The 116,594-nt window shown below is 42.9% G+C and overlaps 2 protein-coding genes across 9 annotated transcripts; one reads left to right on the top strand and one right to left on the bottom strand.

Annotated features, from left to right (window-relative positions):
* The first annotated feature begins 69,055 nt into the window (after positions 1-69,055).
* Positions 69,056-110,556, top strand: LOC118929262 (uncharacterized). Of its 7 annotated transcripts, XM_057490771.1 has the most exons (9): positions 69,056-69,273; positions 69,355-69,586; positions 82,054-82,106; positions 82,505-82,607; positions 84,492-84,556; positions 84,954-85,056; positions 98,635-98,718; positions 99,081-100,215; positions 100,257-102,454. In XM_057490771.1, exons 2-8 carry the CDS (start codon positions 69,378-69,380, stop codon positions 99,166-99,168), a joined length of 705 nt encoding a protein of 234 aa, XP_057346754.1. In that variant the 5' UTR covers positions 69,056-69,273; positions 69,355-69,377; the 3' UTR covers positions 99,169-100,215; positions 100,257-102,454. The 7 variants fall into 7 exon arrangements, 5 of the variants coding, with proteins under 5 accessions (XP_057346754.1, XP_057346755.1, XP_057346753.1 ...); XM_057490772.1 differs by lacking the exons at positions 98,635-98,718; positions 99,081-100,215; positions 100,257-102,454 and adding an exon at positions 87,832-88,036; XM_057490770.1 differs by lacking the exons at positions 98,635-98,718; positions 99,081-100,215; positions 100,257-102,454 and adding an exon at positions 87,832-88,036 and having other exon boundaries at positions 82,577-82,607; positions 84,492-85,056.
* LOC130680386 (ral-GDS-related protein-like) lies at positions 101,301-102,917 on the bottom strand. Of its 2 annotated transcripts, none has more exons than XM_057490773.1 (3): positions 102,502-102,917; positions 101,522-101,643; positions 101,301-101,414 (listed from the first exon to the last, which is right to left on the bottom strand). In XM_057490773.1, the coding sequence occupies exons 1-3, from the start codon at positions 102,577-102,579 to the stop codon at positions 101,327-101,329; spliced, it is 288 nt and encodes a 95-aa protein (XP_057346756.1). In that variant the 5' UTR covers positions 102,580-102,917; the 3' UTR covers positions 101,301-101,326. The 2 variants fall into 2 exon arrangements, with proteins under 2 accessions (XP_057346756.1, XP_057346757.1); XM_057490774.1 differs by lacking the exon at positions 102,502-102,917 and adding an exon at positions 101,938-101,977.
* Positions 110,557-116,594: the final 6,038 nt, after the last annotated feature.

The following is a 116,594-nucleotide window of genomic DNA, read 5'->3' as shown; positions in this document are numbered from 1 at the left end:
ATACATGTCGTCCGGCTGTGGCAGGATACAAAGAGCAGAAAGCAGCTTAGCTGCATCAGTCCTCGTATTGGGAAGAGCAGCATCCATGGCTCTGACTGGCAGTAGGACTCCTTCTTCTGGCTCCAGCATGGTCTTCATTCCAAACTGGCAGGACAAGAACAGAGAAGGGAGACTTAAGGATGACAGCATCTATGACCATGGGAAAGTGTAGGACTGTTGTGGGTTGAATGGTGTTCCCCAAAATTCATATGCTGAAGTCTAACCACCAGTACTTCAGAATGTGCCCTTATCTGAAAATAAGGTTATCGGTAGATGTTATTAGTTAAGTTACAACAAGGTCATACTCACCTAGCATGGACCCTAATACAGTATGACTGTTGTCCTTATAGAAAGTGATGCACACACAGGGGGGATGCCAAATGAACATGAAGACAGAGACAGAGGTGCTGTACCCACAAGCCAAGGAATGGCAAAGACTGCCAGCCAGCCACCAGGAGCTAGGACAGAGGCATGGAACCTGCTTTCCCTGGCAGCCTTCAGAGGGAGCCAATAATGCTAACACCCTGATCTCGGGCTGCCAGCCTCCAGAACTGCGAGACAGTATTAAGACCCAGAGCGTGTAGCACCCTGTTACAACAGCCCTCGCACACTAACCCAGGGAGAGAAACCTTTTCCTATTACAGCTAAACAGGGATCAGCAGAGCAAAATGACTTCCTAGCACACACAGCAGAATTCTATGTCTTCCAAAACCAAAAACCTTTGATTCTTAGGTTTTCTTGAATGCCTCTCTTCAGCATCCAAGGGAGCCAGTTAATTTTAACAAAATTAAAGTGAGGACGATAGCTCTGCACTGAGGAACAAAAAAATTATGGGCTTCCTGTGTTTAATACTAGACAGACAAAAAAGATGAAAAGATTCTACCGTAGGAACAGTCTGGAAAAGAAACAAGTAAGCAGAGAATAAAGTAAAACTTCCAAAAACAGTAACTACAGATCAGGAAATTGAAGAATTAGCAAATCAAAATATAAAAAGAAAAGACGAAAGAGACATCACCAGTGGGCCTAGAAGTAAGTAACGAAGAAGCCCTGGCGAATACAAAGAGCTGCCAACGAAGGGCAACTCTCATCTTTTTAAAATATATGAATCAATAATGATTAAAAAAAAGCAGTTCCTTTGTGGTGACCTCTAATGAGTTCTACACAATGATATAAAGGGCATATAAAAGTGTAGGCAAAGGGTCTGTTTGTGTTTATACAGAGGATCAAAGCCTAATTTGGCTACCCCGAAAATGAACTAAGAAACGATATGAAAGAGAACTTCCAACATCAGCACTCTCGGGAAGACTCATGCCAGAAGATGATCAGCAAAAAAAAAAAAAAAAAACTCCAACAAAGATCCACGCACTGTCACAGGTGTAGATGCACTCATCCCACCAGTTCCTGGACTTGCCATGGGAATGAGGAAGGAGATATCTAAGCTGGCCCGTGCATACAGTAAAACAAAAATTGGACTGGATCTATACTGTTGGAACTCAACCAAGAATTAGGAGAAGTGCAAATTGTAGCACTCCAAAATCTTACAACCACAGATTATTTATCGTTAAAAGAACATATGGGATATGAACAGTCCCCAGGAATGGGTTGTTCTAGTTTATCTGAATTCTCTCAGACTGTTTAAGTTCAGTCGGACAATATCCACCATATCATAGATAAGTTTTCACAAATGCCTAAGGTGCCTAACTGGTTTTCTTGGTTTCACTGGAGATGGCTGGTAATTACAGGTATGCTTTGGTTAGGTAACTATATTCCTATTATGTTAATGTGTGTGCACAATTTAATTAGTAGTTTAAAACCTATCCATGCTGAAGTTACTCTACAAGAAGATATGTCAAAGAAATAATCAATCTTCCCAGGTTTTCTTCCACCTGCTACTTCTATAGCTTTTCTTCTTCCTACCTAATCACAACCTTTAAATAGAACTCGTGCCACATGTCGAATTTACCGAGTATCATAATTCTTCCAAGTGGTAAAGACACCTCAAGACAAATGCTGGGCATAGAAGCCACAGGGCATAAATATGCAAAGAAGTAAAAAGCTAACCTTTTCAAACAATAAGGCTTCTCTCTCACTTACCAACTTAACATTTCCCTGTATGGCCCCGGAAGATGACTGGTTAGCCAGAGACGGGTAAGATTCCTCAAGGGAGGAACAACCTAAGACAGGCACAGTCGCAGGGGGGCCATCAGGTGAGAAAATGGGGAGCAGCAGAGGTGAGGCTTAGAACCTCCCCCCTCATGTTCTGAAAGAAATCTTCTGTATACATGGATGTTTATTGCCCTCGTCTAGCTCGGATTAACACATAGTCTACAGGCACACACCTGATCATCTACATTTGCTCTCTTACAACACTAAACTCTGTTTTCTGCCTTTATCTCGTATCTACCTACCACTTCAGCATTTTATTAAAAATAATAATAATAGAGAAATGTGGAATCCACATATAAATCAAGTTTAAAAATCAAATAAATATTCATATTTGAACTGACTGTGTATAGTTCATAATGCATGAACAAAACCGAAAGTTTCTGTGATGACTGCCCTTGCACTGTTCACCATGTAACTTATTCACTATGTAAGAATTTGTACTCCATGTAAGAATTTGTTCGTTATGCATCAGAAGATTGGAGACTGACGAAAATTAGGCTTGGGGTGGATTAATGATGTGCATTGAGTATTGACCCCCCTATACAGAAATTTATTGTGGTTAACAACTATTTGATCAATAAATATGAGAGATGCCCTCACAAAATATATATATATATATATATATATATATATATATATATATATAAAAGCACACTTCCAATTGTAAAATAAATAAGTAACCGGGATGTAAAGTATAGCATAAGGAATATAGTCAAAATATTGTAACAACTTGGTATGGTGATACCTGGTACCTAGAATTATCATGTATATAAATGTTGAATCACTGTGTTGTACACCTGAAACTAATGTAATGCAATACTGTTGTCAACTACCCTTCAATAAAAAAAAAAAAATCAGATAAACAAAGATAAAAAAATATATATATATATATATATGAATCAAGACATCACTAGAAACCTCTATGCTTGAGGTGCCTGACATACACCTTTCACAAAAACTCACAAAATTAAAAATATCTCAGTAGTACCCATCCAGCATGAGGAAATAACTTTAGAACCATCCCAAACTTCTTTGCTTCTATGGCCAAATGAAGAAATTGCAGGAACTCTTCTGTGGGTAGGAGTATATGAGTTTAAGAAAAAAACAGGGCCCTCCTATTGCTACCAGTACTTTTTGTGAAGATCCAGACATGCCCTGAGGACTTGAAGACTCATCCTTGTCTTCTTTATTTAATATTGTATGTGAACCTTTCTGAAGCTACGAAAGACTATGATATTAATAAATTCAAATAACATGGGGACTTAGCAATTACTTTAAATGTGTTAACAGTCACTAGCGCCCTCACGGGGTCCAATACTGCTGTCATTATAATGATAAAAGGTGGCAGCCCTGCCCTATGTCAAGTAACGCAGACATTTCCAGTCCTGTAGACATGTTCCTTCATTAAAGACTAAACAAAGCTCTAAGATACTACCTCTAGAGAAAAATAACAGTCTTTTCTCAACAGAGTTCTGGCTGAGTATAGGTTACAGTAGTAGGTTGCTGTAAATCACAGTTACACTGGGGAGAGAGGTCCAGTGTTTTCAAAATTGTCAGTCTCCTGCACTGGACTACAGAAATGGAGAGCCTTGAAAATAATCTAGGCTAAAACTAAAATACATGAAAGGACTTGGCTAACACGAGCTGACAACCACCACTCACAACTGCTCTTAGGGACCTCACAGGCTAGATGGGAGGGACTCCCCGCAAAATGATATCTCCATATATATATATATAATATGTGAAAAATATATAAGTACAATATTTCATTTAATATATTAATATATACAAGTATATATATAACTCTTATGCAATCATAATAGACTCACAAGGAAGCATGTCATCAAGCCCTACACTGTATTACAGTAGACGATGCTCAGAACAATAGGACCCAAAGACAGTGTCAGATGGTTCCCAGAACGGCGTTTCCCACCTGAGCCTACAGGGCGGCTACATGGCTTCGAGGTCTAGCTGGAGAGGGCCACATCTTAAAAAATCTACATCAGTCTCTGAAAGTCTGAAAAGATGGATATATTGAAACTGGTAAAGACTGGAAATCAAACTAAATTCTCTAAGCGAAATCCAGGTAGCAGAAATGATTTAGTGGAACCTCAATACTGATTCATTTACATTCTTGGGTTTACTTACTACTAGCTGTCACCACCACACATTCACATGGCCAAAGACTGCATCAACATGCCTCATGACATGTTACAAAATGCCAATTTTCAGTCCTGCTTTCTGCAGGTTTCTAACCTAAAAGTCTGAAGAGAACCTAAAAGGCCTTCCCAGAGATAAAATCATCTCTACGATCTCCAGCGGCTACCTTTCTTAAATGACTTATCTCCCATTAATCCTCTTGGCTGCTAAAACTGGGCCTTTTCTCTTTACTGCAGCCACGCCTTCATGCTGCTAAGCCTCTGTGCACACTGCTTCCCACCCATGAACTCTCTTTCTCCTCTTCTCTCCCAATCCCGGTACTTGTTTCCAGGACCTGTCATATCCTCCATCTTCTATGAAGTTGACTAACATTGCGCATAATTATATTCTAAATCATTTATAGAATTTGGTACATTAGTATATTGCTTTCAAATTATTCATGCTAAAGCTCTGGTTTTACAAGAAAAGACTAAGAGAAGTTTAGTGACTTGTTCATGAGGTTAATGAGGTGCCAAGTCAGAAACTTCAGAGGTAGTGGGAGACAGGGAGTTGTGGTTCTAAATCTAGCAGTAAATTTGGACAGATCACTTCTCTAGGCCCACATTTCTCAATCTGTAAAATAAAGGGATTGAATGAAATAATCCTTAGCACCCTTTTCACCTCCAGCATTCCAAGATTCTGAAACCTAGGTCTTCTGATTCTAAGTCCAGTAATCTTTCCACTTAATTCCTTTGCTTTTCTAAGCTTCTACAGGTTTTTCGTTTATACTCATGGCCTTAGAGCTTTTCCTACCCAATCTTCTATAGACATGGTTGGGGTTACAGTCTCTTAAAAAGCAAGGACTGAACCTGATAGGACAACCACATGACTTCTTGCTCTTCAGGCTTTTGGATCTAGGGTAGGTCCACATAGATTCAGACAAACAAGAGAAACTCTATTCTCTACTCTTTGCCACCAGTCATAGACAAAATCCTAGTTCCAAGATTCCTGAGTCTCTGTAGCAATGTCTTAATTATTAACCACAGGCAAGTAACTGCCAGGTCTAAAGAACACACTTCAGCAGTCCCCAGAGGGAGAAAGAGACCCTAGAGTCATTAACCATTGTTTCTCGCAATCCTTAGTCAAGTTTCAGGGCCACATAGGGAGAATAACATGTGCCAATTCTAAAATATATAAAAGATCATGTAGAGATGGCCTAGCAACAACTTCCTCCTCTCCATTTGTCACCACTACTTGGTGCTCTCAGCAACGTAAACAAGTAAAATTCCTGACAGATGATGCTCTCAGATGTGTTCTACTTACTAAGATGATAGGTTACATTTAAAGAAATAATAATTGACGACTTCCTAATAACCCAAGAGCCAGGGGGAAAACAGCGTGCACTTTAACAGCTACTTTTTCATGTCTAAAAAGGATTCTTACAATGGTTTCAAAGTCTAAATTACTAAATGCAAGAAGGAGTTAGATGTTTTGGCCACTGTACTTTGTACATTAAGACCCAATAGTTCTTTCCCACCAAATGAACTGGAGAAGAGTCCAGTTTTGATAGACTGTCATCATCAAAGGACTCTACAGAAGATACCATCAACATTTTCTATGAAATTCCTAGCAGTGAGTGCTCTTTGAAAAATTTTTTTTATTAAGGTATCATTGAAAGTTTCACATGAAAAACATTGTGGTTACTCCATTCACCCATATTATCAAGTCCCCTCTATATGCCATTGGCCAAATATGTGAATGGCTTATTAGGTTTTTACTCCTAAACTTATTAGAAGACTATTAGCTTTATTTCTGGGTCCTACTGTGACTCACTGAGTTCTTTATGTTGTTCTGTATTTTCCAAATTTTCTATCTTATGTATTACTTACCCTGAAACAAAACAACAGTGAATGATTTTTAAAATACGCACTAACTAGAATACCTATTGGTGGCAGGAGTAGGATGACTGACTCCTGCTCCAACACAGGCTTGTCCTGAGGCTGCTCAGGGCAGTTACTGGTCACTCTGCCGTCCCTGCTCAGACATTACCTGTCCTATAAGCTGGGACACCTCTGTTGCCAGAGCCTGCTTCTCTGCTGCAAGCTGTTGTTTTTCAGAATACAATGTATCCTTTTCCCCCTGAAGATCCTTGAGCTTCTGCTCAAAGTCACTCTCCATGTTCTTTTTTATTTATTTATTTATTTTTATTTTGGTATCATTAATCTACAATTACATGAAAGACATTATGTTTACTCTCCATCTTCTCCATTTCCACCCGTAGCTCATGTCCGGCTGGTAAGTCTGAGTCCAACTAAAGGAGAAAGGAATCGGGCTCCCAGTAAGTTCTCCGCCTCAGCAAGAAGCAGTGTTATTCCCTGTCACTCACTGTTTTGTGCCAGTCCCTGACCTACGGAGCTCACCTTCCCAGGGACTGCCTGGGGAAAAAAGAGCACCGTGACTTTGGTCTTGTAAACGTTAAGGGAGGCGGTACCAGGGATCTTTTCCATAGCCCACCTATTTTTAGAGTTATAAGAAACAGAATAAAACTCCTAAGATTTTAAAGACATTTAACCAGAATAGGTATGGTGTATAATAATCCCAATAGTCTCTAGAATCAAAAACCTAGTCATCACATTGTGGTTACTAGACTGCCCCCCATTATCAAGTCCTCCCCAACATACACCATTACAGTCACTGTCCATCACCGCAGTAAGATGGTATAGAGTCACTACTTGTCTTCTCTGTGCTATCCTGCCCTCCCCGTGCCCCCCGCTATGTTATATGTGCTAATTATAATGCCCCTTACTCCCCTTCTCCCTCCCTCCCCACCCACCGTCCCCAATCCCTTTCCCTTTGGTAACCGTTAGTACATTCTTGGGAAACCTGAGCATAACATTGTATATCGATGATACCTTAATCAAAAAAAAAAGTCACTTAACTCCTTTGAGCCTCCATTAAGCCTATAAAACAGGGGGAGTAATAACTACTTACATGAGAGGATTTTTGTGAGAATTAGTGAGTGAAATATATAAAATGGCTATTGTCAGGTAGGAATCAATTAATCCTAGTTGCTTCTTCTTTTCTTTTTTCCCTTCTTCAGAGCACTACAAAACTATGAGAATGACTTTCTGAGCAGTAAGGCCTGGTTGAAGCACAGGCCTGGAGAGCTCAGAGGTCTAAATGAGTCCAAGGACTTGATGGTATGCTTTGTTCTAGGCCTTGGTTTTCTGAGCTTATAAATAGATCCCATGCCGTCTCCCCATTTCCTTGTGAAGAAAACAGTTCCTTCTCTGCCCTCTTGGAGAGAGAGAATAATTTTCCCTTCAGAACAAATTCTAAAATATACAGTATATCGTTGGGAGCCACTCCGTGTGTTCAATTAAAAGGAAAAGTGAACTTAAATCTTTCTACCTTCAATTCTACTCTTGGACCCAGTGTCAGGGGATATACATGCCTTGAGAGCAATGGAGGTCCCACTTTTTCGGCCGTCCAACAGTGGCTGGAAGTGCTCCATGTCATGTGTCTTGGTTCTTTCCTTCATGGCCCGCAAAAACATTTCATTCCTGTCTGGTAACAAGGAAAGGGAGAGAACTGTCCAGGTGCTCTCACACAGTGAGGTCTACCAGACAGGACTCTGCAGGGGCACAGACCAGTGAGGGAAGAGAGCATCATCAGTGTTCTAGAATTCCCATTGTCGCATCACACAGCACCGGGACAACAACCTGCTGAAAGCTAAGGACCATCTGAAAAATGTATACCCTTAAGTTCATCGCTACACTCCAATTTATAGAAATCAAATTAGGACCCCTGCCCTATGAAGTATAATTTGGTAGAACTTTGGGAAGGACATTTAATAATACCAATTTCTAATCCCTGTAAGATTTGGCCTACTTCTAGAAACCTATCCCACATAAATGCATAAATGTGGAAGAACACACGTTACGAGGATGTTCATTATGGCATCATTTGTAGTAGTAAAAACTGTTCTTGTCACCTATTGCAGGGACCAGAACCTGCTAAAAAAAGTTCTATCTCAAAGTTTAGCAATGGGGGAATTGTTAAATTATGGGACATATATACTGTGGAATGAGAAATAGCAATGAAAGATAATAATGTAAATCTATAAGTAATGACCTAGAAGGATGTCCAAGATTTACTGTTAAATAAAAAGAAACAAGTTGAAAAGCATGAAAGATATGATTAACTTTGGTTAAGCCAAGCAACAAAATTAAGAATCTATCCTATACATGAGCTTGGCTTTATAGGCATAGGCCATCTTCCTTTAACCCCAAGATACCATCTTTTGGAGCGGCGGAAAATGTTTTAGAATCCAGGAAATGAAATATATTTGTCTCTCCTAGAAAAAGATCTAGGAAACTGTACCAAGCCATTAACAATGGTTACCTATACAGAATAGAATTTTACAAAAGAATAAGGCTGTTAAATTTTACTTTATGTATTTCTACATTGTTTGAATTTTCTAAACAATGTTGTGTTACATCAGAATGAAAAAAAAGCAAGTAAGAAAGAAGCCCTTGTTCTAGACATTACAGACATTAATGGAGATCTAGGGTATATCGTGCTATACACCTCTGATAACCAGTGGTAACTCCAGACAGCTCCCGTCACTTAGTCTATCTTCAACTTCAGTGTTCACGTCTGGGAAGAAATATGGTCTTACCTAGTATTGAAGCCTGAGTGGACACCTAAGCAGCCTAATTTTCCTCTAGACTACAGAAGATTTCTGGTAAAAAAGAGAATGGAGAGGAGAAATAATTCCAGTCACATACATGTCGTCCGGCTGTGGCAGGATACAAAGAGCAGAAAGCAGCTTAGCTGCATCAGTCCTCGTGTTGGGAAGAGCAGCATCCATGGCTCTGACCGGCAGTAGGACTCCTTCTTCTGGCTCCAGCATGGTCTTCATTCCAAACTGGCAGGACAAGAACAGAGAAGGGAGACTTAAGGATGACAGCATCTATGACCATGGGAAAGTGTAGGACTGTTGTGGGTTGAATGGTGTTTCCCAAAATTCATATGCTGAAGTCTAACCACCAGTACTTCAGAATGTGCCCTTATCTGGAAATAGGGTTACTGTTAAAAATTTTTTTTAAATTAATGTATCATTGATATACACTGTTATGAACGTTTCACATGAAAAACTTTGTGGTTACTACATTCACCCATATAATCGAATCCCCTCCATACTCCATTTGGGTCACTGTCCATCAGTGTATTAAGGTTCCACAGAGTCACTACTTGTCTTCTCTGTGCTACACTGTATTCCCCGCAACCCCCCAACACCGTGTGTACCAATCATGATACCCCTCAATCCCCTTCTCCCTCTCACCCTGCCCGCCCTCCCCCATCCCTCCCCTCTGGTAACTGCTAGTCCCTTCTTGGGAGTCTGTGAGTCTGCTGCTGTTGTGTTCTCTCAGTTGTAGCAGTGACTGCTCTCATGCTACGGGTACATAAACTGTCGGTACAATGTGGTGATAAGGACTTTTTTCTTCTAATCAGCTGGACCCAGGTTTGGATCCCAGTTCTCTGACCTAAATCAAGTTGCTTCATCTGAATTTCAGTTCAATTATCTATACAATGGGAATAACAACAGTACCTATTTTGCAAGGTTGATGTAAAGCTTAATGAGGCAATAAATCTAAAGCTCTTTACCACAGGGCTACAGTAAATATGCAATAATTAACTGCTATTTTTACTGTTACTTATTGTTATTCCCTGTCCTACCAGTATGGATGGAATTAATCTTCCCATCTATAAAGATGGTGAATATTTATTAATATTTATAGATAAGAAGATTGGCATTATGCAAGTTGTAGCACACTAAGTCCAAGAAAACAAAAGGTTTCTAACATCACATAAGAACATGAAAATGCTTGCAGGATAAATGAAATCTCAAAGGTCCCTGATTCTAAGAGTACCAGAAATGTTCTGTCTTGCCTACAAGTGAAAATTGTAGAGAGAACATGTGAAAGTAACTCACATATCCACAAAGGAAAAGAGAATTTAAGGGTTATACCTATATAAAACTTTTAAAAGAAAACAGGAGAAAATTTTAGTAACTGTGAGTTTAGCAATGAGTTTTCAAATACAACACAAAAAGCAAAAGGCAAAAAAAGTAATTGGACTTCATCAAAATTAAACATGTTTGTCCTTCAAAACACACAAAGAAAATGAAAGGTAAGTCACAGGAGGAAGAAAATATTTGCAAAACACATATGCAACAAAGGACATATTTTAGACTATAATGAAAAGGTTTTAAATGGGCAAAAATTTTGAACAGACACTTCAAAGAAGATATGCAGATAGCAAATAAACACACGAAAAGATGCTCAACATCATCACAGAAATGTAAATTAAGAATAGGATTTGCAAATGAGATACACTCCATGCCTTCAAGAATGGCTAAAATTTACGATGGTTCCTACCAAGACTAGACAAGGAACTGGAACTCACATAATGTGTGTGGGAATGTGAAATGGTCGTACAACCACTTTGGGAAAGAACTCGGCAATTTCTTTAAAAGTTAAACATAGCCCCACCATACAAGCTAGTCATTCCATTCTGAGGATTTTACAAAAGAGAAATGAAGGCATTATGTTCAGACAAAAACCTGCACACAGAGGAAAAATAAAAACCCAAACTAGAAACGATCCAAATGCCCATGAACAGGTAAATGAATAAATTATAGTAGATCCATACAAGGTAATAGTGTTCAGCAATAAAAAAGGATGAGCTATTAATACATGTAACAACACATATGTTGAAGGAAGCCAGAAAAAGGGTTCATATGGTATGATTCCATTTATATAAACTTCTAGATAATACAAACTAATCTGCAGTTACAGAAAGCAAATCAGTAGTCACCTGGGGATGCAGACACAGAGGGAGAGGTGAGGAAGAGAGACCACAAGACGGCAGGGTGAAACTTTTGAGGGTGATGGATATATTAGTTATCTTGACTGTAGTGGCGGCTTCAAAAATTGTGCACTAAATATATGCAGTTTCTTGTATGTTCATTATACATCAATAAAGTTCTAAAATAAAAAGGGGGTAGGGGGTGATATCCAAAGGGTGTGTGGCCAAAAAAAAAGGTGAAGACTTCTAAATAAAGTGTGAGGTGGAGGGGCAAGTATTATTATCTTTATTATCTTTTTTACTCATCAGAAAGCGAGAGAGAGAGAGAGAGAGAGAGAGAGGAGAGAGAGAGAGAGAGAGACAGAAGAAAGAAAGAAAGAGGGAGAAAAGAAAGAGAGAGAGAGAAAGAAAGAAAGGAGAGAGAGAGAGAGAAAGAGGGATGGAGGGAAGGAAGGAAGGAAGGAAGGAAGGAGGGGGGAGGGAGGGAGGAAAGCAGCTGTACGTGAGAGAGAAGCCCACTACCAAGTATACTGCTTGGTTTCCTATGACCTTTAGGACCAAAGATGGTTTCTAAATCAAGCTCTGTTGAGCTCTTAAGGTATGGTAAATCTTAAAAGAAAGTACATGGTTGTTTTTTATAACACAGGCATTTTTTTAAGGAGTCCAGGTCAATTGTCTTTTAAAATGTCCCACCATCTGGCTTTGCTGGTTGTTTTCTCAGTGAGATCAGGTTGAACAGTCTGGTAAGAATCCTGCATGGGTGGCTTCCCACTGTGTCACCTTGGAAGCATTTTGTGTTAGGTTGTCTCATTATCAGTGAGGCTCAGTTTGTTCACTTGGTTCAAGTGGTATACCCAGATTCTCCTTTCCAAAGTTATTTTTCAATGTTTGTGATTAATAAGGAATCTGGGGGTGATATTTGAGACTGTGCAACAATAATTCACCCCCTTTTAGTATTTTAGTGTTCACTGATGATCCTTGCCTGAATTCGTTTTTACATCGGTGGTTATGAAGTAATTTTCTATCATTCCTCTTACATTTGCATAGCTGGAATTCTCCTGCAAATCACCTGGATAATTTTTCAGATTTAAATTCCCTACCTTTTCTTGGGGAAGCCAGGACCGACTGAGTTCCCTAGCCCTGACTAAGTCAGGACTCCTCTCCAACCCCCTGGTCATTGCCTCCACCAGACTTTCACGACTGCAATTAGGTCATTGTGTGATTATTTAATGTCAGTCTCTCCATAGACTGTGGGCACCATAGAGATGCACTGCTTCAGTCACAGTCAGAGCAGTAACCCCTGAGCCTAGTCCAGTGTGTTTACACAGTAATTGCTCAACATATATTGTTTGAATAATGGACACAGAATTGTAACTCTTACCAGTCTCGGGGGGAAGAAATGAGATTCCTGCTTTCCCCTCCAACCCTAACTTCACATTTTCTGTGGCGGGGTGGAGCGCACAGAGCAGCTGCCTGCTCTGGTCTGAGCCTCAGCCTGAGTGCACCTAACTGGCGGTGGGGAATCTCAGGTCAGCGGAGAGTGTAAGCAGGGGAAGGCCTTGGAACAAATGGAAAGCAGCTCTTTGTGTGCTCACCCACCATGACAAAATGCACATGTGCGCGCGTGCGCGCGCGCGCGCACACACACACACACACACTCTCTCTCTCTGTCTCTCTATCTCTCTGTCTGTCTGTCTCTCTCTCTCATGCCTTCAAGGCATGCCCGAGAGCCCCTCCCCTGGTGTCAAATCCATCTCACTTCACAGTGACCTAACTTCTCCAAGGGCCTTTCCCATTCATTCATGTAACAAATATTTTTTGAGGAGCTTTGGTGTGCAGACGATGCCCAAGGTCACCTAACAGACTGCGTATGTCAGGATGCTTCCCCTCCTCTCAAAAATGGAAATAATTTGGTTCTTTAAAATCCCCCAAAAAGCATTGAAATAGTCATTGGGAAAAATGCAAGTTGGGTTGGAATTCCTTAGGGTTCGTTTTTAGGTCAGCATTTTAACAATTATGAATCACTGCATGTTTTTCTCAAAGCTTAGAGCATCTAAAGGTCCCAACTAGGTGCCTCCGGAGGACGCAGGAAGGCGCAGCCCCACCGCCAGCCCGGTGGTGAGCAGACAGGCAAAGTGCGGCGGCCGCGGGCCTAGAGCTGCCTGGGGCGCCTGGCCCAGCCTGGTGGGCTGAGGGGTCCCCTCTGACAAACTGTATTCACGTTACCCCGGCAGACGCTGTGAACTGGCATTCTAGACAACAGTCCCTGCCCAGAATTTGCTGCAAGAGAGAAGTGCCTCAGAAAAGGTTATGATAGAATGTCGGAACATTCTACACAATAGGAGGCACGGGGTCTTCTGTGCCCTTGGATTGTATCCTGAGGGTTTAGGAAGCCATTGAAGGGACTGAAGGGTTTAGATCTGAGTTTTAGAAACCTCTCGCTCCCCGCTGCAGGTCTCTTGGGACCTCTCCCCCTCCCTCTGCTTCTGCCCGCGTCCTCACCCCTTTCTCTTGTGCCTACGCCGTCTCTCCCATTTCCCACCTCCACGGCTCACGGGAAGGGGCCTGACCCCCCTCCCCGGGGCAGGAAGCCCCCCCTTCCTCGAGTGGGGTAAGCTGCAGTTTACCCTGCTCTTCCCCTCTAAGGGCCACGGTGTCCAAGGCAGTAGAGAGCTGGTTTGGGGGACTGGCAAATGGGGGTCCAGCTTCTGAAGGATTGAATAAAGTGCCTTCTTCCTCGCTGAAAGGGAGGAGGTCTTGGGTGTGGGGTGCGGGTAGGGTGCTAGATCTGAGGCCTGAGAGAGGACAGAAGGGGCACGAGCCGGGCCAGCCTGGAGACCTTGTTCACATCCCCTCTCTCCCCAGCTCCCCAAATGGCGATGAAACTGGCACCTGGCCCAACAACCATTCGACACGGAGATGCTGCAAGCCATGATCTTGGCCTCCGCCAGCGGGAAGTGGTGCCAGTGTGAGTGTTGGGATGGTAGACCTGGGGTTCTGGGGGCACCCCACAGCCACCAGGCCCTGTGTCTGGCCATCAGCGTGCGTGGTTTCTCCAGATCTTTAACTGCTCTGAGAGGACCCATACTTCCAGGACATAAAGCCAGGTTAAGGAATAGCTGAAGGGTCAGGGTCCTGGGATGCCCAGCAGGGAAGGCACTGTTGAGGAGAGTGGGGAGTAAATTCTATCTCTTTACCTTGTCTGATTGCCACGGCTGCGACCTCCAGTATTATGTTGAATAAAAGTGGTGAGAGTGGGCTTCCTTGTCTTGTTCCTGATCTTAGAGGAACTTTTCTCCATGGAGTACGATGTGAGAGCTGTTGGTTTGTTGTATATGGCCTTTATTATGTTGAGGTACTTGCCCTCTATACACACTTTTTTGAGAAGTTTTATCATGAATGGATTTTGAATTTTGTCAAATGCTTTTTCAGCATTTATGGAGATGATCATGTGGTTTTTGTCCTTTTTGTTGATGTGGTGGATGATGTTGATGGATTTTCTAATACTGTACCATCCTTCTATCCCTGGAATAAAATCCTACTTGACCATGATGGATGATCTTTTTGATGTGTTCTTAATTCGGTTTGCTAATATTTTGTTGAGTATTTTTGCATCTATGTTCATCAGGGATACTAGTCTGTAGTTTTCTTTTTTTTGTGGGGTCTTTGCCTGGTTTTGGTATTAGAGTGATGCTGGCTTCATAGAATGAGTTTGGGAGTATTCCCTCCTCTTCTATTTTTTGGAAAACTTTAAGGAGAATGGGTATTATGACATCTCTAAATGTCAGATAAAATTCAGCGGTGAATCCATCTGGTTGGGGATTTTGTTCCTGGGTAGTTTTCTGATTACTGACTCAGTTTCATTGCTGGTAATTGGTCTGTTCAGATTTTCTGCTCCTTCCTGGGTCAGTCTTGGATGGCTGTATTTTTCTAGGACTTAGTCCATTTCTTCTAGGTTGCCCACTTTATTGGCATATGATTTTTTGTAGAATTCTCTGATAATTTTTGTGCTTTTGTGGTTCCATTTTGATTACTCCTTCTTCATTTCTGATTTTTAAAAATTGTTTAGTCTCTCTTTTTTCTTGATAAATCCGGTGAGAGATTTGTCTGTTTTGTTTATTTTCTCAAGGAACAAATTCTTGGTTTTGTTAATTTTTTTCTAATATTTTACTCTTCTCTCTTTTTAAAAATTTCTGCTCTGATCGTTTTTATTGTGTCCCTCCTTCTACTAACTTAAGGTTTAATTTTTTCCTCAGTTTCTGGTTTCCTTAATTGTGAGTTTAGACTGTTTATTTGTGATTGCTCTTTTTCTTGAGGCCTGTATTGCTATGTACTGCCCTCTTCGGACCACTTTTGTGGTGTCCCACATATTTTGAACTGTTGTATTTTACTTTCATTTGTCTCCATGTACTGATTGATTACCTCTTTAATTTGTTTATTGATCCATTGATTACTTAGAAGCTTGTTGTTTAGCCTTCATGTGGTTTGTGGGGTATTTTTTTCTTCATGTAGTTTACTTCTGGTTTCATACCATTGTGGTCTGATAAATCGTTGGATACAATTTCAATCTTGTGGAATTTATTAAGGCTGTTTTTGTGGCCTACTATGTGGTCTATTTGAAGAATGTTCCATGTACTCTTGAGAAAAATGTGTATCCTGCAGCTTTTGGGTGGAATGGGTGTACTGTTAAGTACATCTGATCTAATGTGTTGTTCATTGCCTCTGTTTCCTTATTTATTTTCTGTGTGGTTGATCTGTCTATTAATGTGAATATTGCGTTAAAGTCTCCTAAAATGAAGATGTTGAATCAGTGAGGGTGAGATGGGAAGTGGGCAGATGTGAAAAGGTAAATATTGACATTTATCAGAGACACAGAAGCTAATCCCACCTCATGGAAATAGTATTTTCGTGCAAGGATGGAGAAATATAGCAATGGAACAGATAGAGCCCAGAAATAACTGGGTACCTGTACTGTATGTAACTTGATTTGCCATAAAGGTGCTACTGAGATTCAGGGGAGAAAAGATCACTTTTCAATAAATGGTCCTGGAGAAAATGAAAATATTGGAAAACAATGAATCTGGAACCTGGTCTTATACCATACATGAAAATTAATTCAAGGTGGATCATGGATCTGAATGTAAATGGTGAAATAATAAAGCTTCTCAAATACAGTAAAGGAAAACTACCATGGAGTTGGAAAGATTTCTCAAATAAGACCCCAAAACAGCATTAAGCCATGAAAGAAAAGGGAAAAAAATGAATTGGACTTCATGAAAATTAACTCTGTTCATCAAAATACGTAATTAAGAGAGCGAGTTGGTAATCCGCAGATTGGGGGAAGATATTCATAATACATATTTATGCCTGAGGAAGGACTCATATCCAGTATATACAGATATTAAACAACTCCTCTAATCAATAAGAATGAGGCATATAACTCAAATTAGAACCACAATGAGAGAATAGCACAAACCCATAGAGAGGCTAAAATTAAAATATTCAAAATGTTGGTGAGTTCCCAGAGCACCTAGAGCTGCAGGTGAGGCATAAATTGGTTCAACTGCTCTGGAAAACCATTTGTTGGTATCTGTTACAGCTAAACAGTCCCTATCATGTGACCCAGCCACTCTACCTCCAGGTAAAAAGCTGAGAGAAATGAGTCCATGTATCCACCAAAAGGCATATGAAAGATGGTTGTTTGCAGCTCTGGCCATAATAGCCCCAAGTGGAAACAGTACTAATGTCCAACAGAAGGATGCAAAAACACATTGTAGTATTGTCCTAAAATGGAATATTACACAACAGTAAGAAGGACCAACATACACAGTAGCACGGATAAATCTCAAAAATGTTCTGAGTGTGTATCTGTGTGATTCCACATACATGGAGTTAAAGACAGGCAAATATAAAGGTGATGATAAAAGAGTAGTGGTTGTTGTTGGGGTGGGTCTTGCCCTGGGAGTGGCACAGGGAATTTTCTGAAGTGACTTGACCTGGGTGGTGGTGTCACACATAAGTAAAAATTTATCTAACTATGCAGTTGAGAATGTACACTTTACAGTGTATAAATCATACCTCAAAAAAGAAAAAACTGAAGAAAGAAAGAAAGAATATGTCTTTTGTTAGTGTATTTCTGGCTTAGTAAGAAGGACAATAGATTCTCATGACGGTGCTGACAGCATCCAAAACAAAACAGAACCAAACAGAAGTCTTCATGGCTATTAGTCTGACCATTTTGTGTCTTGTGATGCATGACATCAATTTCAAATTGAATTCTTTTGACAGAGAGAGCAAGGGGATGGGACTTCTGTTCACCACACCTAATCATACGTAGAAAAATGAAAAAGATGCGACCACAAAGATCTCATAACCCAGAGCACTTCGGAAGCACAAAGGGGAGGCAACAAAGAGTACATGGAGCAGTGCTAAAGGGCACAGGTGTTTAGTCCAATCACCTGCCTGCACACACAGTGCATGTGATAGGTAGAAGCTATTCTCATTCAAATCTTAGGTGTTTTGATAAAACCATCAGCATCTTTGTGCAACTGGTGAAGAATTGTCTGGCCTTATTTTAATCTTTGGGCAAGTGTGTGTATGGGAGAATGTATGTGTGAGTATCTGCATGGTGTGCATGTGTATGTGTCTGTGTGTGTGTGGCATGTGTGCACTATGAGAAGAGAGCCATCATAACTTGATGAACCATTCCTAGAGAGATCACTTCCACTGGATATCTGCAGGGTGACAGAGAGCCTATTTGCATCCCTAACACTTGTCAGCAAGGAACCCAGCAGAGAGCCAAGCCCTTTTGTTAGAGAAATCTTGGGTATTCTGCCAGAGAGACCAGTGCTCTAGGGAAAAGGTGATTCTAATTGAAGTGTGATTAAAGAGGCAAGAGGACCAGAGTGGCCATCGTTTGGAGGTGAGAGGGAAAGACCCAGGAGAGGGAATGAAGACTGATAGTATAATGCTGACCCAGAGCTAAGTGCTTAGCATTGTCTGAATAATACATACACTTGTAATTAAGATTGAAGATGATACCCCATGGGAAATGTTCTTTAGGGCCAGAAGGATTCAATATTTCTTGTGGTCATTAAAGGCATGATGATAAATCATCTTTCCATGCTCTGTGGGAGGTAAGAGTGAAACCACAAAAACTTGCTGAGATATTTAGAAGGAAGCCTGAGGTATTTAGAGTGCCATGCCAGAAAGAAATTCCAGATTCGTAGGAGTCTTGGTTAAGTCCTGGAAGATCTGTGACAAGGGGAATGGAGAGTGGGGAGAGAACCGACTTGGAGTTTTGAATTTTTAGGAGTTTTTCATATGAGAAATTGGTCTAAACACTTTCTGGCCTTCCAATCTATGTTTGTTGAGTTTCGATTATAGGTTTAAGATCTTTGCAGTGTAAGGTGAGACTCCTCAGCTATCTCGCTTGTGTTCTGTGGAATAACTGTGTGTGGGTGCCAGTTCACAAGTCAGGAAGGTGCAGAGTAAATTTTTAGCATAATGGAGATTGGAGTTGTCACAATGAACTAGCTCATTTACCTCATTTTATGCACTGGGAAACAGAATCAGTTGTGCCAAGTCATGCAGCCAGTTAGTGGGAGAGCTAGAACTTGAATGCAGATGTCCTGACTCAGCACCCAGGGTCCGTCCATTTTACAAATGCCGCACAAGGGGATGATTTCCACCAGAGACAAGGCCCGGTGTAGGAATCATTATTTTGTCATTAGAACACATTTGCTGGTGCCTTGTTGGCTTCTGATGGGTGGTGAAACATGCATGGATGGAGAGAATCATAGACACCTCTTTTTTCTTTTAGGCTCCAGGTTTAGGGAATAGAATTTTCTTAATTTCAATAAACTATGAGATATATTTTTATTATATTGTCAAACAAACAAACAAAAATAACATGGAGAGCTTTCCTCCTTCAGTTTTGTGTGCCTGAAATGTCATATTACCTTTACCTCTAAATGTGGTTTGGCCGCCTTAAAAATTTTGGAATGAGGGCTCTTTCCCCTCAGCATTTTGAAGATATGGTTGAATTCTTTTCTTCTGTCATTACTATTGAGGAGTCTGTTGTCACTCTAATTAGTGTCCCTTTTAAAAATAATTTATTATTTTTTTCTGGCCTTTTTTACTTTTTGGCTTTGGTTTCTTGTAGCTTTCCCATGAGGACTGATGTATAGATTTGATTGTATTGATTCTACTTGGGACTCATTTTGATTCCTGAAACTAAGGTTTTTGTCTTTTACTAATTGTGAAATACTCACAGCCATTATCTTTCTGTATCTTTTCTCTCCCACCTCCTTCGCTCTTTCCTCCACTTCTCCTAAAACATACCTGTCGGACCTTCTCCTTCTTTCTTTGGCTTTCACCGCACCTTGTGGTTTGCATCTCTGTCTCTAACCTGGTCTCATCCTCGATCACCCCTCCACATCTGTCTTCTTCTTAGGTGAGTTTCTCTTCAGTTTTCTAATCTGCTGCTCTGCCTATGCATTAGGACATGGTGTTCCTTTCCTAAAGGTCTCTGTAATACTCCAACAAATAAGTCCTTGCTTTTTGATGGTTGGGAGGATCGCTTCCTAATCCACACTTTCCTGAGGTGGAAAACATCCCACCTTTGTGTGAGTTTGTCCCACCACTCTGCTCCCCCAATGTCAAAACTCACCTCATTATGGTTGTTAGTAGGCAGGTCGTCCTGTTACCCTCTCTCCCTCCGTGTTCTGGTAACACTGAAGCTTCAGCTCCCATTTATCATTTCAGTTTTTACTGAATTCCAGTTTTTCTATTTTCCTCTTCATTTTGGGGTTTTTCTCTTTCTTTTGGGTCCTTGGTCATGCATTTATGTGGAATTTTGTTACCAAGCTTGTCCAGATGCTTTGCATGGAAGGGTCTTGAAATTATTCAGACCAAGGTTTCTTAAATTTCTTGTACATGCATATCACCAGAGCATTTCTGTATGTTTGGGATGGGGCCTGAGATTCGGTATTTTTCATGTACTCTCAGATGATGTCAATGTTTCTGGAATGGACCAACCTCTCAGTCTTAGCATCCTAGATGACATCCTAGATGCATATTCTGTTGCAAACAGAAATCCATAGAAATTTACCCTTTTCAAAGAAGTAAAGGACTAGCAGATAGAGAAAAGATTCTAATGGTTCTATTAGTTAGACTTGTTTGGCTGTAAGTTACGTTGTACAAAAACTGGAGATAGAATCTTCCTTCCTTTTACTATGTTGTTTATGGCTGGGCTTGCTTGCTCAGGTTGCAGATTAATTGCCTAGAGTGCAAATCGCCTGATTAGTTCTGAAGGCCAAAAAACAGCACACAGGCCTGGGCCTTTTAGCATGCTGAAGTGAATCTTACACATAATTACAAATGATAAGCATAATAAAAAACATGGGCTACTTTCCTTTATCTGGGGACTATGAACTGATGTCACTGAAGAATGACTCTGGAGTTTAATGTTTAACCCAGAGTTTTGGTAGGGGGTTTCTTTGCATATTGTTACATTGCTCTGAGTGTAATGATCTTGCCTTTTCTTTTCCAGGGGCCATCATCCTCCTTTGTCTAAACCCATGGTCCCCCTGTCTCAGTATAATCCTATAATGGCAGGCATGATAGAGAGGTCAATGGGTCTGTTAAAATCTGTCCTGAAATCAGATGCTACTAGTCTATGGGGATGGTCAGCCCATTTATGGACAGTGCTACGGCATTTGAATGAGTAGCCCTGGAAGGGGGCGTTGAGCTCCATAGACATGCTAAGACACTTTACTGAATCGGGGAATTATTGAAGCCATGGTTTGGCCACCAGAATAAAATTTTCTGCCAGTACCAACTGCAATAAGCCCTGGAGACTGTTCAATGGATGTTCCCTTAGATGTTTTGACACATGGGCCAGTGATTGCTTACTCTCCTGGCACCTTAGGGACATCACCTGGAGGCTTGCCTCCTGTGTGTTCCTGGAGTAACAGCCGAGTGGTTGGAACCTAAAGATCATGGTAGCCTCAATAGCCAGAAGGTTAAGAGCATCTTACCAGGGAGTTTTGTTTTATCTTTATGGCCAGTGCATGTATCTCCAGTAACACTATACATAGACTATTTGGTACTCTCCACAGGGAGAGTGGTAAAGGTATGGTATGCTAGACCTGGATGGGACCCCATTCCTGCCATGGTCCTATCACAGGACCACACTCTTGCATGCATCCTACTTGATGGGCAAGATTTGCCTATGTTGGTGTCATTCAAAAATGTCTTATTACCCTTAAGGTTAATCTCCAGTGTCTTCATTGGTTGGGCACACACCCTAGCGAGAGCTGCTAACACGTCTGCTTGTTAGGTGTGTACAGAGCTTCCTGCCTGCTCTGCTACTGGTCTCCTGTGGAAAGTGCAAGTCGTGAAGTCATCTGAGTAGAACTGGTTTGAATACAGCTGGAATGACCACTTGGTGGCAATCGATCTCCTGAGGCTTGAGGGTGACGGTTACTATCATTTTCGTTGTTATCTGCATGTTGTTGTAGCTTCTGCTGCTGTTGTGGAATCCAGTTACAAGGCTCCAGCCTTCTTGCACAGGGGTCATTACAGAAGGATGCCTAGACTGTGAGGCAAGAATTCTGGAGGGGTGGGGTGCAGGGAAAGTTCCAATGGCCAGGATACTCACCAGACCCTAATTTACTAGCCCATGGTGTATGTGCCCTCAGGTAATTGGCCTACTGTGTAGGCACACGATTACACATGTATTGGCAATGGATCATTACTGTCTGTGTTGTGATGTAAAGAGCTCCACCCAGTGCCCTGCCTGACTGGTGGAGGTGGAGGTGAATTGCAAACTGAAGACTTGCCAGATGCGGACATGATTCCATTGCGCAACCTGCCACCATGAGAATGAAGCTCGGTGTAACGCCTTTACCCCTAATATTCCATTGTCGTTATTTGGTATATCTGAATCCGGAATGAGTTTGTCTGGAGCTGAATTCCCTCTCTGGCACAACAATAGATCATTCACACTAAACTATTATTCATTGCTTGACTGAAGTGCAAACTTAGGTGTCCTGTATTTTATCTGGTAACCCTGTTCCTAGGTTCTAGATGACTCTCAGTGAGTAATTTGTCCACAGTCACATGGTTTAGTAAATAATGTGGTTGGGTTGAGGGCTCAGGTGTATCCCATTGCAGCATCAGATTCTCTTGTCGTGGGACCAATGAATTTCTCTGGAAGGACTAATTTCCTTCCCTTGTAAAAACTGATATTATAGTTACAGGAATATATTTAGATAGAAAGAATTGTGTGTTATTTCATTTTCCTATGTGCTTTCCTAGTGACCAACATTCCAACAGAATTCTTTTACCTTTCTTAGATAAATGAGGGAAACTCTATGATTACTTTTTGGAGCTGATAGCAATCATCAGCCGAGGTGATATTTATCAAGCAGTTTTCTCTCTCTGTCTCTGTCTCTTTTAGAGATGTCCTTAGATCCTACAGTTCTTAAAGAAAGATAACTCCAATTATTCAAAGGAACCAAGCATTGATCTGTTTGGTAAGTTGAAGAAAGATTGATAAATGAAAAAAGACAATTCTGTATTCATGTTAGCAGGATAACTTGCATGGTAGGTGATATACCTTGCTTAGTCAAATGATTTTATTTTGGCTTCTAAAACATTGATCTTTTTCTCACAATTGAAAAATGCAAAATACCCCAAATCACTGTTGAAAATATTCATTCCTTTTCTCCTTTTGGTCTCCTTTCAAGAAAAGTTACTCAGGAGGGTGAATATTTGAAACAAAGAATTACATTAAGATAAATATGAGATTAGAAGGTACAAGGGATGGTTAATGAAGAGAATGAAAACGTGTACCACTGGCATTTTCAAATCCTTGGCAATCCATCTGACTATCTACTTAGGAATCATTCTTTATCTAGAATGGCTGGGCCTGCATGGGTTGCTGCTTTTGTTGACTTGTCAGTAGCAGCCACTGCAAATGTCACAGAATCACGAAAAGGGTAGAGATTGTTCTGCCCCAAGGACAGTGTTAGTGCCAGACCTGCTGGGATCAAAAGACAATAGACTCCATCAAACCTGACTCCTGCTTACAACCATCTGCGGAGGCAGGACTTAGCAATTTGAAGGGAGGTAGGTGACCAATGATTCAAGACAGTGGACAGGAACACTGGGTAGTGTGGTTCAGAATATGAACCAACCCATCTTACAGCTTCTTTTGCTGGTAAATTGAAGCAGGTGCTAGCATCCTAAACACATATACATACTGCTGCTACTTTAAGTCAATTAATTAGAAATGTCTTGTCACTTTCAACTATTTTATAAACTTCCAAGCACAAATTTAAGGCATATTTACCATTTATCTTCAGAAAAGAATTTGAAAGTTTTTAAGGCCAAGTTGAGTATACGAATTTTAGGAATATTGAGAAAATATTCAATTCTGTAGCTATAATATTTAATTAATACTTTGCTTATACTATAAATTTAAAAATGTGTATATAAAATGAGGTTACTTTAGAAATGCTGCATTTTCCTAGGCTCCTATGTTTTTAGAACACCGCTTTCACTTCTGCTTTTGTTATCAAAGATGACGTCCTCCTGACCCCGTGGATGATGCTGTCCGTGGACACTGTATCTCAGGTCCTAAGTGCCCATTTGTATAAATTGAAAATGTTATTTTAAAACTTTATTGTCAGTGTATAGTTGAGATCTGTACAATGTAACCAGTCATTATGTTGCTTTTTAAGTGATCTTTGAACAGTTTGTTTATTAAGACATCTAACTGAATTTCTGTTAAAGTCATTGTTTTCCTTTTTAAGAAACAAGTTCTGTCAGCCGACCACTATGACACATTCTGAACGAGCATTGACTTCCACCATCTCAGCCTAATATGGCAGAGTACAATGCTCACCAAATAGCACATTTCTTTTCCTACTCTTTCCAGCCTCCTTGCAATTAGACGAGATTCAGTGAGGAGCTCTGGCCAGTGCAACACAAGGGGCTGTGATTTGTCTTCCCAGCATACGGTAGGGAAAATTCCACTCCCAAGTCTCTGGTACCATTGTTGACAAGCCACACGTTCCACATGGTACAGCTCCAAGATGGTGAGCCTCTGTTGTCATGGATTCCTGAGTGACCATGTGGAACTGAAGAACTGAGGTCTGCCAGCTCGTGAGGGGCATGTAGTGTGAGTGAGAAACAAACAAGTCATGTTAAGCCACCAGGACTTTGGTGCTAATTTGGTATCACAGCATGACCTTGCCCACCCTCACCAATCACATGCCTTCTCTAAACAAATAAGAAAAAATAATAGAGAGAATGCCCTATCATACCAACTATTGTCTAGACTGGAATATAAAGTCACTCCCCTATAAGTCAAGAAAAGTTTGGGAATACATCGCACCTTGTATTTGACCGTGTAGTGTATCTCTCACTGAAACAGCTTCACTGTTCCTTCAAGGGTCTGTCTTTAAAGGGTTCCAGATTACCATCTTTTAAGCTTGTAAAATATTATTCATCACACTCTAATACATTATATTGCTACTGATAACATTTCCAGATGTCTATTATTTTATGTGTGGCAAATAACATTGACAACTGGTCACTATACTGACATTTAGAGGAGATTTAGTACAGGACTCTGAAAAATAATGGTCTTTATATTGCTGGCATTGGGACCCACATCTCTCAGGAGGCCTCTGTAGACATTTAGATTCATATAGGCTCAGAATTCGATGTTTAAATGCCAGAATTGGGGTGAAATAGACCTAAATTTGTGCTAAGGACATTGTAGCTTTGGATAATAATTCTTGCCCATAATGGCATGTTATTTCTCCTTAAAGTGTTTACCGCTAATTTCCCTAAAGGTGCCTCGCATGCGTCCTTGCAGGGGTCCGTCACCTGTGGGCCCCAGGTCGTATCCACCTTGCTCTCCTGCTCTTGCTCTATCTCCATGTGGCCCACAGAGCTGCTGGGAGAAGAGAGTGGACCACCCCTGCCATTGCCCGTCGGGACAGCCCTGTCTGTTTTGGGGATTGTCACCATAGTCTCCAAAATCTGTAGGCTAGATTTTTTTCTAAGGTGAGAAAGTCTTCCCATTTTTGAGGCACACTGCGTCATTTAGACCTGGACGCCACAAAATATCTAAATACTGTTCTCTATTATAATCCACAGTCTCCTCACAATACGGGTCAAACTCTTCCAAGAGAAACAGAGAACATACCACCCTCTTCTCCCTACTCTACAAATTTTTTCTGGTGTTATTTCCTGATGGGAAACACTTTCCTTTTCCAATTATAAAAGAAAACCTGACATGCCTTTCATCGGACATCTACCTGTAGTGTGTGTGTTTGGAAGGTGGAAGCTTCAGAGGCATCAGAAGCAGCTGTTCCTCGTCGAAATGGAAACCAGCCTCCTCTATGGCTGGCTTCTCGCTCTGTGGAGCAGTGTGGTCTCATCAGAGAGAAGAGGACACTTGAAACAGACTGATCTGGGTGTTTCAGATCAAACTAAGTGTGGAGTTTGTAGAAGTCTGAAAAAGAAAGATTTACTAATAAAGAATCTCCAGTGAAAGGTAAAACAAGGTGTCCATCAGTGGCTGAGTGGATACACAGGATGTGGTCTCTCCATACAAGGGAATATGATTCAGCCTTACAAGTAGGACATTCTGACACATGCCACAATATGGATGACTGTGGAGGACGTTATGCTAAATGAAGGAAGCCAGACACGAAAGGACAAATATTGTATGATTTCATGTGTATGAGGTACTTAAAATAGACAAATTCATAGAGACAGAAAGTAGAACAGAGGTTTCCAAGCATTGAGGAGATGAAGGAATGAGAAATTTTTGTTTAAAGGGCATAGAGTTTCTGTTTGGGATAATGGAAAAAGTTCTGGAAACTTGATAGTGGTGATGGTTGCAGAACATTGCAAATATAGTTAATGCTCCTGAATTGTACATTTAAAAATAGTTAAAATGGCAACTTTTATGTATGTTGTACCACAATGAAAAAAAAAAAGAAAAAGAAATCTCCAAGGATTCTAAGAGTATGTACATTCTAATAGAGGACAGACCCAGGGTTGAAGGAAGTTGATTTGGCTTTGCTAGGTTGTAAACTGCTTGAGGACAGGAACCTTATCTTGTCACAGTAAATGCCGCACTATCTGTCAGAGTGTCTTAAACATAGCAAGACTCAGTGGATCCTGGCTGAACTGAATTAGATGATGGCCTACAGGACTTGTCAATTTGATTTATCTTTGGAAGAGAGCAATAAGTGGATTTCCTGTTCAATACAGGCAAATGCTTTTAAAGGCTTGTTTTCTTGGAACAGTTTGTATAGGCTTGTCAATGTTGACTGCAGGCTCATTGCTTGAAAATCTGGGGAAAGAGCCAGGCAAAGCAATAAGAGAGAAGTTATAGGTTGAGGGGTGAATGATCAGAATTCAATCTGCTGTGCAGCTCTGGCAAAGGGATGTTCAAAGGTTAATAGCACAAAGACATTGGCTTTGAAAAAGAACGTTCTTTGGAAGAATCCAAAAGGACACGAACAAATTTGATTGAAATGGATTGTGTGGAAGCTCTGCTGTGTAATAAGAGGAGACAAGTGGAAAGCACGGAACATGGATAATATTCCTCTCTCACTGCAGGAAGATACAAGCGACCAAAGCAGCCAGTGTTTGTAGCAGATGAACTTTTCCACAAATATATTCAAAAAGAATTTTCTTGTATTCTTCCCTTAGACACAAATTATATCTCTACATGCAAAAAATAAAAAGGGGGGGAATTTTCTAGGAAGTCACACTCTTAGGGGAGTGTAGTGCAGCATCAAAATTTTGCAGGGTAGACTGAAATTTTATTTTGTAATAGGAATTTAATCAAATAAGTTTTATTTTAGATCACTTTTTACAAACAATACGTAAATACATTCTTTCTCTGTAATGTATTTTAGGTAATTTCTCATTAACTATTTATACATAAATACATTCTTACTCTATTAAAAACTCAAGCAATGGCTGAAGCACATAGATTTAAAATAAAAAGCATCCTCCCTTCCAATTGTTCCACTTCTTTTAAAGGAGAAGTCCACTGGTTAAGGTTCAGAGTGTATTCTTCCAGATGGTTCTCTTATATTTGCATACATATGTGTAAATATATACATAGCTTTTATTTTTATTATATTTTTTACATAAATTGGATCAAACGATCTTTTTCTGAAATCTGCTTTTCCTTGGAATTTTTGAAAGCAATGAAATGACTGAACTGAAGGGGAAGAACGAGAACAGAGCCTGTGTAATCTACAACCTGAAACCCAGTGTTTGTATAATGAGGAATTGCCTGCATTACTTAGGCATTTAAAGGAACCTAATGCTAGAAGGTGATTTTTAAGCTATTCATGTGAAAGGTGTGGAGGTCTATGGGACCGTAAGGTAATCAGAAAAATTCCACACAACTCACACAGTCTTATCACTGCAAAGTCACATCTTTATACGTCCATATAAAAAGTGCGGGCAACTTACTTGTTTTTCTTTGGCTGGTTGATACCTTAAGAAATTAACACATTTTGTATATGTGTTAAATTTTGCATTTTCCTTCATCATCTGTTCATTAAAGTGAGGAATCACAGCTAGGTGAATTAATTATCCAAACTAGAACATGCATAATATTGAAGTCAAATTTTTGGAGATCTAAAGCCTGGAGAAAATTGAATTAGCTACAGAATTCTCATTGAAGTCATATCCCTCCAATTAGAGCTTGGCTGTGTGTATGGTGTACCAGGTAAGAAAGAGAGAAGGAGCATTGTCTTCTGAATTATTTTCCACTGACAATATTACAGACTAAATATTTTGTTAGTTTTATGGATATTCGGGTTTCACTTGGGAAACTCAGGTGCTGTAGGTTGTTGCTTGCTGTTTTGTTTGCACAAGGCGATCTCTTTGAGTTGATCTACAGTTGGACACTCTGTGGCTCCGGGGCCGCCCTCTGCCGTGGAATGTCTTTCCCCACCTCAAACCATGGAGAAGCTCTCCAGCTTCTATGCTTCTGCACCTCAGTCTTCCCCAGAGTTCAGAATGGGCTTATTAGGAGCAGGGCGGAGTCTCAAATGGATTTGGGGTCCTTGAATCCTACTGGAACTGTGTCAGCTGCATTTTAGGTTAAAGAATCTTCTGGGTCTTGTAAACCGTAGACAGTCAGCACCCAATGAATACCAGTTCTCTCACCTTTCTTCTTCCTTCTTCTGATTCCAAAACAGGTGGTTGCCAACTGACAGTGCCTTGTTGAAAAAATAACAAATGTTGGTTGATAGTAATAATGTGTATTGTTATTTGCTTTAAAGTCTTTATCAATCAGCATTTACTGAATGCCTCTTTTGTGTAAAACACTCAGCATTTATTTCTGGCTCTTTTTGACCAGGGAGAAATGCATACTTCATACTCTTAGTTTTGGACTTGAGCAGAACCAGATAAGCAAAGATTTTTGGGTGTGGCAGGAGACTGGGTGTTTGTGGCTTTTTTGGTCCTTTAGCCAAACTATCTATCATCACAAAGAACTGATTCTTGATGAGCTGGTGCAAAACAGTTAAGGTTTAGGAGGCCAGACTGAGAAGCAGATCAAGCAAACAGATAAACCTCTTAATGATCTGTGCATACGGAATTTTACAGCTTCCAAAATGTATCTGCTGGCTTTAATTTTTGTGAGCTACAGTTTCAAGGATGACAGTAAAACCAACTTGGATGGCAAGAGATGGAGACTGTATTAAACCAAGTCAATTCTTAAGTATCTGAAAATGCAAATTCGTATGCATTTGTTAATGCGGTTTCTATTTTTAAAGACACACTAATACAGCCAAATCTGTTTCAAAGCACAAGGTAACTTTTATGTCATTGCTCCTTTTCTGCTTTATTTTTCCCTTTTTCTTACCTTCCTCTTAAACATTCCTTTTCTTTCTGGTAGAATCCACTCAGCTACTGCATCTGGGTTAGGAAGCACAGATTAGGAAATGTGCTTTGTTTTTCTAAGTTCCTATGTCAAGTGGTTTCATGGATCTTCCGCTTGGATTCCCAGAGATCAGTACTGGCCAATTTCATATTCAGAATGATTCAGGTCCATAGGAACACTAGGGGGATTGAGGGGATTTAGGAGTGAGAGCCACCCATTCATTAACTGGCCAAGTGATTGGATCTTTCTGAACTGCAGTCTTCTTAATCTACAAAATGAGGAGGTAGTGGAGGTGTAAATCAGCACAAACCCCATGGAGGTCAATTCACAGTATCTTTTGAATTTACAAATACATGTACCTTTAGACCAACCCCATTTCTGAGAATACATCCCTCAGATTATAAAATGACATATGTAAAAAGATATTCATTGTTGCATTCTTTGTTTTATGAGAAGTGTGAGAGCAATACAGTAGAGGATTGGTCAAATAAATTTTGGTACATCTGTACTATTGAATATTATACAGCTGTTTGGAAGATGCTAAGGTACATCATTAAATGAGAAAAGCAAGGTTCAAAAGAATGTGTATAATTTGCAGTCTTCTGCTTAAAGAAGGAAAGAACCATGCTTGATACTAATGCTTGATCTTATTTGCACAGAGAAACTTTGGAAGGAGGCACAAGAAGCTAATTGAGGACCAAAACCTTCTACAATCTTGCTTAGCTTGGCTGCTGAGAATGGAAACCATACCTACTGTCTACACTGACATGACTTTCCTTTTCACTGCTTCCAATACCATTTCTTTCCTCTTCACTGTCATACCCAAGCAAACGGTTGTTCATTATAAGAACATCTCCAAAGACTCATCAGCTCTTCATTGCAAAGTGTCAGCAATTTGAGCCTTAAGATTCTTTGAACCCTTTAATCTCACAGTCCTCACCTTGATGATTCAGTCAACCCTGGACTGTTGTACTGTGATCCTTACACAATCCCAGTCAAGTCCCTGCATTGGAAGATAAACCTTAAACCAAACTTCCAATTCTCAATAAATTTTGTCCTTCTTTTACCCTCTCTGAGACACTGTAAAGCTTTGTAAGTAAAGCTCATTTGCAAAAGCAATAAACTCAGCTTTGTCTTATTGAGAAGTTGTGCTGATGATCTTGGAGGAACCAGCTTTTGATAGAATAAGAAGTGGTTGCCTGTTGCATATAAGTGTGTAAAGAATGGGCAGACGATGGAAATACTGGTGCACTACTGAAGATGGTGCTCAGTTTACGTACCTGTCATAATGGGCTAGCTTTCACAGTTCGCTGATCTGCTGATGTTTTTCATGCTGATTTCAATTAACATTTGGCAGAGGAAAAATACAAATTTTATCTAGAGCCCAAGACTATTTTGACAGAATGATTTTCAACATTGTGACTTTTTAGCAAAGGAGACTGTGGTTTTAATTGGAAAACCAATTACGTTAACTATTCTGCTCTGCCCTTTAACATGATTTATATAAAAAGAGGCCCAATGTTTTTGGAATATTATAATGACTATTATGGTAAGTGACTAGGAGAAAATTCAGGTATCCTAGGGGAGAATTGCATCTGCCTTCAGCGGACTCTACATCTGGCTTCAGAGCCTCAGAAGACTGGAGTCTAAAGGTCTGTTGTTGAAGTTCAGGTGTTAAAGTAACTTTAAAAATAAGAAAACTGGCAAAAAAAAAAAGAAACAGAACTTTGGGATAGCAATGAAATGAATAGCAAAACCAAATTTGGCAGGTTTTATAGGATCATAGTATGTTTTGCCTTTTTTCCCCTCTTTAAACAATGTATGGAGGGAAGGGTCTTGATTTAAAAAAGAAGAAAAAGAGGAGACAGGATACCTTGTCAGGGAATGCTATAGTAAGCATTAAGGAACAGTAAACCTGTTTCCTTCTTTTTGTAATCTGTGGGCTGAGAGAGTAGGTAGATATTTGAAAAGAAACTGTGGATCCCTTACATTTTATTTCTAAGTATCCACATATTTTAGGTACCTCCCTTTTACCTTATTAAATCTGAGTGCAGAAAGAAATGATTAATTTTCAAAGTATGGTAACATCTTGCATTTGCATAATAATACGGTTTGTCTGATGGCATCACAATTTACCAGGGGCTCTCAAATATGGTCTTGTTCCTGATATTATTCACTATTCTGTACGGATGGCACATTGAGCAAAGAATATATTCTTTCTGTCTCTCAGTGGTGGTTTTTTCTTCCTTTCAATTAATATTATATAACATTTACTTTCATCTTTCAGATAAGTAGTTATCATACTTGGTGTTTTTCAACATTAAATCCAATTACATCTTCAAGAAAGTTTTTTGAAGCGTGTGTCCCTCTGTCCAACATGACCTCAGTTGGCCCCACTGGTTTCATTCTTTGCTTATGAACCTTTCCCTTCACTCACTATCCTTTTGTATTTTCTCTGCCAATTGACAAAGGATGACATTTTCTATTCGCATATGGGTTGGAAATTTCTAAAACTTGGGTGTTAAATTTTCTTTGTGATTAGAGAAGTGGTTGGATTGAAATTCTATTTATCCTGCCATTGATTCTGATGATTGGGCTAGAGAAGGGGGAGGCAGCCTGCCAGGAGGGCATTTGCATGAAGGATTGGGGTGACTTCTGGGAAGGAACTCATCCTTGGGGTGAATCTGGATATCGCCTACAGTCTACCCATCAGTTGTTTCCTCCCAGCCCCACAGATACTATCTGCATCTTTGCTAATAGCGGAGAGGCTGGCAAAAGCAGAGAGGTAACTATGTGGTACAGATCAGCATGGAGCTCTGTGCCTTGGTGTATGTGTGGGAGGTGGCAGACATGACTTGCAGACACCACGGGATTTCTAGAGTGAGGTGGCCCTGCCTGAGGGCTGTGGTGGTAGTCACTAAAAGCTGAAGGAATGTTTCGGGGTTAGTTAACAGGATGGAATCTTGAGCCCCATGACAGGGCTCCCTGTTCTCCCAAAAATAAATGTGAGGGGCCTTCTTTGGCTGATGAGAGCTTAGAGAAAACACTGGTAAATATGGATCTGTTGTCATGAAAATTCTTTAGGTGATCTCCATTTCTTAGTATGGGATGTAGGTTGGGCCCCTTTACATTGGCCTGAACAGTGGAAGATTTCTGACTTGGAATTTCTTCCTAACTGAATTTGGCAAGTGATAACTGATTAATGCTAGTTTTAGTGCTAGGGTACCACATTTTAAACTGTTTATCAGTTGTTTCCAGTGAAGAATTGTAGGTCATTCTCTAAGTGATTTCTGTGAAGTAGTAAGTGAATTTCCAGGGAGTTAGAGAAGAGTAATATGGTTTCTTAAGGGAACATATGGTGGTAAATTGAACTCACTAGTCCTAGAGCAGAGTCTATATCCTGAAAACAGCATTTCCACTGTGGGGAATGAGGTTCTTTAGTGAGAGAGACCGATTCTGGCTAACTTTAGCAAGCATATAAATACAGCAAGTACGATTAACATAGCTTCCAAACTTCAAGATTGAAAGAATGTAGGATCTCTTTATCACAGACCTTTCTTAATTCACAACTGAAATTGTCAGCTATTAAAAGAAAGGCACGTAATTTTTATATCCATGGGAAAAAGTATTCAGCACTCCAAGTATGTGACAAATAAAAGCTGTTAATTCCTAAGGGTCTCTTCCAACTTTGTGAGAAGTGGTTTTATAATAAGAGGCTTATCTTTGTGTTCCTTCCCTCATTTATAAAATTTCTCTTTCCCAGAACTAAGGTTTTGTATTGGCTGATTTAGTCATTTTTGTGCTTGAAGCTAGGATGTGGTCTAGATGATAGTGAGATTTATTCAAGTGGTGTAACTCTAGTATTTTCCTAATAAAACCCAAATTTCAAACATTCCTAATCCTGAGGGCCCAGAAACTCCTTCCCCCCTAGTAGGGAGGGATTAGGAACTTTGGTCATTTTTTTGTTATTTTATTTATGTCCTACTATGTCTGGGAAAAAAACAAGTGTACACTGACTTTTTAAATGTTTTATTTATTAAGTGATAGACATATGGAAGTTTTTGTGTAAAAAATAGAGACTAACAAATACAAAATAAAAAGTTGGCCAATCTAAGATTTACTTATAAAGTCTTAGTCTTCCTACTCTTGGGAAAATCCATTTTTATCTCATTCATTTACTCATTCCTTCAACAAATATTAGTGAATATCTATGTGCCAGGAATTGTGCTGTGTGTGTGTGTGTGTGTGTTTGTGCCCTAGGGGGAGTGTTCCCAGCTGAAAACAGTGGAGACATGCTCTTGTTTCATCGAGCTTACTGCTTAGCAAGTGAGGAATTTCAGGACTTCTCTACCATTTATTAGCCATGTGATCTCAGACAAGGTACCCAATGTTATTGTGCCTCGGTTTTCTCTAGTGTACAACAGATGAAATAATGCCCAACTCATCAAGATGTGTTAAGTGAGATAAAACATGTAATGTATTTAGCAAAGTGTCTGCTACAGAGAAAGCTCAATAAATACATACACAGATATGTGTATTATCCTTTTTCTGATTCTTTAGAACCAAGACAATCTATAAGACAGCGGCTTTATGAGTATACCTGAAGATAAATTACTCTGGAAATATCACTAAAGTAGCCCCATTCTCCAACCTTTGCATTTGCTGAAAAATCATAATTGGGATGAGGGAATGAGGAATGGCCTATACCCAAGTCTTCTGTTCTCCTTTATTTCTTCAGTGGTTGCCATCTTCCTCCCTCCCAGGGCCTAGGAATGGAGTTTGCCTCACCCAACAGCAAGCCCTGCTACTCTGGGGCAGCCAGTGGACCAAGCTGACTCATCCAGGTCTGTGGCACCATGTTCCTCTCCAGAGCCACCTGCTGGACAAAATCCATGCATGAACCTTGGAGTAACATTTCAGTGTTACTGTGCCGTGGGGGTAGGATGTCGCAGAATCCAGACAGAGCCTGCGCAGACATTCAGATTCTTGCAAAAGAATCTGAGGTTTGAAATATGCATCTGACAGTTACCCCTGACTTTTTACTCCATCTTCCTATCATATACCCTAATAATTGTGGAATATAAAGAAAACAAATAGTCTTGAGTTCAAGGAACCAGTAACTGCTTGAGAGTCCAAAGAGATCATGCATAGACCCATGAAAAGTCAAATAGCTAAGCCAGCAGGCATTCCATACATAACTGCTCTGTTTATGTCATAAGGATGGCTGATTAGGCACTGGTTAGGTATTAGGACAGAAAGATAAAATATTTTCTGCTTTCAAGGAGTGTGTAGTCTACAGGGGAAGACAGGCAAAGACAGCAATCAAAATAGAGAGGTCACGTCTTATGGAAACAGTTATGTAGGTATTTCACTCCTGATGATATTTGAGAGGTCACAGGGAAGTACAGAATAAGAGCTAAATATGCAAGAGAGAAAGAATTACTACTCCTTCAGGGGAGAGAGAGATTGCAAGAGGCTGTAATGGGCAGGGGAGGCCTGAGAGAGGCCCTGGGAATAAAAACTTGAGATAGATGGAGGAGATATTCCCGGGCTGGGGCCTCCAGCCTGACGAGGAGGTGGGGCGGGCAGGGCTGGAGGAAGCCTGGGAGGGAAGGAAGGAAGCTCTTGGGTTAGGAGACCTGGGTTCTAATCTCTGGCCTGGTAAATGCTGCTCTGGTGTTTGTTAGTCATCCTCTCTTCCTAATGTGAAAATGAATGGGTCGGGCTGCGTGATCTGCAAATCCATTTTTGTGTTCACATCGACGATTGCCCAGTTTCCTTGCTTGGAACACATGGATAGTTCAAATGATGGGAATTTGCATGAGACTCATCAAAATTTGGAAAACACGATTTCTTTTTCATGTGAGAGCAAGCGATGTGGGAGAACGTGGCATATCCTTTTAGTGTCATCTTGTTAGATATTTCTTGGCACTAGGAAATTGCTTTCTGATCTTTTGCAAATGTTTCACTGGTATGTCCTCCTACTCATATCAGAAGGGCCATTCCTTCCCCACATACCACTGGCTCTTTGTGGTTGTTCTGTTTCCGAGGGATCCAGTCATCAATAAAGCATCTGTACGAACTTTGAGAAACATCCTCTGACGGATGGTTTTATGGATCTGCTGCTTTGGTGGAACTTTCTCAGTCTGACCCACACTGCGGCAGAAACACTGTTCTTTAGACTTCTCAACTCAAAGACGTTCTTTGTTTTGAAAGGGCCATAAGCCTGTACCAAATACCACTGTGGGCTGGGGATCGGCCTGGCTAATTCTACAAAAAGATACTGTGCCTGTAGTGAAGGTACTGAAACGGTAATTTTTATAGAAGCATGAATTCTGTTCTTAGAGCTCTTTTCTCCAGCGGCCTAAAAGGCTATGTCTACACAGAATCAAATAAAGTGAAGATGTGTTCATTATACAGCTATGCTGAACTTAGTGGATAATCAAAATGCTGAAAACCTTTTGGTTGTAAATGTTTCTTGTAGCTTTATTATCAGAACATCCGGACTGGTTTCTTGCCTTGATTAAATTCCACGGATAATGAGTAAACTCTCCTTTTCTTATTTTGTGTGGTAGTGGGTTATACAGTGATCCACATGATTCATTTCTTTCTGTCATTTGGATGGAAATGGAGAAAAGTTTCATGTAAGTACGAATAAAGAAAGGACTGTCTTTTGTCCGCCCCAGGTTTCCTTTCACTTTCTCTCCGGCAGTTCTGCAAGTTTGAGAATGGTGGTGCTCCTGCCTGATTCTTGTTTCTCTGTTGAACAAAACAGAGCAGGGCTTTCCCTTTGCCAGGTCATTAACAATGTTTTCAGTGAGGTAAAGAAAGGGGAGAGTGCTATTCAACACCAGGACCCAAGCCGATGACCTCTAAAGGTCAGGGAGGGACCTGCCTGCATCTTCCTGGCTCATGTGCCTGCTGTCCCACAAGATTACCAGGTGCACTGGCAGGCTGGTGCTGCGTTTACAGAGAGAAGCCTCAGGTACCTGCCTAAGCTGTGCAGGCAGAGCTATTGTGACTGATGGATAGTCTGATCTGTGAAGACATCCTCGGGGCTTATTTCATTCATTCCAGAAAGCTCTCCAACATTCCCCAAAGCACAAATCAGCTCAGGGAAGACATTAACTAACTCCTGAAGCAAAAGACAAGGAGAGTAGAGCTTTACAGGTCACGGAGTGTGGTTGGGGTTGTGCATTCCCAAAGCCTAGGAGCAGAGAGGCTCATAGGTTTTTGTGCAGAATCTTTCCAGACACAGATGGGAGACACAGCCACCTGCCTCCAGGTGGAGCTAAATGTGCCTTGAGTGGCTCCAGCTGTAGAACAACTACCATTTCTCCCCACTCTGAGGGCTCCCCACGGGAATGCTTGGGTGACAAGGATTTTAGTGCGTCTGGCTCTCTCTCCTCCTCCCTTCTGGGGCCGGAGGGAGGAGGTCCTTCCTGCTCCGTGTGCCCAGACAGGCATTTCAGCTCTGTTTCAGTGAAACCTGGCCGTCAGCAGACAGGTGGCTGTAGCAGAGACCTATCATCAACTCTAGGGGCCCTACTTCTATTCAGATCACATTTCCCAGTGGTCTTTGGAGGGTCTCTGCTCATATGTGGAGACAGATAGCCTTGGCTAGCTTCCACGTCCCCGGAGCGTGCCTGCGGAACACCATCCTTCGTCATGTGTGTCTCTGAAACGGAGCAGTCAGTGCTGCTCTGGGGCTGAGACAGTAATACACATTCTGACAGCTTTGACAGCAGACCCTCCTGCTAGTTTTAAATCACAGGCGCCGTTCTCTGCCCAGCTCTATTGGGCAATAAAAAGGAAAAATACAAAAAAGGCAGGCTGGGAAGCAGCATGTGCTCCTGCTTGGGGGTGGGATTGTCTGGGGCGTGCTTCCAGGGAACTCTGGCAGGAGGCTTCTTGTTCATGAAGGATTTCCCCGGCACTGCGCCAGGGTAGGATGACAGATGGGCCCCTCTCTGTTGCAGAAGGGAAAATACCTTTTGTCTTTTGCCAATGCCCTTTGGAGCAGGCCAGCAAAGAGCGGAGCCGTGCAGGCACCCTTTCCATGCCTGGAGGTATCCTGTTTTTGGATGCTTACTGTCACGAAGCATCCAGCTTTTCTCTGGGAGAAGAGAAATCACCTTTTCCCTATGTTCTGCTCCCGAAAGCTGTCAGCCGTGAAGAGCGCCTTGTCCTTCCTCAGTGGCACAGCTTCCGGAACACTCAGCAAAAAGCCAAAGGCATTTTCATTCTCAGAGATTGTTAGAAATATTTGCAGGCTTCCTGTCTGTGACACCCCACTACATACACACACACACGGAGGTTGCTGACCTCATTGTTTCATCTTCAGGCTGGTAGCCTATGTGGAGACCAGAGAGCCGGCACATGGGGGTCACAGTTTGCAAAGGTGTTCCCTGCATTTCCAGTTACCTCCAGCCTGGGGGCAGGAAGTGCATTTCCTTTCAAGCTTGGTGGCTCTCACCCTTCTGATGCTTCTAGTAGTCTCTAAAGAGGATTCAAGCTGAACCTGGTTGTTTCTTGTGCAGTATTTGGACTTACTACAGTGTTCTATATACACACTTGTAGCTGCTCTCTCTGTTTGAGAGTTATAATCCTCTTATTCCTCTCTGCTTTTCCTCCTCTTCTTTACTTCCTGCTCCTGCTGGTCCATTGTTGAGAACAAGGAACCATTTTCAATCCAGCCCATGCGTTTTACAGCCAACAAATGACCCACTTCTTACTCTTGTAATTACGTCTGAGATAGATGTTTTGGAGAATCTGGCCAAAAAGTGCTAGGCTGCATTCTCAAAGTATCTGATTATTAGAGTTTTCTAATCTGTGTAGAATAGCTTGGTCCTGAAACAGATTCCCAGGGTAGTCATTTGTTACCAATGACTTTACGTCCTTGTGCTTGTGTCAGTATTGGCCCAACTACTAAATTACTTGATGGCTTCTTGATGGCAAGGATGGTCTCACTCAGTTTTATATCCTCTGTGGTGAGACATACTGGAATTTCTTTTAATTTAATTTAATTCTTATAAAAAGTGTGCATGTATCAGAGCTAGGGGAAATGAGTCATGTACAATTGAAAGGGCAAAACCTTTTTAGTTATGGATTGCTAGCTACTCAACTATTGATTGGAAAAATTGATTTTCCCAAATACTTACAAACTAGATGGTGAATTGGATCCAGGAATAATTCCAGGATTCTATGATGTGCACTATGCTGGCAGACATATCTGGAGAACTTTTGAAAATGCTTAGAAACCTACTAGCTTCAGAAAGGAAATGTTCAGAAATATGTTTTTAACACTGACAAATTTTTCTTAACTCTCATAAAGCTTGAATAGGAAAAGGGGTTTACTGCGAACATGATTACTGTGCACTTTGAAGAAAAAAGTAAATAAGGTTAGTTGAGAGGAAGAGAAATAAGAATTAGCTATTGTAAACTTTCATCATTTGTTTCGAGTCTTTCAACCAAGTGGGGGGAGTTCTTTCTTTTTTCCAGCTTTTTTGGGGGCAAGATATTGTCAACTATGAAGAGATGTACAAACAAGGATTCACTAATTGCCGTGATTTTATTATTACAATTTGTATTTTACTTAGCAGCAGATTCCTTTCTAGGAAGAGCTGTATTGTTTGAAGGACTATACTGATAAACAATTGGAGCTAGTGTGTAAGACACCATCAAGGAGCTCAAGAGCTTGGGGCTTCTGTCAAATCATTTTCAGAGGATGGCAAGTTTGGGTGATGTCAGGGACTTTGGTTTGCTGACTGAAATTTGCAAACTTGGTGTAGGAATTGAGGTATTTACAGCAACAGGGAGGAGTTTTGAAGAATAAATGAGAAGGATGATGAAGTGTTAGGTAAGAAGAGCAGAAGGATGAGGAAAGCATTGTCACAGGAGGAATTCTTTTATTTATTTCAAAGAAGCAATTTACTTTTTGGTTTAAAATTATCTTTTTCAAGAATTATATTTGAAATATATTTTAAAAACAATATTTGAAATAATTCTTAAAACCAAAATATACTTGCTATATAATACTTTACTGGATTCAGGAGTACAACAGTGATTTGACAATTATATATATTATGAAATGCTCACTTTGATGAGTGTATTGCCATTTGTCACCATATAAAGTCATTGTAATATTACTGACTAATTCCCATGCAATATTTCCATGCAATATTATTGACTATTTCTTCCTCCCACCCCAAAATGGAATTTTTAAGAATGAAATCTTGTTGCATGTTGTGAATTATCTTTTCCACCCCTCCACCTACCCGCCTCACCCATTCAGCTTCAATGAAGTTTGTGTTACTCCTCAAGGAAATTGGTATTGCTCGGGAGTGTGCCCCAAGGCTGAGTGTGGCCTCATGGTGGGCACATGAGCCAGTCTTGTTCTTGGAAGGTAAGCTATATTTGTATATTCAAGGAATTCAGTTCCTTTAATCCCTGACATATGTTACAGAAGAGCAGGAGAAAGTAATTTCGATCGAACTGATGGACATATCATTAGCTACGATTAAACTGTAGTAAGCATCTACTCTTTGAATCTTTCGGAATATTCTTAACTCATTGAAACTTTTGCAAAGAAGATGTAGTAGGCTGAATAATATTCCCTGAAGAGAACAGGTCCTAATCCCTGGAACCGGTAAATGTTACTTTATATGGGAAAAGAGTCTTTGCTGATGTGATTAAGGATCTTGAAGTGGGGGGTCATCTTGGACTGTCCAGGGGGGTCCTGAATGCTATCACATGTATCCTTACAGAACGGAGGCAGAGAGAGGTTATGCAAACACAGAGGAGGAGGCAATCTGAAGACAAGGCAGAGAGATACTTGAAGATGCTGGCCTTGGAGTCTGGAGAGATGTGACCATAGGCTGAGGAAAGCTAGCAGCCCCCACAAGACGCGTTTTCCCCATAAGCCTCCAGAGGGAGCGCAGCCCCGCTGGCCCCTTAGTTTTGGCTCAGTGGCACTGATTGCAGATGTCTGACCTTCAGAACTGAGAGAGAACCAATTTCTGTTATTTTATGCCACTAAGTTTGTGATCATTGTCACTGCAACCAGGCCTTGGTGTTTTGCTAGTTGGCCTGAGTTTACTGATTTTTGACACTTTTTTTTACATCTGAAGGTACACAACTCAGAATGGTGTCAATAATGTTAATCACACAGAATCAGACATATACTCTCCTACCAATTGGAATTAAGCTGTTTACAAATGGCTTAGTTCAGTTCAAATTTTTAGAAAAACCGATGTTAGTTGAAAGTGGTTCCCCTCTGGAACCCGAAGTGCATAAAGGAAGTGGCAGGAGAAAAATGGTAAAGATTAATTGAGGAAGAACCTGAAGTACGCTGCCTCGCTTGGTACTTTAGAAGGGTACCTGTTGCCAGAACAGCTGTTATCAGAAACACAGAAAAGGAGTGTTGGTGAGGATGAGGAGAAACGGGAACCCTCCTACACTGCTGGTGGGAATGCAAATTGGTGCAACCACAGTGGGAAACAGCAGGGAGGCCCTTCAAAAACTAAGAATAGAAATACCATATGACCAAGTAATCCGCTTCTACAAGAGAAAATAAATGCTACGATGCAAAAATATATGTGCATCCTATGTTTATTGCTACATTATTTACAATAGCCAAGATAGGGAAGCAGCCAAAGTGTCCATCAGTAGATGAGCAGATAAAGAAGATGCGGTACTTATACGGTGGCATACTACTCAGCCATAAAAGAGAATGAAAAAACTTGCATTCATGACAACATGAATGCATGTAAAGGGTGTTATGCTAAGTGAAATAAGTCAGACAGAGAAAGACAATAGCATGTGGTTTCACTCTTACATGGAAACTAAAAAACAAAACAAATGAGCAAACAAACAGAACAGAAAAAACTCATAAACACAGAACAGACTGCTGGTTGCTATGGGAAGGGTTTGAGGAGTGGGAGAAATAGGTGAAGGGGATCAAGAGGTACAAACTTGAAGTTTTAAAATAAATCATAAGGATGAAAATGCAGCATAGGAATATAGTCAATAACATTGTAATATCTTTGTATGGTGACAGATGGCAACTACACTTATTGTGGTGGGCATTTTATAATGTATATAATTGTCAAACCACTATGTTGTATTCCTGAAACCAATATAATATTATATATCAACTGTATTTCAATTAAAAAACTAAAGACAATGCCATACCACCCATCAACCCAAAAAGTCAATATAAGGATGTGCTAGCAAAAAAGAAAGTTGATCAATTTCATTAATTTAATTATTTATGTATTAGGAATTGTTTTTAACTGAACAGATTCTTATTATCTATACAAGTAAATTCTTTGTATAGGTGGGCCTCAGGTATGAATCTGTTCTCATTGTATGTAGGTAAATATACATAAATATAAGTATAAATATAAATGTATAGGTACACATGTATGCATGTACATATATATGTGTGTGTATTATATATATATTTATAATCCCAGTACACCAGATGGAAAATAAAAAATAAAACAAATTGTAGTGATTCTGTAAAAAATTTCCTCTTGCTGTTATTTGCTGTTTTAGAAACAACATACTGAAGGTTATGGAGTAGTGTTTGCATGTTTGTAAGCATGAAACATTAAAAATTGGGAATGGTCACTTACTTGTATGAGGGAATTATATATATTATATATATTACATATATATAATATATATGTTTCTTGGAGGATGTTTGTGCCTTTTCACACAGCATAGTTTATTGTAAGCTATAATAATGATACCTATAATGATTAATTATATTTCATTTTCTCTTCATTTACATTCTCATGAAAATTGAAATATGCAGTTATAAGAATTATGTACATATGACATTTGGTATTCAATAAATAACAAATATCTTCTTAAATTATGCAAAAAAGTGTACTAACAACCTAATAACTATCATATATTAATCAATGCATGACTCGTTTTGGACAAAGGTTTTTCAGAATTCTTGGTGGGGAGAGGCATAATTACCAAGCACAGCTGCACTGGAATGAAGGCTTACTCTGCAATCAGATTCAGTTCACTCAGAATCACTTATTATATATCAGACATTCTGCCAGGTTCGGAGGATACGAGATAGGTAACACACAGTTCCATTCTTCAGAAAATTAAAAGAGAGCCCATCTTATGTGAACATTAAGTTCTAAAGTCAGTGATTCAGGTGAGAAAACACGAGGTCAAAATTACCCTTGACAATTCCCTAGGAAGACCCCACATTCGAAATCAGTACGTCATCTCTCAGCGCAATATATCTATCTCTTAGTTCAACCACACGTTTTCTTTCCAGCATTGAATCAGGTGACTATTTCTTCAGTTACGTACATGAAAATTGGACTTCCATTTAGGGACCATCTCATCAGATGATACTTTTTAACATTAGTGTAATACCTGGTGGGATTTGTAGGCATGGAGACTGGCTGGAAAAAGAGTATAACGTGTCCCACGTATATTTACTTCGAGGCTATGCTCACTGCATGAAGGATGTGAGGGATCTTCCTGCCCAAGTAAACTGGGGTCTGTCTCTACTTTTTGTCAAGTATGTCTAGTGAATCGGAATCTAGTACTCTGTGATGGGATAACACTTTTTGCCATTTTGTTTGTTCACTCACTCAATGTTTACTAACAGCTCATAAGGCAGAGTAGTTAGTAGGTGTTGCTGAGGAAGTGAAAATGGATAGGGTGTGATTTCTGCTTTAAGGAAATAGCTGCCTAGTGGGGAAATAAAGCATATGTGGATGTTGATGTATGATATACTGAAGGTGGACATGGTCAACAGAATTCAGAAAGGGGGATTACTTCTGGTGAAGGATTACTTCATGCAGACGTGGCATTTTACCTGGGTCTCCCTTGAAGAGTAGGAGTTGAAGATGTGAGGAGAGGCAGGAAATAATGTTCTAGGCAGAGGTACAGAGTGAGTAAGGCGCTGAATGGAGGTCATCTTCAGGTTTGCTTGGGAAATAGCATTTTTAAGAGAGAATGAGAAATGTTCACTTTGAATCCAGGTTGAATAATGGGATAGGGTTTACCTGGAACAACTAATAGATGGAACAAAATATATACAAGAGTGGTTCTCAAGACATCAAACATTGGACAATGAAGGAAAATGACCCTTGAGAGATGGGAAACCGATGAAGTCGTCCTACAATTGTCCTGCCTGGAGAGACTTCCAGGTTGTAGTGGAGAAAGAGGTGAGCCTGGTAGTCTCCCTAAGTTAAGGAGATGAGCTGTGAGTTCAGGGAGGCTAAAAGAGACAGAATTTTCAGGTGAGAGTACTGACAAAGTATAGAAAACACACTGGAGCTCTGTGGAAATTACTTTTAGTTTACAGCAGAGTACTGATCAGTGCATGTGGGGAAAGGAGCTATCGCTTCTGGGAAGGAACATCCCTAAAGTATCTGAGGGAACAATATTAGGATCTCACACGAAGGCAGGAGATAGTGACTGTTCCTAATAGCCAAACTTGAAAACCTCATAAATCATGGGGCTTTGGGTCAAACACTCAGAAGGGTCTTACCCAAGTCACAGGGCAAAATTAACTTTAGATTACATGTTGCTCTGGTTTTGCCAAGCAAAGCTTAAATATAAGATCTGAAAGGATCACAGTGCTACCAAGAAATGTAACTGTATCCCAGAATAAAGCTCAAGAATACTTATAGAAATACAAAAATATTCATCACCCAAAAAGGTAAAGTTGGCATTTTGTCCTCTGTACAACCAGATGTATTTCCTTTTCTTCCCTCCATCAGAGTGGTTGTAGCTTTGAGGCCCTGTGGCTTGCTTGATCTTCTAAGCCCCAGACTGGTATGTATGGTTTGCTTTTATCATTTATTTATTATTTATATGTAGTCGACATTCTACTTTTAGGTGTACAACATAGTGATTCAACATTTATATGCATTGCAGAATGCTCACCACTGTAAGTGTAGTTACTATCTGTCACCACATAGAGTTATTACAATATTATTGACTATATTCCTTTTGCTGTATGTTTCATCCCTGTGACTTATTTATTTTATAACTGGAAGTTTGTACCTCTTGATCCCCTTCACCTACTTTGACCATCCCCTTCTCCACTCCTCCCCTCTGGCAACTACCAGTTAGTTCTATAAATTTATGAGTCTGTTTCTATTTTTTTTTAGTTCATTTGTTTTGTTTTTAGATTCCACATATAAGTGAAATCACATGGTATTTGTCTTTGACTTATTTCACGTAGCATAATACCCTCTAAATCCATCCATGTTGTCACAAATAGCAAGATTTCATTCTTTTTTATGGCTGAGTAATATTGCATTGTTTATCTGAACCAGATAATCTTTATCTATTCACCTATTGACAGACACTCAGGTTGCTGCCATATCTTGGCTTTTGTAAATAGTGCTGCAATAAATATAAGGGTGTACATATCTTTTTGAATTAGTGTTTTTGTTTGCTTCAGGCAAATACCCCACTGTGGAATTACTGGGTCACGTGGTATTTCCATCTTTAAATTTTGAGGGACCTCCATACTATCTTCCACAGTGGCCACATCAATTTGAAATCCCTCCTGCCATGCATGAGGGTTCGCTTTTCTCCACATCTTCACCAACATTGTTATTTCTTGTCAGCCACTCTGACAAGTGCGAGGTGATATCTCACTGTGGTTTTGATTTGATTTCCCTGATAATTAGTGATGTTGAGTATCTTTTCATGTGTCTGTTGGTCATCCGTGTGTCTTCTTTGGAAAAAGTTCTGTTCAACTCCTCTGTAAGTGACTTGCTTTTAGAAATGGTGGCACAGACACTTTGTGTGAAAGACACATTTCCTAGTCAATAAAAGGCATTCACCTTCTTTTCATTTGTTCTTGGCTTCTGCTGTCCTGAAGAATTTTATAAGAAGCTGCCCATACGGGTAGTGTACTCTGACAATGCTCCAGGAAAGGAACATTCAATTCAGTGATTTACTGGTCCTGGGGGTGGAGGATGCTCTGGTGTAGCATTCTCGTTGCTTTTGTACTTACAACTCTTTAAGCATGCAGGCCATCTGTTTTCACAAGAAAAACTTAATGTAGAAGCCTGAACAATTATGAAGTAATGAAGATCTTGTAAAAGAGCTATTAGTAAAGCACAGGAGAGACAGCATTTGTAAACTGGAATGAATATGAATCTCAAAGCCTGAAGACGTGTGCTCTTCAATCCTAAGATTGCTCCTAAGCTAATTTACATACTTGTTGGCAATTCATTCTGAAAATATTATGGAAGAGAGAGCAGTTTGAGATATTTTTAAGTAGAATGGTTCTTGGTAGGTAAGTTCTAATAAATGTAACTCTTCTGATTATGGAGATATATGAGCAAATGCTGAGATAAAAGAGGGGAGAAACATCCCACCAGTTCCTGGACTTGCCATGGGAATGAGGAAGGAGATATCTAAGCTGGCCTGTGCATACAGTAAAACAACAAATTTGACTGGATCTATACTGTTGGAACTCAACCAAGAATTTGGAGAAGTGCAAATTGTAGCGCTCCAAAGTCTTACAACTACAGACTATTTACTGTTAAAAGAACATATGGCATGTGAACAGTCCCCAGGAATGGGTTGTTTTAATTTGTCTGATTTCTCTCAGACTGTTCAAGTTCAGTTGGACAATATCCACCATATCATAGATAAGTTTTCACAAATGCCTAAGGTGCCTAACTGGTTTTCTTGGTTTCACTGGAGATGGCTGGTAATTACAGATATGCTTTGGTTATGTAACTATACGCCTATTATGTTAATGTGTGTGCACAATTTACTTAGTAGCTTAAAACCTATACATGCTGAAGTTACTCTACAAGAAGATATGTCAAAGAAATAATCAATCTTCCCATGTTTTCTTCCGCCTGCTACTTCTATAGCTTTTCTTCTTCCTTCCTAATTACAACCCTTAAATAGAATTCGTGCCTCATATCAAATTTACCGAGTATCATAATTCTTCCAAGTGGTAAAGATACCTCAAGACAAATGCTGGGCATAGAAGCCACAGGGCATAAATATGCAAAGAAGTAAAAAGCTAACCTTTTCAAACAATAAGGCTTCCCTCTCACTTACCAACTTCACATTTCCCTGTATGGCCCTGGAAGATGACTGGTTAGCCAGAGACGGGTAAGATTCCTCAAGGGAGGAACAACCTAAGAAAGGCACAGTCTCAGGGGGGCCATCAGGTGAGAAATTGGGGATCAACAGAGGTGAGGCTTAGAACCTCACCCCCCCTGTTCTGAGAGAAATCTTCTGCATATGTGGATGTTTTATTGCCCTCGTCTAGCTTGGATTAACACATAGTCTACAGGCACACACCTGATCATCTACATTTGCTCTCTTACAACACTAAACTATGTTTTCTACCTTTATCTTGTATCTACCTACCACTTCAGCATTTTATTAAAAATAATAATAATAAAGAGAGAAATGTGGTATCCACATATAAATCAAGTATAAAAACCAAATGAGTATTCATATTTGAACTGACTGTTTATAGTTCATAATGCATGAGCAAAACCGAAAGTTTCTGTGATGACTGCCCTTGTACTGTTCACTATGTAACTTATTCATTATGTAAGAATTTGTTCTACATGTAAGAACTTGTTTGTTATGCCTCAGAAGATTGGAGACTGACGAAAATTAGGCTTGGGGTGGATTAATGATTGTGCATTGAGCATTGACTCCCCTATACAGAATTTTATTGTCGTTAACAACCATTTGATCAATAAATATGAGAGATGCCCTCACAAAAAAAAAAAAAAAAGGACAGACTTCCAATGGTAAAATAAATAAGTAACCGGGATGTAATGTATAGCATAAGGAATATAGTCAAGATATTGTAACAGCCTGGTAGGGTGATAGCTGGAACCTAGAATTATGTATATAAATGTTCTACCACTGTGTTGTACACTTGAAACTAATGTAATGTAATACTGTGCGTCAACTACCCTTCAATAAAAAATAATTATTTAAAATAAAAAAAAAAAAAAAAAAAGAGGGGAGAAAGTCCAAGATAGTGGTCAGAGCCCAGTAACTGGTGAATCACTCTGGTTTTAAGTCCTCAATCTGTCATTTATTAGCTGTGTGATCCTGGCTAATTTCTTTAATCTTGCTGAGCCCTCGTTTCCTCATCTGTAAAATGAAGACAAGAATATTGTTGCTGTGAAGATTCAATGAGCTTGACAAAGTGCTTAGGTGGAGCCCTTCAATAAATGTTACCTAAAAAGAATTATTAAAGAAGAAATCATACAAGTCCATGTTAATGGATATTTTTGATGGAATTATAACAATAAAAGATAAAGGGCTTAAAATAATGTCTCCTGTAATTTTACTGACATTGCTCAATTCTAATTCTCTGGGAACCTGACTTGGTTCTGTGCACCATCATACACAAGCCAACTGGGGTAAACCTGGTAGAAATGCTTTCCTTAAAACTTTGCTTTTTTGCTTTGAAATTTTCATTTTAAATGTATGGCCTGTGCTGGTAGCCTAGTAGAGGTTCAGGGCCTCTGAGATGCTTCTTAGATAATTATTTTTTATTGAAGGGTAGTTGACACACAGTATTACATTACATTAGTTTCAGGTGTACAACACAGTGATTCAACATTTATATACATGATAATTCTAAGTACCAGCTATCACCATACCAAGTTGTTACAATATTTTGACTATATTCCTTATGCTATACATTACATCCCGGTTGCTTATTTATTTTACAATTGGAAGTGTGTACTTTTTCTTGGTTGTTGTTGTTAGGGCATCTCTCATTTTTATTGATCAAATGGTTGTTAACAACAATAAAATTCTGTATAGGGGAGTCAATGCTCAATGCACAATCATTAATCCACCCCAAGCCTAATTTTCGTCAGTCTCCAATCTTCTGAAGCATAACGAACAAGTTCTTACATGGAGAACAAATTCTTACATAGTGAATAAGTTACATGGTGAACAGTACAAGGGCAGTCATCACAGAAACTTTTGGTTTTGCTCATGCATTATGTGAGATGCTTCTTAAGGGCTTGTCATTGAAGATCTTTACTGGCACATGAATAAGATAGTGCTTCAGTTCAGATTCCAGGCTGATGTTTCAGTGATACGTCTAATCTGGATTAGATCTCTGGGGAAGTGATAAAGAGATTTCTACCGATGAAACAAATCTAGACCACTGCCCTTTCAAAGATCAGAATCTACACTTTCTGAGAAAGACCTAAAAACAAACAAACACAAAAAACAGGCCAGGGGATTTCATCTGTGGCATGGCAGATAACGCATCCAGGAATGGGGGTGATCACAGCTTAGATGTGAGGCCTAGGACAACAGCTCAGGGAGCCTGGGGATGCCTGAACCAGAGTAAGCTGTGACCCCAGGGAAAGGCTTAGGGGGTAACAGGACAGGTTTGAGCAGATGGGGTTTGTCAGCTATTTAGTGGTCATTTTGTAAGATGAAAAGTCCAGGGGGTTAAGGGCCAGAGATGAGGTCAGAGAGATTTTGGGAAAGCAGTGCCGGGCAGCAGTGACACGGAAGTAAGCGCTGCTCTACATGTAGGGGCTATTTATTCTCTGGGTGCTGTGCACTGTGTGTTGTGGTTGCTCTGGGCCCATAGCTGTTAACTGTGGCCAGAAACAGGTCAGGGCCCTCAGAAGAGCTGAAGGACGGAGCTGCACCACTGCCATCCCTGAGAACCCTGGTATCTGTAAATGGCTCCTCTTTGAGTCCAGGTCTTCCACCAGCTCAAGGTTGTTGTTCATGTACTTGCATCTAACTTGAACCAGTTGACCATTACTTAGGTCTGGATTTTGGCGATCGCAGGGAGGAGTGGAAAGCGTATGCATTTATTTTGAGTTTTGACTTCTATTCTGTTTATCTCGTCTGCTTATTGTTTAGGACCTCAGCACTTTTGGTTCACAGATGTCACTCCTTATTTTTTCCTGTGGCTGCTATTGATTACAAAAAACCTCATCTTTTTTTCCCTAATTTCTAGGGATTTTAGATATGAGACTAGGTCGATGCCATCTTGATACAATCTGGCTTAACTACTTAAGTTTAGTTTCAAACACCAAAAGTTATAGAAATAGTACAAATAATTTCAGTATACCCTTTACTCAGATTTACCTATTGTTAACATTTTGGCCCATTTTGTTCTATTTACTTTGTCATTTGCTCTATCTATATCTATCTATCTATCTATCTATCTATCTATCTATCTATCTATCTATCTATCTATCTATCTATCTCTATCATCTGTCTATCTATCTATCATCTATCTACCTATCATCTATCTGTCTATCATCTATCATCATCATCATCTATCTAATTTTGGAATCATTTGAATGTTGCAGGTAGTATAATTGTTTACCTCTAAATACTTTGGTGTAGATTTCCTAAAAATAGGACTATTTTCTTATATAATCATAGTACAATGAACAACCTAAATAAATTTAGCAGTGATTCAATAGTTCTAACTAATCTACCTTCAATTTTGCCAATTTATTTTATAAGGCCTTTTACAGCATTTCTGCACATGTGTATATTTTACCCTGCACTGCAAAGTCCAGTTTAGGATCAAGTATTGCATTTAACTGTCATGTTTTTCAGTGTCCCTAATCTGGAACAATTCCTCAGCTTTTCTTTTCTCTTATGACTTTGGCATTTTTGAAGAATGCAGTTCCTTTTTTTTTAAGAATTGAAGTATCTTGATATACATATCTTATGTGGGTTCCAAATATGCAACATAGTGGTTCAACAGTTACCCATATTATCAAATCCTCAACCAGCTAGTGCAGTTACTATCTATTAACATAGAAAGATGTTATGGAATCATTGACTATATTCTTCATGCTGTACTACCGTCCCCATGAACAACTTATATTGTGATTATGAATTATTGTGCCCCTTTATCCCCCTCTTCCTCACTCCCCACCCACACCAACTCCTTCCCTTTGGTAACCGCTAGTCATTTCTTAGTGTCTATGAGTCGACTTCGGTTCTGCTTTGTTTTTTCATTCTGCAAATAAGTGAAATAATACGGTATTTGTTTTTCTCCACTTGGTTTATTTTACTGAGTATAATACGCCTCTAGATCCATCCATGTTGTTGCAAATGGCAGGATGCAGTTCCTTTTTAAAGCAGAATTCCTCATTGGGGTCTATGTGTGTTTTGTCATGATCAGTTCTAGGTTAAATACTCCTAATTAGGATGCTACAAAACTGATATTGTGTCCTTCCCAATGTGTTATCTACATGCACACAATTTCCACTTGCCTCTTATTTGTGACGATTTTGGTCAGTGTTCCCTGATTGCTTTATTAGATACTATTATTTTTCCTTGCTCCTAATAAGCAATCTGTGGTGAGACATTTTAAGAAAATGCAAATATTCTGCTCTTCATCAAAGTGTACTCCCTGTATGCCCACTAGAATGGCTTAAATTAAAAAGACTGGCAATACCAAGAATGAAGTAACTGTAATTCTCATACATTGCAGTGGGAATGTAACATGGCATAACCACTTTGAAAAATACCTGGCAGATTCCTAAGCTAAACATGAATCTTCTATATGACCCAAGAAATTTGCTCTTAGATATTTTTCCAAGAGAAATGAAAGTATATGTTCATACAAAGACTTGTGCATGAAATGAAATGGCAGATTCATTCATAATAGCCCCAATTTGGAGACAACCCAGATGTTTGTCTACAGATGACCACATGTACATACCACAGAATACTACTCAGCAGTAAAAGGCCAACATTATGATACGTGTAACAGAATGAATGAATCTCAAAAACGTGTTCCATGAAAGAAGCCAGATACAAAACACTATGTGCTATTTGATTCCATGTATGTGAAATTCTAGAAGAGATAAAACCAATATCTAGTGAGAGAAACCAGATCAGTCATTTCCTGTGGCTGAAGGTTGTTGGATTGGGGGTGTTGACTGCAATGAGGTACATGGAAACTTTTAAGGCAATAATGTTTTTAATCTTGATTTTAGTGGTGGTGGCTACACAGGTGCATAAATTTGTCAAAAATCATCAAGCTGTACAAATAATGGGTCTGTTTTATCATGTGAAAATTTTGCCTTATAAAGTTGGTAATTTCCCTCCTAGATTTAGCATCCATTTATGGTTCTTCCTTGAACCAATCTGTATTATGATGGTTATGAAGTCATGATTTGTTAGCTCCAATGTTCACGGCACATTTGCCACTTGGCACATTCTTCCATAAGCAAGTGTCCACCCTTCTGCCTGTATCTTTCTTTCCCTGTTTGTTAGAACTGTAGACTCATGGAGTCCCATTTCCCCCCAAAGGCTTCTGATTTATTAGTGCCTTTAATTGTTTTGGCTTCTAAATTTTCTATTTGTCTCATATTTGACAATATGAGGTAGCCCTTAAAGCTGATGCCTGTGTACTTGTGAGATGATGCACAATTTATTTTTTGAGTACTTCCTTATTTTCTGCCAGAAGATGAAGTTTCAGGCTCATGTTGTGCCTTCTCTGCCCTGGTCCTGGAACAGCCATTGCTCAAGATGTCCTGGTTCCTATTAGCAGGGAATGGTAATAGAAACCAAGATTTGGCTACTCAATGTGCTCATTGCATTTGGGGTACCTGTGCTTCTAGGCCATTTTAGAGCTGTTTAGTTTGCTTTCTACTAGAGTCACTCAAATTAAAGGAACAGGAATTATATTACTGGAACCTTCTTCCAAGAGGGTGAGGAAGAAGAGTGAGGCTGAAAAGGTGAGAAAATAATTCTTTAAAAAAAAGGTAACTTTTTCTTACACAAATAGTACATTTATTCTTAAAACATGTAGAATAGTTTGATGAAATTAAATGTAAACATCATCCAAAATCCAAACTTAAAGCAATAATCACTATTAATGTTTGTGTGCTGTAGACTTTGATTTAGCAACTTTTACTGTCACCATCTTGTATTCCTCATTTACTTTGTGGATTTTCATGTTTAGTCTCTAAGACAGGAGCAAATACCATATTCCTATTCCATCTCTGTTGGTCTCTCTGCTTCTCAGGAAGGCAGCCACCTTTGTGGTGTGTGTGTGTGCATGTATGTATGTATGTAGGTAGGTATGTGTGTGTATGCGCAAGCTTGTGTGTGTGCTTAGGAAGGAGAAGCATAGTAAACTGAAAATGGACATAGGATCTATGGAAAACAGGCTTTGAAATCGATTTCCACATAGTGCAAGGAAAGAATCTCTGTATCTCTTTTTCTTCAATGATTGTTTATAATTTCACAAGTTTCTATATCATGATAGCAAGGCAGCCTGGCCAAGGATATATGAATGCTATGAAGAGGTCCTCAGATTTTCTTCTTGTTACTGAAAATATCCTTCAATGAATCCAATATATGGCATCACTGTTGCTTAATCAGAATCCAGTGAATTTTGGCCTGGCTGACGGTCCTCAGGAAACACCCCATTAGAACTCAATACTAAGGATCTTTTTTATATTTTAGTGCATTTGGCACCCTGGAGATGCAAGAGAATGGTTGGCTTCTATCATGGGAAATAGATTAACCCTAACTTTGAATCATTTAATACTGAACTAAGAGAGACTACACCACAGGAAACACTGACAGGAGGGGAGGAGGCCTTCTCCAGCTCTGATTTCTATTGTTGAGTAAGAGGAAGACAGGGAAACCCATTAAGTGGTTGGGATGGTTGTCTGGGGTTGTGTTTGATGTTGCAAAATCAAATGTACAGAATGGAAACCCTATTTTCTTTGACTCTTCCAGGAGACACACTGACACATTGCAGTGGAACTCATCATGACAATATTGTTTCCTTCTTTTCTTTTCATTTTCTCCCTATTCTTATTTTTCACTTTCCAGACAGCAGACTTTATTCATTTTGTAAAAAGGACATAAGCTTTATAAGAAATTCAACTAATAAAGAAAAGGAAAAGAAAAATGGAATCACTCAAAAGCCCACTCAGGAATAATGTTCTTAATATTTGGTGAAAACCTATTCTATAGGTGTTGTAATCCATATATTCAAAGAATGGATAGAAATAATTTTGTAGAAATAATTTAGAAAACTGAGATAATTTGACACATACTAACCTAATTAAAATATGCCAAATAAAAACTTCCCTTGGCTTTCACTTGATTTTGTGAAAAAGACCCTAAAATTAAAGACACAAAATTAAAAGACATTAAAATTAAACAGAAGGAATTGCTGAAATGCAATAAATATTTTTCACTGTTTGGTATTTGGAAAAATTAAGGTGTGTATGCATGCATGTGGTGTGTGTGTGATGTTGTGTTTGCGTATGTGCCTGTTTTGCATGTGCATGTGTGCAAAAGTGTTTCTTTGTCTGCATGTGTGTGTATGTCCATACAGGTGTGCACACATGCGTATTTGTAAAAATGAATATTTGAAGCTGGAACCCTTAAATTCTTATATAAATTGAATACCTCTATCTTGCAAGAGGAAGTCTTGAATCAAACTTTCTTCCCTTGGAAATCTGTAGACATCAATAGCAATAATTAGATTTTTTTTCACGCTATGTGACTTGCTTTATTTGTTAAATGTCTATGGGATTTTTTTGTTAAGTAGACTTGAAACTTAGTGGTTTCTTTAATCTATGTTTCAGTGTTGATTATTCAGACTTTTTCATAGTGTAGGGTATAACATTTTGGGTTGCAAACACAAATCTTTCTTGATTTCAGGAGAAATACTAACATATATTTGATATGTCAATATTGATTTTGGTATGTAGTCTCTTTTGTATTTCAGCAGTTTCCTTCTATTCACATTTGCCTGGGAGTTTTTATCCAAAATTACCATTGGATTTTTATAAATTTTTCTCCTTTAATTTGATGATGTCATGCATTATGTTGGTAGGTTTTCTACAGGACCTGTCTTTGTATTCTTTTAATAAAATACTTCTTGATCATGGTGTATTATTATTTTAATATACTGGTGGGTTTAATTACATGATATTTTATTTTGAATTTTTGTATCTATATTCATGAATGGAATTTACATACTTTAATTAATATTGGTGTTAAGGTAATACTAACTTCACAAATAATTGCCTGTGCTGTGGTCTAAAACACTTTAATTATTACAGGACTAGAACTGTTTTATAAAGTTTTATTTAATTTACTTACAAAGGACCACCCATAAAAATACCTGAGGCAAGTGTCTTTTTAAAATGGCAGATTTTAACAATTGCTTTTAGACCTACCATGTTTATTTTGCTACAAAACCATCACTTCCTCTAGCTTTTCAAAAATATTGATATAGAATTGCAGATGATACTCTCTTATAAGACTCTTGGTCTCTTCTACGATTCATCTCATTCTTTGTTCCTAATATTGTTAATTCTTGTTTTCTCCCTTTTCCAGGGGTAGATTTATTGCACTTTCTTTTTTAGAAGCAGCTTTTGTTTTATTTATGTATCCTTTGTATTACTTGTATTTTCTCTTTCATTAAATTTGCTTTTATTTTTATTTGTCTATTTAAAATTTAATTAGTTTCTTCCTAGCAATGTAGACTTTTTTTCTGCTTACTATGTTGCTGTATTTCGAGTATACTGCATACTTAAATTATAGTTATTTTATTTTTTCTTCTGTATTCTAGTCTCTGGCTTGAGTAATGAACACATTATATTTATGTTGGATCTGGTTTATGTGTGGCTTTTCTTTGTAATATTTTAATTTTTTTCTTTCACTACCTTCTCACATTCTGCCTGCTTGATTTTCATCCATTCATGCTAACTCATAAGTTCTTCTTTGAATGCTTGCTTTTCTTCTTCAAGGGCTTTTTAAAGAATTAGTAATTTTTCTGCATTTGCTTTGAGGCTATAAATGACTATTATTCTGAACTCTTCTGGAGTTTCTTTCTGGAAGCTCCCTTTGAAATGTGCTCTCCATTCGCCTGTTGCTTATATTTGATTCTACCTCCCTATTTTTATCACAAATCTTCAGTCACGGGTCCAACTTGGTTCCCATCTGATTGTTACTCATCTTTGAGTTTGTTTACCTGGCCACCTGTATGAAACTTGGGGAGGGTGTTAGTGTGAAAGAGGAGAAATGATCTGGATTGTCCTCAACATTTATTCTGGTTTTCTGTCTTAAATTCCTCTTAAATCTGTTATTTCTTTTTAGGTACTAGGGTCCTTTTTGAGTCCTTTAGGTAAATAGACTTTCAGTATTATGATTCGGTAGCTCCTGATTGGGGCCCTCCTTCTCCCAACCTTATCTGGGGGAGCTCCCTGGGCTGGGATTCTCCAGCTTGGGCAGCGGAAGTGGCCTGGTCATGTGATTCCTCTACCAGTCCTGCCCCCTACCACTTTTCTGTGGTGTTGGAGTGGGTCTCGGTGGGAACATTCCCGGTTTCCCCAGGATACTGTGACTGTCCCTAGCTCTCAGTCAGAGGATCACTGGCCAGGCGTGTCATGGCTGTATACTTTTGAGGAATTCTGTATCTTGCTTGAGGCATGGGTCTGGGGCTCCGTGTGCTCCCCTGTCTCAATCCAGAGTCTGGTGGGTCTCAGAATTTGCACTTAATGCTTCTGCATTCTTTCCCACGGAACCTTTCCAAAAGCAGAGGAAAAGGCAGCTGAATGGGCTCTCCCTGTCTGCTGAATTTCCTTTGCAATCCCAGTCCCGAATACAGTGGCAGTGCCGAGAGGAATGAGCTCGGAAATCTACCAGCTCCTCCGTCCTTGAATTACTGAGAATCTGTATTCACTTTAAAATAGAGAGGAGAGGCAGACTACTTATACTGGGAGGGATTGACTTAGTGGGATTGACTTTGTTCTTCTTTGGAGTCTCAGAAAGCTACGGCCCAATTTGTATTTATATTTTGTCAGTTAAGATGCTTCATATTATCAAGGCTATGTTAATTCATCTCTGGCATCAGCCTCATCGCTTCTATTCATGAAGATTTAGTGGGTGGCATGTGTGCTCTGTTTCAATGGTAATAACCAGAAGTCCATATTCATTTCCAGAGGTAAACAAGTTGAATTCTTCAGCTGAGCAGCCTCAAGTAGCTGCCACACAGCAGGTGGAGTACACATGTAGCTGAGCCCTGGCATCAAGTGGGAGAAGAGGGTGCTAGTGTTTCTCAGCTCCAAAGCCACCTGCCAATACCCTGCTTTGTAATGCTGGGGCCGGGACTCTGCAAAGCATCTTTTCGTTTGCCTGCTGGCTTTCTGTTAGGTATGTGTATAGGAGACACTAGACAGCAACCAGAAGGCTGGAGGAGGAGAAGGTGCACACTCTGTCCTGTTTGCTCCCTGTTCCTGCTAGCAATGCCCCTTTATCCTGGCGGTACAGTTGACTCATGTCTCCAGCTTTTATATCCACCATCTAAGAACCAGCCTCATCTGTCCCTTTGGATATAGTAGCACCAGTCATGCAGCACCACATCCTTAAAGGGTGGTTTGTTCACCTTAAGTAATGATTTATTACACATTGTATATATACTATATTATGATTCATATTACATGATATACATCACATTACATAATATGTAATATATATCATAATATATATTATGGATTATATATTATATAATATGTATATAATGATTTATTATATGAGTAATGATTTATTGTCCTTGAGTAATCATGAGCAAGGAACCCTAAAATGGAAAGTAATAAACTAGTAACTACTGGGGGTGGAAGGGGACAATGGTGGTAGAATTCTGATTTTAAAATTCCATTCCTTGGATGTTCTTCAGCTGATTGTGGTACAAAGAAAATTTATAAAAACTTTTAATATATATATTTTTTGCTGATAGCTCCTAACCATGGTATTGCTATATTTCTGGGGCTGTCTCTGATTATGCCATGAAACAAACACAATGTTACAACCGAAGGTGAGGGCAATGTGTGGAGGGAGAGGAAGAGAAGGATCTAGATGCAGAAACAAAAGCCTCATACCAACGAAAACCTTGAGAAGCCTCAGTAATTTCACAGGCCAACTCTCCCACGTGAAATCCTTGACCAAGACACTCTGGTCCTGGAGGAGGGGGGCCCACCCTCTCTGGAAGTGTCTGGGGAGCACAGCCTGCAATTTGGTGGCGGAGCTCTGGAAATCCCATCACCCATGTCCTTGAGGCCAGTGACAAATAAGTTGAGGTGCTAAAGCCAAGGGTATTATTACTCTTAAAAAACATTTTAAGCCTTACTCAGACCTTCCCTTTGCAGTGAAATTTGTCAGATGGTAGTTTAAGGCCGTCACATTGTTGGTGCCTCCTCCCCTGCAGTGTCCAGAGTGCTGCTCTTCTGAGGTGTTGCTGTAACTTGGGAGTTCCTCAGTGTGCTTATACAGACACAGATGCACATATATGTTCATCTAAGGAGTATTTGGTGACTCCCCATTATCTTCCTTTTTGAATACATTGTTAAATTTAGCTTTCCTATAGGGCATGGTATTTATGGAATCCTTTCAAATATTTCCAATTTTATATCTTTGTAAGCTCAACTTGGTGGAAGTGATTTATAAAATGCTCACTTTTATGAACAACATCCAAACTCAATCTATGCTGATACAAAAGGAGACCATTGTGGGTTAGTTTCATAGACCAACCTGAACAGTACAGGCTGATGGTCTTCACCTGGCACACTAGGTTATTTGTGTGGCTTATTCAATGACGTCAACGTATTGGCTAATATCTATGTCTTGCTCCATTTTAAAGCTTGTGGAGTGGATATTTCTGTATATTGGCTCTTCTAAATAGCTCAGGCCATGTGATTACATTTGAAATTTCTGGCAGGTATAGTTTGAATCACCCATGCTTGTGGAGAATGTCTTGCTTAAATGGATTTATTCCTTAATTCATGCAGCAATATGGTCAGTCACTGTTGAGTGCCAAGCACTGTGTTAGGCTCTGGGAAGCAGTCTATGTTGCATATAAGATCCCTGTGCTTATGGAGCTAATATTCTAGTGGAGGGGGATTGACAACAAAGTAGTAAGAAGCATGCTGAAAGATGAATGATATGTGCAAGAAGTGGTTGGAAGGACAGTAAGTAGGGTCATGTATAATGACTGGTGTGTGGGTAAGATGGTCTGGGAGGTCTCTCTGAAGAACTAGCACTTGAGATGATGCCTGAGAATATGGAGTAATCGGCTATGCTGAAAAACCTTAAGAAAGAATGCTCTCATGCAGGCTGCAGAAAAGAGCAAGTCCTAAGCCCCTGAGGCAAGACAGAACTTGGGATGTCTGACTGACAGAAAGAAGCCTATGGTGCTGGGGCATAGGGAGCAAGCAGGAGAGGGGAAATAATACCCATCATGAAGGGACTTTTAGAAATTCGCATTTTATTCGTGGAGCAGCCAGATGCCATTAAAGGAATTTCAGCTGGTGAATGATATATGGTAGCAGTTATGTTCCCAGTCAAAGCAGAATGGTGTAAAGTGGGTATTTGTCCACGTTTTCATATTCTAAGGACACAACCTTTAAGTGTTTATTCCCCAAAAAGTGCTTAAGATTATCCTCTCACTTAAAGTCTAAAAGTAGATTAAATAGTATTCTGGAAAATGGAGGACTACAGGTAACACATAATGTGTTCCTTTTTATCACCTATCTTCTGTCTTTTATAAAAACAGCTTAATAACCATGAATCTGATCAGGACCTCAAGGACTCATATACCAGACCCTCTGGAGGGCTCTAGAATGACCTAGTGTACTTATGGCTGAGTGGGTGGGGGAGGACTGGAGATGGCAAACTTGTCCTCTGATTGATAGCTGCTTTGGGCTCAAAGTCTCTGCTTCACACAGCTGGTGGGACTTTGGATCGGGACCATAGGTCTGCTCCCTTTCCTTCTTTCTTTTTCTACCACCAGGCTATACCCGGGCCTTGGAACCCCTTGAACAGATGCTGCAGTGTAAAATGTCATGCGAGGATGACATGGTCTAGTTTCTGAGCAGTTTCCCAGGAATTCTAAATATGATAAAAAAAAGTTTGTTTCCTGTTTATAGCTGTCAGGTACATAAATATGCCAAATGCACATTAGGATAGGTTGTATTACTAAGTTATGTTGTACTGTGGAGTTAGGGGAAAAAAGAGGGTGACCAGTAGCCCACCATCTAACTGTGTTATGGAAGCTAAAGGCACTATGGAAACTTTAGTTATGGAAATGGGTCTCCAGCACAGAAATCTTTAGAACTATTTATTGACAGTGGTAAGGAAGGACCCCAAAGCAAATCATTTCTGATATATTCAGGGGATGTAAAAGAGACAGGAGCACCACACTGATTCTTTCAGAGCAGGGTATCTCAGTCTTTTTATGATTGACAGTTGGGGCCATGTAGTTCCTCATCTGGGGGGGAGGCTGTCCTGAGCCTCATAGGATATTAAACAGCATCCTTGGCTAGATGCCCACCAGATGCCAGAAGCACCCCCTTCAGTTGTGATAACCCAGAACTTCTACAGACATTGCCAGATGTCCTCTGGAAGGCACAGTAACAGCTCATTGAGAACCTCTGCTTTCAGTCCTCAGCCGGGTTGTCCTGACTGAGGCGCACGCTTCTGTCTCCTGTGCCTTGACCCCATAAGCCATAACTTACACTGGTGAATATCCAGAACCTTTTCAACTTTTTTTCATCAACCCATTCCCTATATCCAGTAAGCTTAGGAATTGTGAAATGTGCCTGTACCTGCAATCATTCCAGTTTCTTCCTATATCGTTTATTTAAAATTTCCAAAAGCCTGAATTTGTTCTGGTTATCAAGTAGGAGAACTTAGGAAGATTGCTTAGGAGGTTGTTGAGTGTCATATGTGGTGAACATGAGGGGAGGGCAAAGATATCAAGAAAATGAGGCAGGGAGGAATCCTTCTTATCTTGTTACGTTTGGTCATTTAATTCTTCAGGGTAAAGGGAACACAAAGCTTATTTTTACAGACTTCAGTTCTATTAAATGAAAGAAAAAACAACTTGAAAGATGTGGTATTTTCAGGTTCTCAACTATGTTAATAAAACTGACCTTAGCTTCCTAATTGTATAACAAAAAAATTTGCTTATGAATATTTTTAGAAATTGATTGCATTCAAACGGTGACTTTAAGTGTGTGATTTGAGGATATGTTGGAATGGCAAATGGGCAAAACCTGATTCTGGTAAAATGTGACTTGGGCACTTAGTAGCTGGGTGACCTTGGACTTTCATTCTTCCATCTAGAAAAAAAAAGGATTCATTAGGTATACATGTGCATAATATCTTCAGTTTGGATAACCATCCTTTAAAGGCCCTTAGTGGATCTGATCATATATATGATTATTTCATAACTCACCTATTGGTCAGGAGGAGGAATCAAGGATTTAGTGTCTCGACTTAACCAAAGTCAAACGCAATTCTTACCAGATCAACTTAATAGAAGCAAACTTCACTTTTGCAACTAATTGTTTAACTTAATTATCTTAATAGGGATTCAGATTTAACTGATATGCAGTCCAGATGAGCACACACAAAATTTTTTTTTTTTGCTATATTCAACCTAGATAAGAAAACTTAGATAAGGCCACTTGGTTCAGACTCTGAAAGAACCCTATTGCTATTCTTGAGGTCCTCTTATTTCATTCAATGTTTTAATCTTTCCTTTCTTTTTATTTATTATTTATTTTTTATTTTGGTATCATTAATCTACAATTTCATGAAAGACATTATGTTTACTAGGCTCCCGCCTTCACCAAGTACCCCCCACATACCCCTTCACAGTCACTGTCCATCAGCGTAGAAAGATGCTGTAAAATCACTACTTATCTTCTCTGTGTTGCACAGCCCTCCCCGTGCCCCCCTTGCACTATACATGCCAATTGTAATGCCCTCTTTCTTTTTCCCCACCCTTATCCCTCCCTTCCCACCCATCCTCCCCAGTCCCTTTCCCTTTGGTAACTATTAGTCCATTCTTGGGTTCTGTGATTCTGCTGCTGTTTTGTTTCTTCAGTTTTCTTTTTTTTTTCTTATACTCCACATATGAGTGAAATCATTTGGTACTTGTCTTTCTCCGCCTGGCTTATTTCACTAAGCATAATAGCCTCTAGCTCCATTCATGTTGTTGTGAATGGTAGGATCTCTTTTCTTCTTATGGCTGAATAATATTCCATTGTGTATATGTACCACGTCTTCTTTATCCATTCATCTACTGATGGACACTTAGGTTGCTTCCATTTCTTGGCTATTGTAAATAGTGCTGCGATAAACATAGGGGTGCATCTGTCTTTTTGAAACTGGGATCCTGCACTCTTAGGGTAAATTCCTAGGAGTGGAATTCCTGGGTCAAATTGTATTTCTATTTTGAGCATTCTGAGGAACCTCCATACTGCTTTCCACAATGGTTGAACTAATTTACATTCCCACCAGCAGTGTAGGAGGGTTCCTCTTTCTCTACAATCTTGCCAACATTTGTTGTTGTTTATCTTTTCAATGATGGCGATCCTTACTGGTGTGAGGTGATATCTCATTGTGGTTTTAATTTGCATTTCTCTGATGATTAGGGATGTGGAGCATCTTTTCATGTGCCTGTTTGCCATCTGGATTTCTTCTTTAGAGAACTGTCTATTCAGCTCTTCTGCTCATTTTTTAATTGGATTACTTGCTTTTTGTTTTTTGAGGTGTGTGAGCTCTTTATATATTTTGGATGTCAGTCCTTTATTGGATCTGTCATTTATGAATGTATTCTACCATACTGTAGGATGCCTTTTTGTTCTATTGATGGTGTCCTTGGCTGTACAGAAGCTTCTTAGCTTGATATAGTCCCACTTGTTCATTTTTGTCTTTGTTTCCCTTGACAGGGGAGATATGTTCATGAAGAAGTCACTCATGTTTATGTCCATGAGATTTTTGCCTATGTTTTTTTCTAAGAGTTTTATGGTTTCATGACTTACATTCAGGTCTTTGATCCATTTCGAATTTACTTTTGTGTATGGGGTTAGACAGTGATCCAGTTTCATTCTCTTACATGTAGCTGTCCAGTTTTGCCAGCACCATCTGTTGAAGAGACCGTCCTTTCCCCATTGTATGTCCATGGCTCCTTTATTGAATATTAATTTACCATATATGTTTGGGTTAATGTCTGGAGTCTCTATTCTGTTCCACTGGTCTGTGGCTCTGTTCTTGTGCCAGTACCAAATTGTCTTGATTACTGTGGCTTTATAGTAGAGCTTGAAGTTGGGGAGCGAGATTCCTCCCCCACTTTATTCTTCTTTCTCAGGATTGCTTTCGCTATTTGGAGTCTTTGGTGTTTCCATATGAATTTTTGAACTATTTGTTCCAGTTCATTGAAGAATGCTGTTGGTAATTTGATAGGGATTGCACCGAATTTATATATTGTTTTGGGCAGGATGGCCATTTTGACAATATTAATTCTTCCTAGCCAGGAGCATGGAATGAGTTTCCATTTGTTAGTGACCTCTTTAATTTCTCTTAAGAGTGTCTTATAGTTTTCAGGGTATAGGTCTGTCACTTCCTTGGTTAGGTTTATTCCTAGGTATTTTATTCTTTTTGATGCTATTGTGAATGCAATTGCTTTCCTGATTTCTCTTTCTATTAGTTCATTGTTAGTGTATAGGAAAGCCACAGATTTCTGTGTGTTAATTTTGTATCCTGCAACTTTGCTGAATTCTGATATTAGTTCTAGTAGTTTTGGGGTGGAGTCTTTAGGGTTTTTTATGTACAATATCATGTCATCTGCAAATGGTGACAATTTAACTTCTTCTTTGCAAATCTGGATTCCTTGTATTTCTTTGTTTTGTCTGATTGCCATGGCTAGGACCTAAAGTACTATGTTGAATAACAGTGGGGAGAGTGGGCATCCCTGTCTTGTTCCCGATCTCAGAGGAAAAGTTTTCAGCTTCTCGCTGTTCAGTATGATGTTGGCTGTGGGATTATCATATATGGCCTTTATTATGTTGAGGTACTTGCCCTCTATACCCATTTTGTTGAGAGTTTTTATCATGAATGGATGTTGAATTTTGTCAAATGCTTTTTCAGCATCTATGGAGATGATCATGTAGTTTTTGTCTTTCTTTTTATTGATGTGGTGGATGATGTTGATGGATTTTCGAATGTTGTACCATCCTTGCATCTCTGGGATGAAACACACTTTGTCATGGTATATGATCCTTTTGCTGTATTTTTGAATTCAGTTTGCTAATATTTTGTTGAGTATTTTTGCATCTACGTTCATCATGGATATTGATCTGTAGTTTTCTTTTTTGGTGGGGTCTTTGCCTGGTTTTGGTATCAGGGTGATGTTGGCTTCATAGAATGAGTTTGGGAGTATTCCCTCCTCTTCTCTTTTTTGGAAAACTTTAAGGAGAATGGGTATTACGTCTTCTCTGTATGTCTGATAAAATTCCAAGGTAAATCCATCTGGCCCGGGGGTTTTGTTCTTGGGTAGTTTTTTGATTACTACTTTAATTTCATTGCTGGTAATTGGTCTGTTTAGATTTTCTGTTTCTTTCTGGGTCAGTCTTGGAAGGTTGTATTTTTCTAGGAAGTTGTCCATTTCTCCTAGGTTTTCCAGCTTGTTAGCATATAGGTTTTCATAGTATTCTCTAATAATTCTTTGTATTTCTGTGGGGTCCGTCATGATTTTTCCTTTCTCGTTTCTGATTCTGTTGATGTGTGTTGATTCTCCTTTTCTCTTAATAAGTATGGCTAGAGGCTTATCTATTTTGTTTATTCTCCCGAAGAACCAGCTCTTGGTTTCATTGAATTTTTCTATAGTTTTATTCTTCTCAATTTTATTTATTTTTTCTCTGATCTTTATTATGTCCCCCCTTCTGCTGACCATAGGCCTCATTTGTTCTTCTTTTTCCAATTTCGATAATTGTGACATAAGACCATTCATTTGGGATTGTTCTTCCTTCTTTAAATATGCCTGGATTGCTATATACTTTCTTCGTAAGACTGCTTTCGCTGCGTCCCACGGTAGTTGGTGCTTTGTGTTGTTGTTGTCATTTGTTTCCATGTATTGCTGGATCTCCATTTTAATTTGGTCGTTGATCCATTGATTATTTAGGAGCATGTTGTTAAGCCTCCATATGTTTATGAGCCTTTTTCCTTTCTTTGTACAATTTATTTCTAGTTTTATACCTTTGTGGTCTGAAATGCTGGCTGGTAGGATTTCAATGTTTTGGAATTTACTGAGGCTCTTTTTGTGGCCTAGTATGTGGTCTATTCTGGAGAATGTTCCATGTCCACTTGAGAAGAATGTGTATCCTGTTGCTTTTGGATGTAGAGTTCTATAGATGTCTATTAGGTCCATCTGTTCTAGCATGTTGTTCAGTGCCTCTGTGTCCTTACTTATTTTCTGTCTGGTGGATCTGTCCTTTGGGGTGATTGGTGTGTTCAAGTCTCCTGAAATGAATGGATTACATTCGAGTTCCTCCTTTAATTCTATTAGTATTTGTTTCACATATGTTGGTGTTCCTGTATTGGGTGCATATATATTTATAACGGTTATATCCTCTTGTTGGACTGAGCCCTTTATCATTATGTAATGTCCTTCTTTATCTCTTGTTACTTTCTTTGTTTTGAAGTCTATTTTGTCTGATACAAGTACTGCAACACCTGCTTTTTTCTCCCTATAGTTTGCAGGAAATATCTTTTTCCATCCTTTGACTTTTAGTCTGTGCATGTCTTTGAGTTTGAGGTGAGTCTCTTGTAAGCAGCATTTAGATGGTTCTTGCTTTTTAATCCATTCTATTACTCTCTGTCTTTTGATTGGTGCATTCAGTCCATTTACATTTAGGGTGTTTATTGAAAGATATGTAGTTATTGCCATTGCAGGCTTTAGATTCATGGTTACCAAAGGTTCAAGGGCAGCTTCTTTATTATCTAACCATCTAACTTAACTCCCTTATTAAGCTATTATGCACACAGTCTGATGATTCTTTATTTCTCTCCCTTCTTATTCCTCCTCCTCCCTTCTTCATATGTTGGGTGTTTTGTTCTGTGCTCTTTTTAGGAGTGTTCCCATCTAGAGCAGTCCCTCTAAGACACCCTGTAGAGGTGGTTTGTAGGAGGCAAATTCCCTCAACTTTTGCTTGTTTAATCCCTCCTTCATACTTAAATGATAATCGTGCTGGATACAGTATTCTTGGTTCAAGGCCCTTCTGTTTCATTGTATTAAATATATCATGCCATTCTCATCTGGCCTGTCAGGTTTCTGTTGAGAAGTCTGATGATAGCCTGATGGGTTTTCCTTTGTAGGTGACCTTTTTTTTCCTCTCTGGCTGCCTTTAATACTCTGTCCTTGTCTTTGATCTTTGCCATTTTAATTATTATGTGTCTTGGTGTTGCCCTCCTTGGGTCCCTTGTCATGGGAGTTCTCTGTGTTTCTGTGGTCTGAGAAGCCCTTTCCTCCCCTAGTTTGGGAAAGTTTTCAGCAATTATTTCTTCAAGGACACTTTCTATCCCTTTTTCTCTCTCTTCTTCTTCTGGTACTCCTATGATGCAAATTTTGTTTCTTTTGGATTGGTCACACAGTTCTCTTAATATTCTTTCATTCCTAGAGATCCTTTTATCTCTCTCTGCATCAGCTTCTCTGTGTTCCTGTTCTCTGTTTTCTAGTCCATTAATGGTCTCTTGCATCTCGTCCATTCTGCTTTGAAGTCCTTCCAGAGTTTGTTTTATTTCTGTATTCTCCCTCCTTAGTTCTTGCATATTTCAGTGCAAGTCCATCAGCATGGTTATGACTTTTGTTTTGAATTCTTTTTCTGGAAGATTGGTTAAATCTACCTGCCCAGATTCCTTCTCTGGAGAGGATGTGGAAGGTGCTGGGTTATCCTGGTCTGGATCAAATTGTTTTGGCTTTACCTGTTGATAGATGCAGTGGTATATTCTTGACTCATCTGTCAGCTGGGAGAGCCAAGACCTTTTCCACTTGCTACTGCCCTTTCTTTACTGGGACAACAACGACCCCTAGCGGCTTGTGTTGGGCAATTGCGCATAGACTGGGTCTGTTTCTTGCCCGGCTGGTATGGAGGAAGCTCCCTTGCTGTGCGTGTGGCCAGCCTCAGGCTTCTGGTCTGCTATGGCGGTGCGCCAGAGGGGGGAACGGATGGGGCGGGGGCTGTTTATCGCTGTGAGGGGTGTCAGAGCTGCTACCCAGGGGGTTAGGGTGCCCCGAGTTCCCCGGGATTCCCAGCTGCTGGGCTAAGTGTCCCGGGATGCTTCCGTCCAGCTGTGGGGTCCCTGTCCCTTTAAGACTTTAAAAAGCACTCGCTTTTCTTTGTCCCAGGGGCGCCAACTGCAGGGACCCGCTCACAGGTCTTACTGTCCTGTTTCCCTAGTATCCAGCACCCCACACCTGAGTGCAGATGGCTAGGGCTGGCTATTTAGCAGTCCTGGGCTCCCTCTCCCTCCCTGCTCCGACTTCTCTCCTCTCGCTGGGAGCTGGGGGGAGGGGCGCTCGGGTCCCGCCAGGCCGGGGCTTGTATCTTACCCCCTTCACCAGGCGCTGGGTTCTCGCGGGTGTGGATGTGGTCTGGCTGCTGTCCTGTATCTTCTGGTCTCTCTTTTAGGGATAGTTGTATTTGTTGTATTTTCAAAAAAATATATGTTTTTGGGAGGAGATTCCCACTGTTTTACTCACGCTGCCATCTTGGCTCTACCCTCCAATCTTTCCTTTCTTAACAGGAAAATTATTAGGTTTGTCCCAGTGAGATACCCTTTAGTCTACTCAAGTCTAAGTCTTTGTGTTTCCAGTTGTCTTATTGTTGAACTTGGTTTTCCAGTATGGTGACACTATGTGATGTCAATGAAATCAAATGGGAACTTAACTTCTTGTTGACTTGTCAGTACTAGTGTGGGCAGTTAAGAAATATCCCCACCTGGCATTGTATGGCCTTTGGATGCCTGAAGCCAAGCATTCTATACTCTGACTACACTACTCCCTCTCAACTCCCATGGCTTCCCAACCATGGTCAGTGTTATAAATGAATTCAGGTTTATTGCAGGACGTTGTTTCCTTGACAGGTGCTCCAGACTGTTTATAAGCTACTACTCATCTTTCCTTCCACTCTTATTACCTCCCCCGCCTTCCCTCTCTCTCACTCCTCAGCCTTGATGGTAACTTTCATCCCATTGCTTGTTCTCCTGTCTGGGTAAAGCGAGTGGGAATTCTCAGCACAGTGGCCAAGCTATGGGTCATTAAAAACTTATGGGTTCTTAGCATGTTTAAAGCACTATGGGTTATTTAGTGGTGAATAAAACAGAGATGGTCTCTGCCCTCCTGGAGCCTGTACTTGGTGGTGAAATCACAAATCAAACAATAGGCAAATAACATTTATAATTACAAACTGTATGGTGGAGAAGATCTCACCAGAAGGAATAGCACAGGTAGTGGCATCTGAGGTGGATGGCTTGTCTAAGGATAAGGACAGAAGCCAACCTGGGTGGCTGTGGTGAGTAGGGGAGAGATAGCCACATTCCACATCCATCCATAGATGCCCATCATCTATGAGCCACATCTCTGACCCTTATTTCTGAGGGTGGGAGAGGGTAGGGTGGAGAGTTTATTAAGGAGTTCCCAAGCAGATATCAGTGACATGACTGAGGTTTTTTGGTGATACGTGAATTCTTATTATGGAATCTAACCTGAAAGTGAAGTGGTCAGGTGGTCCTTGGGGTGAACCAGAGGGCATTGGCTCATTGAGAGTAGGTGCCTCAGCTCTAGTTCATTGATAATCACAGTTGTTTGTATACTATAAAAAGAAAATGGCCCATTTAATTAAATTGTAAATCCTCAGACTTTGTGAAGTTGGTTATTTTTCCAGTTTTGAAGTTGTCACATTTTTAATTTTCACAGCAACTCCACTGGTTGGTTGGATTTAGGGAGTAAGCCTTGGGCCACTAAAGCCTGGGCTTCAGTTTCCTCTTTTATACATTGACGACCTTCCTTAGGGTTGTTAGATCACATGAAAAAATAGAACGCTCCATCTGCCTCTGTGGACCTGGCTACAGGAATCCGGCAGAAAAGTCTACTTGTGTTTTGTTGCTATTTTGCTAATTCCCCGGTTTCAGAGATTATAATCCTGGTCCATCTGGGGCCTATCACCCTTATGATTTAAAGGAATTACGGGATTGTGAAGGCCTTTCAAGCTTGGTGGTCAAGGAGATAATATTAAGGGGCTTGTATACTATAATAATTAAGTCCCTTTTCCTCCACCAAACCCCATACATTCACGTAAGTGGTACGTTTTTCTAAGAAATAAATGAGCTAACTTAAATAAAACAATTTAAGTAATCAAGAGTATAAATGTGATTCAAATCGTCAAGGTGGTGCCAGGTGACCCAGGACTGGAGCAAACACCACAGTCCTCCCTCCTCTCCGTTTCTCCCAACACATCCTGCCGGAGCACCGTCGGCACCAGACACCTGGCGGACTCCGCTCCCTCCCTTCTCGTAGCCACTGGGGCAGGCGGCTCAAACTGGAGAGTGCGGGCCATTGAGGGCGCCAAGGTCAAAGGGGAGGGCTGGTTGCGTCCCAGTCCTTAGTCGTGCCGATGGCCCTGGGGCTCTAAGGTGTCCAATCTCGGAAGTCGGGCGACCTTGGTTTGCGAGACTTCCTCGAGCCCAGTCACCTCTTTTGGGAAATGGAGTAGCTGAGGCTGCCATGGGAAGCTCCGGGTTGACAGATTGCGCCTCAGAGGTGCAGCGGTTCTGACTCGGGTCTCTCTGCCGCGGGGCTCGGACCTAGCCGCCTTGGACCGAAGATGTCTGTTTGAGCGGCCCAAAATCCCTCTGCAAGACCGGGGCTCGCGCGCGTTCTAAAACGAGGACAAAACCCGCCCAGGTCTGGCGTGCGGGCACCGCCATGGCCAATGGGACGCCGGCACAGGGATGAGTGACGGGCCAGCGCAGCCAGTGAGCATGCACCTTGTTGCGCGGTGGCCCCCCCCCCCCCGCCACGAGTCGGCATTGTCAGGCGGCGGCAATGCGCGTGTGATGTGTAGGTGTAGGTTGGTGGGCTCCGTGCGGCTGCGGCCGAGGAATAGGGCGCGAGATCGCAGCGGCTCCTTCGGCTGGCGGAGACGGGGCCGGGGAGCGCGAGGGTGAGTGCTGCCGAGCCCGTGACACCTTCCCGGCGGGCGGGGACGAGTGGGCCTCGCGGCATCATCGGCGGCGAGGTGCGCATCCGGGCCTGCGAGCGGCGGGCGGGAGCCGCACCGTTCTGACGCACTGGGGCTGCATGTGGGTTCTCTTTGCAGGAGCCGCCACGCCTTGGCCTAACATGTCGGAAGCGAGTGAGGAGCAGCCCATGGAGACGACGGGCGCCACCGAGAACGGATATGGGGCCGCGCCCGAAGGGGAGTCGTCAGCCTCCACTGTCACAGGGGCCGCAGCGGGCGCCGGAGGCGGGAGCGCGGCGCCCCCAGCCGGAAACCAGAATGGCGCCGAGGGCGACCAGATAAATGCCAGCAAGAACGAGGAGGATGCGGGGTAAGTTCGGCCGCGGGCCGACTGGGGCGCCGCCTTTTTCCGGGGCCGCCTGTTGGCGCCACGCGGCGGGGGAAGGGGCAGCGGCGGCTGCCGGGGCCTGCTCGTGGCCCGCGGAGCAGCTCCTCCGCGCCGATCTGCACTGCCGTTTGCAGGAGTTTGTTGGGTTGACTTTAGCGCCACCCCAGGGTTGCTCGCGTGGGACGAGGGGGCCGGGTCCGGGTGGCCCGTTAACGGAGTGCGCTCGGACCCTGGCTGGGCGGTGTGGGAGGAGTTGGCGCGCGGCGGGGCCTGCAGCCTCGGCCTCCTGCCCGGGACGAAGCCACGGTCGGAAGGCGGGCTCGGCCGCGGAAGCCCCGAGTTCCTTGAGAGCGAGGCCTCGGATGTGGTGAAGTTGTGCCCGCGCGGTTGCCTTTGGAAACGTGGTGGTTAGAAATCCCTTCAGTTGTGCGTGCTCAGGGCCCGTACCTCTGGCCAGGTTGTCCCTTAGCTTCGCCCAGCCTGGGGGTGCACTCTTTCTCCTGAAAGTATTAGTTAAGGCTAAGGTGGAGTTTGGGACGGTAGTGGAGTTAACATGTTTCCAAAAAGTAGGACCCGTATGGACTCCGAGGGTGGACCTTGTTCTGTCCTGGGTAGTGGTTTATGTGTAATCCTTTCAGTGAAAGCTGTGTCAGGGCCAGGTTAACAGTTTTCTTACAAGACTTGTGTGTCTCTCAACCTACGATTTCAGAAAAATGTTCGTTGGTGGCCTGAGCTGGGATACCAGCAAAAAGGACCTAAAGGATTATTTTACCAAATTTGGAGAGGTCGTTGACTGTACAATAAAAATGGATCCCAACACTGGCTGGTCAAGAGGGTTTGGGTTTATTCTCTTGAAAGATGCAGCCAGTGTGGAAGGAAGGTAAGCTAGGTATTTGTATCAGCAAGTCTCTGTATTCCAAGAGGACACCATTTTAGAACATTGGTGTGTTTGCATCTGGTTAAGTGTAGAGATACTGGAAAAAGTTGGGAAGACTTCGAAAAGTAGAGATTAGGAATTTATATTCCTGATTTTGAAGGGGTTGAACAGTTTAAGTTGGGGAGGGAGTAGTGGGCTGGTGGAGTGCTCCAGGAACATTATAGTGGACATTTGTTTTTTGTGCCTATTCTGGATATTGTGCTAAAGCAAACACTTTTGGATGTTGGCAATCCTGACTGGTGTGAAGTGATATCTCATTGTGGTTTTAATTTGCATTTCTCTGATGATTAGGGATGTGGAGCATCTTTTCATGTGCCTGTTGGCCATCCGAATTGCTTCTTTGGAGAACTGTCTGTCCAGCTCCTCTGCCCATTTTTTAATGGGATTATTTCTTTTTTGTTTGTTGAGGTGTGTGAGCTCTTTGTGTATTTTGGATGTCAACCCTTTATCGGATCTGTCATTTATGAATATATTCTCCCATACTGTAGGATGCCTTTTTGTTCTATTGGTGTTGTCCTTTGCTGTACAAAAGTTTTTCAGCTTGATATAGTCCCTCTTGTTCATTTTTGCTTTTGTTTCCATTGCCCAGGGAGATATGTTCATGAAGAAGTCACTCATGTTTATGTCCGTGAGATTTTTGCCTATGTTTTTTTCTAAGAGTTTTATGGTTTCATGACTTACATTCAGGTCTTTGGTCCATTTCGAATTTACTTTTGTGTATGAGGTTAAACAGTGACCAGTTTCATTCTCTTACATGTAGCTGTCCAGTTTTGCCAGCACCATCTGTTGAAGAGACCGTCCTTTCCCCATTGTATGTCCATGGCTCCTTTATTGAATATTAATTTACCATATATGTTTGGGTTAATGTCTGGAGTCTCTCTTCTGTTCCACTGGTCTGTGGCTCTGTTCGTGTGCCAGTACCAAATTGTCTTGATTACTGTGGCTTTGTAGTAGAGCTTGAAGTTGGGAGCAAGATCCCCCCTACTTTATTCTTCCTTCTCAGGATTGCTTTGGCTGTTCGGGGTCTTTGGTGGTTCCATATGAATTTTACAACTATTTGTTCCAAATTCTGTTTGGAAGAATGCTGTTGGTAATTTGATAGGGATTGCATGAAATCTGTATATTGCTTTGGGCAGGATGGCTATTTTGACGATACTCTTCCTAGCCAAGAGCATGGGATGAGTTTCCATTTGTTAGTGTCCTCTTTAATTTCTCTTGAGAGTGTCTTGTAGTTTTCAGGGTATAGGTCTTTCACTTCTTTGGTTAGGTTTATTCCTAGGTATTTTATTCTTCTTGATGTCGTTGTGAATGGAATTGTTTTCCTGATTTCTCTTTCTATTGGTTCATTGTTAGTGTATAGGAAAGCCAGATTTCTGTGTGTTAATTTTGTATCCTGCAACTTTGCTGAATTCTGATATTAGTTCTAGTAGTTTTGGGGTGGAGTCTTTAGGGTTTTTTATGTACAATATCATGTCATCTGCAAATAGTGACAGTTTGACTTGTTCTTTACCAATCTGGATTCCTTGTATTTCTTTGTTTTGTGTGATTGCTGTGGCTAGGACCTCCAGTACTATGTTGAATAACAATGGAGAGAGTGGGCGTCCCTGTTTTGTTCCCGATCTCCAAGGAAAAGCTTTCAGCTTCTCACTGTTAAGTATGATGTTGGCTGTGGGCTTGTCATATATGGCCTTTATTATGTTGAGGTACTTGCCCTCTATACCCATTTTGTTGAGAGTTTTTATCAAGAGTGGATGTTGAATTTTGCCAAATGTTTTTTCAGCATCTATGGAGATGATCATGTGGTTTTTGTCTTTTTTGTCGATGTGGTGGATGATGTTGATGGATTTTCGAAAGTTGTTCCATCCTTGCATCCCTGAGATGAATCCCACTTGATCATGGTGTATGATCCTCTTGATGTATTTTTGAATTCAGTTTGCTAATATTTTGTTGAGTATTTTTACATCTATGTTGGTCTGTAATTCTCTTTTTTGGTGGGGTCTTTGCCTGGTTTTGGTATTAGAGTGATGCTGCCTTCATAGAATGAGTTTGGAAGTGTTCCTTTCTCTTCTATTTTTTAGAAAACTTTGTAAGGAGAATGGGTATTATGTCTTCTCTATTCTGCGGTCAATCCTTCTGGCCTGGAGGTTTTGTTCTTGGGTTGTTTTTTGATTACCGCTTCAATTTTGTTTGCTGGTAGTTGGTCTGTTTAGGTTTTCTATTTCTTCCTGTGTCAGTCTTGGAAGATTTTATTTTTCTAGGAAGTTGTCCACTTCTTCTCGGTTATCCAGTTTGTTAACATATAGATTTTCATAGTATTCTCTAATAATTCTTTGTATTTCTGTGGGGTCTGTCGTGATTTTTCTTTCCTCACTTCTGATTCTGTTTATGTGTGTAGATTCTGTTTTTCTCTTAATAAGTCTGGCTAGGGGTTTATCTATTTTGTTTATTTTCTCAAAGAACCAGCTCTTAATTTCTTTAATTTTTTTCTATTGTTTTATTCTTCTCCGTTTTATTTATTTCTTTGATATTTATTATGTCCTTCCCTGTGCTGACTTTGGGCCTCATTTGTTCTTTTCCGGTTTCAATAATTGTGACTTTAGACTATTCATTGGGATTGTTCTTCCCTCTTTAATAAGTAGGCCTGGATAGTTTCCTCTTAGAACTGACTTCGCTGCGTCCCACAGAAGTTGGGTCTTTGTGCTGTTGTTGTCATTTGTCTCCATATATTGCTTGATCTCAGTTTTAATTTGGTCATTGATCCATTGATTATTTAGGAGCATGTTGTTAATTTAAGCCTCCATATGTTTGTGAGCCTTTTTGTTTTCTTTGTATAATTTATTTCTAGTTTTATACCCTTGAACTGAGAAGTTGGTTGGTAGAATTTCAATCTTTTTGAATTTACTGAGGCTCCTTTTGTGGCCTAGTAATGTGATCTATTCTGGAAAATGTTCCATGTACACTTGAGAAGAATGTGTATCCTGCTGCTTTTGGGTAGAGAATTCTGTGTCTGTTAGGTCCATCTATTCTAGTGTGTTGTTCAGTGCCTCTGTATCCTTATTATTTATTTATTTATTTTTGGAGATAATTATTTTTTTTTGAAGGGTAGTTGACACACAGTATTACATTACATTAGTTTCAGGTGTACAACACAGTGATTCAACATTTATATACATGATAATTCTAGGTACCACCTATCACCATACCAAGTTGTTACAATATTTTGACTATATTCCTTATGCTATACATTACATCCCAGTTACTTTTTTATTTTACAATTGGAAGTGTGTACTTTTTTTTTTGTTGTTGTTGTGAGGGCATCTCTCATACTTATTGATCAAATGGTTGTTAACAACAATAAAGTTCTGTATAGGGGAGTCAATGCTCAATGCACAATCATTAATCCACCCTGAGCCTAATTTTCGTCAGTCTCCAATCTTCTGAAGCATAACGAACAAGTTCTTACATGGAGAACAAATTCTTACATAGTGAATAAGTTACATGGTGAACAGTACAAGGGCAGTCATCACAGAAACTTTTGGTTTTGCTCATGCATTATGAACTATAAACAGTCAATTCAAATATGAATATTCATTTGATTTTTATACTTGATTTGTATGTGGATACCACATTTCTCTTTTTATTATTATTATTTTTAATAAAATGCTGAAGTGGTAGGTAGATACAAGATAAAGGTAGAAAACATAGTTTAGTGTTGTAAGAGAGCAAATGTAGATGATCAGGTGTGTGCCTGTAGACTATGTGTTGATCCAAGCTAGACAAGGGCAATGAAACATCCACGTACGCAGAAGATTTCTCTCAGAACAGGGGGGGTGAGGTTCTAAGCCTCACCTCTGTTGATCCCCAATTTCTCACCTGTTGGCCCCCCTGCGACTGTGTCTGTCTTAGGTTGTTCCTCCCTTGAGGAATCTTACCCGTCTCTGGCTAACCAGTCATCTTCCGGGGCCGTACAGGGAAATGTAAAGTTGGTAAGTGAGAGAGAAGGTTATTGTTTGAAAAGGTTAGCTTTTTACCTCTTTGCAGATTTATGCCCTGTGGATTCTATGCCCAGCATTTGTCTTGAGGTATCTTTACCACTTGGAAGAATTATGATACTCGGTAAATTTGATATGAGGCACGAATTCTATTTAAGGGTTGTAATTAGGAAGGAAGAAGAAAAGCTATAGAAGTAGCAGGCGGAAGAAAACATGGGAAGATTGATTATTTCTTTGACATATCTTCTTGTAGAGTAACTTCAACATGTATAGGTTTTAAACTACTAATTAAATTGCACACACATTAACTTAATAGGAGTACAGTTACATAACCAAAGCATACCTGTAATTACCAGCCCTCTCCAGTGCAACCAAGAAAACCAGTTAGGCACCTTAGGCATTTGTGAAAACTTATCTATGATATGGTGAATAATGTCCAACTGAACTTGAACAGTGTGAGAGAATTCAGATAAATTAAAACAACCCATTCCTGGGGACTGTTCACATGCCATATGTTCTTTTAACAGTAAACAGTCTGTAGTTGTAAGATTTTGGAGTGCTACAATTTGCACTTCTCCTAATTCTTGGTTGAGTTCCAACAGTATAGATCCAGTCAAATTTGTTGTTTTACTGTATGCACAGGCCAGCTTAGATATCTCCTTCTTCATTCCCATGGCAAGTCCAGGAACTGGTGGGATGAGTGCATCTACAGCTGTAGCAGTGCGTGGATCTTTGTTGGGGTTTTTTGATGATCATCTTCTGGCATGAGTCTTCCAGAGAGTGCTGATGTTGGAAGTTCTTTTTCATATCGTATCTTAGTTCATTTTCGGGGTAGCCCAATTAGGCTTTGATCCTCTGTATAAACACAAACAGACCCTTTGCCTACACTTTTATATGCCCTTTTTTTTTTTTTTTTTAATAATTATTTTTTATTGAGGGGTAGTTGACACACAGTATTACATTACATGAGTTTCAAGTGTACAACACAGTGGTAGAACATTTATATACATAATTCTAGGTTCCAGCTATCACCCTACCAGGCTGTTACAATATCTTGACTATATTCCTTATGCTATACATTACATCCCGGTTACTAATTTATTTTACCATTGGAAGTCTGTCCTTTTTTTTTTTTTTTTTTTTTTTTTTTTTGTGAGGGCATCTCTCATATTTATTGATCAAATGGTTGTTAATGACAATAAAATTCTGTATAGGGGAGTCAATGCTCAATGCACAATCATTATTCCACCCCAAGCCTAATTTTTGTCAGTCTCCAATCTTCTGAGGCATAACAAACAAGTTTTTACATGTAGAACAAATTCTTACATAATGAATAAGTTACATAGTGAACAGTACAAGGGCAGTCATCACAGAATTATATGCCCTTTATACCCTTGTGTAGAAGTCATTGGAGGTTACCACACAGGAACTGCCTTTTTTTTTTGGTATCACTAATCTACACTTACATGACGAATATTATGTTTACTAGGCTCTCCCCTATACCAGGTCCCCCCTATAAACCCCTTTACAGTCACTGTCCATCAGCATAGCAAAATGTTGTAGAATCACTACTTGCCTTCTCTGTGTTGTACAGCCCTACCCTTTCTCCCACCCCCCCATGCATGCTAATCTTAATACCCCCCTACTTCTCCCCCCCTTATCCCTCCCTACCCACCCATCCTCCCCAGTCCCTTTCCCTTTGGTACCTGTTAGTCCATTCTTGAGTTCTGTGATTCTGGTGCTGTTTTGTTCCTTCAGTTTTTCCTTTGTTCTTATATTCCACAGATGAGTGAAATAATTTGGTATTTCTCTTTCTCCGCTTGGCTTGTTTCACTGAGCATAATACCCTCCAGTTCCATCCATGTTGCTGTAAATGGTAGGATTTGCCCTTTTCTTATGACTGAGTAGTATTCCATTGTGTATATGTACCACATCTTCTTTATCCATTCATCTATCGGTGGACATTTAGGTTGCTTCCAATTCTTGGCTATTGTAAATAGTGCTGCGATAAACATAGGGGTGCACTGATCTTTCTCATACTTGATTGCTGCATTCTTAGGGTAAATTCCTAGGAGTGCAATTCCTGGGTCAAATGGTAAGTCTGTTTTGAGCATTTTGATGTACCTCCATACTGCTTTCCACAATGGTTGAACTAACTTACATTCCCACCAGCAGTGTAGGAGGGTTCCCCTTTCTCCACAGCCTCACCAACATTTGTTGTTGTTTGTCTTTTGGATGGCAGCCATCCTTACTGGTGTGAGGTGATACCTCATTATAGTTTTAATTTGCATTTCTCTGATAATTAGCGATGTGGAGCATCTTTTCATGTGTCTGTTGGCCATCTGTATTTCTTTTTTGGAGAACTGTCTGTTCAGTTCCTCTGCCCATTTTTTAATTGGGTTATTTGTTTTTTGTTTGTTGAGGCGTGTGAGCTCTTTATATATTCTGGACGTCAAGCCTTTATCGGATGTGTTGTTTTCAAATATATTCTCCCATACTGTAGGGTTCCTTTTTGTTCTATTGATGGTGTCTTTTGCTGTACAGAAGCTTTTCAGCTTAATATAGTCCCACTTACTCATTTTTGCTGTTGTTCTCCTTGCCCGGGGAGATATATTCAAGAAGAGGTCACTCATGTTTATGTCTAAGAGGTTTTTGCCTATGTTTTCTTCCAAGAGTTTAATGGTTTCATGACTTACATTCAGGTCTTTGATCCATTTTGAGTTTACTTTTGTATATGGGGTTAGACAGTGGTCCAGTTTCATTCTCCTACATATAGCTGTCCAGTTTTGCCAGCACCATCTGTTGAAGAGACTGTCATTTCGCCATTGTATGTCCATGGCTCCTTTATCAAATATTAATTGACCATATATGTCTGGGTTAATGTCTGGATTCTCTAGTCTGTTCCATTGGTCTGTGGCTCTGCTCTTGTGCCAGTACCAAATTGTCTTGATTACTATGACTTTATAGTAGAGCTTGAAGTTGGGGAGTGAGATCCCCCCTACTTTATTCTTCTTTCTCAGGATTGCTTTGGCTGTTCGGGGTCTTTGGAGTTTCCATATGAATTTTTGAATTATTTGTTCCAGTTCATTGAAGAATGTTGCTGGTAGTTTCATAGGGATTGCATCAAATCTGCATATTGCTTTGGGCAGGATGACCATTTTGACGATATTAATTCTTCCTAGCCACAAGCATGGGATGAGTTTCCATCTGTTACTGTCCCCTTTAATTTCTCTTAAGAGTGACTTGTAGTTTTCAGAGTGTAAGTCTTTCACTTCTTTGGTTATGTTTATTCCTAGGTATTTTTTTTTTTTTCATGCAATTGTGAATGGAGTTGTTTTCCTGATTTCTCTTTCTGTTGGTTGATAGTGTATAGGAAAGCTACAGATTTCTGTGTGTTGATTTTGTATCCTGCAACTTTGCTGTATTCCGATATCAGTTCTAGTAGTTTTGGCGTGGAGTCTTTAGGGTTTTTTATGTACAGTATCATGTCATCTGCAAATAGTGACAGTTTAACTTCTTCTTTACCAATCTGGATTCCTTGTATTTCTTTGTTTTGTCTGATTGCTGTGGCTAGGACCTCCAGTACTATGTTAAATAACAGTGGGGAGAGTGGGCATCCCTGTCTAGTTCCCGATCTCAGAGGAAATGCTTTCAGCTTCTCGCTGTTCAATATAATGTTGGCTGTGGGTTTGTCATAGATGGCCTTTATTATGTTGAGGTACTTGCCCTCTATTCCCATTTTGCTGAGAGTTTTTATCATGAATGGATGTTGAACTTTGTCAAATGCTTTTTCAGCATCTATGGAGATGATCATGTGGTTTTTGTCTTTCTTTTTGTTGATGTGGTGGATGATGTTGATGGACTTTCGAATGTTGTACCATCCTTGCATCCCTGGGATGAATTCCACTTGGTCATGTTTTATGATCCTTCTGATGAACTTTTGAATTCGGTTTGCTAATATTTTGTTGAGTATTTTTGCATGTACGTTCATCAGGGATATTGGTTTGTAGTTTTCTTTTTTGGTGGGGTCTTTGCCTGGTTTTGGCATTAGGGTGATGTTAGCTTCATAGAATGAGTTTGGGAGTATTCCCTCCTCTTCTCTTTTTTGGAAAACTTGGAGGAGAATGGTATTATGTCTTCTCTGTATGTCTGATAAAATTCCAAGGTAAATCCATCTGTCCCGTGGGTTTTGTTCTTGGGTAGTTTTTTGATTACTACTTCAATGTCATTGCTGGTAATTGGTCTGTTTAGATTTTCTGTTTCTTTCTATGTCAGTCTTGGAAGGTTGTATTTTTCTAGGAAGTTGTCCATTTCTCCTAGGTTTTCCAGCTTGTTAGCATATAGGTTTTCATAGTATTCTCTAATAATTCTTTGTATTTCTGTGGGGTCCGTCGTGATTTTTCCTTTCTTGTTTCTGATACTGTTGATTTTGACTCTCTTTTCTTCTTAATAAGTCTGGCTAGAGGCTTATCTATTTTCTTAATTTTCTCGAAGAACCAGCTCTTGGTTTCATTGATTTTTGCTATTGTTTTATTCTTCTCAATTTTATTTATTTCTTCTCTGATCTTTATTATGTCCCTCCTTCTGCTGACCTTAGGCCTCATTTGTTCTTCTTTTTCCAATTTCGATAATTGTGACATTAGATCATTCATTTGGGATTATTCTTCCATTTTTAAATATGCTTGGATTGCTATATACTTTCCTCTTAAGACTGCTTTTGCTGTGTCCCACAGAAGTTGGGGATTAGTGTTGTCGTTGTCATTTGTTTCCATATATTGCTGGATCTCCATTTTGACTTGGTCATTGATCCATTGATTATTTAGGAGCATGTTGTTTAGCCTCCATGTGTTTGTGAGCCTCTTTGCTTTCTTTGTACAGTTTATTTCTAGTTTTATGCCTTTGTGGTCTGAAAAGTTGGTTGGTAGGATTTCAGTGTTTTGGAATTTACTCAGGCTCTTTTTGTGGCCTAGTATGTGGTCTATTCTGGAGAATGTTCCATGTGCACTTGAGAAGAATGTATATCCTGTTGCTTTTGGATGTAGAGTTCTATAGATGTCTATTAGGTCCATCTGCTCTACTGTGTTGTTCAGTGCTTCCGTGTCCTTACTTATTTTCTGCCCGGTGGATCTATCCTTTGGGGTGATTGGTGTGTTGAAGTCTCCTAGAATGAATGCATTGCAGTCTATTTCCCCCTTTAGTTCTGTTAGTATTTGTTTCACATATGCTGGTGCTCCTGTGTTGGGTGCATATATATTTAGAATGGTTATATCCTCTTGTTGGACTGAGCCCTTTATCATTATGTAGTGTCCTTCTTTATCTCTTGTTACTTTCTTTGTTTTGAAGTCTATTTTGTCTGATAAAAAGTACTGCAACACCTGCTTTTTTCTCCCTGTTGTTTGCGTGAAATAACTTTCCATTTGTTGACTTTTAGTCTGTGTATGTCTTTGGGTTTGAGGTGAGTCTCTTGTAAGCAGCATATAGATGGGTCTTGCTTTTTTATCCATTCTGTCACTCTGTGTCTTCTGGTTGGTGCATTCAGTCCATTTACATGTAGGGTGATTATCAAAAGATATGTGCTTATTGCCGTTGCAGGCTCTGGACTAGTGGTTACCAAAGGTTCAAGGGTAGCTTCTTTACTATCTGACTGTCTAACTTAACTCTCATATTAGGCTATTATAAACACAGTCTGATCATTCTTAATTTCTCTCCCTTCTTATTCCTCCTCCTCTGTTCTTTATATGTTAGGTGTTCTATTCTGTACTCCTTTGTGTTTCCTTTGACTGCTTTCGTGGATAGTTGATTTTATTTTTTTTGCCTTCAGTTAGTATTTGTTTGGTCTGCTTACTTTGCTGTGATTTTATTTTCTCTGTTGACATCTATTTTGCCTTAGGAGTGCTTCCTTCTAGAGCAGTCCCTTTAAAATATCCTGTAGGGGTGGTTTGTGGGAGGCAAATTCCCTCAACTTTTGCTTGTCTGGGAATTGTTTAATCCCTCCTTAAAATTTAAATGATAGTCTTTCTGGATACAGTATCGTTGGTTCAAGGCCCTTCTGTTTCATTGCATTAAATATATTATGCCATTCTCTTCTGGCCTGTAAGGTTTCTGTTGAGAAGTTTGATGATAACCTGATGGGTTTTCCTTTGTATGTGGTCTTATTTCTCTCTCTGGCTGCTTTTAATAGTCTGTCCTTATCCTTGATATTCGCCATTTTAATTATTACATGTCTTGGTTTTGTCCTCCTTGGTCCCTTGTGTTGGGAGATCAGTGCACCTCCATGGCCTGAGAGACTGTCTCCTTCCCCAGATTGTGGAAGTGTTCAGCAGTTACTTCCTCAAAGACACTTTCTGTCCCTCTGTCTCTTTTTTCTTCTGTCACCCCTATAATACGAATATTGTTCCGTTTGAATTGGTCACACAGTTCTCTCAGTATTCTTTCATTCCTAGAGATTCTTTCTTCTCTCTGTGCCTCAGTTTCTTTGTATTCCTCTTCCCTAGATTCTATGTTCACTTATCGTCTGTCTCCTCCACTGAATCTAGTCCACTTTTAATTACCATCTATTGTTCCCTTCAACAATTCGATCTCTGTCCTAAATTCTTTCCTGAGTTCTTGATTATTTTTTTGTACCTACATTAGCATGTTTATGATTTTTATTTTGAAATCTTTTTCAGGAAGATTTATTAATTCAGTCTCAGTCCTTTCTCTGATGCTGAGATTTTGTTTTGAACCAGGTTCCTTTGACGTTTCATATTTGTATGTGGCGCCCTCTAGTGCCCAGAAGCTCTCTCTGGAGCTGCTCAGCGGCTGGAGCCATGTCCGGGGTCACAGGGGAGTGGTGCTGGTGCCCTGTTCCGTGAGGTCCGCTCTTTTTTCCAGGTGTATACTGTCTGGTGCAGCCTCTTTCCTGGTGCTCTTTCAGGACTAGTTGTGTTAATAATATTTTCGTATTATATGTGGTTTTATGAGGGGTTCTCTGTCTCACCTCTCACGCCACTGATTTCAGTCCAGTCTCAGTTGTTTTGATGCTCCACCCAGAACTTGGAGTTCTGACTTGTCAAATCTGTATGGCTCTGTTGGTTGTAATTAATTTACTGTCAGGAGAGGAGCTACTGTGATATCTGGGATTTACCTTTCCGCTTCAGAGTGAAGAAGTAGTAAGATTCTTAACTTATGCTTTAGCAGACAGACAACAACTCAGCCCACCTTGCGGACTGGGCGGGCGGCCTTGTCTGATATGCTCCTGACCAAGACGCCGGTATCCCAGGGAGAAACCAGAGCAGTAAATTTTGTGTGTTCAGTTAATTTTAAATATTCAGGGACCCCTTAACAAGTCCACACTGTTAAGCCTTTATCTGGTTCCCAAAAATCCTCAACTGCCTCTAAAACCCCTAGACAATGCACAAGTATGGGCTCTCTTGTCTCCTCCTGGCGTGGGGAGCCAGGAGCTCTGTCCTCTCACTGTATATCTCACTAAAAGCCTCCTTGACTTGGGTGTTCGCTAAGTTCCTTCTTCACCTCCACAGACAAGAAGAACCCCAGCATCATTTTGGGACGCTCTTCTGGGATAACATCGCAAGTGAGTAATCAGCATCCGAGCCTGCCTTTTCTTTCACTGTCCTTATAGAAGGAAGCCGTCTGTGGCACACAACATCGGGCGCTTGTCAGCCACTTAAATGGGACCAGCCCGGCTGCCGATCTTAAAGTCTCGAGCGACAGGTTCCCCTGCGTCTCCCTCAGAGGATCCCCCGTCTCCCTTGGGAGTCGGGAAAGTCACCTGAGTGGAGGCCAGGATTCCCTTTCAGAGGCATCTCCTTGGATGTGAGAAGCTGAGGGAGGCCTTGGGCACCTGCGAGAGCCTAGGCTGAGGCTGCGCTTCAGCGGCCTCTCAAAGGCCCGCGTGTCTGGAATCAGACCCCGACAGCCCTACTGGGTATCCATGAGGAGTGTCCCTCTTTCTGTCTCTCTGACTTCCAGCCTGCTTCTTCAGGCCACCCTGGCCTCTGAGTGAGGCAGGGGGTGTTCCTTACTCTCTTCTAACTTCATCAGCGTCACGGACCCCGATGCTCACCACCGCAAGGTAGGAGATGTACGCTTCGCTCTTATTCCTGATGCAATGCTGTATGTTTTTTCTCATAAAAATGTGTCTGGTTCGTTGAAGAATGCTGTTGGTATTTTGATGGGGATTGCATTGAATCTGTAGATTGCTTTAGGCAGGATGGCCATTTTGACAATATTAATTATTCCTAGCCAAGAGCATGGGATGAGTTTCCGTTTGTTAGTGTCCTCTTTAATTTCTGTTAAGAGTGTCTTATAGTGTTCAGGGTATAGTAGCTCTTTCACTTCCTTGGTTAGGTTTATTCCTAGGTATTCTATTTTTTTTTGATGCAATTGTGAATGGAATTGCTTTCCTGATTTCTCTTTCTGCTAGTTCATTGTTAGTGTGTAGGAAATCAACAGATTTTTGTGTATTAATTTTGTATCCTGCAGCTCTGCTGAATTCAGATATTAGTTCTAGTAGTTTTGGAGTGGAATTTTGAGGGTTTTTTATGAACAATACCATGTCATCTGCAAATAGTGAGAGTTTGACTTGTTCTTTACCAATCTGCGTGCCTTGTATTTCTTTGTTTTGTCTGACTGCCATGGCTAGGACCTCCAGTACTATGTTGAATAACAGTGGGGGAGAGTGGGCATCTCTTTCTCCTGATCCTAGAGGAAAAGCTTTTGGCTCCTCACTGTTAAGTATGATGTTAGCTGTGGGCTTGTCATATACGGCCTTTATTATGTTGAGGTACTTGCCCTCTATACCCATCTTGTTGAGAGTTTTTATCATGAATGGATGTTGAATTTTGTCAAATGCCTCTTTTGGCATCTGTGGAGATGATGATGTGGTTTTTGTTCTCCTTTTTGCTGATGTGGTGGATGATGTTGATGGATTTTCTAATATTGTACCATCCCTGCATCCCTGGAATAAATCCTACTTGATCATGATGGATGATCTTTCTGGTGTATTGAAGTCAGTTTTGTTAATATTTTGTTGAGTATTTTTGCATCTATGTTCGTCAGGGATAGTGGTCTGTAATTTTCTTTTTTTATTGTGTCTTTGCCTGGTTTTTAGTATTAGGGTGATGCAGGCCTCATAGAATGAGTTTGGAAGTATTCCTTACTCTTCTACTTTTTGGAAAAGTTTAAGGAGGATGCCTATTAGGTCTTCACTAAATGTTTGATAAAATTCAGCGTTGAAGCCATCTGGTGCAGGTGTTTTATTCTTAGGTAGTTTTTTGATTACCAGTTCAGTTTGGTTGCTCGTAATTGGTTTATTCCGATATTCTGTTCTTTCTGGGATAGCCTTGGAAGGTTGTATTTTTCTAGAAAGTTGTCCATTTCTTCTATGTTATTCAGATTGTTAGCATATAATTTTTCATAGTATTCTCTAATAATTCTTTATATTTCTGTGGTGTCCATAGTGATTTTTCCTTCCTCATTTCTGATCTGTTTATGTGTGCAGACTCTCTTTTTCTTGGTTAGTCTGGCTAGGGGTTTATCTATTTTGTTAATTTTCTCGAAGAACCAGCTCCTGCTTTCACTGATTCTTTGTATTGTTTTATTCTTCTTGATTTTATTTATTTCTGCTCTTGATCTTTATTATGTTCCTCCTCCTGTTGACTTTGGGCCTCATTTGTTCTTCTTTTCCTAGTTGTGATAATTGTGGGTTTAGACTGTTCATATGGGATTGTCCTTCTTTCCTGAGGTAGGCCTGTATTGCAATATACTTCCCTCTTAGCACTGCTTTGTCTCTGTCCCATAGAATTTGCGTCACTGAATAATTGTTGTCATTTTTCTCCATATACTGCTTGACCTCTCTTTTTATTTGGTCATTGATCTGTTGGTTATTTAAGAGCATGTTGTTAAGCCTCCATGTGATGGTATGCTTTTTCATTTTATTTGGGTCATTTATTTCTAGTTTCATACCCTTGTGGTGTGAGAAACTGCATCATTCTTGGGGGCTTGTCCGGGATAACTTCAGAGGTGAGTATAGGCATCCAAGCCTGCCTTTTCTTTCACTGTCCTTACAGAAGGAAGCCGTCTATGGCACACAACATCGGGCGCTTGTCAGCCACTTAAATGGGACTAGCCTGGCTGCCGATCTTAAAGTCTCGAGTGACAGGTTCCCCTGCGTCTCCCTCAGAGGATCCCCCGTCTCCCTTGGGAGCCGGGAAAGTCACCTGAGTGGAGGCCAGGATTCCCTTTCAGAGGCATCTCCTTGGACGCGAGGAGCTGAGGGAGGCCTTGGGCACCTGCGAGAGCCTAGGCTGAGGCTGCGCTTCAGCGGCCTCTCAAAGGCCCCCGTGTTTGGAATCAGACCCCGACAGCCCGACTGGATATCCATGAGGAGTGTCCCTCTTTCTGTCTCTCTGACTTCCAGCCTGCTTCTTCAGGCCACCCTGGCCTCTGAGTAATTCAGGGGGTGTTCCTTACTCTCTTCTAACTTCATCAGCGTCACGGACCTCGATGCTCACCACCGCAAGGTAGGAGACCTACACTTTTATTCCTGTCTAAATGGTGTTCTTTTTATCTAATAAAAATGTGTCTGTGCACCCGTTAGCCACCTAAAAGACCATTATCGTCGGCTACCAGTCTTAAGTCGTGTTGAAAGTTTCCCGGTGTGTGCCATCCATGATTCCCACCTCTGGATAGATGGGAATGTCAGGGAGTGTCTGCGCGGAGCTCCTGCTTTCCTCTTGTAAGCTGCGGACTGGGAGGGCAGACCGGACTAGTAGACAGTGGTCCTTGGATCTCGGCTCTGGCCGATGGATCCGATGGCGCTGAGTGAACCTCCGGCTAGGCTGCTGCCTATGGGAGAGTCACAGATGACCCCTGACCTCTTGTCTCACAGGTCAGATTTCTTACAGTGGGTGACTAGCAGGGTGATTCCCAGGCAGTGGCAGAAACTGTTGTGTAAGTGTATAGACCCCCCGCTCCCCAATAAATGTCCGTGGCAGCCTCTGAATTTTATCTCTGGCTTTGGAAAAAGTTCCCCTGCTTCTCATTCAAAGCCGTCCTCTTAGGGCTGCGCCACTTTCTCCTGTATAATGTAAATGAAGTCTGTGCAGTAGTCAGGCTGAAACCTGAGTCCAACATGTAAATGGTTCTATGCTATTGACCTCCCTTCCTTAGAGGCAGCCATCCTGGGGCTATGGCATTTCCCTACCTGTAGCCCCAGGGAAGTGAAACAGGCTTGTGACTGACCAAGGCTCTGGCAGCGAGATGTCACACAGTCCCTGCACTTACTGGACAGGCAGGGGGCTCTCAAGGAATGATCCCGAGTGTACTATGCTAAACCTTGTGCAAAGAAAACTAGGGTCTAGATTACAACTCCCAAAAGGCGTAAAGTAGGAGCACACTGGTAGGGCCGCACTAAAAATCCAGAGCTCTGAGGTGACTCTTGCTTAGTGGGAAGGCAAGAGGGAAATCAAGGCATGGTGCAGGCCACGGTGGTAAGCAGTGGTGAAACCCAGTAGGCCTGGCAGAGGAGGTGATTGACCACTGTTACCCAGGCTTCAAGGCGAGGAGACGCCCTCACGGAGAGAGAGGCTGACCAGGTGCTGGATGTGAGGCCCCACACAGGGAGCACCCTGGCTGGCCTGTGGGGGCCGAGGCAGGTGCAGGCCCCGTAGGTCTTTGTGCCTGTGCGTTGATGTCACCCCCGTGGTCCTGCCTGGTGGCCCATCTCCAGAGAGCATGGGAAGTCACAGGTAAGGGAGCCTCCTTTTGGGGATCCCCAGGGCTTGTGTTGGTTAGTGGCCCTTGGCTTGCTGAGGTGGCAGGCCAGCTAGCTTGCTGGGAAACTGCTCCCCTCTCTGCTATCATGGTGTGGACATGGTGTTTCACTGCATTTAGGCACTTAGATGTGAGTGAGGTCTATTTGAAATGGAATAGTAGCTTTTAGAGCTAGGTTTCTTTCTGTTGTATGAAAAAGGTGCTGAGCCTAGGGAGTTGGGTGAAAGTGGCAGGAATTCTAAGAATATTTATGTCCTTGCATTTCTGTTTAGGGAAGTGATTCTGAAGTAATTTTTTACTCATGTATGAAGGTGATGAGTAAAGTCACATTAATCATGTTGAGATGAAGTGATGATGTAGTAGAAATAAAGCCCCTACACCTTGGCCTGATACATAGGAGACACACCATTGGTGCTCTTTGCACTCCTGTCCTGGTTTATTACCTTAACTAACTTCATGGTTCAGAGTGGTCCCATCCACATTTCAAGCAAAGTCTTTCTAAAACTGCATAGAAACACTTGTCAGGATATCCCCAGAGGCTAGTGGAATACATCATTAGCTATAAAGAATTAGATCAACGTGTAAGTTTTATCAAATTGTGGAGCATACCAGAGTTCTAGCTTTGAATAATTCTGTGTGATCGCTTAAGAATCACCTACATCTTAGCACAGATTACCAGCACCTACCGTCATTTGCAGGAATGTCTGCCAGTTCTAATTTGATTTTTTTTCAGTTTGCTCACTTTCCCCTAGGAACTGATGTTTAAATATGTTTTAGACATTTTCTGATTAGAAAATATCGAGATGAAACATAGAACATAGAATCTCTTCATGGGCACACGTTCTGTTCTCATTATTGTAATGTGAGTATTTGAGTTACAGACACTTGATTTTGTTTCATTACTGGTGAAATATAGAGATATTCTTGGAGTTTGTGAGCCAGTCACACTGGACCATTTTATTTTATGTTCTTTTAAGCAGTCTTTTGAATGTGTTCAGCCATGAAGTGAAATACACACCCATAGTATCTGAATCTCTACATATATTTATGATGACATTTTTTCAGAGGGACCCCAGGATACAGCCATACCAGTGAAACAATGACTTAAAAAATACCCTGCCAAATAAGATTATGTATAATAAGTAAATAACACACATGCATTCTTCATTAAATGTGGAAACTGTAACACAGTTTGGAAATGATGTATCTTCTGGGGTTAATTATTTCTCTGTGACATAAATAGTATCTTTAAAAAACATAACAGTAGAACTAGTTGACAATCAAAATTAATAGTAGTTTCTAGCAGATAGTTTAAAGATAGTAAGTGTTAAACTATGAGAAGTGTTTTAGGACGTTTTTATTTTAAGATAGTTTCAGATTTACAGAAAATTTGCAAAGACAGGGCAGGGTTTCCCAATTTGCTCAGATCGCTTCCCCTCTTACTACCATTGTTACAGTTTGTTGTTACAGTTCCAGACAGTGATGCTGCACTGTCACCATCCGCCATCCATTCTTTCCCTCAGATTTCCATGGTTGGACCCTTTCTTGAAGATCCAGTTCAGGACACCTCAGTACATCCAGTGACCTCGTCTCCTTCGGACACTCTTTGTTGTTGGCGTTTCTGAGACATTCTTTGTTTTGGATGATCTTCTCCATTTTCAAGATTCTTTGCCATTAATATTGTAGAATTTTTCCCCAGTTGCACTTAAAGTGACATTTCTCTTGTGATTACTTGGATTTGTGTTTTATGGGGAAGAAGGTCACAGAGGGCAAGTACAGTTCACAGTACCTCATGTCAAGGGCAAGTGCTCTGAAGGAGACTTACATTGCTGATGTTGTCTCAAATGGCAGGATTTTTTTTTTCTTTCTTAAAGCTGAGTAACATGCCACTGTGTGTGTGTGTGTGTGTGTTTCATACGTTCATTCATGTATCTACGGACATTTAGGCTGCTTCCTTATCTTGTCTATTGTAAATAATGCTGCAGTGAACATAGAGATGCATATGTCTTCTCAAATTAGTATTTTCATTTGGGGTAAATACATAAAGCAAACTTGCTGGGATATATGGGAGTTTTATTTTGAATTGTTTGAGGAGCCTCCGTACTGTTCTTCACATTGGATACACCAATTCCCATTCCCAACAATCAAGGCTTCCTTTTTCTCCACATCTTTTTCTAGTTACTTTTTGTCTCCAATTCGAACTTCTATTCTAAAATATTTGAATTGAGATCTCACTGTAGTTTTGATTTGCGTTTCCCTGACGGTTAGTGATACTGAGACTCTTTTCATGTGTCAGTTGGCCATCTACATGTCTTCCTTGGAAAAATGCCTATCTAGGTCCTCTGCCCATTTTTTAAATTGGATTACGTTTTCAGTAGTAGTTGTAGGAGTACTTTTACGCTTTATATGTTAACCCCAAATTGAATATGTCACGTGCAAACATCTTCTTCCATTCAGTACATTATTCTTCTGTATGGTTGATGGTGTCCTTTGCAGTACAGAGCGTTTTAGTTGGATGTAGTCCCATTTGTTTATTTTAGCTTTTATTGTCATCGACTCAGGAGAGAGAGAAAAAAAAATGTTGCTATGACCAGAGTCAAAGAGCTTGCTGCCCATATTTTCTTCCAGGAGTTTTGTGGTATCGGGTCTTACATTTAAGATGAGTAAGAAGCAGGCTAAATATTCCTTTCCCTGGTTGTTGTTATCTGTAATAGTCACAATGAAAATAAAGTGCTGGGTCAGGGCTTGATGCGGAAGCAAGCTGGGATTTGGGTCACCCTGAGCCTCGGCCGTAAGCCTCAAAGCTGCCTAGAAAGGGAAAATGGTGTCAAGTAACACAAAGTACCTCTAAGACCTCTAGTCACCAAGAAAATAATGTAGGAGGAGGCAAAAGCCAGGAAATGTGTGAAACCAGGGAACATAGTATAAGGGAACTGGCTCCCTGTGCGGACCAGTGTCCCCAGTTTCCTGAAGAACCTTTAGTAAAGTTCATCGTGAGGGCACCAGCCTGGGGGCTGTGTCTGGTCTTGAATGCCTCCGAGTGGCAGAGCGTGTTTGGGCTGATGCAGGACCCTCTCTCACTCTTGGGCAATCACAGGGGGCTGGGAGTGATCCAGACACACGGGAGTTTATTTCTGAGGGAACAGCCTGCCTGGCGGACTGTGTAAAAGCCACTGTGAGGTCTGTATGTCCTGAGAAGGGGAACTGCCCAACCACCCCTCTAAATGCAGATGGAACACCCCAGATGAAAGACCTGATAGTGCTTCCTAGGTAGGACTGGCTTTGCAGTGACCGAGGAAGGTGCCCACTGAATGTTCCTATTACCCAGGTCGTGGTGAGCGCTGAGGTTAAGGGCCCCTGTACATGGGCAGCCCATGTAACCCGACTGCTACAAAATCGAGCAGTTTGAGGAGACTTCTCAGATTTCTTACCTCAGCTTCCCCTTGTGGGTCTTACGATTCCAAGAACATGAGCGTAACTAGGAAGATGGGGAGAGACAAAGGGGAGAGTCAAGGGACGCGGCCCAGCTGAGTGGAAGTTTTCAGATGGTCATTGAAAAATTGTATGAATCAAGCAGACACTGCTGGGGTTGAAAAAAGGTATTAATGCAGCACTACCAGAAATTGGGTGAACCGGTGGGAACCCCCGTTGTTGCTCCAACATTACAGCAGCCCAAAAACTCCACTCTGTGTACCCCAGTTCGGAGGAATTTTAAAAGCCTGAGGGCCATGTTTACAATGAGAAACCTGACCAGGAATCCCTGGGAGTGGTTGTCAGGCAGGTTAATCAATTTAAAGATAGACAAAAGTGCCAGGGTCTTCTGTCCACACCCCAGCCGGGCCCTGAGACCATTCGCATATGTGTGAGAAAAATGGCCAGGGGGAGGAGGAAAATGGCCCTGGGGCTCCTTGGTACAGGAACCCAATGCACTATGATACCAAAACCTGTTGGTGAAGTCTTAGCAGGGGCTAAGGTTAGATTGGGAGGACAGGGAGATGCAGTGGCTGTGATGGTATTGAGGTGGAAGTTTGGATGAAAATTGGGTGTTTGAGCAGGTTTTGCTTGAGGTGGTTGCGTCCTTTACCTGAAAGGATTATTGGGATGGATACTGTGTCTGACTGGGGTTGGCTTCCCCTGCCTAATACAGTAACACAGAAGGCATGTAAGCCCGCCCTCAGGCCTGTTTAGTCGGACATGCTAAATTGGGAATAGCTGGAACTTGACAAACATATCACCATTCTTATGAGTGACATGCTGGAAGCTGGAGTGCTGGTGTCCCCAGATTTGCTGTACAGTAGTCCTGTGTGGCCTGTGCAAAGGTGGATGGCACATAGAGACTATTCAAGCTTAGATGAAGTGGGTACTGCCCATAGTCCCAGCAGTTCCAGGCATGGTCTCAGCCATACAGAAAGTATACAGCAGGTTGGAGGAGGCTGGTACCCCTGGATGGACCTTGCAGATGCTTTCTTCTCCATCTCAGTTCCTGAAAAGAACCAAGCCCGGTTTGCCTTCAGGTGGGAAGGATCCCAGTCTGCCTCTGCTGTGCTAGGCAGGGATCTGTGCTCCCCAGCTTATTGTCACTACACGGTCAAGAGAGATTTGCACTTGGTGCAATGCTTGAGTGTAATAATACACGATGTTTGTGAACATTATGGTAATACCAGAAACGGAGTTGCTGGCTAGGACTCATTTGAATGCAACAAGGACATACGTGACCAACCAGGGCTGGTTAATAAATCCAGCGAAGGTCCAAGGTCCTGCTCAGTGAAATTCGTGGGAATAACGTGGGCAGGAGCCACCCAGTATATTCCAGAAGTGTGACTATCAATAAACTGCTGCCACTCCCCCACCAAGTCCAAACAAGAAGCCCAGCACTTGCTTGGTTTATTTGGATTTTGGAGGACTCGGATTCCACACCGGGGACTATTTCTGGCTCCTGTGTGTAAGACTTCCTGAAAGAAAGCTGCATCTGAGTGGGATCCTGAACAGAAGTGGGTCACGTCAGAACTACACATGGCAGCTGTGCACTTGACACCATCAGGCCCTTATGACCCCCCCCACTCAGACAGGATTTTGGAAGTGTCTGCCCCCCACACCCATGGAGACTGCAGCTTGTGGCAATAAAGAGAAAATGAGCACCTCCCAGCTGTGACCCTTGGGATTTTGGACCTGAAAATTCCCACATGCTGCTGCCTGGTACACACCACTTGAGAGGCAATTATTAACATGCTACTGGGAATTAATCAAGACTGCTTAAGTGACCGAAGTACATAAAATAATTTTGAAACCTGAGATACCCATACGCGTGGGTGATGTCAGAGAAACACCCTAATAGGAAAGGCAGAGCCCAGAAGAGTCCCATAATCAAATGGATATGGTTCCTGCAGGGGCAGGCTGCCGGGGGGATGCAAGGAGGCCCCCACGGATCCATGAGCAGGCAGCCTCATCTCCTCTGGGACCAACGCTGGAGCCCCCGAGGAGCTGCATTGACGGTGCCCTAGGAACAGCTCTCAGCTGAACGACAGAGAGCTGCTTGGTTTACAGATGGCAGTTCCAGGAGGCATGGACAGTATCCTGGTTGGAGAGCTGCTGCAGTAAGACCAGAGGATGGCAAGACTGGCTGGGAGGAAGGAGAAAAAAATGATCTCAGTGGGCTGAATTCCTTGCCCTTTTCTGGGCAGTGACGGGAGAATGGAGCAGTGAGGAAAGCCCCTCGTGCTGGGGTTCTTACGACCCGGGGCTGTGGCCACTGGCTTGGCTGTGTGACCAGGTAGATGGGAAATGGGAAACTGGACTATGAAAGGAAGTGCCCGTGTGGGTGACGGCCATATGGATATTGCCCTGGGAATTTGAGGGGCACGTTAAAGCAGGCCGTGTTGGTTTGCATCAGAAGAAGCCTTTCTAGGAGTGGGAGATGATTAGAACCACCAGGTGGGCCTGCTGGTGCTGTCCTTGGAGGCGGCCGCCGGGGTCCATACGAAGAGTGGCCATGGGGAGCTGCAGCAGTGCGCGCACAGGCTGAGTCTACACGTATTCCTCTTGCACCCTGTGAGGCACAGAATGCCAGCAAGACCTGTTCCGACTGTCAGCTAAAGAGACAGAGACTGCATTTGGCTATGGGGAAAGTTCCCCAGTGGGCACGCCCTGCACATAGCTGGCCAGTGGGTGACATTGGATCAGCGCTGCCTCTTGGAGGCTGTAAGTGGGTTGTTAGCAGAGTAGACACTTACTCGGGACTACGCTTTGCATACCCAATGGTAGGTGAAATGCTGAAGATACCGTTTCAGGTTTGGAACTGAAAATTCTGTACCAGTTTGGACAACCAAGTTACATCTCCGACCAGGGGACACGCTTTACCGACCATGGTGTTCCACGGTGGGCCGAGAAACATCCCATCAGACGGATGTACAGTGTTGCATGTCACTCTCAGAGCAATGGTTTAATAGAAAATTGGAGCGGGCTGTGGGAACATTGGCTGTCTAAAATGGGAGATAAAGGCACGAGGGGCTGGCTTACATACCTTCAAGAGCAGGTGCTCACACTCAACATGAGGCCGGTAAGGGAGGGTAGATTCCTCTGCTGCTCCAGGGGTCTGGGGAAGGGGGTCTGGGAGAGGTTGCTAGTGCACTGTTCTGTTCTTCCCCACACCACCACAACTTTGTTTTTTCCTAACCCATTCAATGGTTCCCGGAACACAGCTGCTTCTGAGGGTGCCAAAAGCAGTGAACTTCACTAATTAAGCAAGAAGATGTAGCCATACCCTTAAATCTTTATGCCATAATTCCTAAGCGCCTGCTGAGGTGAATGGTGCCTTGACCCCAGGGAGCCAGGTCAGAGCTGATAGCACAGCTGTGCTTCCTGGTGGCTGGGAAAGCCCCCCGGCTCTTCTGGGTACCCCTACCTTCCGTGGGTGGGAGGGGGCTGAGGGGAGGCACTTGTGAGACTGGTATTGCTGTCAGCCATCTGGACCAGCACAGTAGCCAGACCTGATATCCACTCCACAGGCAGAAAAGTCTGGGTAAAGATAAATGGCAAATGAAGAGAGGAAGAAATTACAGCTTAGGGTACAGGGATGGATAAGTGGGTTATGCCTGGAGAGAAATCCAACATTTTATTAATACCTCAATAGATAGAGCCTCAGACCAAGAAAATAGTACTTGTCAGCCGAAGCACAACAGACGCCCCGAAGGGTGAGGCTCTGTGTTTGCCAAGACCGCCACTGCGTTTGCAGCCTGGCAAGGTTGAATGGCAGCCTGCAAAACGGAGTTACATCACTCTGGGAGAAACTCTGGTCATGAGATAACGTTGACAGACTGAACCAATATAAAATGCTTGTAATGAGTTTATAGGTCAAGTGAGTTATCAGTGTAAATCTGCCCCCACCCCACACTGGCATCTCCAAATGTCAGGCCTGTTGGCACTGGTACTATTGTTCTTTCTGTCTGTTGTATGAATGCTATGCCACATGTCAGGGCTGCAACAGGCATGATCGCTTTGCCGTGAGGAATCCGTGTTTGAGACCAAGGAGCGCGCTGCACGAAAATGCACTCCTGTTACTCTGCTCTCTTCCTCACGTGCTGCCGTCTGCCCTGAATTCTTGCTTCCCTGGGATCGTCCTCACCACTGCAACAGCAGCGCAGAAGGTGTTTAGCTCCATCCTGCACCTGAGCTGAAAGGCAGGCGAAGGGGCAGAGGGAGCTGGCACTGCTGTGGGGCTGGGCAGCTGAGGACTGGTCCAGGGAGAGGCTGGCTCATCCTCTGAGGCCTGAAGGTGGGTCAGATTGAAAAGGAAGAGCAGGGGAGGGCCAGAGCCTGGAGGAGTCCCGTGTGACTGCTGCGGAGGGGGCTCGGGCAGTGACCAGCTTCACCTGCACCTGCGGCTGCGAGCACACCTCTGGGCCCGTCATGTGGCCTCTCTGACAAGATGTTTTCAGAGGGCTTAAAAGAAAGAATGAAAATGCTATTGTAATTCTCTTCCCGGTTTACTAAATAACTGGCATATAAACCATAGAGCATAACAAAGCAAACCCACTTCTCTCTCTCCCTTAATTGGGTGGGGACTTGGCCCACCCCCACTGCCGTGTAGTCACTGCTTGCCTTACGGCTCCCCCCATGCTCGGTGGGAGAGGTGGATTTCAGTCTAAGCTGTTCCCTGTCTCCTGCCTGGCTTCTGGGGGGCCTGTGTGGCTGCCCTTCTGATCACAGCTGGGTTGGGCTGGGGCTCCTGCATACAGGGACAGGGATGTCTGTCCCCAGCCCTGGCCAGGACCCAGGCTCGGCTCTCTTAACCTCACCTGCCAGGACTGCACAGCGCTGAGGTGACCCAGCTTCCAGTTCCACTGACCAGCTTGAGGTTTCCATATCCCATCTTCCTTTGCCCTCTACTTGTCTGCTGGAAACACTCCACTTAAAACTTCAGGGTATCTGAAAATACAGGATTAAATACATCCAGGTTATGGCAAAGGATGACTGGTATGTAATGATTGTGTGTGTGTGTGTGTGTGAGAGAGAGAGAGAGAGAGGCGGGGGTTGGAGGGGACAGGGCGAGCAGAGAGCATAAGCTAGCAGGAGAGCTCTTTAATGGGTTTATCCAGTTTTCGCAGCATAGTTTGTCAAAGATTCTATCCTTGCCCCGTTCCTATTCACATTTGGTTCCTTAGTGGTTGATTGTGTATGTTTATTTCTGGGCTCTCTGTCTTCTATTCTGTTGAATTACATGTGCATCATTATGCCAGGACCATACTGATTTAATTACTATAAGTTGTAATATAGTTTGCAGTCAGGAAGTGTGATTCCTCCCATTTTCTTCTTTCTCAAGATTGTTTAGTTCTTCTGGGTCTTTGGTTCCATCTGAATCTTAGTTTTTTAAAAAATATTTTTGTAAAATAGTCATTGTGGTATTTATCGGGACAATATTGAATCTGCTGATCACTTCAGGTCAGATGCTCCAAAGCGCAAGTAACAAACAAGAGGGGCTGCATAAAACTAAAAAGCTCTGTACCGCAAAAGAAATAATCAAATGGAAAGGCAACCTATAGGTTGGGGAAAATACTTGAAAATCGTGTATCTGATAAGGGGTTAATATCCAAAATATGTAAGTAATTTCTACAACTCAGGAGGGAAAAGAATTGGAACATGAGCCAAGAACTTGAATAGATACTTCTTAAAGACAGAGAAATGGGAAAGATTCACATGAAGAGACGTTCAACATTACTGATAATCAGAGAACTGTAAATCAAAACCAAAATATAATCACTCCTCATGTTGAATGGCTATTATAAAAAGAAGTGTTGGCAGGGATAGAAAAATCGGAATCCTTGTACATCCTTGTACATCCTTGGGCTGTGTCTGCATCTGTCTGTGTCTCAACAATTGATGTGGGAGATTCTTCCTCTGTCAGTAATTATTTGTAAATTCTGATTGCTGGGTGGGGTTCCATGGGCTGCAGAGGGCGCTGTGTATATCCATTCCCTGTTCATGAACATTTGTTTAGTTTCTAGAACAGTGATTTTGACTCTGGTTGTTGGGACCAAACAGGTGCACAATATTGGGGATATTTGTGTGCAGGGACCACTGTAGGCATGTATACAGCCTTAGTAGACACCGGCTGTTTTCCAAAGAGGTTCTACCAATTTAAATTCTCACTAGCCCTACATGAATGATCTGATTGTTCCAGAACCTGGGGAGCATGTGGTATCCCTGGTATTTTTTCATTCCTCTAACCTGATTTCTGTCTTAAAACAGCTCATTACAACTTTTATTAGCATTTCCCTGAAATTAAACAGGGTATAAAGCTTTTTAAAAACACTTCAGTTATTTGCTTATCCTCTTTTTATCTAATGTCTATTCTAGCTTTGGCCATATTTTTCTAGTGGGCTTTCAGTACTTTGTTTTATTGGATGAAATTATTTACCTAATTTGGCTTGATGTACTTTACCAGATGCAGGTAATTTGAGTCTCTCCCACTCAGGCTTTCCACTGCTCTATCTTACTGGTGAACTTTGATAAAAATCAGCTCATAATATATCTTAGTGTGATCCAGGTTGTCATTTTCTCCTCTCTGTGTTTCTCTGAGGAAGGAAATTTTTTTCTCCTCATTGTGAAAGAGCTCTGCTGTATTCCAAATTAAGGCTATGTTTTGTGTTTATGTTAGAACTTAAATTAAGAAATTAAATTAAGAAGTGATGCTGGATTCCTGAATGGCAAGACAGTTGAAGAACAAGTATCTCAACAAAAGTGCAGTGTGAACAATACTGGAGATGTCAGGACAGAGTGGAAGGAGAAGTGGGATGTGATTGAAAGAGGAGCAGAGGGAGTGCGGGGTAAGGAATTGATACCACAGGTGAAAATACACAGAATGCAGCCCACTGATGAAGGACGGCAATCCACACATGCAGTTAACATTCCCTAAGCACAGTATTTACACTGTAAACCATAAGGGGTTACAGTCTGATTGAAAAACCAGAATTAACATAACAGACTTCACCGAAATCAGAGGCCAAATAAGCAGGAAAAAGGCTGACAGGTGATGTCTAAACATATATGCGTAAGGTATATCAAAAGAGCACCATTTTTAAAATGCTCAAAGAAATTTTCATGTCAAGCCGGAATTCTACACCCATCAGCAGTATTAACCACAAAGATGTGTTAAGAAAAAGTTAAAGTGAGACACTTCATAGTTGGCAGCCTTGAATTAGAAGAACTACTAGAGTGAGTTCTTAAGTCCAAAGGAAAGTAACCCCAAGTTGAAAACCGGCAATGCAGGGAGAAACGAAGAGGAAAGGACAAGGCAATTTATGAAAAGAGGTGAATGTCAGTCCGTGAGTTCTAGAGTGAGCTCTCGTGGAGATTAGACTGTGTGGAATTAAAGTGCCTGATAACCGTAATAAAAGTCAGGAAGGGTAGGAGAATTGAAAGTGTTCTAAGGTATTAATTAGCATTTGGGAAAGTGGTAAGAGTAATTATTTTATTAGACTATCTTTATTTTTTTAAGTTTATTATTTTTATTTTGGTATCGTTAATGTACAATTACTTGAACAACATTATGGTTACCAGACTCCCCCCATTATCAAGTCCCCCCCACATACCCCATTACAGTCACTGTCCATCAGCGTAGTTAAGATGCCATAGAATCATTACTTGTCTTCTCTGTGTTATGCTGCCTTTCCCTGGTCCCCCCACCCCCTGCTACATTGTGTGTGCTAATCATAATGCCCCTTTTCCCCTCTTATCCCTCCCTTTCCCCCCACCATCCCCAGTCCCTTTCCCTTTGGTAACTATCAGTCCATTCTTAGGTTCTGTGAGTCTGCTGCTGTTTTGGTCCTTCAGTTTTTGCTTTGTTCTTACACTCCGCAGATGAGTGAAATCATTTGATACTTGTCTTTCTCTGCCTGGCTTATTTCAGTGAGCATAATACCCTCCAGCTCCATCCATGTTGTTGCAAATGGTTGGATTTGTTTTCTTCTTACGGCTGAAAAATATTCCATTGTGTATATGTACCACATCTTCTTTATCCATTCATCTACTGATGGACACTTAGGTTGCTTCCATTTCTTGGCTATTGTAAATAGTGTTGCGACAAACATAGGGGTGCATATGTCTTTCTCAAACTGGGCTGCTGCATTCTTAGGGTAAATTCCTAGGAGTGCAATTCCTGGGTCAAATGCTATTTCTATTTTTAGTTTTTTGAGGAACCTCCATAGTGCTTTCCACAATGGTTGAACTAATTTACATTCCCACCAACAGTGTAGGAGGGTTCCCCTTTCTCCACAGCCTCACCAACATTTGTTGTTATTTGTCTTTTGGATATTAGCCATCCTAACTGGTGTGAGGTGATACCTCATTGTGGTTTTAATTGACAAAATTGCACTTCAAATTTCTTAGGAAAAAGAGACCTACGTGCATCTTAATAAACCTTGCAGTGTTTCCTTACGTAACTGCAGTAGAGCACTGTTTCCTCAGTTAAGTATCTGAGGAAGTAGCCGGTTTCCTCATCTTTAAACACCAAAATCACCCTTAGCCGGAGCCGCCCAAAGCATGAGGAAATGAGACTATTGACATAACCGCAGAGCCACATTTCCCATCTCATAGATGCTCACTGCAGAACATATGCTTGTCAGGAAACAATACTTCATGAATATTCTTACATTTCTGTATGGTCAAGACTTTCTGAGCAAACAGCTTTGGTATCTGGGTTAAATATGACTGCATAAGGATCCAAAAGACAGAGCCCACCAGACAGATAGAAAGTTTCCTCTCTCCCCAGAGCCTTATGTGTATACTCCAGGGTATTTAAGAAATATAGGAGACCTTTCCTTTTTTTCCAGAGTGAGGATCTGTTTACATTCCAGAGCAAACATCTCTATTTCCATCTCCAGAAATGCAGATGGACCAAAGTGCCAGCTATCAATGTAAGCTCCAAGTTGCATGATTTCAGAATTCCTTCCTGTGGTGCAAACCCCAGTGTGCACATAGGGTATTTTTGCCTCTCACTGCGTTACCCTGTGGAGATCTGAGACATAGGGAACCAACACCACTCACTCTCTGAGTAAATAAAAGGTATGATTTCAGATCCAAAAAAAAAATGAAAGAAAAGATGGGACAGCCGCTGTGGCCATTTAGGGAGGTCTCCCCCTTACCCCGATATACTTTCTGGGAATGAAATGTACTTGTCCTAGAGACAGACCACCAGGGGTTCAAACCCAAGCCCCTCCACCAGTTGCTGGAGCCCACACAGCACACCTGCTGTGCCTCACCTCTCCTCCTCATCCAGGGGCTCCATGGCCTGGAAAAACGACATGAAGTTCTCGTCGGGCTCCAGATCATACAGCGCAGCCAAGTGCTTTTGCATCCGGATCTAATGTAGGATGGAAGCCACAGTCATGCACTGTCATCTCCAAGATTCATCTGTTTTCTTGGTGGGCCAAATGAGTGATTTGAATAAGGGCATGTGGAAATCACAACCCCTACATCTTTCAAATCCTTGGTGGGGACATCAGTCTGTAATCTCTTCTCCTGGAATATATACTTCAGAGGGAGTTCTAGAGGCTTGTACTTGACCTGCCACACAGCATGAATTCCTTGCTTCCCTATTCCCAGTCTGGGGCTTCCCCAGTCTGGGGCTCCATCTGTAGCATAAGACCTGGAGACTTGTCTCCAGCCTGGAGCCCCCCAAGGGGGTGATTGTGCTGATCCTGGAACTCCCCTCCAGGCCAGGCACCCCCTCCTGGGAGGGTGAACACATCCTGAGAGCCCTAGGGGAGTGTTATGGGGAGACCAGAGCCAAGTGCCTCTGCTCAGCCTCCCGAGCCTTTTGTCACAGACGTCAGGCCGCTCAGCCAGGACCCAGGAGCGGGACACCAGGGGCCTCACACCAGCCTGGCCTGGGGATGGATGGCTGAGGGGCACCATGGGGGAGGACTGGGGACCTGGGAGCTTTGGGGGGTGCTCTGAGGTGTGAAGCGTGGAGAAATTGGGCTCACAGAAAGCCCCCCAATGGAAGGAGTACACCTATTGGAGGTGCTTTGAGAGACCAAGTTCAGCGTTTTTTGAAAAGGAATTTTCTGGAATGTGTGGAGCCGCTGTGTCTCATTAAATGGGACAGTGCTAGGCTGGTGCCCTGCAGCCGTGGGATCTATATGGGTACATCAGCAGTGGTGTTCAAGATGTGAAGAGTCACCCTGGGGCTTCTAATCAACAAGTTTCTGTGTCTGATCATAATGTATAGGTGACAGGAAATAAGGTTCAGTTTCTTTTCGAACAGCCCTCCCCAGTGTAGCCAATGTGTCTCAGCCTGGGGCTTAGAGCGCCCCGCTCTCCCTGAGCACCTTATGGGGGGAGGACAGAGGATGAAGGACAACCTGGTGGAGGTCAGGGCCACCTTGCGTCAGAGAGTTTAAGGGCTGGGGGTGGGGTGGGCTGGGGCACACGATGTCTGCAGGAGGGGCAGCACTTTGAGAAGAAAGAGCAGTGTGGTGGCAATCGTTCATCATTTATTACATTCTGCACAGGGATGACCCCAACCCCCAGGAACCATAAACCTCAGACACAACACCCAGACCACACTGCGCCTTGGGGAGGCTATTTCTGAGGGATGAGGGGAGGGAGTTCCTCCCCTGGAAGCAAGTCCCAGAACCCTGAGACGGCCGGCCACCCCTGCATCTTCGGATGCCTCCGCTGGGCACCCAGGGGGCCGTGGTCCCAGGCAGCACTGCGCCGTGTCCATTATCCCAGGAAAGGCCAGGCCTGGTGAGGACGGCCCCCATCTCTTCCTGGAACTCTGTGGCTATGACTTGGTGGCTGACGGCGCCCAGGCAGGAGTTGGCGTCACGGCGGGAGGCCACCTGCACGAAGGGGCACATCCTCCACACAGTGGGGTGGATCGCCTCTGTCGAGTGGGCCACGAGCAGAGGGGACGACACAGCACGAAGGTGGCCAGGTTGGCTGCAGCTGTGTACGGGTCCTTGACAAGACAGTGGCAGCCTGGGGAGCTGCCGGAGTTTGCCGACGGAGGAGGTGCCAGAGCGCCTGCCCCAGCAGAGGCTCGGGATGAGCAGCGGCAGGCTGGGGTCCTGGGGCGCCAGGTGCCGCCTGCCCGAAGGGGAAGAAGCTCTCCTCTGCATGCAGCCAGGACACCAGCCATGACAGCAGCTACAGGGCCACGCGGGTGAGCAGAAGAGGCAGGTTATCCCGGGTTCCCCCCATTATCCCGCTTTCACCCCGTCCCCACTGCCCTCTGGGCCCCGGGCCCTGTGTGGAGGGTCCTGTCAGTCACCAGCACCCGGGGAGTCCCTGTCACGGGAAGGCTCCTGAGCATCACTTACTTACAGCAGAGGATGCTGGGTCCCAGAGGGGGAGGGGAACGACCCTGCAGTCTGACAGGACTGGTTGGCCGTGGAGCTGGGACCCCAGCCCCACCAGTCTTTAGGACACCCCCACACCCAACGTGGCCCGAAGCTTCCCGCCCCCTGCCGATCGCCCCAGCCCAGAAACTCACCTGGCCCTGGGCGGCCCATAAGTTTACGTCTTGTGGGGCCTGAAGAACTGCAACAGCCCCTTTCTGCCGGCCCTCTGGCCCTCTGGCTCCAGCTGGCAGGACAGGCTGTAGCTGCAGGCAGAGGGACGCCTGTGAGCCTCTGGATCCACACGTCGGGGGGCCCTTCCCCCAGAGCCTAGCGGCAGCTGCAGTCCACACCTGACTCGGGTAGGCCTCACCTCTCCTCCTCATCCAGGGGCTCCACGGCCTGGAGAAATGACATGACGTGCTCCTCGGGCTCCAGGTCATACAGCCTGGCCACGTGCTTATGTATCATTAACTCATATAGGATGACAGTGATCTGGGGCAGAGGAAGGACAGGATGCAGACAAGAGGGGGTGAGGAGTGGGGCACTGGGATGGTCCTGGATCTTTGCTCACACGGGAACCCGCCTTCCCTTCAATGCCATCCAGCCCTGCCTGTTCCCACTGTTGGGTCTCCAGCTCCTCCAGGAAGGAGGCCTTGATGCCACCCCCCACCTGACAAAACCTTTTGTATCCTCAGCTCTGTGTGTCTTAACTCTCTCAAGACCTGTTAGACCCAGGGGATGGGCCAGAAAGGGTCCTGCCCAGGGGGTTTTGACTCCATTCCTCACCTTCCCTGACTGGGCACTCAACTGTCTCTCTCTCATCCCGTCACCCTGGAAGGCAGGAAAGCAACCAAAGTGCATGAGAAATAGCCCCCTGAGCCCAGAACGAGGCTGGAACATCCCTACCCTTTCTCAAGTTGGAGGACCTCCAGGGCCCTCCAAGGGGCAGGCATGCCCAGAAACAGCACCCGGGGCTGGCCCGGGATCGGGGCTACCGAGAAGCGGGGACTGCATTGGGGAGCTGAGGCCAAGCTTCCCACGCAACTGTGTGATGGCAGACAGGGAGACTGGGGCCTCAGGCGGGAAGGCACTGCCAGCCCCCTGATGTGCTTCCTGCCCTGAAGGAGTAACATCCCTCCCCCTGGAGCCCTCAGCCCCACCTGCACTGGGGCCAGGACCGGGGCTTAAGCCAGTCCTTCTGGCAGTCCTCTCCAAGAAGCCCAGCTCCTGGGGTGGAGGGTGCTACTCAGGAGGGGGGGGTCCTGGTGCTGAGAGGTCTGGGCTCACTCGGGGTTCTCTCCTCTCTAAACGTCACCATCCTGCCCCCCTGTGCCCTGCTGGGTCACTCACGTCGTTATTTTCCGGGAGTTGGTCTACGGGCACGTCACAGAGAAACACTCCAAAGAATGGGACCATGCCCTGTGCCATCGGGGTAGGGAGGTGATGAGTCCCTGCCTGCCTCAGGGGCGCCCACAGAGCCTCCCCTGAACCCCACACCCGCAGCCCCCAGCTCCCTTGGACCACTCTGTGCTGCCTCCCTCCCGTCCCTTCATCCTGAGCTCCCCTTTCAGTCCCTCCCAGGGCTGGGTTTTGGCCAATCCCAGGACCTGTGGTCCCTACACCTGTCCTCCAACTCCCCCCTGTACCCAGCTGCTCTTGCCTTCCTCCTGGTCACCCCAGTGCCAGCAGCTCAGGGCTGGTGGCACCAGGGGCAGGTACAGGGTCGCCCCCACCACCCGTGACCCGCGCCATGCCACTCTCACCTGCTTCTTCCTATTCTGGCATCCCGTGAGGGCACACAGCTGTTGCTTCACGATGGCACTCGCCTCCTGAAAGGACCCGGATACTCAGGTGCTCATGCTCCACTCCCACGTGGCCTCCCACAACCAGACCGTGGTTGATGGATGCCTTGCCCGAGCCCCCTGGCACCCATGCTGTCCCCACCTCCAGCAGGCTCTCAGCCTAGAGCGACCCCAGCTCCAGGACACACTCATACTCATGGGGGTCTTGGGCCTCGGCCACCGCCCTGAGAGTGTCAGGGGACGTCCCTGTGCCTCCCAGGGTGCCCTGAGGACTCACTGTCACCTGGCTATCAGCACAGCTCCCCTCACATGACCGTGGAGGAGGGGGGCACAAAGCTGAAGCCCGTCTTGTGCTCCCTGGACCCTGCTCACCAGGGATACCCATACCCCAGGGTGATGGCAACCCTCCATGTCCACATGAGGAGCCCGGGGTCACAGAGGGGCAGTGACAGGCTCATGGGACCCAGGGGGGAAGCCGACCTTGCTCAGCCACGGGCCCCACCCCTGCTGCCAACCACATGCCAACCCCAGTCCTGATGGGCCTGTCCTCTGGGTCCTCACTGGATGCCAGGCCCCCAGTCAAGTGAAGCCAGGGAGGGAGACAGACGAGGCCTTCGGGGGCTTGGGGGACCCTACTTTCCCCATCAGCTCCCCCCTCAGCCCGCACACCTCGAGTCTTCCCCTAGGCTGGGCCATAGCATGGCAGAGGACTTGCCCCAAAGACCCCTCCCTTCCAGACCTCTAGCCTCTGTTTACCTTGAGGAGCCACTCTCTGTTAGCCTCCTCGTCCCACTTTCTAAGTTTTTTGTAGGTCCTGGAGCTCTTCCTACGGGGAGGGGAGAGGATTAGGGAGAAACATGGCCAGCAGGTGGAGAGTTTGGGGGCAGACCCCTTTTCCTAGGGCACCCAAGAGATCCACTAGCCTGCATGAGGCTTTCCACCACAGCCCTGGGCCCTGGGGAATCCGTGGCCGGGGGAGGGCGTTGCATGTTTCCACCCAGGGCCTCCATTCCCAGTTCTCCCGGGGGTGAATCTGCTTTGGGGCAGAGACCTCCTGCTGCAGAACATAAGCTCAAGATCTCCAATGGGCTTCAACCCATACCTGACATTGAAGGAAACTGATTCCTGCAGGGGTACCCCTGGCCTAACCTACAGGGGCCCCAAGAACCCGCCATCCCTGCCCCTAGGCTCTGCCGCCTCCCAGGAAGTTCCAGCCCACTGAGGAACACTGCAAGATGTAGGGGTGTCCCTGTCCACTCAGGTGCCCTGGTCCCAGGGACAGGACTACCCACCAGGAAACACGTCCCCAGGTGCTTTCCAGATGACCTATGGGACGGCTCCGCAGGGCCAAGAGAATGGCACGGAGGGCAGCGAAGTTCTTGAGGGCCAGACACTCCTGGGAGGGAAGACAGAGCTGAGAGCGTGGCCTGCTTCTCTGCTTCTGTCCCCCCACGAATTCCTGTCCTTGAGACAGACACCCAGGGAGCCCAGCACACCTGGTACCTGCTGAGCAGCCCTCCTGGGTGGAGGACTGTAGCTCAACCCAAGGAAGGGGCCAGGCATGGCTGTCCCACCCCTGGGGCCTGCGAGTCCACATCCTCATGCCCCTGGCATGAGGGTCTCAGGGACCATGCAGGGCAGACCGCAGACAACCATCCTGAGATTTGGCAAAGCAGGGACCCCAGGGGCCATCCCATGACACACCTTGGCCACCCGGATCCAGAACTCCACCACTTGGGCCCTGTCCTGGGCCGTCATGGTCACGGTCCCGAGGCAGGAGGAGATGACCAAGCTAACCATGGCATCGAATTGCCTGATGACCGTTTGCACATTGGGGGCCAGGAGCTCAAAGCCTTCCATCAGTGGCTGGCTCTCTAAGTAGGCCTTGAATTCGCCGTATTCAATCCTGCTGTACAGCTCCTGGGGATGACAAGGGGTGTCATCCAGCTCTGCCCCTGGTGCCCCTGTTCCCAGGCAGGGTCACCGGTCAGAGCTGGGGCCCAGGCAGCTGGCGACGTGCTGTGAGCCTTGTGGCCGTCCAGGCTTCAGACCGCATCCACTGAGGCACCCAGGACCGGACGCACAGGACCCCACAGTGGTGGGGAACGGAGGGGCTCTGCTCGCAGGCACCCTCACTCACCTCCTCTCTGCAGCACAAGGCAGCTCACATCTGCCCATCCTGGGGCATCTGCCTCCCATTCTGCCACCCCGTGGATTCCGCTCCCCACTCAGGTGCAGTTTCCCTAGAAACACCTCCACCCATGGCCTTTGTTGGTGTCTGTGTCTCCCACACCGTCAGGTCCATGGCAGGGGCCTCTGAAGTGCGGAGGCTGTGGAGGCCTGCCAGGCCAATGGCCCCAGGACCTAAGGCCCTGGCAGCACCTCCCTGAGCACCCCTGCCCTGCCCTGCCCCTCCCAGCCCGGCCAGGCCCTGCCCACCTTCCCTCCGTTCCTCCTCATTGGTGTGCAAGGATCCCTAAGTGCCAATCCTACTGTCCCCCCCGTGGTCAGGGAGGACTTGGGGTTGAGGGGAGTCTCAGGGCACATGGTGAGTCCGTGGGGAAGCTGGGACTTGGGCCCAGATCACAGGAGTCCACGCCAGGGGACCGCAGGTCTGGGGCAGCCCGTGACACAGGGCAGGCCCACCCCCGACCCTGAGAGCCCGCTCCACTCACCGCACAGATCAGGGTCAGCTGCTCGGCCACCAGGTGGGCGGGGAACTGCAGGATGGTTCGCTCCTCCGTCGGCATGTCCGGCGTGATAGCAACACAGGCGCTGGTCGGCTCCGGGTCTGCCTCTGGCTGTGCCAGGCCCGGTGCCATTCCTGCAGGTGCCACGGAACTCGGGCTCGAGGGCTCATGGGGCTCCAGCTCGGGGCCTTGCCTCAGAGCTGAGGCCTCTGCTGGGATGTCCTCCGGCACTGCAGGGGCTGAAGCAGGTGACATCGGCCGTAGCTCCAGCACATTAGTCTGAAGGACCTCCTGGACTCGCTGTACCCACAAAGCCAGTCCTCTCTGTATCTCTGGGGAGTCTGGACATGGCTCTGGCTCTGCAAGGCCTGGTACCTTTACCGCAGTTGCTCCGGGCCCCATGCCCCAGGGCTCATGGAGCTTCAGCTCGGGGCCTGGCACCGGGACTGAGACCACTCCTGGGATATCCCTGGGGCTCATGGGGTCTGGACGTGGCTCTGGCTCTGTAAGGCCTGGTACCGTTACGGCAGCTGCTCCGGGCACCTTGCGCGAGGGCTCATGGGGCTCCAGCTTGGGGCCTTGCCCCAGAGCTGAGGCCTCTGGTGGGATGTCCTCCGGCTCTTCAGGGGCTGAAGCAGGTGACACCGGCCGTAGCTCTAGCACATTGGTCTGAAGGACCTCCTGGACTCGCTGTACCCACAAAGCCAGCCCTCTCTGTGAGTCTGGGGACAGCTGCATCTGCCGTGGTTCTGGAGCAGGACACAGAGAAAGGGTCACCCCGGGGTTGATTCCCCGCACCTTACAATGACAGAAGAGCCCTCACTGCCTTGAAGGGAACCCCAGTCCGGGAAGCCCACACCCCAGTCCGGGAAGCCCACCCTAGACGGTCCCCTGGCTGCAGCTCCTCACCTTCCAGCTCTGCCACCGTGGGCCCCAGGTGCTCCTCCTGGACCAAGTGGTGGAGGACTTGGCCCTCGAGGGTGGATGAAGGCTGGCTGCCATGGAGGACGCTGGGCACATGCTCGGGCTCCCAGGCAAGGCGCCTAGCCTTTCCCATCCAGGGGCTGGGGGAAGGCCTGGGGGTGACAGAGTAAGAAGCCTGGTCTTACCCGCCACACTGCCCTCCCTGCCCACCCTTGTGTGGGCCTGGCCGCTGTGCACTCCCCTGCCTGTCCAGGCACCTGCCCCTCCCCCTTCCTGACCCTGCGTGTCTGTCCTGGGACCCCATCCTCTCCCATCCTCCCGAAGAGGAAGTCTTCAGTCCTCAGCCCGCCCATGGGAATCCGAAGATGAGTGACCTGCTGGGCTCTGCTGGTCTCCCCCTGCCCCAAGCCCCAAACTCCTCCTCCCCCCATTCTGTGAGACGGGCAGTGCCCGCTCTGGACCCAGTGAACACTCACATTTTCAGTTCCTCCTCTGGTCCCTTGCCATGCCCCCTGTTGCTTGAAGAGGCCGTGAGGGCATCACTTGTGACACTCCCTGGCCTTGACCTGCGGATGATGCCTGAAGTGACTGCCCGAGTCCACCTGGGATGGGGTCCCAGTATTGTGTGTGCTTCCTTCACTCAGTTATGGTAAGTTTCCCCAAAGGGTCTGTGCAAACTGGGCACTGCATACCTATTGTAAGGAAGTCCTACCAGAACCTGTCCAGGTACCTCTCCTGTCCCCAGAGGTCCCTCATGTGGCCACAGTGAGGACAAGGACCCGGCCCAGCCACAGGGAATCGTGAGCCTCTGTTCCAAAGGCTGCTTTCCATGTGCTTTCCCAAATGAGCCAGGCTCCAGGCCACTGACGGGTGAGACCAAAGGCTTTCATTGGGTACAGAGAAGTAAGCCCCGAAGCAGCCCAGCTTGGCCGGCAGTCCTCTCTGCACTGCCGGGTGCCAGGGGAGCCCCTCTAAGGCGCCTCCCATGTTCCCCATGGTTACCCTAACAGGCTGATCACCAGCCACCCTGCCTGTCAGAGGAGCTGTGGCTCAGACACATGTGGGGACATGCAAGACACACAGCGGGCTGTGGGCAGAGGCCCGACTGTGCCGAGGAGGGGGTGGGTGCTCACCGGGGGAGCAGCTGGCCCGTGGCCGGCTGGTCAGCATCCCTTGCAGGGAGTAGGGACCAAGAAATGTTCCGGCTGAAGGTTGTCGCTGAAGACAGCTTTCTTCCCCTGAACAGTCCCTGCTTCCCCTTCACAGCTGCCAGCTGGTTGGTGTCCTCGGGAGGGAGTGTGAGCTCAGGAGCGCTCCGGCTGGTGTTTGCAGCTGGTTCCACTCGTACCAAGCGCTTTCTCCCCTTCCTCCTCACTCCTGTCCGGGGAGCCCTGCACGTGGAGACCTCAGTCCCACGGACAGTTGGCTCAGGTTCACGCTGAGGGGGGCAGCAGGGATATAGTCAGTGGGAAACCCAGGACCCACCAGGACGAGGGAGGCTTGCAGCTCACCCGAGATCCCCCAGCCCCCTGGGATGCGAACAAGGAGAGGCACGGGGTGCCCCCGGGAACGAGGTTCCAGGCCCTCTGGAGTGGGACTGTCAGCCACTCTCGTGGGAGGGCCCTGGCAGATTGGCAGGTGTGGAACGGGGTCCTGGGGTGTAGACAGCCTGCCCCAGGTCAAGGGAGATGGAGTAGGTGAATCCATCCACCAGCTCCTCCAGGCTCTCCAGGGTGGAGCTCTGCAAAGCCATCACCTGGTAGCTGGGGAGGAGGCACCCACCGTTGCGTGGACCTCCCCGCAGAGGGCAGTGTGGGCCCCCAGCCCTGCCCCCGAGAACAGGCACACAGGGTGGCCTGCGTAGACATCCAGTCGCTCAGGGAAGGAAAGGTCACCCCCGGGCTCAGGGTTGACATGTGGGTGGAAGTACCTGGTCCCAACACCTCCACATCCTGAATGATGAGACCAGAGCTGTGACACTGACTGCCCCCTCCTCTCCAGCCTTCCGTCCCACCCATGCCCCACGCCCACCGCACACAAGAAGGGCCAGCAGGAAGGTCAGCCCGGGATGGGTCACACTGGCCTGGCCCTGGGGTGGCCCGCTCTGGGCTGCCCTGCGTTACCTCGGGGCTCCTCGGGAGACATGGACAGAGGCGGTGGAGGAGGTCACTGAGCCAACGCCCACGGTGAGCAGAAAGACTCTCCCTCTCGGCTTCCCTGACTCCTACGCCTTCAGAAGGATCCGCACAACAAGAAGGTTCCGCAAAACAAGACCACATGTTGCTCTGTCGAGCGCCTCCGGTCAAGTGAGCTGGACTGGGGTCTGCAACCAGGAGCTGGGTTCTGTCCGTCCGGGTCACAATTGAGGTTCTCCTGGGCGTGTCATCAGTGACATCACTTCTTCAATGGTCCATTTCCTGGGCCCGTCCCTGCATTCAGACACGCCCACATGCCTCTCTGGGCTGCTGACTGCCCACCGTCCTGGCCCTTGCCATGCACGACTACACAGATCTCCGCCAGAGCCCTCCCCTCACTCTTTGGCAATGTCTCTAGGGTCCCTCCTAATTTGATGCAGATATGTTTTGTTGACGTGTGCACCCTGAATGTGGAAGATGAAAACTCCAAGGTCGGTATTCTTTGCTCCCCTGAGCTGGGCTGGGTGGGACACTGCTGGAGGGCAATCAGGGACAGCATGAGAAAGGGCAAGGCGGTGGCAGAGGGTGGACAGGTGCAGGGGACTCAGGCGGAGAGCCATCATTCTCATGAGCCCGGGATCCCTGATTCAGAATCTGCTGTCACTCTTGAGACAAAGTCTCGTTTTAGAAGCCACTGAGGGTGCTGGCAGGGCCAAAAGAATTAAAGCATGGAGGATACCATGCTGGGAAAGTGAAGGACAAACCTAACCCTGTCCAAAAGTTTGCTGAGTAATGGAATATGGTTCCTGAGACCGAGGACTTCGGGAATACCTTGCGGGGGAGGCAGGGGAAGAGGGGAGGAGGAGGGGAGTCATTCGGAAGGGAACTTTATCTCCTTCCAACACTACTGTGCTCGACAATCCAACGTCTCCTTTATAAAGAAAAGGAATAATAGGAGACATAACATTCATGCTTTGAAGTGGTTAGAGGCAGGGGGTGGGGGTAGCTTGTAGAAGTCTCAAAAAGCAGCTGTTCAGAAGAATCACACCCTTCACTCCACAGGATGCTGCTGGTTGCAGTTTGGAAGGTGACTTAAACCTGGAATATCCAGAAGAAAAAGAAATTATTGTAATCAAGGACACTGAGAAGCAAGACAGGTCTAAGGTATATTTAGCCTCTGAGTCCATCCTTTCTAATTTTCGGAGCCCAATGCTGAGTCTGAGGATTCTGGTTCAGAGATAGTAAAAGAACTATTGTCAAAACAGGCCCATAAATTTGGATATTACGACATTCTTGAGAATACAGGCCTAAGTTCAGAGTCACGGTAAGTTTAATGCCCTGGTTTCTAGCAATAGCACCAGTCGTAGAGGTTCAGAATGTACTTTACTGATTTCAGGTACCTACTCCAAACAGAATCTTGCAATTCTTATCTTAAGAGAGATAAGAGCTTATAAGCAAGATCCTTTGCAATGTCCTTATCTGGCTGGTAATGGACTTGTGTGCTCCACGTGCCCAGCACCCAGCAAAGAAGAATGAGGATACGCATCAGAGAGAATCCACAGGGACTGGTAACTGCAGCGGCCTGGCCCCCACCCAGCTGTCAGGGAGGCCATCCGGGCTCTGCGTTAGCATAAAAGGAGGGGCAGTCAGGCTGGTGCACCACTGTCACACAGAATCCTTTTGTTTTTGTGTAAATATCCTAAAGTATACCTGTTAGGCTCTGGTTTGGTTGGGTATTGGAGCCCATGACAAGTTATCCCCGCAGTCCTACGAGCCTGGAGACTTCTGGGTGCAGATGTGATTCTAACACAACCTACCTCCGCAAGAATAAAGCTTGGTATGAGCCCTTTTGTACCTGCTGTGTTCTGTTGTCGTTATTCAGTCTCAGGGAATCCAGAGTAAACTTGCCTGGAACTGAAACCCCCTTCGGCCTGGAGCTACACCATGGGATCCTGAGAAACAGTCACTCACTGTTGTATTGCAGCCACTCAGTTTGGGGTGATTTGTTACAGAGCAATAGATAACCAGAGCACCAGGTCCTAGAGGATTTTTCTGGGCATAGGAAAATGTGAGAAACTGAAAGAAAACAAGAAAAGGAAACCACAAAATCCTCATCTTCAAGAGTTTGATTCATATTGTCAAGGTTTTGTGAATGTTCCCATTCCTGAAGCCTCCCTGTTACATTGTGTCTAGAAAAAGATTTCCTGGTCATATATTCCAGTCTGGGAAACTGCCAAAACTGGGAAATCTCATACTGTGAATTCAAGAAGTTGAATTTACCGAGAGCAAAATGATCTCAACAATAGAGAACTTTTCTGTGATGGCTTATGAGTTGCTGGGCTCCTGTTCTTAGAAGAGCCCTACAAGGTCTGCACAATTTTATCCCATTTCACAGTGAAGCACGGGCCTCAGAGGAGCTGATTTGAACAGCCAAGTCACCCAGCCAATGACGTGGTGAGCTGCAGAGCCAATTCCAACTTTACCAGGGCTTTCATTTATCCCAGCACTTCCAAAATACATCATCCTTGACATTTTGATCCAGGTCATTGTGGTGGGGGCTGTCTTTTGCATTACAGGACTTTTAGCAGCAGCACCCCTGGCCTCAACCCATTTGATGCCAGTGGCACCCCTTCCCTGAATTGTGATAATTAAAAATGTCTCCAGATGTCACTAAGTGTCCCCAGAGGGTAGTTGAGAACTGCAGTTCTAAACTTTTATTCTGTTGTATTGGGTTGAATGGTGCTCACAATCCCCCAGCCTGTGACTGACCGTATTTGGAAGAAGGGTTTTTGCAGATCTAATTAAGGGTCTCAAGATGAGATCATCCTGAATTATCTAGGTAGGTTCTAAATCCAATGATAGGTGTTAAATTTTAGGAGACAGGAGAGGAGAAGAGAGACACACAGGAGAAGGCCATGTGAAGACAAATTCTTGGAACTTTAGCAGAAAGTGGAGTGATGTGGCCACAAGCCAAGCAATGTCTAGAGCCACCAGGAGCTGGAAGAGGCAAAGAAGGGTCCTCTTCTAGAACCCCAGAGGGTGTTCCAGAGGCTATTGACACATTGATTTCAGAAATGGGGGTGTGGAATTGGGAGTCAGAGAAGACATCCAGGAAATGAATAGGTTTTCCATTGTGTTGACCAGGTACATCGACAGGAAACACTAAAAAGGAAGGATTTCATTTCTGAGTCTTGTCACTTCCATGGGAAGGAAACCTGAAACATGTGTTTGTCAGGGAGGTGGCTCAGCTGGTGCTTCCTGACTGGGAAGGGCTGTTGGGTGAGGTGGTCACAGACACACTATTTGCAGTCTCTGCATCCCAGGGGGCCCGATATCCAAAGCTCCTCCTTAAACAGACTTTCATTATTATTCAGCCCCCAGGAGAGTGCAAACCCTTGAAGACCGAGACTCTAGAAGGGAGGCATTCATGATGGCTTATTCCCTACCCTGCAAGTTCAGGTGTTCACCATCCGTTTCTCCCCATTTCACGCAAGTTGTGAACACACTAGCTTTTTCTAATTGGACCCAGTCTGCCTATGTTTGGTAGAAGGTATGGCATCTAATCTAATAAGAGATATCAGGAAAATGATTCTAATTTTCAGTGTGAAAACATAGCTAATATTTTCTGTAAAAAATACATTTGTAAGTACTGCTAAATAAAAGTAAAATGCAAACACTCTGGTGTTTCATTCAAGATCCCCTGAATATTCTTGTATCTTAATCTTCATTCTATTTCATGCTGCAGATTCTTATCTATAATTTTTAAACATTTCTTACTGTCATCAATACAGACATATTTGAGATTTTCAGACACTTTTCCTATTTCATCTCAATAGATTCAGGGTACATTTTTTACGCTTTATGAGATCATGAGTTAAAATTTTTGCACTTCAATTTAATATAGTAATGGGAAATTATGATTTCACAGGCAAAGCACTTGTATGCTGGTGAATCCATACTGTCAGTGGAATGAAAGAGATCTCAACCTTAATTCCTAATTGAACATGTTAGTCCATTTTATTCATCAGTACAAACTATTCTCTTTTTAGAAATATTTTATTAGAATATCATTGATATACAAACTTGTGATGGTTTCATACAAGCAACACGGGTTTTAACGTTCACCCATATTATGAAGTCCTCATCCCCTCTATTACGGTCACCATTATGTATAATATCACTATACGATGTTATAGAGTCATTAATTGTATTTTCCATGCTGTACTGCCTTCCCTGTGACCTACTTATGTTGTGACTGTGAATTATAGTGCCCCTTAATCTAAGCACTTCTCCATCCCCACTCACCGTGCCCAACACCTCCCCACTGGTAACCACTAATCACTTCTCAGTGTCTGTGAATCTACTGCTATTCTGATCCTTCAGTTTTTCTTTTGTTTTTACACTCTACAAATGGGTGAAATCATTTGGTATTTACCCTTCTTTGCCTGGCTAATTTCACTAAATATAATACCCTGTAGCTCCAACCATGTTGCTGTAAATGGCAGGATTTCTTTTCTTTTTATGCTCAATGATCTTAAATTTTGTCTATGTACCACATCTTCATTATCCAGTCATCTATTGATGGACACTTAGGTCAATTCCGTATCTTGGCTATTGTAAATAGTGCAGCAATAAACACAGTGCTGCATATATCTTTTCGAATGAGGGATCTTGTTTTCTTCAGGTCAATTCCTAGGACTGAAATTCCTGGGTCAAATGGAATTTCTATTTTTAGTTTTTTGAGGAATCTCCATACTGCTTTTCACAATGGTTGTATCAATTTACATTCCACCAACAGTGTAGGAGGGTTCCCCTTTCTCTGCATCCTCACCGGTATTTGTTGTTACTTGTCTTTTGAATGTTGGCCGTCCTAACTGATGTGAGGTGGTATTAATTTGCATTTCCCTGATGATTAACCATATGGAGCATCTTTTAGTGGGCCAGTTGACCATCCAAATTTCTTTGGAGATGTGGCAGTTCAGAACCTCTGCCCATTTTTTAATCAGGTTATTTGTTTTTTGGATGTTGAGGCATGTGAATTCTTTATGTATTTTGGATGCTAACCCCTTATTAGATAAATTATTTGTCAATATATTCTACCATACTGTAGGGTGCCTTTTTGTTCTTCTGATGGTGTCCTTTGCTGTACAGAAGCTTTTCAGTTTGATGTAGTCCCACTTGTTCCATTTTGATTTTGTATCGCTTGCCTGAGGAGATGTGTTCAGGAAAATCTTGCACATGTTTATATTCAAGAGAATATAATTTTTGCCTAGGTTTTCTTCTAAAAGTTTTATGGTATCATGACATACATTTGGGCCTTTGATCCATTTCTAGTTTATTTTTGTGTATGGGGTTAGACAGTAATCCAGTTCATTCTCGTACATGTAGTTGTCCCGATTTCCCTGCACCAGTTATTTGAAGAGGCTGTCTTTTCCCCATTTTATATTCATGGATCCTTTATTGAATATTATTTGAACATATATGTGTGGGTTTATATCGGGGCCCTCTATTCGTTCCATTGATCTGTGGCTCTGTTCTTGTGCCAGTACCAAATTGTCTTGATTACTGTGGTTTTGTAGTAGAGCTTGATGTCGGGGAGTGTAATCCTCCCAGCTTTATGCTTCCTTCTCAGGATTGCTTTGGCTATTTGGGGTCCTTTGTACTTCCATATGAATTTTAGAACTATTTGCTCTGGTTCATTGACAAATGCTGTTGGCATTTTGATAGGGATTGCATTGAATCTATAAATTGCTTTAGGCAGGATGGCCATTATGACAGTATTGCTTCTTCCTATCCATGGGCACGGGATGTGTTTCCATTTATTGGTATCTAATTTCTCTCATTAGTGTCTTGTAGTTTTCAGAGTATAGGTCTTTCACTTCCTTCATTAGGTTTATTCCTAGGTATTTTATTCTTTTTGATGCAAGTGTAAATGGAGTTGTTTACCTGATTTCTCTTTCTGTTAGTTCATGATTAGTATATAGGAAAGCAACAGATTTCTGTGTATTCATTTTGTATGCTGCAACTTTGCTGAATTCAGATATTAGTTCTAGTAGTTTTGGAGTGGATTCTTTATGGTTTTTTATATACAATACATGTCATCTGCAAATAGTGACTATTTGACTTCTTCTTTACCAATCTGGATGCCTTGTATTTCTTTGTGTTGTCTGATTGCTGTGGCTAGGACCTCTAGTACTATGTTGAATAGAAGTGGGGAGAGTGGGCATCCCTGTCTTGTTCCCAATCTTAGGTGAAAAGCTTTCAGATTATCACTGTTAAGTATGATGTTAGCTGTGGGCTTGTCATATATGGCCTTTATTATGTTGAGGTACTTGCCCTCTATACCCATTTTGTTGAGAGTTTTTATCATGAATGGATGTTGAATTTTGTCGAATGATTTTCCTCCATCTGTGGAGATGACATACGATTTTTCATAGTATTCTCTAATAAGTCTTTGTATTTCTGTGGTGTCTATTGTAATTTTTCCTTTTCGTTTCTGATTCTGCTTATTTGTGCATACTCTCTTTTTTTCTTGTTAAGTGTGGCAAAAAGTTTTATCTATTTTGTTTATTTTCACAAAGAACCAGCTCCTGGTTTCATTGGTTCTTCCTATTGTTGTATTCCTCTTAATTTTATTTATTTCTTCTCTAAGCTTATTATGTCCCTCCTTCTACTGACTTTGGGCCTGATCTGTTCTTCTTCTTTTTCTATTGTCATTAATTGTGAGCTTAGACTGTTCATTTAGGATTGTTCTTATTTCTTGAGATATGCCTGTTGTGCTATCTACTTGCCTCTTATAACTGCCTTTGCTTTATCCTACAGGTTTTGGGCTGTTGAGTTGTTTACATTTGTCTCCACATATTGCTTGATCTCTGTTTTTATTTGGTCGTTGATCCATTGCCTATTCAGAGGCATCTTTATTCTATGGGAAAAACATTCATTACAAACTTTTCAGTATTAGTGAACTTAATTTGTCCATGCATTGATCAATTAATTTTTCTGTATTAACTTTTTATATGACCTTATGTGCTAAAAATACGACATTTTCTGAGAATTTAAACATAGAATCATCATATGGTCAAGTTATTCCACTTTCAGATGTATTCACAAAAGAAACGAAAGCAGGGACTTGAACAGGTGTTTGTCAGTCCATGTTCATAGCAGCATTATTCAAAGTGGCCACAAATTAGAAGCAGGCCAGCTGACAACCAACTGATGAATGAATGAATAAAATATGGTATACATACAGGGATTCTGCAAAAAAAATGGTGGTATAAGAAAGCAAGACGGAAACCTCCGCCCCAAATCACATAGAACACAAAAGTACAGCAAATACAACTAAACCTAAAAATGACTACACATAGGGTAGAAGAGAAGACCTCACAGAAAAGGGTAATGTGGCAAAGCCAGGGTCTGCTGGGGCCCAAACCCTCCCCTCCTCCCAGCCCACAGATGGAGGAAGCAGAGCAGAGCAGGGAGGGAGCAGAAGCTCAGAACCCCTGTACATCTGGCCCTAGAGATCTGCTCCAGGAACCCAAACTCCCATGACATGGTGCTCTGGAGATTAGTGGGGCTAGAAAGCAAAAATGGACAGCAATCAGAGAGGCGGGGTTCCAGTGACTTGTGGAGAATGGGTATGCACTACCAGACCTCTGAGACAAAAGCAAAGCAAGCAGTTTGAAGGACTTCCCAGCCATGAGAGGAGTGCTAGAGGGCAAAAGATTACACAGAGTTCTCTTCTCAGGATAGAGGGCAGGTGGACAATACCTCCCTGGCCCGCCCTCATCCCAAAAGGTCGGAAACTCTCAGGAGCTGCAGATGCTCCATCCCCCTTACTGGCAATGCAGCCCTGAGGCTACCCCCTGCAGTGCACAGTGCACATCCTGCCACTC

This window comes from Manis pentadactyla, chromosome 13 (genome assembly GCF_030020395.1).
Source record: "Manis pentadactyla isolate mManPen7 chromosome 13, mManPen7.hap1, whole genome shotgun sequence".
NCBI lineage: Eukaryota > Metazoa > Chordata > Mammalia > Pholidota > Manidae > Manis > Manis pentadactyla.
Note: the sequence above shows the minus strand (reverse complement) of the source record. Positions and strands in the feature narration are given on the sequence as shown.

Coding starts and splice junctions, on each gene's coding strand:
- LOC118929262 (XM_057490768.1), top strand. CDS start 69,378: ATGTCGGAAGCGAGTGAGGAGCAGCCCATGGAGACGACGGGCGCCACC. Junction 69,587..82,053: donor AAGAACGAGGAGGATGCGGG/GTAAGTTCGGCC, acceptor TCACCTCCACAG/ACAAGAAGAACCCCAGCATC. Junction 82,107..82,576: donor CTTCTGGGATAACATCGCAA/GTGAGTAATCAG, acceptor TAACTTCATCAG/CGTCACGGACCCCGATGCTC.
- LOC130680386 (XM_057490773.1), bottom strand. CDS start 102,579: ATGGCACAGGGCATGGTCCCATTCTTTGGAGTGTTTCTCTGTGACGTG. Junction 101,644..102,501: donor AACTCCCGGAAAATAACGAC/GTGAGTGACCCA, acceptor CCTCTGCCCCAG/ATCACTGTCATCCTATATGA. Junction 101,415..101,521: donor CCCCTGGATGAGGAGGAGAG/GTGAGGCCTACC, acceptor CTCTGCCTGCAG/CTACAGCCTGTCCTGCCAGC.